General features: G+C 40.3%; 1 protein-coding gene across 4 annotated transcripts; it reads left to right on the top strand.

Moving 5' to 3' along the window:
* Positions 1-42984: 42984 nt before the first annotated feature.
* Positions 42985-133478, top strand: LOC132824029 (terminal uridylyltransferase 7-like). 4 transcript variants are annotated; one of them, XM_060838291.1, is made up of 30 exons: positions 42985-43133; positions 45690-45804; positions 53414-53936; positions 63407-63561; positions 65341-65457; positions 69069-69246; positions 71001-71089; positions 73735-73786; positions 74563-74632; positions 77706-77832; positions 78825-78944; positions 80166-80285; positions 80377-80557; positions 86769-88024; positions 88235-88385; positions 93462-93548; positions 95484-95587; positions 98310-98367; positions 99441-99544; positions 99828-99917; positions 100176-100289; positions 100659-100736; positions 100904-101081; positions 102519-102566; positions 102653-102744; positions 115481-115596; positions 128285-128643; positions 128870-128931; positions 129131-129173; positions 132313-133478. In XM_060838291.1, the coding sequence occupies exons 3-30, from the start codon at positions 53438-53440 to the stop codon at positions 132384-132386; spliced, it is 4722 nt and encodes a 1573-aa protein (XP_060694274.1). In that variant the 5' UTR covers positions 42985-43133; positions 45690-45804; positions 53414-53437; the 3' UTR covers positions 132387-133478. The 4 variants fall into 4 exon arrangements, with proteins under 4 accessions (XP_060694274.1, XP_060694265.1, XP_060694292.1 ...); XM_060838282.1 differs by lacking the exon at positions 45690-45804; XM_060838309.1 differs by lacking the exons at positions 42985-43133; positions 45690-45804 and adding an exon at positions 43169-43216.
* The last annotated feature ends 10701 nt before the right edge of the window (positions 133479-144179 follow it).

The raw sequence follows: 144179 nt of genomic DNA, 5'->3' as shown, positions 1-144179 counted from the left end.
AAAGGTTTGCTGGTACGATCAAGGCATGAAATTTACAGGTTGCCTCTGGTTTGTTGTCCAGCTAGGAACCACAGGTGAGTTGAGAAGGTGGGAGGATAATTAAGCACACACAATTGCAAGGATAGTCCACAGGTTTCATGGATTGTTGTGAGGTTTCTGTTGAGGTGAAAGGGATAAGAGAGTCTAGGATGAAACTCAACGCCTCAGGGGAGCAGTAGCTTTCACAAGCATTACGTTATTGTCAATAACATCAGTCTTCAGGACATCAGCATGCAGTTACAAGCCTCTGCCTGCAGATGACTTCACAGTAGCGATTTGTGCCTTTTAGTATTCAGATGGTATTTTATTTTCGCGGTATTCTGACATTCTGCATTTGCTTCATGTGGATTGAAGAGCTGCAATCACTTTGGAGATCATGTGTGCCATCAGTAAAATGCCCTGAGTAAATGCCTACATTAACAAACTCAATAGATGTCCTGCCACACTAGGGACAGAAACTATGTCCAGAAAAAGTGCAAGAGGAGGAATGCATTAGTTTTCCTGCTCAAAATAATTTTATTGATTTTTTTTTCCTTGCTCATTGATAATAAGACACCCCCCTCAAACCCAGTTATAATTTGATAAATATGCACTATATTCCACCAAGGCAAAGATATTTTTCCAAAGGTGTGTCTCCTGAAGCATCAGTCATAAGAACATAAGAGCTAGGAGCAAGAGTAGGCCATCTGGCCCGTCGAGCCTGCTCTAGCATTCAATAAGATGATGGTTGATGTTTTCATGGATTCATCTCCACTTACCCATCCGCTCGCCGTAACACTTAATTCCTTTACTGTTCAAAAATCCATCTATTTTTGCCTGAAAAACATTCAACACGGTACTCTTAATAGCTTCACTGGGCAGCGAATCCACAGATTCATAACCCTATGGGTGAAGAAGGTCCTCCTCAACTCAGTCCTAAATCTGCTCCCCTTATTTTGAAGTTAGTTCTAGTTTCACCTGTCAGTAGAAACAGCATCTGTGCTTCTATCTTATCAATTCTGTTCATACTTTTGTAGGTTTCTATTCATTGCTCCCTTCTCCCCTCATTCCTTGAAATTCCAATGAATATGGTCTTAGTCTGCTTAATTTCTCCTCATCTAGATCCAGGCATCTAAATTACTAGGCAAATAATATTAACCATTATGCTTTGTGGGTGGCACGGTGGCACAGTGGTTAGCACTGCTGCCTCACAGCGCCTGAGACCCGGGTTCAATTCCCGACTCAGGCGACTGACTGTGTGGAGTTTGCACGTTCTCCCCGTGTCTGCGTGGGTTTCCTCCGGGTGCTCCGGTTTCCTCCCACAGTCCAAAGATGTGCGGGTCAGGTGAATTGGCCATGCTAAATTGCCCGTAGTGTTAGGTAAGGGGTAATGTAGGGGTATGGGTGGGTTTCGCTTCGGCGGGTCGGTGTGGACTTGTTGGGCCGAAGGGCCTGTTTCCACACTGTAAGTCTAATCTAATCTAAATTGCCCGTAGTGTTAGGTAAGGGGTAAATGTAGGGGTCTGGGTGGGTTGCGCTTCGGCGGGTCGGTGTGGACTTGTTGGGCCGAAGGGCCTGTTTCCACACTGTAAGTCTAATCTAATCTAATCTATCAATCTCCCTTAGTAATTTATTCTGGTTATTTTAAGAACTAATTTGGGAGAGGTAATTTACTTTTTTCAGAGTGAATATCCAGTCTGGGAGCTGAACCCACACAATTGGCAATAATAAGGACCAAATTCTAGTCATCCAATCAACACAGTCAATAATGGGATAGAATATAAATATCACATTCTGGGATAGAAGCTCACAAACCAAAATGTGCTCATGATTCAAAGATAAGTAATGTATAAGCAGAATAGATGGAAGTGCAGAATTATAAAGAGAGCTAAATGGACAAAACTGATGTTTTTTCTCTTTCATGAGATGTAGGTGTCACTGGCTAGACCAGCATTCATCACCCTTTGTTAATTGCCCCTGAGAAGTTAGCTACCTTCTTGAAATGCTGCAGTTATTGTCAGACAGAGACATCCATGGTACAGTCTGGATGGGATGTCCAGGAATTTGATTCAGTGAAAGTAGATCAATATATGGAAACCCAAATTAGGGGCAAGATTAACATGGCTGCTTGGATTGTGGCCTCAACTACACAGTCCTGCCAATCCCTGCTAATTTTTGGCTCCTTTGTTAGTCAAGAATCTATACATCTCTGCCATAAAAATAGTCAATACCATCTCCACCACCCTCAGGAGAAAACAATTCCTCAGATTCACACCCTCTGAAAGAAGAAAATTCTCTATGCACATCTCAAGTGGCAGAGCCCTTTTTAAATCCTTAATATTTAACTGTGTCCTGTAGTTCTTTTCCCCTCAGCAAGGAGAAACGTCGTATCAGTATCCACCCTATTAAACATCTTCAAGATTTTATATGTTGCAACATGATCACCTCTTATCCTTCTAAACTTCAATGGTCAATGGCCCATCCAACCTTTCCTTTTTAAGATAACACCCACCTCCTATCCATAGTCATGATTTGGAGATGCCGGCGTTAGATTGGGATGTACAAAGTTAAAAATCACACAACACCAGGTTATAGTGCAACAGGTTTAATTGGAAGCACACTAGCTAATTCATATTCTTCATTAAAATAGTAGACCAAAACTGTACACACTACCAGAGGTGCGATCTCACCAATGTCCTGTACAACTATTTTACAAAATGGCCCATTAATGCCTCTGTTTCCTGTGTACCAACCAACCTGTTACGATCTGTTACCCCTTACACCATGAGCTCTTATTTAGTAGTAACTTTTGACGTGGTACCTTATTAAATGCATTTTGGAAATCTAAGTACATAGGTCCATATTTATCCACATGGTTGGCTGCTTCCTCTCAATGAACAAAACTCAATTATTCAGATATAACTTCCCTTTCACAAAATCATGCTAATTCTGTTTGATTGCATCAAGAATTTCTCAGTGTTATAATCACTTGAATTATACATTCCAGCATTTTCTCTATGGTAGATATTAAATGAAATGGTCAATATTCTGCTGCTTTCTGTTTGCCTCCTCATTTGTATAAAAGAGTCACATTCACTAGTTCTTAATCTGATGGGAACTTTCCAAAATCTAGAGAATTTTGAATAAGTAAACCCAATGCATCTACAACCTCAGCTACCAGTTCTTTTAAGACACTGGTTGAAGTTGATCAGGATCTAGTGACTTCTCAGTTTGTAGTTGTATAAGTTCCTCAGTGCACTCTCCCTTGCAATTGTTCTAAGTTCCTTCTGCTCTTTTATTCCTGATGCCCAATTTTGCTACGTTATTTGTCTCCTCTACAGTGAAGAGAGACACAAAGTATCTGTTTCATTCATTATATTCTATAATTAATGCCCCAGACTCATCGTCTAGAGGACTAACATTTCATTTACTTACTCTTTGTCTTTTTAAATACATATGGATATTTTTATTATCCATTTTCATATTTCTAGATAGGTTTGTCTTGGACTGCAATTCTCCTTCAATCTGATTCTATGTAAGTATTTGTTATTCTTTCTATACCATCCAATAATATAGGATCATGTATGGAATGATCAGGATGGTGTGTGGCTTGGAAGGCAACCTGCATGCAATGGTATACCCTGGCATCTGCTGCCCTTGTCCTACTAGGTGTTAAAGGTTGCTGTGGTACTATTTTGTGTCCATTTTAACTTGTCATACAAAACAATTTGGTATGCTTTCCTTTATTGGTCAGAGTGTTGAGTACAGGAGTTGGGAGGTAATGTTGCTGCTGTACAGGACATTGGTTAGGCCACTGTTGGAATATTGCATGCAATTCTGGTTTCTTTCCTATCGGAAAGACGTTGTGAAACTTGAAAGGGTTCAGAAAAGATTTACAAGGATGTTGCCATGGTTGGAGGATTTGAGCTATAGGGAGAGGCTGAACAGGCTGGGGCTGTTTTTCCTGGAGCATTGGAGGCTGAGGGGTGACGTTACAGAGGTTTACAAAATTATGAGGGGCATGGATGGGATAAATAGACAAAGTCTTTTCACTGGGGTCAGGGAGTCCAGGACTAGAGGGCATAGGTTTAGGGTGAGAGGGGAAAGATATAAAAGAGACCTAAGGGGCAACTTTTTCACGCAGATGGTGGTACATGTATGGAATGAGCTGCCAGAGGATGTGATGGAGGCTGGTATAATTGCAACATTTAAGAGGCATTTGGATGGGTATATGAATAGGAAGGGTTTGGAGGGATATGGGCCAGATGCTGGCAAGTGGGACTAGATTGGGTTGGGATATCTGGTCGGCATGGACAGGTTGGACCGAAGGGTCTGTTTCCATGCTGTACATCTCTATGACTCTACAAGACGAACAGATGAAGGTCTAAGAAGAAGCAGCTTGAAGGTATGTGGTAGTTGTTTTTTGTTGTATCCTGACTTGTGTCAATTTGTTTCTAAGTCCAAGTACCCAGCCAGGCAGGTCACCATCGTGGGTTTGAAAGGAGCACTTGAAGGTGCTTTGTTGAGTTGTTGTGATGCCTCTTCCACATGTACATACTGCTGTCACTTTGTGCCAGTGGTGAAGTGAGGGAATATTGAAGATGTTTGATCGAGTGCCAATCAAACTGGCTGTTTGTCCTGGAATAGTGTTCAGTGTTATTGGAGTGGCATATATCCAGGTACATAGACAGCATTCCATTATACTCCTAACTTGTGCCTTTTAGATAGTGGACAGGCTTAGGAGAATCAGGTGATTATTCAGTGCAGAATTCTGATCTTTTGGCCTGCTTCAGTATTCACAGTATTTATATGGTCCAATTTCTGGCCAATAATAAACTTCAAGATTTTGTTACTGGGGAGAAATGATTATATTTGCTACAGTGTTAACCCCAATCTGCTCAGAATATATCCATGGCCTCCTAATCTTCCCCAACTATCAACTATTCTGGAGCAATATAGTCTACAGACATGGAAACAGCTTCAAAGAAAACACTGATGTAAGTCTGATCTATTTTCCATCACATTTTTTGATGTTTTATTACAGTTGTGCTGCCATCTAGCCATGGCTGAGTTATACTATTCTCCAATTTTAGAAAGGCAAAGGCTGTCAACTACAATCACTGGTATAAACTCTCTAATCTTGTCAAGATCTTTGACCTTTCCCTGTTGCTGCCTCAGACCAAACTAAATTGTTCAAAAACCTTCCATCTTATTTGACCCCAGTTTTGTGCATATCACCTAAACTCGCCATCACAAAGTCAACGTAAAAATCACTCTTATCTGCTTCTGCCTTATGCCATTGTTACTTCAAAAATTGAATGCTGTCCATTCCATTCTCTGTGTCCCATTAATATCGGCTCAAAAAGACTCTGTTACTTTTAATCTAAAATACAAAGTCCCCCTCACCCCTCACTCCTGAGCTCACTGATTTATATTGCCTTCTGCCTGCCCAACGTTTCAAATGTAAATTTGCATTCTTATGTTTAAATATTTTTATTGGTTGTCTCTCCCTGTTTTTGTAATCTATCCATCTGCACATCTCTCCTGAATTTCTCCTTTCATTTGATTCTGCCTTTGCAAATACACATTTTTAAATCCCATCATTAGATCCAATATTCTAGATGATCTAAATCACTTCACCTTCCTCTCCTCAAAGATCCTCCACAAAAATCTACCTCCTTGACCAAGCTCAATATTAAAGCTTTTTCATTGAACTGGAGTGGCATGGTGGCTCAGTGGTTAGCACTCTGCCTGACAGCACTAGATATCCAGGTTCAATTCCAGCCTTGGATTACTATCTGTGTGGGGTTTCTCCCCATGTCTGCATGGGTTTCCTCCCACAGTCCAAAGATATGTGGGTTAGGTGAATTGACCATGCTAAATTGCCTGGTGGGTTAATCAGAGGGAAATGGGTCTGGGTCAGTTACTCTTCAGAGGGTTGGTGTGGACTTGTTGGGCTGAAGAGCCTGTTTCCATACAGTAGGGAATCTAGTCTAGTGAAGTGTTTTGCGACATTTCTAAAGTTAAAAGGTTATGTATTTGCAATTTTTTTTTGTGTAAACATTACTTAATAATAAAAACATTGAAGAGCAGAGTATCTTATGCCATTGTTACTTCAAAGATTACTGTATCTTTGAGAAATTACTGCCACCTGGTGAGCAATATTTGAATTTGTAAGTACACAGCAAAATCCTTCAAACGCAGCAAAGCCAAAACAATAAGCAGAAACTTTCTCTTGTCTGGGACGAAATGTGGGAGACAGCATGTTAAATATTGACTAACACAGCACTCCTACTGCCAGAAGAACTCACCTAATCATGACTTAAACATTGCTTAAAAGGAGACAAGAAGTTGAAACTTATTAAAATTGCTCTTATCAGAACTAGAATGCAAGTAACAGACTTGAGAAAACAGTTCTAATTTTACCATAGAAAGAGTGCAAAGAGCAGTTAGGGTGCAGATTGTTTGGACACAGGGATGTATCAAGACCATCAATTTTAATTCTCAGGTCAGGCAGATGGATTCTGCTTGAGTCAGGGCATTAGAGAGAGGATCATGGGACAGAGGGGTATCGAAGTCAGAAGCTAGGATAGGAGTAGTTTTCAGCATAAAATAACTAATGCCTCATCCCACTACACTAACCTGACAGGTTGAGTCATATTTTGAAGTGTAATTACAATGCCAAAGCATACAAGGTTATGGACCAAGTGATGGAAAATGGGATTAGAACCAAGCCATGTTTAGATGCTCAGACAGAATTTTGTTTTGTAATTGAGGTTCCTCTGTATATTCTCCATTGTGAATGATAGCCTGTTGAAGGCAATTCTTCCTGACAAAATTCTGCCTAACAAAACACAGCCACCAAGTATCTGCCATGAGAATTGTTGAGAATTTAAAACAGCCCCAAATGTGGTGTCCACCTCTAGTTCAATTGTATTCCCGCAAAGACCCTTAATATAGCCTACTGATGTGGAGCTGTTTCACTTAAAGCATTCAAAACTCAACCCTTTCCATACCCCGAAAGCAGCCATGGGGAACGCCAGCAGCATTAGTCTTACTGGTGGACCATGGTGGGCTACAGTCACACCACCGTTGAAGTTGCTGTCTGCCCACATCATCCTGCTGGTAGAACGTAGAGGCCAGAAGTAGGAGGCACCAAAACGGGTAAAAGGATTGCCTGCAAATTGATGAATCATCCAGATTAAGAGGTCGGCTATAGTGCTGCAAATGCCATTGAGTACAGATGGTTGAGTTATAAGGCATAGGGACAACATAGTATGAGAGGGTTGCCTTAGTACACAAGAAACAGTCCTGTCTAGCCATCATTATGGTCGTATAGTTTGCCCATTGATACCAGTGATTGTCATGGGTGAATACCCATATGAGGACAGCGAGGTCTGCACTTCTAATACGTCTTTGCATCCCAGCCTATTGACACTGGCATTACCAGTCCAGGTCTGCCAAATTAGTGGTCTCCAAGTCTGAGTATGCAGGCCTGGCATCAGAGAGGGTGGTATCAGGGCATCCCCCAGGTCTTCTCCAACCCTGCTGCCAGGAGAACTATGCTCCACATCTCCATCACAATCATTTCTGGAATGATCAGTGTCCCCAAAAACTTCACCTGTACCTTGTTCGGAACCCTGCTGAGGGGTACTAGCCTCCTGTGTGGCCTGCCCATGTCTAAGTTCCTCAGCCTCAGCTCCACTTACCTCAGTGTTAGAGTTAGTTGTGCTGGTGGGAGAGCTTTAGTACAATGATTAAGGTGGTACCATATGTGTCGTCCTTCCACTTGGATGGTGGTAGGTGATGCCATAGTCACTATGAAAGGTGACTCTCCTTGGCTCATTCCAGCGTCTTCGAAAAACCCGCATGTACACCCAAATCCTGGGTTTAATAGGTCCTTCCTCATTGACAGGTGTTGATTCCCTTTGTGTTTCCTGCAGGTGAATAGTCTCACATATTATAGTTAGCTGCTACATATATTCCTTAAGTTCTAAACTTAACCGCTCCAAGCTAGGCCCTTTGTATGGGCCTCTCAACCTGGGCACTGGCACAGGTCTACCTGTGAGCATCTCATGCGGTGTTAGATTGGTCATGCGATTAGTCTGCGTGAGATAACTCATTAGCGCCAGCAGCAGTGCATCAACACAATTAAGGTCGGTGCATGCACAGATCTTGTTTAATTTTGCTTTCAATGTCCCATTAATCCTTTCCACCATAACCTGTGACTGGGGATGATACACTCACCCAAACCTCTGTTTGATTCTCAAAGACTGCAGCACCGACTTAACTACTTTCTGGATGAAAGCAAACCCATTGTCTAATTTCCGACGGTTTACAAAACCTTAGGATAACTTCATTCATCAGAAATTTCACTACTATCCCAGCTCCTGGTTTCAACCTTATTTCCAATGGGCCAGATGATTTCACTCTTCCCAGATCTGTATCATGCTGTGACCACAAAATGGCTAGTAATGCATCCAATTGCTCATTACCATATTGATCACCTTCCTCCACTGTCACTGGCATGCTCCAGTGGGGTCTTACCTTGACTTCCTTCGGATTCCCTGTCAAGTTTCAGCATGCTAGGATTTTAATATAGCTTCCATCCCTGGATCCCGAAACCCCTGTCCTGAGCATATGCCATTCTCTGACTGTTTCTACATGCCTGGCCATAGGGCCTAAGTCTTTAGATTGATATCACTTATTTACCAGTAAGGTTACACGTGTTGTGGTGCCTGATACACTATACCACTTTTCCAGGAAAACATTTCTCTCTATTTGCAGGATCACTCCCTGCTCCCCTAATACTATTGCTTCACTTCTCAAATGTTGTGGAGTAGTGATTTCCTGCTGCCACTGACTCTTTAACACCTCATCCTAAGACTCATCAAATATCACCGTACAGTGCAGTTTAGACTTAGGTGGTCTTGCTTTAGTCAACATTGTCAACACTTCTGCTTTCCACATCCCCCAAATGTCTTGAATATCACTTGCTATAATCCCCTATCCAAAAAACATGAACATCTTTAACTTCTTGCAGCACTAATTGTGTATTGGTCTTTTCCATGACCAAGCCCTGCTGTGTGCACTCCAATCTTACCTCTAACTGTGGTAAAGCATCCCTACCTAACAAGTTAATTGGCTAATATTGGAAGAACTATCTCCCTACCTTCCATTTCTAATCTTACAGGAGCTGTAAATCGAGTTAACTGTGATTTCCCGAGAACCCTACAATTTTAACAAATTTACTTGACATGGGAAGGTGAGAGGCATACCGCGGTTGTACACAAGTGTATGTAGCTTCAGTATATATCATCATTGGTGTCTGCCGCCCTTCTCTATTAACTTGTATTACTGGTTCTTGATCAGCCTCCCATGCTACTACAGGGTAGTGCCCCTTCCCACTTAGGTTCTCAGGGCATCCCTAACACATTCCATACGGGTTAACATGTCCTACAGGGCCTGTAGGTGTCTGGGAAGTGGCCACTGGGGATTCCCGCCATCTTGACCCGCTGTAGGGCAGAGAAGGCCCGGTCCAATTAGGGCAATTCCTCCTGAAGTGGCCTGGTTGATAGCATCCCCAGCACATCATTTCTGGCCCCCCTTGAGCCTGATTATTTATCATATACCTTAGCCCCCATTCCTACGTCCCAGTCCTTGGGGACTCCAGTTTTGTTTCGGCTGTTGTTTAAATCTGCCCTGCCCTGGATACGGCACCTGCGGGAAAGCTTCTCTAAAAACTTCCATTGCTGGCATGGTACTTTCTGGCCCCTGTCTGGCTCCCTGATAGGACCCCCCCCCCCCCCCACCTTGTGCCGGCACTTGGTTCACACCAGCGTTGATTTATTGTGTTTGTTCTTACTGGCAACACCTTTTTAGCCTTCTCTTTTTCTTTCTTTTTAAGCTCTTTGAGTTGCATTCACGCCAGCTTCCTTTGCACTTCCTCCTGCTGTTCAGACACTTTCTCTTTGTCTTTTCGAAACCTTTCAACTGCATGAACTACATGATCTCTAAATTCCTGGTGGCTCATTGAGGTTGTCAGACCCACCACCTCCTCCAGTCTTGACCTGACTTGGAATTTCAGAACATTGTGGTCAGCAACTGATTAGTCTCTATGTCTTGCTCTGTTTCCAGCCTCCACTTCTTTAACTGTTTCTCCAAGTAAGCAGCCGGGTTTTCACTTTCTCCCAGTGGATCCCCTCTCAGAGCCTGGGAGTCCATTTTGGGTGGGTAACAGTCTCTTAGGGCCTGCCATACATTCTGTCTCGCTCGATCAAACCCGACCCCATCAATCATTGGATTGTCTGCCGTATTTTTCAAATGGGCTCGGACCATTATTTCCTTTAACTTCGGGAACCCTGCCAACCTCACCAGCAATGCCTTCAAGTTTCCTATAGCCAGCAATCGTCCTGTGGTTTCAGCTTCAAAAGCCCTGATCCACTTTCCTGCTCCCTTATGTAAACTGGGCAGCGCATTCTTCAGCCCTTCCAGATCCTGAGTTCCCCAAGGAATGTATTGTGGGTTTCTTCCCTCTTTTATAAGGAGCAGTAGCATCCTTCCTTGTTGGCCCGTTTTCCCTTTCAACACTACTTCGCAATAAATCCCCTTAGGCTCTGAGTCCGATGCTATTTCTAATTCCTCCTATTCTTTAGGTACTGGGGCCTTTTTCTTTCCTTGTCTCTCATCGTCCCTTTCTGCTTGCTCTCCATCACTTTCACTGCTTTTCTCTTCAGCCCTTCTTTCATATCACAATGAGTATTCCTCAATTGCTTTTTGTTCCCATAGCCCACGCAGCATACTAATCTCATGTTTCAGCTTTTCTTGCTCTTGTTGTATAGCTTCTATTTGCTTCTGCTTATCCCTTTTCTCTCTTTCTCTTCTTTCCCTCCGTTTATTTTTGTCTTCCGCACTTCCATCTCATTCTAACTGTCCGTCTATTTCTACTGTTCCCTTTATTACTGGACACTGCTTCAATGCCTTTTCATTTGAGAAGGGAGGAGTTCTATTCAACTCCTCCACATCTGGGTATGGGTGGGGGGTGTAGGGGGAAGCTGATTCCTACTTTTCTGTTTCCTGTAACTGCTCAGCTTGTTCTTTTGCAGCTTTCCTAGTCATCAGAGGTGCCTGACCCTCACCCTCTTTCCTGAAAAGTTTCAGTATTTCCATCTCCTGATCCCTTTTTTGGTTTCTATTTTTAGATTTATTGCACCTTTGTATATCAAAGGTACCTTCTTTTGACCATTTAGTCAATAAATCCTTAGTTCTTTTTTTCCCATTTCTCAGAAATTTTTAGAATATCATTTCTTGCCACTGGGAATCTCATACTCAGTATCTCAACTGCAGTCCCTTTATCCATCCTACAATATATTTCAGTCCAACTAATGTATTATCTTTGCTCTCATAAATCACTTCCTCCTACCATTCAAGTCCGTTGTGCTTTGTCAATACTATAAGCAATCCCTAACTTTATAACTTGCAATTGTCCCTTACCAATCTACCAATTCCAAAACGTCCTCAATTGCAGCTAGTTAATACAAACAACCTATTCTCATTCATTCAGCCTAAACCAATCGAACACTGAACCTTCAAAATGCACCAATCACGAATGGTTTCTTGAGAAATTTCACTCTCAAAAAAAACTATCTTAAGTTCTTAAAGTGCAAAATAAAATCAAAATACCCCTGGATCTCGAGTTCCAGGGAAACAAAACACAAACATTTAACCACCAATAAACAATTATGCATACAAATCAGATCACAATGATTAAACTATAATCTCTCTCTCTCTCTCTCTCTCACACACACACACACGCGCGAACTCGGCCGTAAATCAATCTCTCTTAGGCAGAGCCTTACTTAAACAGACCCTTTGTTCATTTCTAAAAATCCTATAATCCTACAGGCCTTATCTAAAACATTAAACAAGGTAAAAACAATGACTGCAGATGCTGAAAACCAGATTCTGGATTAGTGGTGCTGGAAGAGCACAGCAGTTCAGGCAGCATCAGAGGAGCAGTAAAATCAACGTTTCGGGCAAAAGCCCTTCATCAGGAATAAAGGCAGAGAGCCTGAAGGGTGGAGAGATAAGCTAGAGGAGGGTGGGGGTGGGGAGAAAGTAGCATAGAGTACAATAGGTGAGTGGGGGAGGGGATGAAGGTGATAGGTCAGAGAGGAGGGTGGAGTGGATAGGTGGAAAAGAAGATAGGCAGGTAGGACAAGTCATGGGGACAGTGCTGAGCTGGAAGCAAATGTGGCTGTGGTAGTGAGTTTGTTTCAGGACATAGTTGAAGAGCTTCAGGGCAGAGGAAATTACCTGGGAGTTGCAGTGGGAGAGGGACTCTAACAGTCTAATAACACTATAACACTATGACTATTCTCTACTATTTTACTTTTAATCATCCATTACCAATCTGCCAGCTTTCTCAACAGGTCTATCAGTGCTTCCAGTAAAACAATTTCCCCTTATTTATTCTGTCCTATCTATCTATAGGGTCTTATAAAACAATTTCCCCTTACTTATTCTGCCCTATCTTCCAAAGGGTCTTATATTTCTGAAAAATGTGTTGCTGGAAAAGTGCAGCAGGTCAGGCAGCATGCAGGGAGCAGGAGAATCAGCGTTTCGGGCATAAGCCCTTCTTCAGGCTTATGCCCGAAACGTCGATTCTCCTGCTCCTTGGATGCTGCCTGACCTGCTGCACTTTTCCAGCAACACATTTTTCAGCTCTGATCTCCAGCATCTGCAGTCCTCACTTTCTTATATTTCTGCCCTATCTATGTATAGGGTCTTAGGGTCTTATATTTTTGCCCTATCTATCTATAGAGTCTTATATACACCACATGGACTTTTTACTCAGACAATTGCTCCATTCTATTCTTACTCACCCCTTACCCCACTGCGCAGTTTTCTTAACCAATTCTCCATGTCTCCTTCAGCAGCAATTTATCCCCTACCTTTGGATCTTGGAACAGAGAGACCCTCCGGCAGGTTCCTGCACCTCCGAGTCCCCAAGGACCACTCCAAGCCAACAGATTATAGTCCAAATTCACAGCAAAAATGCTAACCTTTTTTTGTTGGGTACCCTTATTCTGTCAGTCTCGGGAGTGCCCCAGTGGACCAAGGAGCGCCCTGTTACTGCCGCCCTCTGTCCCAGTGGATCTCTACACGACCTTTCTTGCTGCCCCAAATTTGTTGTGGAGAAAATATAGAGAACCACCAGGAGACGCAGAGAGTTCTTCAAGAAGTAGGTCTTTTATTTGCAAACAAAAAACCGTGACACTGAGAAAACAGATTCTCAAATGCCCACGAACCTCAGGGTCTGTGGATTTTTATTTTTTTTTTATCATGTTTCTATTAGCTTATCAGCATGTCCAACTATATTAATCAAAGAACCTCACTCTAGCTACACAATAAACCAGTGATGTTAGTTCCCATTATCTCTTTAGTTGTACATTCTACTTAATGTTATTCTAATGTCACGGTTAGATATTTATTGCTAACTCTACTACAGTGATCTTCTATTCCAGGCTAACCTGTCATGATAGATATTTAGCTATTCCATCTATTACAATAGTCTCCTGTCTCAAGCTGACTACTAATTAGATATTTTAATGTCATGTCCCAAATATTTATTTTCCCAATCCTGTCATAATAACACTTCTTAACAGAGAAACTTGCTTTATTACTTGTGTTATCTCATCTTGCCTTAGTGACCTTTTAGCCTTAACCTTACTCTGCTAATTGGTGCAAGAGCATTCCACTATTCTTATCCCATCCTGCCTTCCACAGACCACAGATTGCCAGTGGTCTTCATGCTTTAACCCTTCCTATTGTTGGGATGGATATATCATAGGCCTAGGGAGGGTAGAGATGTAGTTACTTCTTGGGAAATCGGGGGGCGCTGCGGAGCTGTTGTTTGGACTGTTTACCGAAACTGTCTGTGCAGCTGGACTACCAAGGTCAGACCAATACAATGGCAGCCTTTACTTGGAGACCTTGTTTACGAGACAGACCATCTCGTGGATACCTGCCAAGGCCGAGGCCTGTTCACAGGAGGCCTTTGTCTGTGAGAGATCACGTGTGTGAGTGATTACGTAGCGTTAGCTTAACAAACAATATATCAAGCAGGGGTTTTTGGAAAGATTTCAGAACGCCTTCTCCAGCCAGACAGATGTCTTGCTGTAAACCGATTCTCTCTCGAATAAAGCAGTCTGTTTCTTAGAATCTGACCCGGTGTCTCATTCCTCCGAAACGAACACGGGGACGGTAGGACCGTCTTAACACTATGCTTTCATGTTCTTTATTTTCCATAAGGGGTACGGAAGTCTTAAGCTAGGGTAGGTGTAGTTTTCAGCATAAAATAACTAATGCCTCATTCCCCCTACAGACTGTATCTGTACTGCATGTTTTGAAATACTTCAAGTTGTATTGTATGTAAATAACTTGATTTATTCCAAATTACCTTCTCTGCTTTTGCGTACTATGTTTTATTATTAAACTAGATTTGCAGCATTCTAGCCTTGTGTTACATGGAAAAGACCACCTTGTATAAAAAAAATCATTAATCCAGATTTCAGTCTGAGATCTGATTCATTCACTATGATCTTTTGTTATAAATTCTGTGTCCTAAAGTCCTGCTCCATTAACTACCTGACAAAGGAGAAGCACCCCAACAGCTTGTACTTCCAAATAAACATGTTGGACTATAACTCAGTATTGTGAGATTTTGTTTTTAACTTTGTCCACCTCCACATCATGGCTATCCAGAGATAACAACAGTTAGATAATAGCTGTAGTTTAAGTTACAATTCTTGCTTTCATACTATAAACTATATTGTTAACAAAGAAAAATGCATTTTCTGTTCAGTAATCTATCCTCTACCACTGATACTTAGACAGGGCCCTTAGACATTGTATTAACAAAGGAGGACAGGGATTGGGTGCATCATCATATCTGAAAATGATATTGTAATTTTATTTTGATGAGTTTCCATTGATCTTTTGTTTTTTTTGTCATGGTCCCCCACCGGAGACTGGCTAAACTATTATTATTTATTTTATAAAAAAGATAATAGACAAAGGAGAATTGGTCACAGCAAATTATCTCAACTACCCCTAGCCCAGTGCCACACAGGAAAGAGTGTGGCAAATATGACAAGGTTTATGCATTAACCAACATCATTAAAAAAACAAATTACTTAATTTATTTCATTAACATTTTTGAATCCTTGCTGTGCGCAGCGTAGTTAGCAGCTGGAGTTTCCTACAATTACAATAATGACCACACTTCAATAATGCTTCATTAATTGTAAAGTACTTGGGAATGTCTTGTGGTCACTAGGTTCTTCCTTATTTCTTCCTTACAGAAGAGAAACAGCAGTTTATCAGAAATGCCTATTTTGTCACATTGCTTGCAGCTGATGTGGTAGACCATCATATATAAGTCCAGAAAATTATAGGGCCATTCACCATTTCCAGGTGAAACAAAACATTGTATCATGACTTTTCTGAGAGCATAGTTAAGGACTGTGATTGAAACTATTTCAAATTCTGTACTAACTACATAGATAGTATTAAATCTGCCTGCTGTTTATGTTTGTATCATATACGGTGATTAAGAAATATAAATATAATCTTAAGAACATATAAAGCCAAATAGCCCTGCAAACTCACTCATTCTTATATGGTGTCTGCCAAGACCAGTTCAAAATAAAGCATGAGCTGCAGTATGTAGCACAAGTGTTCCCACAAATCCATGTTTGCAATCTTGTATTTCAAGTGTCCTTCCTGGCCACAACACTGAAACATGTGATCAGGACCATGGTAAACTATCTCTCCTCATATCTAACAATCAATCTATAGCCTTGGCATGGTTAAGGACATTGTTCTCCAACATCTGTACCCCATTGTCCAGCTGGTTGTCACTGACATGACCTGATGCCATACTTAACTATCCAGCATAACCAGAGCAACCATCTGAAATGGGTTCCCCCCATTACCTATAAACCCCAGGAGTATATAGCTGTACCCGCCCCCCACTTATTTTGCATCAACATAGTTCCACATGCACTCTGATTCAATTCAACTTGATCTCACTACAACATCTCTTTTTTTTTGTAAAAATATTTATTAGCAATTTTTTAAAACTTTACAAGCATATAAAATTATTGAAAAATACAATTTCAATAACAAATATCAGTATAATAAAAAGAAAATAAAACACAAATTATAATACAACTGCTGTCTACTAACTACTAACCTACCCTATAGTACAAAACAAACCCTAACACTTATAAAGCAATACCAATAAATAAGTAAATAACTAATAGATTAAAAAAAACTAATAAAAAACACAGAATACAGAACAGTTATGCTCGGTGCAAACCTCCCAAACAAAGGAATAGGAGCATTGTATCTCTACCTGTATAAACTCAAGAGATCCCTCCAGGGCCCACGGTTTGACAAACCTAACCATCCTGGTGAAACAAACACACTAGTTAAGATAACTGACAAATCTATATCCAAATAACTCAAGTAGGGCTGCCATGTCTTATAAAAATGGTCTGTTGTGTGGTGCACCATGTTTGTAAAAAGGTCGAAGGGAATGTGCTCTATAATTAATTTCTGCCACCCCAGCAAGCCCAGGGGGTTCTCAGACACCCAATTCATCAGAATATTCTTCCATGCACAGTATGCAAGAATATTAGTTTCTTCCCATGCCCGTCTAAAGATGATAAATTTGGTACACCTAAGGGGAGAGATTTCGGGTCTACTTTGACTTCAGTCTTCAATACCCTCCCTATCCCTCCCACCACAGCGCTCCAATAAATACGGAGCCCGTGGCAAGTCCAGAAGCAATGGGTAAGAGTACCTACACTAACTTTACATTTGGGGTACACTGAAGATGCCCCTTTTTTAAACTTCGCCAGATGGTCTGGTGCCAGATGAGCCCTGTGCAGAACTTTTAACTGTGCAGTGCATATCCTATTACAGATTGAGATCTTTCGAGCATTCTCCCATATGTTCTCCCATGTTTCAGAAGAGATCCCCACTCCTAGCTCTTGCTCCCAGACCTCACATAACCGATTAATATCCTGCCAGGCCCTGCCACCCAGTAGGCGATAAAGGGCACAAACTGAAAGGGTGCTTGTGGAACGTAGCAACAACCTCTCTGATTCGGGCTGATAGGGCTTAGTGAGAAGCATAGTCTTCTTCTGGATGAAATCCCTAACCTGAAAAAAATGGAAAAGATCTCTGCTGGGTAACCCTTATTTGCGTCTCAATTGCTCAAAAGACATCATAACCTCTCCCTCAAACAAGTCTCCCAAACTAGAAACGGTTCTCGCTGCCCACAGTTTGAACCCTGAGTCCATCAACCCAGGTCGGAACCCTGGCATGCCAAATATAGGTGTAAGTGGCGAAGTCTTGGATAAGCAATCCTCACTCTGACGCATGGCCCTCCATGCCTTGACTGTACTAATGACAATGGGGTTCGGGCAGTGGTCCATAACTGTCCTCATCTTATCCATGAACAACAGGTTAATAAGAGGGCACTTTGCCTGGGAGGCCCCAATATCCAGCCATATTGAGTTTGGATCGTTACCCCACTCACAGACAAAGGACAGCAGGGAACTCAATTGATACCTCCTGATGTCTGGGAAATCAACTCCTCCCCCTCCTTGTGGCGACTGCAGTTTAGTAAGTTTGATGAGGGGCCACCCAAGATGCCAGACAAAGGAACCAAACCATCCCATAACCTTCTGCAGCGTTGACCTGGGAAACAGTATAGGGAACATACATATGGGATAAAGCAAACAAGGAAGAACATTCATCTTAATGAGAGACATTCAGCCCAGCCATGAAATTGGAAGCACCTCCTACATTGTATCGATTGGGGTAAGGAGGTCATCGGATTTGATAAAAACAGAAGGACATCATCCGCATACTGTGTAATCTCGTGTGCCCTCGATCCCATTCCGGAGCAGTTATGTGGATATTCTGACGAATGGTCTCTGCCAGCAACTCTATCGCCAATGTAAACAACAACAGTGAGAGGGGGCAGCCTTGCCAACTTCTCCTACCAATCCTAAAATTCCCAGACTTCACCCCGTTGGTGATGACCGCGGTCAGAGGGTGGTGATATAAAACCTCCACCCACCTAGCAAAGACTCCACCCAACCCAAACTGTTCTAAGACATAAAAAAGATATGGCCATTCCATCCGGTCAAGTGCTTTCTCTGCATCTAAGGAAATCACCAACCCCCGAATCAATCGTTGCTGACAAACTTGGACCATATTCAGCAACCTTCTAATATTATTAGAGGACCTACGGCCCCTTATAAAGCCTGTCTGGTCCTCTTTAACAATAATGGGCAACACCTTTTCCAGTCTCAGCGCCAGGATCTTGGACAGAATCTTTAAAACTGAATTTAGTAGAGAGATGGGCCTGTATGAGGCACAATCCTCAGGAACATTCCCCTTCTTAAGAATGAAGGTAATATTAGCTTCTCTCAAAGATGGTGGTAGGCATTCATACTTATAGGAGTGATTGTACATCTCCAACATCGGCCCTGACAGAATCCCTATAAACTCCTTATAAAACTCTCCAGGGAGACCATCGTTTCCCACTCTGAAGTTGCCTAGCTGCCTCCTGTATTTCCTGAACTGTCAAGGGGGCATTAAGGAGAGAGGCCTGTTCCAAGGTTAGCCTTGGGAGGTCCAGGTTCTTAAAAAAAAGCCCTCCATTTTCGCCCTCCTGTCCTCACAACCTTCAGACCAATACAATTAAGAGTAAAAGCTCCAAAAAGCCTCATTAAACTTTTTAATTTCATATGTAAGGACCCCTGTGCTGTCTCTGATTGCAATAATGGATTGGGAGCACGCTTTTTCCTAGTCAGGTACGCTAAATATTTCCTTGGCCTATCCCCATATTTGAACAGCCTTTGTCTAGCAAAAGCAAGTTCTTTCAGTATTGAATTCAAGGCAGCCCAGAGGGCCGTGATCTGCTGTAGCTTAGTCACCGAAGGCCGTGCAAATTGTGCCGCCTCAGCGGCTTTCAACCACGTCTGAAGTAGATGCTGCTGTTCCTCCTTCTGTCATTTCCGGCCAGCCGAGTAGGAAATAGCTAATCCCCTAGCAAAGGCCTTAGCAGTGTTCCATAGCATTGATGGACTACTAATCGTGCCTGAGTTGATAGTCAAGAATTCCTAAAACTCCTTCAAAAAGTATTCCACAAATTTGGAATCCTTAAGGAGAAAAGGATCCAAACACCAGTGCCACAAACCTAGCACCTCACTCTTGGCCTTAACCTCCAAATATACTGCCGCGTAATCATAGATAGCTATATTCCCAATTTTGCAACCCATAATTGAATCCGGAAGGGCCGAAGGAGCCAGAAAGAGGTCAATCCTCGTGTGACATTTATGTGGGTTTGAAAAAAAGGTGAAGTCCCTGCCTGTAGGGTGAAGACATCTCCAAATATCCACCAGCTCCAACTCATCGCATAAGTCAACCACCTGCTTGAGCTGTGAAGAAATAGTTGGAGGTCAACAAGGCATCCTGTCAACTGTCAGATCCAAAAGACAATTAACATCCCCCCCTACCTATAATAATGTGCCGTGTTGCAAAACCACTCAGATAAAGAGAAAGCACTAATCAAAAATTTGAGTGGATGCGCCAGAGGACAGTAGACATTTAAAATGCCATATTCCTCCCCATGTATCAGGGCTTTAAGTATCACAAACCATCCCTGCTTATCTTTCACCTGCACTAATAATGTGAACGGAAGATTTTTCTGGATAAATACCGCTACTCCCCTACTTTTAGTTGTAAAGGATACCTGGTCATAACTCCTCTGTTGTAATTTCAGGTGTTCCCTATCATCAAGATGGGTTTCCTACAACAAAGCGATATCAACCCTTTCCCTCTTAAGGCTAGAAAGCACTTTTTTCCTTTTAACAGGCGAATGACTTCCCTTGATGTTCCAGGTGCACCACTTAATAAGACACTTAGCCATAACCCCTTTCAAATAATCAGGGGAGACAACAAACAACATCCACAAATTTGCCATCAGCAAATCCAATTATTTAAAAAAAGGAACATCTTATTCCAAGTTCTTTTTCCCCCTTTCCATAAAAGAAATTATTAGGGAGAAAGAAAGGAATAAAAAAAGGAAGGAAAAACATGGGGGAAGAAGGGAAAGAGAACAAATATTAACTATATTCTTCAGGCCAGTCCATCTATTTTAAAGTGTCTATGAAGTTTTTAGCTTTATCCACTGAGTCACATGTATAAACTGAGTCCTCATGGTTGAAACAGAGCACTGCAGGGTATCTCATGGAGTACTGGATACCCAGGTTCCTCAGCTTCTATTTAACTTCAACAAAGGACTTCTGCTTTTGAATTAAAGCTGCTAAGAAATCCTGGAAAAACATGATATTTGACCCCTTGTACATTAGTGCCTGTGGATCATTTCCCAGTAATCTAGAAGCTTCTATCACTTTTTGCTTATCTTTAAAAGAGTGGAAGTGCACTAGGACTGAGTGGGGGAGTTGCACTGGCCCTGACCTGTGCACTTTAACCTGATAAGCCCTTTCAATCTGCAGCCTGCTGGACTCAATGTGAAGGTTCAAAAACTTCAGCAGCCAGCTTTCAAAGAAGCTGAGTGGCTGCTCACCTTCCTCACCTTCAGGGAGCCCAACAATGTGGAGATTTATCCTCTGACCTCAATTATCACGGTCATCAAAATGGCCTTGCAAGGTCCGCACCTCTTGCTCCAGCACCTGGATCTGACTGCATAAGGACTCCATCACAGCTTCCGAGGCCTTAGTTCAATCCTCCACATCCTCGAGTCTCTCCGCGAAGCCCTGGATCTCCTGCTCATGCTTCTGCAGCATGGACACGATAGATCATACTTGGGCATGAATCTCCCCATGGATCTCCTTAATCGCAGCCCCAACCTTCAAGGTAAGTCTCTCCATCGCCACAGCCAATTCCTGTGAGTCTGTCAGGTCCCTGGCAGGGGGTGGGGGGGGGGGGGGGGAGTTTAGGAGAGACTGCTGCTGCTGCTGCAGTCTCTGGTATGCTGGTGCTGCAGGGGAGTGTACAATAAGTATTTGCATTAACAGTCAACCTCATGATGTCCCAAAATGCTCTGCAGCTGTGTTGCAATGTAATGGAGCATTCCCTTACTACCACAACAGAATATTGTCTTCGGTTTTTTGCTCATAGAATCATAGAGTTTTGCTGCAAGTAAAGAACAAAACAAAGAGCAATACAGCACAGAAACAGCCCCTTCGGCCCACAAACATTGCGCTGACAAATGATGCTTTTCCAACCTAAAAAGCTTTTGCTTCCACGCAGTCCGCAACTCTCTATTCCCTACATATTCATACATCTGTCAAGATGCTTCTTAAACATTGCTATTGTATTCGCCTCCACCACCACCTCCTCTGGCAGAGTTCAATGGTTAGCACTGTTGCCTCACAGCACCAGAGACCGGTTTCAATTCCAGCCTTGGGTGACTGTCTGTCTGGAGTTTTCACAATCGCCCTGTATCTGTGTGAGGGGGGGGTTTCTTCTGGGTGCTTCGGTTCCCTCCCACAATCCAAAGTTGTGCAGGTTAGGTGAATTGGTCCTAAATTGCCCACAGTGTTCAGGGTAGATGTGTAGGATTGATGCATTAGTCATGATAATCGGGTAGGGGAATGGGTCTGGGTGGGTTACTCTTCGGAGGTTCGGTATGGACTTGTTGGGCCGAAGTACATGTTTCCACACTATAGGGATTCTATCGTTCTTTGATAAAACATACTTCTGAAACATCCCTTTAACTTTCTCCCTTAAACCTATGTCCCCTTGCAATTGACTTTTCTATTCTGGAAAAAAACTCAGACTATTCAATCAATCCACAGATTAGATTAGATTAGATTACTTACAGTGTGGAAACAGGCCCTTCAGCCCAACAAGTCCACACTGACTCGCCGAAGCGCAACCCACCCATACCCCTACATTTACCCCTTACCTAACACTACAGGCAATTTAGCTTGGCCAATTCACCTGACCCGCACATCTTTCTGACTGTGGGAGGAAACCGGAGAACCCGGAGGAAACCCACGCAGACACGGGGAGAACGTGCAGACTCCACACAGTCAGTCGCCTGAGTCGGGAATTGAACCCAGGTCTCAGGCGCTGTGAGGCAGCAGTGCTAACCACTGTGCCACCGTGCTGCCCACCGCTCGCACAGTTTTGTACATGTCTATCAGGTCACCCAGCATCCTTCGACACTCAAGTGAAATCAAACTAAGCTTATCCAATCTTTTCTCATAGCCAAGACCTTCCAAATCCAAGGTAGTCAAGTAGGAAGCTGGAAGAACACAGCAAGCCAAGCAACATCAGTAGATGGAGGAGTCAATGTTTTGGGTGGAACGTTTCTTCAGGAAGTGGAGGTGGGTTTGAGGGGAGCTGCAGATAAAGGCAGGGGAGGTGGGGAGAGGGGGCAGGGTGGTGAGGTAGGGATAGGTGAACATAGGTATAGGGTATGACGTGGTTGGTTGATTGGGAGGAATGAATCCGGTTGGTAGCAGGAAGAAAAGGTCAATCAGAGGAATGGAAGAGAGGGGAAGGGGCTGGGAAGGTTGTTGAGGGATGGGAAGGGAGGTTATTTGAAATTGGAGAACTCAATCTTGAGTTCTCTGGGCTGTAGGCTGCCCAGGCGGAAGATGAGGTGTTGATCCTCCAACTTGCTGTTTGATTTGCTGTGGCAATGGAGGAGGCCAAGGATGGTCTCATTGGAAAGGGAATGGAAAGGGGAATTAAAATGATTGGTGACTGGGAGGTCAGGTCGGTCGCTGTGGGCCCAGCTGAGATGCTCGGCAAAACGTGCCCTGAGTTTACATTTGGTGTACCCAATGTAGAGATGATCACATTAGGAGCACCGGATCCAGTAAACAATCTGGTAAACCATTTCTGTGCCCTTTCCCAAGCCTCCACATCCTTCTGGTAGTGGAGTGACCAGAAGTGGGAGCTCCCCCACTTTTTGTGTCATCTAGAATCTTACCAATTAGAATACCTACATTCTCCTTCAAATCATTTTATACATATTTCAAACAACAAGGGTCCCAGCATTGATCCCTGTGGAACACCACTGATCACAGATATTCAGTCAGAAAAGTACACTTCCACCGCAACTCTGTCTTCAATGACTAAGCTAGTTCTGTATCTATCTTACCAGTTATATATCCATATCACTTTGTGTATCAGCTTGCCAAGAGGACCTTGTCAAAGATCTTGCTATAGTCCATATCAACATTTACTGCCCCGTCCACATTAATCATCTTTGTCACTTCCTCAAAAAACTCTATCAAATTTGTGAGACATGATCTTTCTGCAAAACATCATGCTGCCTGTTGTTAGTAAGTCCATATTTATCCAAATGTGAGAAAATCCAATCCCTAAGAATCTTCTCCAATAATTTCTGGATTACTGATGTAAAAGGGATCACTGGCCTGTAATTTCCTAGAGTATCCTTGTTGCCCTTCTTAAAAAAAACAATGTTGGTTATTGTAGAATCCTGTAGGACCTCTCCCATGACTAAAAAGGATACAAAGATTTGATACAAGGCCTCAACAATTTCCTCACCTGCCACCCTCAGCATGTTTAGATTGATTCCTTCAGGTCACAGAGTTGTACAGCACGGAGACAAACCATTTGATCTAAATCGTCCATGCTGCCCAAATATCGTAAACTGATCTAGTCCCATTTGCCAGTATTTGGCCCACATCCCTCTAAACCCTTCGTATTCATGTACCCATCCAGATGCCTTTAGAACGCTACAATCATATCTGCCTCCATCACCTTTTCTGGCAGCTCATTCAATACACGCACTATTCTCTGCACGATAAAGTTGTCCCTCAGATCTCTTTTAAACCTTTCCCTGCTGATCTTAAACCTATGCCCTCTAGCTTTGGACTCCCCTACCCTTGGAGAAAGACCTTGGCTATTCATCCTTTCCATGCCTGTCATGATTTCATAAACTTCTATAAGGTCGCCCCTCAACCTCTGACACCCCCCCAGAGATAAAAGCCTCAGCCTATTCAGCCTCTCCCTATGGCTCAAGCCCTCCAATCCTGCCAACATTTTTGTAAATCTTTTCTGAACACTTTCAATGTCAAAAGATCGTTCCAATATCATGGGGACCAGAATTGAGTGAGTATTCTAAAAGTGGCTTCACCAATGCCCTGTTCAGCTGCAACATGGCGTCCCAACTGCTATACTCAATGCACTGACCAATGAAAGCAAGTGTACAAAATGCCTTCTTCACCACCCTGTCTACCTGTGAATCTGCTTTCAAGGAGAAATGAACCTGCACTCCAAGGTCTGTTTGCTCAGCAACAGTCCCCAGGATCTTATCATTAAGTGAATAAATCCTGCTCTGGTTTACCTTTCCAAAACACATCACCTCATTTTTATCTAAACTAAATTCCATCTGCCACTCCTTGGCCCATTGGCCCACCTGATCAGGGTACTCAGAGCTAACCTTCTTGGCTGTCTACTACACCTCCAATTTTGGTGTCATCTGCAAATTGACTAACCATACCTTTTATATATACATCCAAATCTTGATTAAAAATGATGAAAACAGTCGACCCAGCACTGATCTTTGCGGCACACATTTGGTCACAGGCCTCCAATCCAATAAACAACCCTCTACCACCACCTTCTGACTTCAAGCCAATTTTGTACCCAACTGGTCAGCTCCCTCGGAACCCATGTGATCTAACTTGCTAACCAGTTTACTACACAGAATCTTGATGAATACCTTGCTGAAATCCATATTGTTATGGACCAGGCCAGACCCTCTCAAAACACTTTAAGAAAGTAGCCAAGACCTAACTTTTTCTTAGTTTAAAGGCAGATGTAAAATCGATATTCCAGGAGTGATGCAGATGGTCAAACCACACGCACAAAGCCATGTTGACTACCCTTAATCAGTCCTTGCCTTTCCAAATTCATGTAAATCTTGTCTCTCAGAACAGCTTACCCACCACAGATATTAGACTCACCCAGTCTATAGTTCTCTGGCTTTTCCTTACCAACTTTCTTAATTTATTTACACGCTATAGTTGAAACAAAAGAAAATAGAATTTAGAATGACTTAACTATTTGGAAACCCAACCAACTTGAAATAGTAATGTAACAAAGGAGCTAATCCAATACCTACAATATCCCAAAAGCAAATGGTAAATTCAAACTCAGATTTTTACAGGCAGAAGATGCTGGAGATCAAAGTTGAGAGTGTGTTGCTGGAAAAGCACAGCAGGTCAGGCAGCATCCGAGGAGCAGGAAAATCAACATTTCGAGCCGGAGCCCTTCATTAGGAATGAGGCTGGGAGCCACGGGGGTAGAGTGATAAATGGGAGGGGGGGTGGAACTGGGGAGAAAGTAGCTGAGAGCGCAATAGGTGGATGGAGGCAGGAATAAAGGCGATAGATTAGAGAGGAGGGTGGAGCGGATAGGTGGGAAGGAAGATTGACAGATAGGACAGGTCATGAGGACAGTGCTGAGCTGGAAGGTTGGAATTGGGGTAAGGTGGCAGGAGGAGAAACGAGGAAACTGGTGAAGTCCACATTGATGCCATGGGGTTGAAGGGTCCTGAAGCAGAAAATAAGGTGTTTTTCCTCCAGGCGTCGGGTGGTGAGGGAATGACGATGGAGGAGGCCCAGGGCTTGCATGTCCTCGGCAGAGTGGGAGAAGGAGTTGAAATGTTCAGTCACAGGGCGGTGGGGTTGGTTAGTGTGGGTGACCTGGAGATGTTTTCTAAAACACTCTGCAAGAAGGTGCCCAATCTCCCCATTGTAGAGGAGACCGCACTGTGTGCAACAGATACAATAAATGACATGTGTGGAAGTGCAGGTGAAACTCTGATGGATGTAGAAGGCTCCTTTGGAGCCTTGGACGGAGGTGAGGGGGGAGGTTTGGGCGCAGGTTTGCAATTCCTGCTGCGGCAGGGAAAGGTGCCAGGAGGGCAGGGTGGTTTGTTAGGGGGTGTGGACCTGACCAGTGGTGGAGGGAACAGTCTTTGGGGAAAGCAGATAGAGGTGGGGAGGGAAATACATCCCTGGTGGTGGGGTCTATTTGTAGGCGTCAGAAATATTGGTGGATGATGCGATTTAAGGGTTCGGCAAGAAACACTTATTGAAGCAAGGAGCCTTCCTTTCATTGTAGTTGCTTCTCTGGGTCACCAGCAGTTTCTGACTGCCTGCTAAAACAAACTAAACTGTTAAAAAAACCTGAACTGGGAGAACTGGCCACTCTCCTTTCATTGCACAACTGTTTTTAAGAAAACCTAACGGTTGATTCTGTTGACTTAGGCAGTTTCTGTTAACCATTTTGGCACCACTGCCTTTACAATCCCTCTTGAGAAAAGCCAAAGACAAAATAACCTTGTTAAAGAGACAGCATAGTCACAATATAGACAATGTTTATCATTCTGCTTTTATCAATCTTCTTTGTCACTTCAAAGAACTCAGTCAAGTTAGAGAGACATAATTTCCCATGCACAAAGCCATGTTGACTATCCTTAATCAGTCCTTGCCTTTCCAAATTCATGTAAATTCTGTCTGTCAGAACAACTTACCCACCACAGACGTTAGACTCACCTGGTCCATAGTTCTTTGGCTTTTCCTTGCCAACTTTCTTTAAACATTAGCCTACCTCCAGTGTTCCACAAACATACCCATGGCTGTGGATAATACAAATATCTCAGCAAGGGGCCCAGCAATCTCTTTCCTAGCTTCCCAGAGTTCTCTGGTGCACCTGATCAGGTCCCAAGGATTGATCTACCCTTAGGCATTTTAAGACCTCCAGTACTCCCTCCTCTGTAATAATGACACTTCTCAAGATATCAATATTTATTTCTCTAAGTATCCTAGCTTCCATATTCTTCTTCACAGTAACTACTGATGCAAAATATTCATTTAGTATCTCACCTATCTCCTGTGGTTCCACACATAGCCTCGTTGAACTTATAAGGGGTGCCATTCTCTCCCTTGTTACTCTTTTGCCCTTCATTATTTGTAGAATCTCTTTGGATTCTCCTCAATTCTATTTGTCAAAGGTATCTCATGTCCCTCTTTTGCTCTTCTGACTTCCCTCTTAAGTATAATCCTACTGTCCTTATACTCCTCTCGGGATTCACTCGATCCCTACTGTCCAGAGCTGACATATGCCCTGTTCTCTTTCTTTACCAGAGCCTCAATATTTCTCATGAGCCAACATTCCCTACACCTGCCAGCCTTGTCCTTCACAGAAACAGGAACATACTGCTTCTGAACTCATGTTATCTTGTTTTTGAAGGCCTTCACTTTCCAACTATCTGCTTACCTACGAACAGCCTCCGCCAATCAACTTTTGAAAGTTTCTGCCTCATGCTGTCAAAATTGGTCTTATTCCAATTCAGAACTTTAACTTTTAGATCATCTATCTTTGTCCATAACTATTGTAAAACTAATAGAATTACAATCACTAGCCCCAAAGTGTTCCCCCGCTGAAACCTCAGGCACCTGCCTTGCCTTATTTCTCAAGAGAAGGTCAGGATTTTCTCCTTCTTGAGCAAGTCCATCCACATACTAAATAAGAAATTTATACATACATCACAAATTCTTCCCCATCTGAGCCCTTAATACTAGGGCAGTACAAGTCTGTGTTTTGAAAATTAAAATCCTCTACCATTACAACCCTATTATTCTTACAAATATCTAAGATCTCCTTACATACTGGCTTGTTAATTTTCCATTGACTAATGGTGGTCCATAGTCCAATTCCAATAATGTGATCATGCCTTTCTTATTTCTCAGTTTTACCCATACAACTTCATTTGACTTTCTCTCAGTAATAACCTTCCTGAGCATAACCATAATGTTATAAGATCCTGGGCACTTGTCTACCTTAATGCTCCCAACAATTCCTTCTTTTTATATTGACATGCCCTAGAATATTAACATACCCCACCTAAGACTCACCATCCATTGTGTCCTTCTCCATTATGAATGCCAATGCAAAGTATTTATTCAGGACTTCATTCACTTTCTCTGGCCTCCATGTATAAATTCCCTCCTTTGTTCTTGAGTGGACCTATCCTTTCCCAAGTTTCCCCCTTGCTGCTTGTATATGTATGAAATACCTTGGAATTTTCCTTAATCCTATTTATTATGACCCTTTTTAGCCCTCCTAATTTCCTTTTTGAGTTCTTTCCTGTTCTTTTTATATTCTTTGACAGCTTTGTCTTTTGTTTTAGTATCCTAAGCCTTACATATGCCTCCTTTTTCTTTCTGCCTAAGCTCTCACTTTCTCTTCCCATTTAGGGTCCTGATTCTTGCCATCCTTTATCTTTCATTTTCAGATGAAAGAGCAGGCCCCTGAATTCTAATTAACTGGCCTTTAAAAGATATGTGACAGTTGTGGATTTACCCTCAAACAGCTGCTCCCAGTCTACATTCCCCAGTACCTATCTCATATTGTGGTAGTTAGCCTTCCTGCAATTTAGTACTTTCATCCGAGGACCACTGTTACGCTTGTCCATAAGTAACTTAAAAATTTACAGAATTATGGTCACTAATTATGAAATGATCCCCCACTGAAAGTTCAGTAACCTGGCTAGCCTAATTCCCAAATAGCAGGTCTAGCATGGCTTTTTTCTTAGTTGGACTATTTACATACTGTTTCAAAATACCCACCTTGGTCACTTCTAACAAACTCCCCATCCAAGTCTTTGGCACTAAACTAGTCCCAGTCAATATAGTCAAAATTACAATTACCCACCAAAACAACTCTGTTATTTTGACATTTTTCCATAACCTGTCCACAGATCTGTTCCTCTATCACCTGCTGGTTGTTGTGAGGCCTGTAGTACAATCCCATTGAAGTGATTGTACCTTTCCTATTCCTACCTTCTACCCATGTGATCTCACTGGATGAACCCTCTAAAGTGTCCCCCCTCAGTACAGTGTGATATTCCCCTCATCAGCTAACGCAACTCTCCATCTTCTTTTACATCCCTCTCTATCATGCCTGAAAAATCTAAATCCCAGTACATTAAGATGTCAGTCCTGTCCCCCTCTCAACCAAGTTTCTGTGATAGCTATAATATCAACATTATATATGGGATCTATGGACATACACACCAAGGTCCCTCTGGTCTGTTATACTTCCTAGGATCCAGAGGAACCATCATTCTCATCAAAACTGGAAACTGGTTTGTGAGGGAGATGCACTCTGAGGCTTTTGTGACTGCCTGCCCGAATGTTCCTCATTTGAGATCCTGTATTAAGATAGAAAAAGGGTGAATGCTGATATATTTGTTTCAACTTTTATTAATTTAGCTTTAAAATAATGTTTCACTTATATTAGTGAAAGAAAAAAAGTATACATCTGGTGAGCATTTATGTAATACCCATGGATGAAATTACTGCTTTATTATTGATATTTCATTTGAAACCAGCAGACATTGTCATCAGACTGGTATACATCTTAATGTGAAAACATTGCTACTGTACTGGTAATACTCTACTGAACGTGGTAATCAGAGTTGAAATGTGATAAATGGCATGCGGACGGCTAAAAAGGCATGCCACTGAGGTAATGATCTGCTAGCACAGGAATGTATAGCATCATGCTACTGATTCAATGTTTTTGGTCTGGATGTCACCTGCTATGGACAAAGCTATGTAAATAACAGTGCTGTCCAAGGAAAAATGTTTACTAATTCTCTATAATTATTGCTAATGGAGCTGTCAGAATAACTGAATGATACTTATCCTGTGGTTTTGGCAAACATTGCAAACATGATTCTGGGCCCTGACTGTAAAGAACAAATGTGTACGAAAGTAATATTGGTTAATTGTTGCTTTTTCACAGTTAGAAATAAAAGGAAATGATGAGAAGAAATAGTAGGAATGGTAGCAGGAAGGTACTCTTCATTCAGTAAGGTAAAGATAGAGTAACAGGAATATTATAGCCATTTTGAGATGTAGTCACAATGATCTGTCTGAATCCTTATCACCAATACCATCTATGCAAACTAACATGATAGAAACAATTTTAACAGCAATTCTAATTTTGTATTGTTTAACTATTTTTTAGGAAATGCTAAACTCAAGTCAAACTTAACTTTAAATTTAAGCTGCAATCTTTAATGATTTAATTCATTTAATCTGTGCACAAAAATTCCCTTCTCTTTCCTTTCAGATCATGCATAAAATGCAGTTGGAAAGATAAAAAGGCAATCTGTCCCAGAGTTCTAAGTAAGTTACCCTTCTATTGCATACAAGAAGTTAAGCTGGAAGAATGCAGGAATGACAATTCCTTTGAAATTTACTTCGATGGATGGGAGTTGAGGAATAGGTGAGAGGAACACTAAATTTCCAATCAGCTGGACAGTTTCACTTTGGTCAGCATTTGCTAACAGCATTCAACACGATTCTCATTTTCACATTGCTGTACAAAAAGAGAGAAAATGCTGGAAAATCTCAGCAGGTCTGGCAGCATCTATAAGGAGAGAAAAGAGCGGACGTTTCGAGTCTAACTGACTTTGACAGAGGGTCAGTTAGACTTGAAACATCAGCTCTTTCCTCTCCTTACAGATGCTGCCAGACCTGCTGAGATTTTCCAGCATTTTCTCTTTTGGTTTCAGATTCCAGCATCCACAGTAATTTGCTTTTGTACAAAAAGAGATTTTGGGCTGAATTTTACCAGATATCAACTAAATGTCAATTTTGTGAGTTTCAGGGAAAGTTTCTCTTTTTGAGCCCACGTTTGATTTCTTACTATTTCCAAAACTTGCCTCATACCGCTCCCCTATGGAGCACCATTCATTATATATTCCCTCTTGCCACGGGGGAAAGTACTCAGCACTGCTGGGATCTCCTGGGTTTCCCAGTGTGGGTGCCACATTTAGCAAGTATTCGTGCACCAGCTCAAGTGCTGACAGTCAGGAGCTGCCTTGCAGAGCTTGTATGGATTGCCCTGGATGAAGCTGAGTCTTAAACAGCTGTTTCCGTAAGTTAGAACAGTGTAACCAAGGGTTCAAGAGCCATGTCAACAAGAAAGCCTTAGACCAGTTTGTGAATTTCTCTGAACAAAAGTTATGAACACCAGGAAAAGCCTCATCATGGTCACAAGCCTACGTGGATTTATGAATGCACTAGAGTTGAAATGCACGAACCCATAAATCTTACCTTCAATCAGGTAAAATGCAGTGTAAAATTTAACTGATTTATTGAAGTAAGTGAAAAGTAAACCACTATGATCACTTTAAGATGCAAATATTTATTTTTAATCTTCATATAGATCAGAATAAAGAACTCCCATAACACCAAATAGGAACAGGAATAGGCCATTTGGCCCCTTGAGACTTCTCCACCATTGACTAGGATTATGGCTGATCCAACATTTCTCATAACTACTTTCCTGCCCTTTCCCCCTAACTCTTGATTCCCCTACGGATTAAGAACCGATCTACTTCAGACTTCAATATATGCGAGAACTCTATCCTGCAGCTCGCTGTGGCAAGGAATTCCAAAGACTCTCAACTCTCAGGGAAAAACATTTTCCTCACCTCAGACTTAAATTGGTGAACCTTTATTCTGAGACTAATGCTGTCTGGTCCTAAGCACTTGCATGACAGGAAACATTCTGTCAGCATTTACCCTGTTAAGCCCCTTAAGGATCCTATATGTTTCAATGAGATCACCTCTCATTCTTTTAACTTCAGTGAGTAGAGTCCCAACCTGTTCAGCCTTTGCTCATAAGACAATCCCTCAATATCAAGAATCATCCTAGTGAAACTTCTCTAAACATTCTTCAATGAAATTATGTCTTTCTTGAAAATAAGGTTCCACAACTGCTCACAGTATTCCAGATGTGGTCTCACCAGCACCTTATATAGTTACAGTAGGACTTCCCTACCCTATACCCAATCCCCTTAAAATATGAGCCTACATTCCATTAGCCTTCCTGATTACCTGCTGTACCTGCCTGCTGGCTGACTGTGTTTTGTGTACAAACATCCCCAAGTTCCTTTATGTGGTAGCTTTCTGCAGTTTTTCTCCTTTTAAATAATATTTTGTTCTTTTGTTCTTCCTTCTAATTTGAACAACTTCACATTTTGCCACATTATACTTCATTTTCCAACATTTTGCCCACTTAACTCATGAGAGTAGCTACTAATTTTGTTGACTTTATAGATTACATGTTGTGAAATGTACACCAATTGTTTCATTTGTAAATGGTATTTGTACAAGCACTTGTGTCGGAGGTTTGAGGAGAATTCTATACCTTACACTGGCTAAAATTGCATTTGAAACAAACTGACCTTAAAATCATAGGTGGGGGAATGCTGTACCCTGGTAGCATGTCAACTTTGCATTTGTTCTACTGTTTCAGAATGAAAGGATGAATCTAAAACTCCCTGTAAATATATTTAACTTTTAAACTAATAAACTCACAAAGCCTCAGTGAGTTTGATAAGTGAGTGGCTTAACCAGTGAGATCCTATGCTCAAACACCTTTCTGCAATATTAGCTAGCCTCAGCTGGAATATTACACGTGCTGCAATTGTCTGCAGTGTCTTGCATTAGGAAAGGAAAATTGGCCAAAATTAATTCAATCCAACACTGAACAGTGATATCAACTGAACTAAAAAAAAAGCAGCGGAAGCTGGAAATCAGAAACAAAAGCAGAAATTGCTGGAAACACCCAATGAGTCTGGCAGCATCTGTGGGGATGAAGCACATTTAACATTTTGGGTCCAGTGACCATTCTTCAAAACCTTTGAGAGATGCTGCCAGACCGGCTGAGTTTTCCCAACAATTTCTGTTTTCATTGTTGTTATTAATGATGTGCACAGGATGTAGTCTGGTGGTGTATTGGTTATTTTCTGAACATGTGCTTCAATGGCCTGTACTTCCAGTTCAGGGAACCTGGAAAGAAAAAGCTGCTCCTTGTAAAATAATAACAAAGCTGCTGGATGTATTTGGTTCACTGATGGCTTTTTATTTTTAATATGGGTCTGACCTACTCATAGCTCTAGATCCCAAAACTGAGTTGTTGACTCTCCAACTGCCTTCTGAAGTGGTCGAACAAGCCATGGAATTATATCTAACTACTATTAATAATCAATAGAAGGCCATCTCCACTTTCTAAGGTACTTTAAAATAGACAGAAAAATAGGTTTTTGACACTGAAAAAATATTATAAGAAATGAGATTGGGCTCAGCTGTATTTACCCATGCATGAATAACCTATTCATGTTCATTATTAGTGATCAGTCGTAAATAAGAGCCATTTAGGGAAGATACCAGTGAGCACCTGATGCCAAAATGATGATTCCTCTTCCTTTGGGAATGGGAACCGGAATGTTCTTTTTAGATCACTAGGTTGATTATTTATATTAGTTGTATTGAGTCCTTTCCACTCACTCTGATAAAGATCAAAATCTTTTATAAAATAGTTTAAACTTGAATATCCCCATTTTTAAGAGGAAAAATAGCAACAAGCTTCGAATATGGTCAAATGTGTTATCAATGTACTGAATGATTCAGGTAATGTACCTTTCTAAGCTGCATAATCAGTCATTTTCACAGTTACTTTCACTGCCCTTTATTCAAAAGTAAGCTTGAACTGCTAAAGTACAATGATAGGTAAAGAAGTGCCAAAAAGGCTGGCAGCTCTCCAGGCAGAGAAGTCACCAGACCCAGATGGGATGCATCCTAGATTCCTGAGAGAGTGCAGGGGACAAATTGCAGAACCATTGACAGAAATTTTTCAGGCATCTCCAAAGATGGGATTAGTCCCAGGGCACCAGAAGATTGCAAGTGTGATACTGTTGCTTAAGAAAGGCTCAAAGAATTATCCAGAAAATTACAGATCTGTCAGCGTGATATCAACAGTGGGAAACTAAGGGAGACCATAATATGGGATACGATAAATATACACTTAAAAGAAAATATGTTGAGAGTAGACGGTCAACATTGGCTTTTTCAAGGCCAGGTCAGGTCGACAAATTTATAGAGTCATAGAATCATCGAGATGTGCAACACAGAAACAGATTCCTCAGTCCAACTCATTCATGTCATTCAGACACCCCAAACCAATCCAGTCCCATCTGCCAGCACATGGGCCACATTCCTCCAAACCCATCCCATTCATATACCCATCCAGATACCTTTTAAATGTTGTAATTGTACCAGTCTCCACAACTTCCTCTGGCAGCTCATTCCATACATGCACCACCTTCTCTGTGAAAAAGTTGCCCCTTAGATAACAAGAAGGTTACATTTAAAAACCATACACTTAGCTTCTCCTGTGCTGTGAGTTCTCTCACACAGGTTCCTCCAAGGTCAGCTGCAAATTTTGCAGTTCGTTAATGTTTCTTAGGTGCAATCCAAAGTTCTTTGATGAGGTGACACAGGCAGTGGATGAAGGTAATGTTGTGAATGTTGAATGTTTGGACTTTCTGAAAGCATTTGATAAGGTGCTACATGGCAAGTTGGTTAGAAAATTTGGGATTGGTGCTTCCTTGGCAGCGTGGATTAGAAGTTGGCTAAAAGGTAGGAAACAGAGGGTAAATGTAGATGGGCGTTTCTCAGATTGGAAACGAATTGAATGTTGTGTTCCCTGAGATTGATTTTGGGACCCTTGCTTTTTCTGATTAATATAAATGATTTGAAGATAGATGTTGAGGGCAGATGGTACCAAGCAAGGGAGAATTGTGAGGATGATACTGAGTGACTTGAGCGAGATTTTTAAGTTGGCCAAATGAGCATACACCTAGCAAATGAATTTCAATGTAGAGACATGCATTTCGGTAGTAGAAAAATTGAGAGATAGGACAGGCTCAATGGTACAACTCTGAGGGAGTACAGGAGCAGAAGAACATTCGAATTCAAGCCCATAATTCTTTGAAGGTGGCCAGGTAAGTTGAAGCCATTGTTAAGAAAGCTAATAGGATCCTTGAGTGTATAACCAGGCATAAAATATGAAAGCAATAACGTGATGCTACACCTCAACAAATCATTGATCAGACCACATTGTTATTATATTCAGATCTGAGCAGTTTATTTAAGGAAGGATGTTGAAGCCCTGGAGAGAGTGCAAAGGAGATTTGCAAAGATGATACCAGGAAAATTAAGAGGTGACCTTCATTGAGATGTTCACATTTATAAGCAATTATGATAGGGTAAAAAAGAATATTCTGTTTCCACTAGTTGGTATGTCAGTAAACTAGGGGTCACAATTTCAATATTGTCAGCAAGAGAGCTAGGATTGTTATGAGGAGAAACTTCCTTACTCAGAGACTTGTTAGGATTTGGAATGTGCCATCTGGGAGAATGGTGTAGACAGAGTCAATAGGAGCTTTCAAAGAGAGGCTGGATATGTATGTGGAAGTGATGAATTTGGAGAGCTCTGAAAATACGGCTGGGGGTTGAATATAGCTGGGTAGGTCTTTTCGGAGCAAGGTCATATATGATGGGTCAAATGGCCACCTCCTTCTATAATGTAAAAATTTTATGATTTTTTAAAAATTCTATATCAGACAGGACAAATAGCATTCTGCTTTACTGACAAGGACCTCGAGGTCTTGGTGGACAGGGAGTTGCAGATGAGAGCCATCTTCTTCCCTTAGGACTGGCAGAGGAAATCATATCATCAGACCCTGCTAGCCTAGTCCAAGGTTGCTATTCAGGTCAACGTGAAATGCGAGAGAAAGTGCCACCACTATCTTTCTGTTACCTCACACTCACTCTTAATGGACTCCAAAAGTTTACCAAAAACTGAGATCAGGTTAACGAGTCTATAATTTCACATCTTCCACCTCCCTCCCTTCTTAAATCAAGAGTGTTACAATAGCTATTTCTCATCCTCTGGATCTTCCCTGACTCTAGTGATTCCTAAAGATCACCACCAATGCCTCCACAATCTCCTCAGCTATCTCTTTCAAATGGAACCTGAATCTGTACATGAAGCACTGACATCTGCAAGACTACAGATCTTGTGCTGGAAAGCGATATTGAAAGGGAGGCTAGTTTATTCAGCTGGCACAGACATTATTTGCTAAATGGCCTCATCTTTCTATTGTGCCTTTCAATGTTGCACAAATTAGAAGTGGCAGGGCAGGCTGAGAAAGTAGTTAAAAAGGCACAGGGGATACTGTGCTTTTTAAATAGAGTCACAGAATACAAAGGCAAGGACATTATGATGAACTTGTTTAAAACACCAGTGAGGCCTCAGCTGGAACATTGTGTTCAATTCCGGGCATTTGATTTAGAAAGAATGTGAAGGCTTTAGAGAGGGTGCAGAAAAAAAATTATAAGAACAACCCCAGGGTTGAGGGACTTCAGTTGTATAGGTAAATTGGAGAAGCCAGGGCTGTTCTCTTTAGAGAAGTCTGAATCGGATACAGAAGCTCAAAATCATGAAATGTTTGGTCAAGGTAAGTGAAGAGATTGACAAGATGGAGAAATTGTACCAATTCTCAGAAAAGATTGAAAGCTAGAGGACACAAGTTTAAAGAGATTTGCAAAAGAACAAAAAGTGACATGAGGAAAAGCTTATATTACGAAGCAAGACTTAGAACCTGGAGTGTACCACCAGGTGGATACAGATTCAAATGTGGCTTAGAACATGGAATAGAATGCATTCCTGAAGAGAATCTAATAACTGCCGTTACTAAGATGGCACTGACTATCTCTGCAGTGATTGCATTGAGGTCAGCCAAGTGGACTTCACAGAATGAGTTCCCTGATTGGGACTGTTTACCTGGCCTAAACAAGGGGTCCTGGCTAAACAGAAGTGTCAGGGGTTCTGCCCACTTTGAGACCTGGCTCTGAAGAAGCTGGACCAGTATAAAGTACTATTCATGTTTAAATAAAGGGTAACTTGGGAACGGATATTGGCCTTTGTGGAACTACTTCAGTGGTGACAAGAGAAAATTCTGCAAGACCCACCCAATGCCATTTGCCTTACTTGCAAAAGTAAAGGCAGAAATCAGGAGGTTGGAAAGTGAAAGAATCATCAAACCAGTACAGTTTGAGGAATCGGCAGCACTGGCCCTACCGATTGTGAAGCCAGATGGGTCGGTTCATCTTTGTGGGGTTTTAACTAAATGGTAAACTGTTGCTCACAGCTGGACTAATACCCAATCCTTCACACAGAGAACTTATACGCAAAACTGGCAGGGGAGCTGTCCCTCACAAAGATAGACATGAGCCATGCGTACCTGTAGCTGCACTTAGTAGAGGATTCTAGAAGTATGCTATAAGAGTTTGTATCAATATATGAGATTGCCATTTGGGGCATCATCAGCCTGTGGACATTTTCTGTGGACAATGGAGAACATTTTACAAGATCTAACCCGGCTTGCACTTATCTAGATTTCATAATGTCACTGGGCGGCACGGTGGCTCAGTGGCTAGCACTGCTGCCTCACAGCGCCAGGGACCCTGGTTCGATTCCGAGCTCGGACCACTGACTGTGTGGAGTCTGCATATTCTCCCCATGTGCAATGGTTTCTTCCCACAGTTCAAAGATGTGCGGGTTAGGTGAATTGGCCATGCTAAATTGCTCATAGTGTTAGGTGCATTAGTAAATGAAGGGGAATGGGTCTGGGTGGGTTGCTCTTCGGAGGGGTGGTGTGGACTTGTTGGGCTGAATGGCCTGTTTCCACATTGCATGGGAATCTAATCTAATCTAATTGAAGCAAGAGAGGGCCATTAGCCTGTCGGGCCCTCTCTGCCATTCATTAAGAAAGTGGCTGATCTATCCATCATCTCAGTTCCACCTACCTGCAATATCCCCATAACCCTTAATTCCCCAACCACTGTGTCTTGAACATATTTAATGAAGTTGCTTCTTCTGCTTCCTTGGGCAGAAAATTCCATAGAGTCACTACTCCCTGGGAAAAGCAGTTCCTCCTCATCTCTGTCCTAAATCTATTCCCTCTAATTTTGAGGCCACATTGAATTGAATTGAATTGAATTTATTGGCACGTGTACCGAGGCACAGTGAAAAGCTTTGTCTTGCGAGCAATACAGGCAGATCACAGAGTTAAGTAGCATAGATAAGTAAATAATAGGTAATAGGTAATGTCCCTAGTCCTAGTCTCACCCATCAATGAAAACAACTGGCCTGCCTCTATCTTATCTATCTATTTCGTAATTTTATAGTTTCTATAAGATCCCCTCTCATTCTTCTAATTTCTAGAGAGCACAGTCCCAGGCGGCTCAACTTCTCTGCATAGGGTAACGCCCTCATCTCCAGAATCAACCTGGTAAAACTCCTCTGCACCGCCTCCAAAACCAGTATACCCTTTCTCAAGTAAGGAGACCAGACCTGCACTCAATACTCCAAGTGTAGCCTCACCAACACCTTGCACAATTGCAGCAGAACCTCCCTGCTCTTAAATTCAAACTCTCTAGCATTAAAAACCAATATTCCATTTGTTTTCCTGATTACCTATTGCACCTGTAAATCACCTTTTAGCAATTCATGTACAGACACTCCAAAGTCCCTCTGCACAACAGCGTGTTGCAATCTTTTACCATTTAAATGATAATCTGACCCACTATTTTTACTTCAAAAGTGGATAACTTCACATTTACCAACATTGTACTCTATCTGCTAGACCTTTGCCCACTCACTTAACCTATCTAAATCTCTCTGCAGACCCTCCACATTCTCTGCACAGTTTGCCTTTTCAATCAATTTATTGTGCTCAGCAAACTTGGATAAGTAACATTTTGTCTCCTCTTCCAAATCATTTGTATAGATCATAAACAGTTGCAGGCCCAACACCGACCCCTGCAGGACCTCACTCACCACTGATCACTAAACAAAGTAAACACCATTTATCCCAACTTTCTGCTTTCTATCGGTTAACCAATCCTCTACCATGCTAGTATATTCTCCACAACTGCATGCATTCTTACCTTTTTCAGCACCTTATTGAACGCCTTCTGGAAATCCAAGTTTACAGCATCCATCCGTTCCCCTCCATTCACCACACTTATTACATCCTCAAAGAAGTCTGGTAGGTTTGTCAAACATGACCTTTCCTTTCTGAATACATGCTGCTTCTGATGGAGCCCTTTTCATCTAAATGTCTCACTAATTCTTCTTTAATGATAGCCTCCAGACTACAGAGCTAACTGGCTTATGTTTACTTGTTTTTTGCCTACACTGTTTTTCAAACAGCAGCGTAACATTCGCCGTCTTCCAGTCTGCCAGGACCTGACCAGAATCTATTGAATCCAGTAAATTATCATACACATTTACCATGGTGACGTCCTAATAACTGGGAAGACCAATAAAGAGCACTTAGAGAACTTGGACATAATCCTTAGATGTTTCTCCAAGTCAGGTGGGAAGAAGAAGGGAAAATCTGTGTTCCAGGCACACCAAGGTGACCTACTTGGGTGCAGAGTTGACAAAACTTAGTTTCATCCATTGGATGATAAAGTGAAGGTGATCAAAGGTGTCCTGGCTCCCAGAACTTAGGTCTTCCTTGAATTGGTGAATTATTATGGAAAGTTCAGATGTAACCTGGCCTCCATCCTGGCACCTTTACATCCGGAATTGGAGCCTTTAGGGAAATGAAGAAGCAACAATCATTGTCGAAGGTGTTGGTACATAATGATCTCAAGTGAGATCTGGTGCTGACATGCATTGCCTTTCCACATGGTATCAGAGTAATATGGTATCACAGATGTCCCAATGGAGACGAATACCCAATAATGTTTTCCTCCCAGACATTGGTTGATGCAGAGGCCAAATATACCCTGATAGAGAAGGTAGGTTTAGTGGTCATCTTTGGTGTGAGAAAGTTCCACCAATATCGTTATGGATGTAAATTTGTAATAGTCACAGACCACAAGCACCTACTAGGACTACTCAAAGAGGACAAGGCCATGCTGCCTTTAGCTTCATGTCAAATTCAGCAATGGACTCTCATTCTAATTGTATATAAGTTGGAATACCATTCAGCAGGTCTCGTGGCAAATACAGCAGCTGCCTGCTAGCAGACAGACCACTGGTGGTGCCACTACTGGAAGAGTCTGTCCTAGTTGTGAACTTTCTAGACACTCTTCCGGTCATCGCTGACAATATCAGACTGTGGGTGCAAAAACATCTGGTCCTGGCAAAGCTAAAACAGCTTGTGGTGATGGTGGAAACAAAGGGTCCATCACAACGAGAATGGACCAGATCCTCAGAGAGGAAGGCGCTTCATTATGGGGAGCAAGAGTGATTGTCCCAAGCACAGGTCACCATCAGATACTGGCGGAACTCCACCTGGATCATCCAGTGATGTCCAAAATGAAGATGTTGGTGAGAAATTATGTTTGGTGGCCAGGATTGGATACAGACATAGCCGCATTGGTGGGGCACCACCCAGAGTCAATAAGAACAAACATTACTGCCAGCAGCTCCCCTACATTCATGGGAATGGCCAGGCAAACCCTGGATTTGATTATATATCATCCACGGCAGCCCTTTCATGGGCTCAATGTTTGTATTCATTGTGGATGTCCAGTGAAATTGATCGAACATGCACAGAGTTCAATTGTCACACACAAGGATATTGATAGAAAAACGAGCACCTTTTGCAACACACAGGCTACCAAAAGTGTTGGTTATAGACAACAGGCCATCATTTACCAGCAGGAAATTTGAGTATTTCCGAAAGTTGAATGGTATTCAGCATATAAGGACAGCCCCATACTATCCATTGTCTAATGGTCTGGCAGAAAGAGCAGCACAGACTTTGAAGACAGGCTTAAAGAAATCACCTACATCTTCACTCAATATCAAACTGTCCTGAATCCTACTTGATTATTGAACTACCTGTCATGTAACTACAAAGATAGCTCCAACAGAGTTGCTAATTGGGAGAAGACTCCACACCAAGTTAAATCTGATCTTCCTGGTCCTGGATGATTTGGTGAACACCAAACTGCACACAAAACCTCTCTGAGAGAGAGAGAGAGAGAGAGAGAGAGAGAGAGAGACACACACACAATTTACTTCAGAATGAAGTTTGATGGAAAAACTACGGAAACGGCCCTGTATGGGTAAGAGGACAGGTCCCATGACAAACAAAGTTTGCATAGGTATGGCAGTCCTGAACATGCACATGGATCACATGAAAGCAGCAAACTCAAAAACGGTGCAGGAACAAAATGTACAGGCCCCTCCGAAAGTCTGTCGGAACCCGTGGCTTCACCCTCTCTGTCTAGCATCGAAGAAACTTCAGAATCTTAGATAGACATGGCTGATGTTGCAGCTTCAACGCTTTTACTGTCTGAAGAAGAGAATGAATTTCTTCTGAGTGCTCCAGGCACAAGAGGTGGGTTACCATCCGGTAAATGCTCATATTCGAGGCTGATTCAGAAGAACCAGACCCAGTGCAAAAATGCTCCAGGAGACGCCATAAAAAGAACAGGCCTACATTCCCGGACTTTGAGGGGGAGGGATGTAGAGATTGTAACTAGGTCAGCCACATTGACCTTCCAGAATATGAGTTCCCTGATTGTGGCTGTTAACCTGGTCCAATCAGGGAGCCCTGGCTGCCAAATTTAAACAGAAGTGTCAGAGGTTCTGCACACTTATGAGACCTGGCTCTGAGGAAACCAGACCAGTGTCAAGTACTAAACATTTGTAAAGAAAGGAGATTTTGATGATGGGATACCGGCATCTGTGGAATTATTTCTATGATATTAGAAAGGTAATGGTGATATTGAATATCTTGAAAAAGTAATAACATCAACAGCAGAGCAATAGCAATAGTATTAGTGGAAATGGATTAGGCCAGGAATTGCAAGTATTTTGTGAGATTATGATGGACACCAAATATAGTGAGGAAGACCTGAACTGCACTTTGGATCCAAGTGTTGAAAAGAGAATTGGGGACTTGAGATAGGAAGGAAACAGCATTGAGGAAAGAAGCAGCAATGAATTACTGAATGCAGTCAAAGTTAAAAATTACACACCACCAGGTTACAGTCAAGAGTGTGGTGCTGGAAAAGCACAGCAAGTCAGGCAGCATCCAGGGAGAAGGAGGATCGACATTTCAGGCAAGAGGCCTTCATCAGGTTATAGTCCAACTGGTTTATTTGCAAGTATTGGTTTTCAGAGCGCTGCTCCTTCATCAGGTAACTAGATTACTTACAGTGTGGAAACTGGCCCTTCGACCCTCCAAAGAGCAACCCACCCAAACCCATTCCCCTACATTTACACAGACAGTTGCCTGAGGCAGGAATTGGCAACTGTCTGTGTAAACTAGTGGGGCATGATCATAAAACACATAATTTATAGCAAGAGATAACTGTGTCTTATGATACTAAAATGATATATTGAAGAAACATAGATTGCTGTTAAGTCGATGCAAACAGATCTTTTCTGTGGGCAACAATTGCATTCCCTTCCAGAAATTATAATCCCTTTTCAAATACTTTTCACTTTGGAGAATGCTTCTTAAAAACGAAAGAAAGGAAGGCTTTCTTGGAATTGGGAAATCAATCTCATCCAAATATCAAGCAAACTTGGAAGCCAGAGTCCAGATTAAAGTGGTGCTGGAAAAGCACTGCAGTTCAGGCAACATCCGAGGAGCAGTAAAATCGATGTTTCGGGCAAAAGCCCTTCATCAGGAATAAAGGCAGAGAGCCTGAAGGCCCCTTCAATGCAATGTTGAAATCCTGGACTGGAGATACAAACTTCTGATTCAACAGAGGTGTACTCAGTAATCCAAGCTGACTTTGAAATCCAAAAATAACCCCAGTGAGCTATGAGTGCAACACCTTCTCACAAAAATTAACTCATCATCGCCGAGGAAAAGGGGGCACATGAGAAGGCCGCGTGAGTTATTTTGTGCGGATGGTGTTTATTTGTTCCGCTCAGTCCACCTTGCAGTTTGGTGGGTGGCCTGCAGGGACTGTTTTTTCCGGAGGTTGTGATAGAAGGAAAAAGGCTGCTCTTCTCCGGAGACGGTGCGGTGCTTTCTCTGAGCGGAATGCGCAGCGACGGGAAGGAAAGCGGTGTAGGAGCAGCTCGGAGACGGAGCGGAGCCGCTGGTCAGTGTTTTTCTCCTGACGTCTACCTCCAGCCTCGGGGCGTTGTGCAGAGAGAAGTGGAAGCGGCTGTTTTAAACTGCTCGGTAACGATTTCGTGAGGGACTAGGCCCCGGGCCTTGGTGCTGGGACTGGGCATTGCTCCTCCTCCCATACCTAATCTACACATTTATAATATCACTGATGCTCTACCTCTTGGGTACAGCTTAATGATTCCTTTTTCTGCCCTGCTCAAAAAACAATCTATAGTTGAAACGGTTGCGATTTAAGGAGAGGAAGCAGAAGCTTGTGCGAAAGCTTCATAGAGTTTTCGATAAACCCCAGCAGAGGGTTGATCTTTGGGCGGGGGAGAGTGAGTGTTGTAGTTAGTGAGATAGCAGGAGTCAGGTTATTTCCGGGTATTGCCTCTGTCAGTGCCAAAGTGAAGTAAAAATTGATTGAGTAGAACCATTGCCACTCATTTTCACATCTTGTTTATTTCAGAGCCAGTTTGTTTCCTGCTGACAATCTAGAACTGCTCTGATCAGAAGTTCAAATAACTAGTCATCAAGGATTTGAGATTAGATGGCAGGGTTACTGTGTTTGCTGCTGTGGGGTTCTGTGGGCATTATTGAATGGCTGCTCTTTGTGGATGAGGCCCAGTTGAGGATCAACAGATTATTCCAATTCTGCCTCAAACTAGTGTACACATAAAGGTGATATTCCACAGATGTTATTGTCCAGTGATCAGGAAACTGAACCTTATTAAATTCTCCTACATCTATCTAAAGGGTGCCAGTAAAAGAATTTCTGCAAGTTTTTTTAAAAAGTTGAGTCAGACAGTGTGAGGAAGATCATCATTTACTGCCTGTCCCTAAATGCCCTTGAGAAGGTGGTGCAAAATAAATACTTCCAGGATCTGGTCATTTCTGGCTCAGTTGGTATTCTGACCCTTCCCTAATCACCAGAGTACAATTAAGAGACAACCATATGGCTATGGGAACGGGGTCCCTTGTACAACAGATGAGGTAAAAATGGCAGACTCACTTACATAAAAGATGATATTAAATGAACCAGAAAGGTTTGACAAATTGATCGTGGTTATATCAATGTCATTAGGCTAGCATCAAATTCCTGATTTTTACCAAAATTAAATTTTGGTGTCTGGCATGGTGGGATTCAAACCTCATCTCCCTCAAACAGTGATCTGAGTTTATGGATTAGCAGTCCAGTAATATTGCCACTGTTGCTATTGCCTTCCTCTTTTTGTGCCATTGCGGTCCATTTGGCCAAAGTATAGCTAAACTATTGGGAAGTTTCAAGATTTTTAAGCATAAATAAAAGTCTGAGTAGGCCACACATTCCCCCCCCCAGCTTACTCCAATAATCAATGGCTGAACTGATTTTAGAGTCAACACTACTTTTCTGTTTTCCTCGCTGCTCATTCAAAATTCTAGAGTCCCTTGTAATTCAAAACTTAATCTAACTCAGCTTTCAATACATAACTGAGTTTCAAATGGAAGAAAATTTCAATGATTAGCAATTTCTGAGAAGAAATTTATCTTAAATGAGATAGCCTTTTTCTGAATTTATAACCAATACTTCTAGATACTCCATGAGGGGAAATGTCCTCTCAGCATCTACCATGTCAAGACCCTTCAGAATCATTTATATTTCATTAAGACAATCTCCCATTCTTTTAAGTTCCAATGAATATATGCCCAATTTCATCAAACTTGAAACAACCCCTCATCCCTGGAATCAACTTTAGTGAACCTTCTATGAACTGCTTCCAATATAAGTGTGCCCCTTCTTAAATCATAGAATTCTTCCACGTGGAAGCAGGCTATTCGACCCACTGAGCCCACACTAACCGTCTGAAGAGTATTCCTCCCAGACCCACCCCACTACGGTATCCTTCCAACTCTGCATTACACATGATTAATCCACCTATCCTGCACATTCATGGATAGGCAATTTAGCATGGCCAGTCCACCTAATCTGCATTTCTTTGGACTGCGCGAGGAAACCGGAGCACCCGGCAGAAATTCACACAGACTTGGGCGAATCTGCAAACTCCATTCAGTTGACTGAGGATAGAATCGAATCTGGGTCACTGTGAGGCAGCAGTGTTGACCACTAAGCCACATGCTGCCCTGCTGAATAGGATATTTAGGCTAGGATAAATTGTACTTAGAAAGGCAATGATTAGTCAACGATAGCATGAATTTGATAAGGGAGGATCATGTTTGACTAATTTGATTTACTCTTTTGAGGAGGTAACATGGGGATTGATAAGGGTTCTGAAATTGATGTGCTCTACATGGATTTTGGCAAGACCTTTTGAGAATGTTTCAGATGTTAGACCAGTTTTATATAAAAAGAAGCCCATGGGATCCAGGAGAATGTGGCAAGCTGGTTACAAAATTAGCTTTGTCATAGGAAAACAAAGGGGAATTGACAGATGTTTTTGCAGTTGGAAAGCTGTTTCCAGTGGGGTTTTACAGGGCTCAGTACTAAGTCCCTTACTTTTTGTTGTGATGGATATTAACAATTTGTATGTTTTTAATTTATTCACAGAATGTGGGTATCACTGGTTCGGTCAGCATTTATTGCCCAACCCTAATTGCCCAGATAGCAGTTAAGAGCCAGCCATATTCCTGTGGGTCTGGGAGTCACATGTAGGCTAGAACAGGTAAGGATAGCAGATTTCCTACTCTAAAGGACATTACTAAACTGTATGTAAATATCAGGGACGTGTTCAATAAGTTTTCAGACAACATAAAATTTGGCCACGTGGTTGATGGAGAGCAGGATAGCTGGAGGTTGCAGGAAAAAAAATCAGTGAAGTGGTCAGGTTGGCAGAAAGGTGGTAAATGGGAATTCAGCCCGATTAGATGTAATTATTTTTTAATTTAACAGGAAATGAGCACCATGGTGTCAGCCACTGAATATTACACGAAGGTTTCAAGGAAGATAATACAAATGTAGAAGCCATTACCTTCATAGGAGTAATCAGTTTTATTCTGAGCAGCCTGAGATTGCATTGCAATTTTATAGGTGAGAGCAGAAGATGTATCAATAACTAAAGATAGCAACAGATTGTGACCATTAATCTCTTTTATTGAAACAGCTAGAGACAGAATGGGGAAATTCATTCAGTTTCCAAAGTTGTGTGCCTTTTTGCTTTCTACTTCTGATTGCGCATGCCTTAGTGCTGGGTGATGAATTTCAATTCAGGCTTAGCTCTGGTGGAACCTGTGGCCTAGTACCTTACCAGGGCACATTGTCAATTCAAAAGAAGCTGCTATTTGGAAAAACAAATGGCAGAGCTACAAGGTGGTGACGTTGCTCAGTTCAGAAACCGATCAATCAATACATCTTCACCTCCTGAACAGCAATCTGATGGAACAGACCCCCTAGATTGCATTTTATTTGCATACTGCATTTCATTGTAACTCCAGTGGAGGACTACAGCAAACAGCAGGAATGCTCAACTAATTTTAATGACTTTGACTGATTTGATGTGCTGTTTAACTTCTGCCCAATCTAACCTGTGAGAGAGCAGAATTTTTTTTGAACCTGCCTTGCTAGGCTTTCTGAATCCAGGCTTTGGCTGGTTTGGAATCCACCTAGGCCAGAAAACCATTAGGTATAGGAGCAGAATTAGGCCCTTGGGCCCATTGAGTGAACTTTGCAAGTCAATCATGGCTGATATGTTACTCAACTGAAAATGTGTTGCTGGTTAAAGCGCAGCAGGTCAGGCAGCATCCAAGGAACAGGAAATTCGATGTTTCGGGCAAAAGCCCTTCATCAGGAATCAGTTACTCAGTTACTGATATGTTACTCAGCCACATTCTCCTGTCTTCTCCCCATAACCCTTGATACTCTAACTAATCAAGAACCTGTTTATCCCTGTCTTAAATACACTCCAATGTCTTGGCCTCTATAGCCTTTTGCAACTATGAATTCCACATTTGCCAACCTCAGGCTGAAGAAATCCCTCCTTATCGCAGTTCTAAAGGATCATCCTTTCACTGTGCCCTTGGGTCCTAGTCTGTCATACTATTGGAATTGCTGCACATCCGCTGTATCCAGGATTCTCAGTATTCTGTAAATTTCAATGAGATTCTCCCGCATCCTGCTAAAATCCATTGAGTACAGACCTAGATTTCTTAACCACCTCATATGATAAGCCCTTCAATCTCAGGATCATTCCTGTGAACTTCCTGTGGACCCCCTCCAAGGCCAGCATATCCTTCCTTTGATACCGGGTCCAAAACTGTTCACAATATTTTAAATGTGGTCTGACCAGAGCCTTATACAGCCTCAGTAGTACTTTCCTGCTCTTGTATTCTAGTGTTCTCTAACTGAATGCTAATTGCCAACTGAACCTGCATGTTAACAACGTGAAACTTGTAGTCTTAGCTTTGAGTTGAAATGTTAGATTACACAGTGGATGATGTTTGCTTACAGGAGAAATAAATTCATCTTGAGCTCTTTTGCACACTTCCTAGCAAACTGACGATTCATAGGCAGACAGAGTGAGTGGAAATACTGACCCAAGCAGATCTTAGAGAGAATGTGAGAAGATAAGACAGGCGCAATAGTTTGGCCTGAGCAGTTGTCACAATCTTTTTCCTGAATTTATAAAAGGAGAACTGTAGAAACTTGTACAATGAAAACTAAAAGTAAAATATAAAATTCCCAAATGAGTATCAAAATCTAAAATTTTGGGCATTTTTCGCACAGAGCTGCCAGAGAAACTATTGGAGGCAGGTGCAATAACATCATTTTAAAAGGCATCGAGATGGGTATGTGAATAGGAAGTGTTTTGAGTGATGTGGGCCAAATGGTGGCAAATGGGACAAGGTTAGATTGGGATATCAGATCGTTGTGGACAGGTTGGACTGAAGGGTCTGTTTCCATGCTATCTGACTATATGACTCTAGATTTGGTGGTCAAACAAGGCAAAGAAATACATAACTAATGAGAGAATGCTGGAAGGTACAGAGAAAGTGAGGAATGAATGTCCATTAATCCCTGAAAGTGGCAGGATTGGTGGTGAAGGCGTCATGTCTATAGAATCTAAGAGCTGGGAGCTGAAACTGTAGAGATCATAAGTGGGTCACAAATTGAGTTGTGTGGAGGTAGTTCATAAGGTATGTTAATAATGGATGTAATTTAGGAGAGGCAGTAACATAGTCACTGGGCTAGTAACCACAATTGCAGGCTAATTCTCTGGGGGAGAAACCAAAGAACTGTATATGCTGGAAATCTGAAACAGAAACAGCTGGAGAAACTCTACAGGTTCTGCAGCACCTGTGGAGCCAAAGCAGTGACCAGTGACTGAAGGAGGGTCTGGACTCAAAACATTAACTCTACTTTCTATCCCCCAGATGCTGCTGAGTTTCTCCAGCAATTTCTGTTTAGTTTAATCCTGTGGAGCCATTAGTTCAAGTTCCACCATGGCACAAAGTGAGATTTGAATTCAATGAAAACTTGGAATTTAGACTGACTTAAGAGTCCATGTAACCATTGTTGATTATCATTAAAATAAAAAAAACTCCATCTGCTTCACTAAATCACTTTGGAGAAGGAAATCTATCCTTACCTGGTCTGGCCTATGTGTGACTCCAGAACCACAAGAATGAGTCGACCCTTAACTGCTGACTGAAATAGCCCAAGCAAGGCACTCTGGTCAAGGGGCAATTAGGTTTGGTAATAAATGCTGCTCGAGCCAGCAATACCCATGTACCATGAACAATTTTTTTAAAAAATTACATCGGAGAGGGTACAGAGGAGGTTTATGAGACTATTGAAAGCATTGGAAAAATATATCTGAGAAGGAGGATTTGTAGTTGGGGTTGTTCCTCTAGGGAATAGAGTGACTGAGGGTAAATGCGATTGAAATGTACAAAATTGTGAGGTACCTGCTTGGGAAGAATTGGTTTTCTTTTAGCAGAGAGGTCTGTAGCTAGATGTCTCGATATATATCCCAAGTGCTGTAACTGGCAGACTTACAAATAAATGCTGGAAAGCGGAATTCAGTTGAGATACTTGTTTTTCAGCTGGCAATGGCACAATAAGTCAAGTAGCATCTTTATGTACCTTTTACTCTGTCATACAACTTTCTATGATTCAGGAAATCAGGAAATTTTCTATGATTCTAAATTTAAAAAAGACCAAAACTGCAAGTACTGCTCTAGTTATGACACCCCAATGTACTGTACAATGGTAACAAGGATTTTCTTAAATCGGGGTATTAACATTTGTACTTTTCTGAACAGGTGAGACCTTTCCAGTATTTAGAGTTTTGGAAGATTACAGCCAATGCAACCAGTAGCCGGACCTTATTTTAAAGCCTGAGAAAGTTGATCTTCCAGTCCAGGAAATTTGTCAGCCTTTAGTTCCATTTAGTTTGCTGTATTTTGTCTTTAGTAATAATTATTATATTCAGTTCTTCTCTTTTATTGCATGATTTTCTGTTTTCTACATGAACAGATACAACTTGTTCAAAGTTAAAAAGAGAGAATCACATTGAATCCTGACAGTGCTAAAAATTACACCAGAAGCCATTTTAAGATGGTCAGTTGGGTTTGCAGTGCCATTTGCACATGTGAGAAGTTACATGTTGTAACTCACAGGAGCCTGTCCTCCATAGGACCTTTTCAACTGAGGAAAGAGTTGTGGAGACTGCCAGTCTCTGCTGCATTTCCCATGGCAACATCCTGACCAATTGGAGTTTACCTGCCAATAGAGTTTTTCAGCTAAGATTCAATTCCTCCTGCATCCCCCTGCTTGCTATAGTATAACCAAACAACATGTATAATGCTGTATAAATTGAAGTTCCATTTCAAAGTTTGAATTCTCGTGTGTTGGGCCTGATTGGTGCAAGACAAAAAGCTTTGAATTTGTGCCTTTTTTTTTTGCCATGACAAATTAATTCCTTTAAAGGTCAAATGTTGACTTTCCTATTCTCTTCCTTGTTGTTATATACCCATAGAAGCTCTTACTGCATGTTTTTTACATTTTTTTCCTTGTGCTCACTCCTGTTGTAATTTATCCTCTTTTTGCTTATTCTTTGCTGATTTATAACATTTTTCCAATTTTCAGGCCTGTCAGTAATTTTTGCAGCATTGTACACCTTTTCCTTTAATTTGTTGCCATCTTTAACTTCCTTAGTTATCTCAGTGGAATATGTTTTTGAGTGTTATGAAATATCTCCTTAAATGTCTTCCATTGCTTCCCTAATGTCTTAGCTTTTAACCAATTTTCTAGTCTACTTTAAATAACACTATCTTCATTCCTTTTCAATTGCGTTATTTTAATTTTAGAGATTAGTTTCTGACCAAACTAACTATGCAATGTTGTTATCAATTTTCCCTGCAGGATCCTTTAATGTGGGCTGGATAATTGCTGTCCCAGTGACTTGTTGAAGGCTGAAAGATTATGCTAAATCCAGCCGGCAACTTACCTATCTCTCCTTGACTTCCACAATTGTGGCATTGGCTCATCCGTGTGAGCCAATTGGAGCCTTTGGTCGTGCAATTATTGTCCATAATCACCAGCATTTAACCAGCAGCAGTAGGGACTCCCATCAAGTAGTTGCCCTGTGCAACCTGCTGGTGGATCTGTATGCACTTAACTCAACTTCTGGGACCGTTGGAGTGAGTCTCGCATCCAGGTTTAACCCCCTTCTAAGGATTACCCCACCTCTTCACTGACACCTCCAAACCCCACGCCCATATCCTTGCTAAAATTAGAAATTTCCTATCTGGCACAGGTCATCTCAATGTCCAAATGAAATGCCTAATGGGAATAGCCACAGCTCCTATTGAGGCTACTAGTACAATGAAAGCTGCACAATGAGACAGGACTCCCTGTCCTGGCTCCAATGTTTGGGTAGCCATTCCTTCCTGGGCAGGTTGCTCGGTGAAACTTTAGCTGATAATCTGCAATACAGTACGGGAACAGATCCTTTGGTTCAACTCATCCGGGCAGACCGGACATTCATGTCTCACCTAGTTGCATTTACCAGCATTTGGCCCATTTCCCACTCAACCCTTCCGATTTGTATACCCATCTAGTTGCCTTTTAGGTGTAATTGTACCAGCCTCCACCACTTCTTCTGGCAGCTCATTCTATACACACAAAATTCTGTGTGTGAAAACGTTACCCCTCGGATCCTTTTCAAATGTTTCCCCTCTCACCTTTAAACCTAGTTTTGGACTCACTCAATCTAGAAAAAAGACATTGGTTATTTATCCTATCCATGTCCTCATGATTTTATAAACCTCAGTCTCCTGAGTCCATTACGCACGTATATTTTCGCCCTATGAGATAAATTGTAATGAGGGTAATTAATTAACCAAATTTAAAATAGCTTGTTCCCTAGTTGGTTCCACAATATATATTTTTAAGAAACTTCAGAATACATTTTACAAATTCATTCCACGTGTTAGGCTAAAGGGCCTCTTTCTGGGCTCTTAAAAACTTTCAAATTCTATGACTCATTCTCAAGACTACTCATTCTGTGAATAAGATTTGAATAATCTAAATGAAAACTAAAATTGCCCATGATTTTTGTAGTGTCTTTTCTTAAGGACTACTTTGTCCTACAGTGTTGGTATTGTTATGAAGGCTGTTCCCAATGGTAATTCTTTTCTCTAGCTATTTCTTAATTCCACCCAAACTGATTTTACATGTAGATTTTTTGACATAGCAACAATGAAGACACGATGGTTTTTTCCAGGGTAATATGTGGCTTGGGAGTGAAACTTGTAAGTGATCATTTTCCCATACTCACCCTCCTTGGTAAGTAGCTGCAGTGCATGTTGTGAGTGTTTCTCACTGAGGCTATGTGGTCATTTGTTTAAGGTTCTGACGTATTAAAGAAATATTTAGCTATTTGTAATACTTTTGTGTTCTAGCTTTGTATCTTAAATTGATAGCTTATTTTATGAAATGGTAATGCCCACAACCTTCCATTAACAAGTAATGTTCTTACTAAGTTATGATTTGGAGGTGCCAGTGTTGGACTGCGGAGGTGGGTGGGGAAAGGAACAGGGACAAAGTTACTTTGAGCGGCAGTCTAATGTTGCTTAGGAAGATTATTGGGCATGATTTTTGCTATTTTTCCTTTGACATATAATTCTGAAGAGTTCATTCTGGGTAATGCTAATATGTAAACTTCTATCGCAATAATAATCTAAACTAAGATATTGAGATGAAATAATCAAGCACAGGAGTAAAGTTCAATTGTTTCAGAGCCTATTCTTCCTCTTAATTCCACACAGTTCTGAAGAAGTCATGTTTGACTTGAAGCATTAACTAATTTCTTTATTCACAGATACTGTCAAATCTGAGTATTTCCAGCACTTTCTGCTTTTATTTTATCCCATTCTCTGTCTAAGTTTAGTTATAATTTGTTTTATTAATTTCAATTAATGTTTGATCAAATTAATGTCATTTACTCAAATCTAATTGGATAATTCCTCAGTTTTGGCAAGTAAAAGTTTTATTTTATACATTATACAGTAACAAAGGGAATGAGAACCAGGATGACACATTGAAGAGAAGAAACAAGATGCAAAAAAATTGAATGAGACAGATATCTTGAGAGTAAAGAATAGTACAGAAATGAGATCATATGGAAAGAGATTGGGCCAGTTATCTCTCTCTTCTTTGGAGCAGAAAAAGTTCAATCAGAGCTTGGGCAAAGCTTTAGGTAAAGTAGTAAAAGAGATTTAATAGGAATAGTCAAAAGAGAATTTCAAAAGTACCTGTTGTGGAAAATAATTAAAGGATTATGAAGGCTGGTGAGGGTCTAGAACTCCTTTTCCAAGCAGCTTTTGGGGGTAGACTAATTGAAAATTTCAGATTTGAGACTGATGGATTTTGGTCAGTCAGGGCTCCAATGATTATAAAACCAAGGTGATTAGATAGAGTTAATGTACAAAACTGCCATGATATAATTAAATAGTAGAACAGGCTTGAGTGGCAGAATTTATTTTATACGTGGTCTCGGATTTTGTTGAAAGTTGGGGAAAAGCTCACACAAAATTTCTACATTTGTCATTATCTAATAAAAACACGAGTGTGCATTGGATGAATAAAAATCAGGATTGGCTGTGATACTCTGCTGACAGTCTGGCTGTACAGGCTGATGTAAAGAATGGCTATTTGGTCAAGCTAGTAAAGGAATGACACCTGCTCATGAACTTTATAGCACCAGGTGTCAGGTGTGGGAAAGGTTTAAATGTAATCCTTTCTGTAAAATAAATCTTTGTTCCAAATTGCAGGCTCTTATATTTCAATGAACTGAAATGGAGGAAAGATTAAGATTCCCCAGAAGGAGCAAAGAAATGGTCATCAACAAGGAGGAAACTAACTCTTGGAGAAGCATTCCACACCACGAAAATCATTTTGCACCTGGAAGCTACTCAAAAAATTTTAGTAAAAGAACAGAAATGCCAAAGCAAAGGGAAATGCAAGACATTTATGGTACTAGTCCAAGGAAAGGGGCTCAACTGTTCATGAATAGTCCAAATGCACCCATAAGAGCAGGAACTCGGTCTAATGATGCACGCAGAGAAAAAGATAGAAAATGGTTAACTGGTGAAGGTTCTGCAGTTCAGAATACCGAAAAGAAGTGGAGGGACAGTGCTCTTGAGTTGAAGTACAAATCTCCAGCAAGAGGCATTGAACACAATAAAGTAGAACAAAACTACAAGGCTCAAAGTGGCAGTGATAAAGTCAAAAATGTTAGAAAACAGCTACATAATGAATTTGTAAATGATGAAATGCCTGGAAAGCAAACAGAAGGTACGTTTCTTTTTAGAATAATCTATATTAATTATCCTGTCCTTTTCAGTTAGTACTCTGATACTCCTCCCTTGCACTTCAAATTTAGTAACGCTGGTTTGCAGGTTTTGAAAAACATACTACAATGTTTTTCTGTTTGTAGTCCATAGAAAATCACTGTTGGAAGAGTTGTCAAAAATTTAGAAATTGTAGAAGTGCCACCTGCTTGAAACTATCAAGTGTTAGCAATCACTTGCATAAATTAAATTGTGAGCAAAGTGATTTTTGAACAAAAGTCAACTACGTTTTGGTGATGTGATGAAATTTATACATTTTTAATAAGCATTACATCAAAGTAATCTGATAAGCAAGAGCAATATAGTAATTTCATATGTTGGAAAATAATCTTTTCACACAATTACTTCCATGAACAATTCTGAAACCAAAATTCCGAAATATGTTGGAGTTAGCAATATGCAATATTTGCAAGTGAATAGAAATATGAATTTAAAGTTTATAATTGGCTGCAATGTTCCATGTATCTAATGTGACCCACAAATGCAAAAGTTTACATAGCCAGCTTTAATTCTCACTTAAAGTGCTATACTTCTTACTGGATTTCCTTAATACTAACCGAAAGCTCTCACTTAATTTGTTTAGTACTGTACACTGTGTATTTAAAGATGACTTGAACATAAGTATGATAAAATGTACTTTCATTTTTGTTTTGAAATTACCTTTTATATGTTCCTATCTTGAAATGTCATTCCATTTCCTTTCAAGGTTAAAAATCAAAGTTTTAGTACTGTGACACCAGGGATTATCCTTTTGGTTATTTCCTGGTGACCAGAATACAACCTATAGACAGCTTTTGCATGACTGTGTTAGACTTCTACCTGATTGAAACAAAAGCAAAATACTGTGGATGGTGGAAATCGGATATAAAAATATCCAGTGAATGCTCAACTTGGTCAACTTGCATCTGTGAAGAGAGAGACTGTGTTAATATTTTAACTTTTAATGAGAATGATGTATGTTGTGAGCATAGGGTAGACTAGAATACTTCATGAGCACTTTATATCAATGTTTACTAAGAAAACTTCTGCAGACAATGTATCGTTAGAAGCATAGGTTGTAGATGGATAGGATGGAATGAAAACTGATGGGCAGTATGTATTTAAAAGTCTAGCTGTACTGGGGGATCCAAGATGACAGCGACACAGTAGGATTGCATTTGCTGGGCTCCACAACATCGGCAGGACAGAGCTAGAACATGTCCCATCCATGCTACTGAGAGTTAAAATGCAGTAAAGAAGCTGTAGAACTTTAAAATTTTACTTACCTTCATTTTTACTGCGGGAGAATGTCGAAGAAAGGAGGAAATTTGCCCGAGGCTGAGCCACGGCCCAACCCACTGAGGTGGTGGGCATGCTTACTCACCAGGCCTTAGTTGAGGAACTTGTCAAGTCTCACAAGTCCTGGGGAGGCAGATTGAAGAGAAAATTGAGAAGCTGGCCCCAGTCTCTACTTGTGAGCGGCACGGTGGCACAGTGGTTAGCACTGCTGCCTCACAGCGCCAGAGACCCGGGTTCATTTCCCGACTCAGGTGACTGACTGTGTGGAGTTTGCACATTCTCCCCGTGTCTGCGTGGGTTTCCTCTGGGTGCTCCAGTTTCCTCCCACAGTCCAAAGATGTGCGGGTCAGGTGGATTGGCCATGCTAAACTGCCCGTAGTGTTAGGTAAAGGGGTAAATGTAGGGGAATGGGTGGGTTGCGCTTCGGGGGGTCGGTGTGGACTTGTAGAGCCGAAGGGCCTGTTTCCACACTAAGTAATCTTATCTAATCTAAATCTAATCTAAAATCTATGCTGCAAGACCTGGGGAAAAGGACTGATGAGCTCGAACACCGGGCCACGGTTAGAGGCAGAGGCTGATCCATCCAAGTGTAGGATTGAAGGCCTGGAAACACAGGTTCATAGTTTGCTGGATCTGGTGGATGATCTTGAGAATAGGGCAGAAGAAAGAACACTCGTGGTGTTGGCATACCGGAAGGGATGGAATGTAAACAGCCTATAGAATTCTTTGAAAAGTGATTCCCGGAATTCCTAAGTTTGGAGGCTGAAAAGGGTACGCTAAATGTTGAGAGAACCCATCGGGTTGTGCATGAAGGCCAGGAATGGAGCAGCGCCCTCGCCCTGTCGTGGTATGGTTCCATCATTATAAAGACAAACAGAGAAGCTTCCAGAGCCTAAGGGAAGGATCCAGGGGCATTGGTGTGCGAGGGCCCCAGAGTCATGTTTTATCAAGACTTTTCAGCGGCAGTGATCGGAAAAGGAAGTTCCACGATGGCATCAATAACAGATTGAGAGAGCTTGGGACCAGTAATAGCTAAGATATCGAGCGGTGCTTCAGATAATTATAATGGAGCTGTACATTTACTTGACTCAGCAGAAAAAGCGAGGTCCTTGGTGGACTCGCTGACTTATGCCAGATGATAGATTAGGTCCAGATGACAGAGCTGTTTGGGTTCCTCCTTCTATGGAGGACTTGTCAGAGTCTCCTTTTGTTGGGAATAAGTTGCGTTAAATTATGCTCTGGATGGATAGAGTATTTACCTTTAATTTCTAAGTTAAGTTATACCAAGGGATGAGTGATGTATTTACTTTTAACTTACTTGTGTATATTACTAATCTTGCTTTTTTTTCTTGCCTGTGTTTGTGGCGTGACCCTAGCTGGTAGGAACTAAGAGGGTGGTTGGGATGGTGAGGAGGGCTTTGGGGTGTGTAGGTGCCCCCTTTGAATGGGGGCAAATTCCTCTAATTAGTGCCTTTGGCACTTTTTTGTTTTTCCATTTTTGGTGTACAGAGTTTTTGCAAGGTTTGTAGGCTTGTTGGTTGCAGATGCTTAGTTTATGTAGTTATTGTGTTTTGTGGACTTTCTTGTACTGAAGCTCAGTGATTTTGTAGTTCTCTCTCTCTCTCTCTCTCTCTCTCTCTCTCTCTCTCTGTGGAGTCTAAATGGTGCTATAGAATGTTATGGCTAAGGATGTGTTCAAGTGGTGTACCTGGAGTATTAAGGGGAGTCACTGCCTGGTCAAGGGGAAGAAGGTACTTTTCAGTCTTAAAAGGGAGAGGGTGGCTGTTGCCATATTGCAGGAAACATACTTAAATGATGCAGAGCATTTGAAATTGCAACAGAATTGGTATGATTGGGTTTATTTCTCATCTTTCAATATAAGGAGTAGGGGGTGGCCATTCTTGTTTGGAAGAATCTCCCATTTAAGTTGTCAAAGTGTATTTAAAAGCACGCACAGGAAATTTGTAATCCTTAAAGCTTTGTTACATGGGGAAGAATACGGGATCTTAAATGTTTACTATCTCCCAGCCCACCCCCTCAAATTCCTGATAGATGCACTTTCTAGACTGGTTAACGTCGCATCTCAGCATATAATCATGGGGGGGGGATTTTAATTGTCTAATAGATCCTATGATGGTCAGATTGCCCATAGCCCCCCTAGTATCATCTTCATGATATAAGCAATTAAGGAAGGTGTGTGTTGAACTAGGATTGGTAGATGTTTGGAGGCACTTTCACCCTGCTGGCAAGGACTTTACTTTTTTTTCCAAGTCCTCTCAAATGCCAGGCTGGGATTAATGTCTTTTTGACTCCTGCAGTATATTTGGGCTCAGTGGTGTCATGTACAATTGGCAATATCACTATTTCTGATCATGATCCAGTGTATTTAATGGTCAAGGTAAGGATACTATGGTAGGTTTGAGGCATTGGTGATTAGATCCCTTTATCCTTAAGGATAGCAAGTTTACTGAATTCTTTTCTATTGAATTCTTCAGGGCTTTTTTTAAACATTAATTTAGGCTCGATTAATACATCGATTCTTTGGGGAAACTGCTAAAGTTTATGCTCAGGGGTTAGTTATTTCCTATTCTGCCAGTAAGAAATGGCAGAGGGATGAGCAGCAATGCTTGCTCGAGACACATCTGAAGGCAGCTGAAAAGGCATACTTTGGGCCTTCATTGGGTAAACCACAGAGGATCACAGCGCTTCGGTCTACACTAAACTCCATGCTCACATGTGCAGCTAAGAGAGAGCTTACATTTACAAACCAAAGGCTGTTTAAGCATGGAGAAAAGCCAGGCAAGCATTTAACGTATCTTGCCAGGATGAGGAGTGCTCCCCAAGCCATTACATTGATCAGGGAGGATACTGGAAACTTAACCCAGCATTTTGGAAATTTTACTGCAAACTATACCAGTCTGAAAGTTGTGAGGATAGGTGGTTTAGGCTGGAGTCTTTTTTTAAGAATTTGGACCTCCTGGGAGTGACCCCTGTGCAAGAATCTCTCCTTAATGCCCTGTTGTCAGTGCAAGAGGTGGAGGAGGCTGTGAGGTAGCTTCAGAACGGAAAGGCACTTGGTCCTGACTAACTTCCCAGTGAGTTTTATAAGGCATTTGTAAGTATACTGTCAGGACTGATGCCTAGTATGTTTAACGATTCACATAATCATAGCCTCCTCCCGCCATCATTGAGAGAGGTAAACATCTCTCTTTATTCTTAAAGGGAAGGCCCCAGAGGACTGTGCTTCCTGTCGACTCATTTCACTCCTGAATGTAGATGATTAAAATTCTATGTAAGACTCTGGCATTAAGTTTAGAAACTTTGCTGCCCTCCATCGTTAAGGAGGATTAGACTTTATAAAAGGTCACAGGTCATTGAATAATGTCAGGAGGTTACTTAATATGATCCAAGTACGTCAACAAATGATCAGTGCAGGGATGAGTGATCTTTTCAGATGCGGAACAGACATTTGACTGGATTGAGTGGCCCTATCGTTTTTATACTTTAAATACTGGGTGAGGTCTTCATCAGATGAGTAAAGGTTTTGTGTAGTGACCCTCTTACCATGGTCCTCATCATTGGCGTGCGGTTAAGCAATTTTGATATTCTTAGGGGCAATCGACAGGGCTGTCCCTTATCACCATTGCTTTTTACATTGGTGATTAAACCATTGATGGAAGCAATATGTAGGGATCCCAGTATATCTCCAGAATGGGGACAAAGTCCCATAAGATTGCATTGTATGCAGGTAACGTTCTTGTCTTTTTATCAAACTTAACAGTTTCAATGTCACACCTGATACACTGCATCAATTTGTTTGGTGACTTTTCTGGTTACAAGATCAACTTTATGAAATCAGAGGCCATGCTCATGGGTGGTCTCCCGAAAATGTCTGGTCCGGAGGACGAATCTCAATTTCCCTTTAGATGGTCTATAAGGGTTTTCTCTACTTAGATACATTCATTTCTCCTGTCTTTGATGAGCTATTTAAAACCAATTTTATCCATTTATTTGACAGAATGAAACAAGACCTTCGAAGATGGGAGGTGCTTCTGATCTCCTGGTTAGGTTGGATATCCCTCATTAAAATGAATATTCTCCCCTCGCTGCTGTATCCTATGTGAATACTTACTCTGCTTTTTACTAAGCAAATATTTAGAAGACTGAATGGCTGACTCAGTTCCTTTTATTTGATAATGCAAGCAACCCTTTATTAAATTGACTAAACTGCAGCTACCACACACTGGGAAGAGCGGACCTCCCAAATTTCAAAAACTATCAAGTAAGCCCACTGCTATCTAACATGAATGACTGGGCCTGGGGGACCCTCACTCTCTATGGTTAGACAGCAAAGCATCTTGGGCATATGCTCCCTTACCAGTTTGTTGTTCTTGAACAAAATGAGTACAGTTAAGAAATATTGTCATAGTCCAATAGTTATTAATATTGGCATGGCATGCAATGCGTCAGAGTGAGGGCTATACAGCTAATTTTTACACCCACAGTTGGTATGACGGGCTTTCACCCAGAGATGATGGACTTGGGGTTTAAACCATAGGCACCTAAGGGTCTGTCTTGCCTGGGTGACTTATTCAAAGGGGATATACTGATGTCTTTTGACCAGCTAGCTCAAAAATACAAGTTGCCCAGTAGGGACCTCTTCTGCTGTTTTCAAATTAGGAATTTCATACAAAGAGAGACCCCAATTCCAACTGATTCTTATAGATCTGACACAGAGAAGAGGTTGCTAGGTACTGAGAACACACTTCCTGTCAGTAATGTCCATCACCTACTGGGAGAGGGCCCCTCGAATGAGTCCAAACAGCTCTGTAAGGTATGGGAGAGAGAGCTGGACATTGAGATCTCTTCTGAAATATGGCAGGATATCTGGGAAATGCAAGAAGGCTCTTGATTTGCAGTAGAATCCACACTTTGCAATTGAAGATTGTTCACAGGGTCCACTTGGCTCCAGACCATCTTTCAAAATTTAAAGCAGGAATATCTCCAATGTGTCCTAAATGCAAGATGAGTACAGGTACGCTCACTCATTGTCTGTGGTCCTGCCACAGGCTGCAGGTATACCGGAACGCTGTGGTAGGTGAAATAGGGAGGGCCTTGGGGATGGAGGTGGAGGTGGAGGTGGAGATGGACCCAGTATCTCCTGGCTTTATTGATCCACTTCCATTAGACGTGCACAAAAAAAAGGCTTTTCAGTGTCCTCACTTTGTGCTAGAAAGAATATTCTGTTAGGGTGGATGTCAGAAAATCCCTCGGGGGTGGTGGGCTGATGTAAGCTAGTCATGGAGCACATCCCTTTGGACTTTCTTACAAGTGTGGTGCTCCATAAAACTGAGAATTTCTATAAGGCGTGGCGGTCCTTTTTGGACTACCATGGTACAGATTTGTCTGCCATACTAGTAAGGACTTTTGTATAGCCATAATGATTCTGTTTAATGAATCTGGTATTCAGAGAGGAGGAACTACGAACACATGAATATGTATTCATTTATACACTTGTTGGTCAAGGGCTATTATTTTGCTTCATTGGTATTATTATTATTATTACTCGTGTTTTTAGTTATTAGTTATTATTTATTCATGTAATTAGTGGGCTTATTTTTTGTATTGGTTTGAATTGTATGTTTTGTATTTGTTGTAATATCCAAAAAATTTTCTTCTCTTTTCAATAAAAATATATTTTTAAAAAGTGTAGCTGTACTGAGAGTGGGGGATAAACCATCATGCCTGATAGCCAAGGGAATTTGGTAATGGCAATAACAGAAGGGCTTGCCATAACCTTTTGAAATTTTCCAAGATAACAGAAACATGCCTGAGGACTCGATGGGTTTGTAACAGGTAGATCATGCTTGTCTAATTTAGTTGAAGGACATGTTGTCCTTAGAGGGAGGTTCAGAGGAGGTTTACAAGATTGATCCTGGGGATGAAGGACTGGTCAGAGGTTGAGGAGTCTGCGTTTGTACTTAATGGAATTTAAAGGATATGTTGGGGGGGAAATGATTGAAATTTACAGAATATTAAGAAGCCAAAGTAGAGTGGGCGTGCAGAAGATATTTCTACTAATAGGGGAGACGAGGACTTGAGGACAGTCTCCGAGTGAACGGATAACTGTTTAGAACTGAGATGAGATGAAATTTCTTCAGCTAGAGAGTGGTGAATCTGTACGATTATTGCATTTAATGTATTAAAGACAGACAGATTGTTTTTTGATTCTTGAGAGTGAATTCCTGGAAAGTGACTGGCCTGGATGGAGTCCCTAGCTGTGTACTCAGATCCTGTGTGTACCAGGTGGTGGGAGTATTCACTGACATCATTAACTTCTTACTAAGATCAGAAGTCCTCCCCTGCTTCAAGAAGATAACCATCACCGTGGTCCCAAAGAAAACTCATGCTGCGTGCCACAATGACTACCACTCAGTGACTCTGACTTCTAAAATTATGAAGTGCTTTGTGAGATTAGTCATGGCTCATGGCAACTCCAACCTCCGAGATTGCCTTGATCCCTTGCAATTTGCCTACTATTATAATAGGCCCATTGCAGATGGCACCTCTGTAGCCCCACATTCCTCCTTGGAACGTCTGGATAACAAGGATACCAACATCAGGCTTCTAATAATTGACTACAGTTCGGCCTTCAACACCATAACCCCAACCAAGCTAATCTCCAAACTCTGAGACTGAGGTCTCTGCTCCGCTCTCTGCAACTGGATCCTCGACTTCCTGACCTATAAGCTGCAATCAGTGAGAATAGGCAACAACACCTCCTCCACGACAGTTCTCAGTACCGGTTCCCTGCAAGGCTGCATACTCAGTCCTTTACTTATACTCCTTTTATACACTCATGACTGTGTGGCCAAATTTTGTCCTAACTCCATCTACGTGTTTGCTGATGTAGGCCATATCTCAACCAAAGGAAAGAGTATGTGTGTGTTTGGTGGCATGGTGTAAAACAACAATCTCTCTCAAATTCAGCAAAATATAGGAGCTGTTCATTGATTTCAGGAAAAAGGGTGGATGGCATGTCCCTGTCTACATTCATGGTGCTGAGGTGGCAATGGTCAAAAGTATCAAGGTCTTAGGAATGATGATCAACAATCTGTCCTGGTGCACCCACATTGATGTAACAGTCAAAGAACAACAATGCCTCTACTTCCTCAGGCGGCTAAGGAAATTCAACTTGCCCATTAAGACTCTCATCAATTTTTATAGATGCATCGTAGGAAGCGTTCTGTTCAGATGTATCACGGCTTGGTATGGCAACTGCTCTGCCCAGCATCATGAGAAATGACAGAGACTTGTGAACACAACCCAGTCCATCATGCAAGCCAATGTTTTATCCATTGATTCCATCTATATATTTTGCTGCCTCAGGAAGGCAGCCAACTCTTCCAACCTCTTTTGGACAGAAGACACAAAAGCTTAAACACAGGTACCAATAGATTTAAGAACAGCTTCTTCCCTGCTGTTACTAGACTTCTGAATGGATCTCTCAAATTTTAAGTTTAATGTTGGTCTCACTGTTTGTGCCCCTTCTCAGCAGCTGTAAAATTCTATTCTTCACCCAGTTCTATTACCTTAATGCAGTTTGTATGGTATGATCTGCCTGTATTGTACACAAAACAAAACTCTTCACTGTGCCTAGATATTTATGCCAATAAATCAAATTTAAAAATTAGTAAGGGGATCAAAGGTTTTGGGAGAAGGCAAGATAATGGGGTTGAGAAACATATCAGCCATGATCAAATGTTGATGGGCCAAGTAGCCTAAATCTACTTTACTTATTTCTATCCAATGGTCTGTGAATTTTTGAAGTAGTAGTACAAAAGGCTGATGAACAGAATACATTAGATGTTGCCTGTGTAAATTTTAAGAAAATATTTGACAAAACACTGCATAAAATGCTGGTTATGCACACTCCCAAAAAATTGGACTTGAAACATTATTTCTGTTTCTATCTCAGTAGACCTCTGTCAGGCCTGCTGAGTTTCTGCAGCATTTTGTGTTTATTTTAGATTTCCAGCAAACACAGTATTTTGCTTTTATTTGTTGAATTATGAAATCCTCTTTGCAACAATGTTATCTCTCTACAGTTTTATTTTGAGATTAATTTTTTTGAAGGCCTAAAGAAGCCCAAGAAAACAAAAAGGAATGAAAAAATGCAAGACTTCAGTGCACCCATTATTGATGAATCCAAATTAACGAAAGAAGAACGGCTTGGATTATATCAGGCCGAAGAAAGACTACAGCGAGAATTTATCGTCAGACTCAAGAAAGTAATGTAGTTCTTTATGTCGACTGTTTATGTTATATCGATAGGAGAAATTGTATTTTTAGCATGCTTAAAGCATTTGGATTCTGTATGGGTGGGGAATTTCATCCAGATTTTTTGATAGTGACATGAATTATGATTTGGGTGTTTCATCAAAGGATTTTGTGATGTTTCAAGGATTTCAGAAATCCATAGCGTTTCCTCTATTCCTAAATTAGACCCACACATATTTTTATCTGTTCAGAACAAAAGGACCAATGTTACCCTGTATTAAAATCCAACAAGGCATCCTCTTGCCTGCAATGCTTAAATAATAGGCACCATCAAATCAACACTCCAAAATAGCTTTATCAGCCATTCAATATCCTATTCATAAGCAAACCAGTCATTCTTTTACATTCCCTAGTGCCTATTTTGCACACTCCTTTACCTGGTCTCTTAATCCGACCCAGACTTGCAACATGGCTCATGGAAGTCTTTCATTAGGGGAGACTGCACCGCTCTTGCAGGAAAACCTACTGCTGGTTAGACTCTAGAAGGCCCAGCTTTGAGTGAAAGCCATCTGGCCTGGATCGGCTGACGAGCAGCAAGAGAAGTGGTCAGTGTGGAAGAAGAAATACTGTTCTCCTGAGGTCATCGGGTTTGTGCTCCAGGGGGCCACGGTCACATGGTGGTGGATCAGCAGTCCTTGCACAGTAAATTTTACATTATTTGGCATTTGACCAACTGGAATGTGACATTCCATCAGATGTCACTGTGGCCATGCAAAGTACCAATGTTGTCCATCAGAAGTGGCTCTAAAAGAAATGGCGAAGATTTGAAGTATTTTTCTCTCAGCATTTACATTGAAAGAGTCAAAAGGTGAAGAGGCTCAAGTGCTTGCAAGTTGTATGTTGCATGTTTTCATTTAATTGCTACAATTACTAAGCGTGAACAAATGTTTTTGCCTTTGTCCTTCTTGCTGGTGGAGATTGCAGATTTGATGAGTGCTCTCAAATATGTCTTGCTGACTTGCAGCAGCCTTTAGGTACTGCACTCTGCAACCGTATATATACCGTGTGATAGTGGAGTAGAGAATTATTACCAGGATTAATCTGTAACTCAAGTTACTGGACAAAAAAAAATTGTTTTCCTAGAGTTGCTCTAAGGAGCTTGACATAGTTTGTGAGAGAAAGTGGAGATGGAAATTTCCATCCCTTTATTCAAATGTGTTTATTCAGTCCTCTTAACTGTAATGACAGTTTTTTAAATCCTTATGTAGACAGATCCTTAGAATAGACAGTGTTAAAGACACCAACTCTCAGTAATATTCTTTGAGGACCCCACAAATTGTTGGAGAGCACCAAACAGTATAATCCAACAGGATAACTTTTTCCCTGTTTCACTGACCCATAGAAACTATTTTGATTGTAATTGAAAATGCATAGATTAAAGCTTCTATTTGTAGTTGCTTGTAATGGTTTTTGGGACTTTTATTCCATTTTAAGAAATGCATTTTGAAAATTGTTCGAGAGCTTGCCAAATGATATTGAATTTCATAAATGTTTTTAATTCCATTAGGTGCAGACTGACAGTGTAAAAATAATGGATTATAGCCATACATTGTGAATGCAAAAGATTCAAAGAATTTATATCAGAGTTGGGTTGAAATATCTGCTATTATATTATATTATGAGCAATACTGATTATATTAGGTTGCAAGTCTATCATTGGTGTACGATTAACATCCTTTAATACTTCTGAAATTCACTATTTGTATTTTGTGCCACAATTTTATTTTCAGCGTGCCCAAAGCTGCCCTACTGCAAAGTATACCTGTAAGCTTTGTGATGTGCTGGTTGAATCTGTCTCATCTGCTTATAAGCACATTAAGGAGAAGCGACACAAAAAATATGTGAAGGTGAGTTGATAATGAAGTTCTGTGTATTTCACATCTATCTACTTTAGGATCAGTTGTTTCCAAATTGAATCTAGGAGAGAGTTGCAGAACTGTTTCCAGGAACTATGACTGTATAGTTTAAAGTTTGTAAGGGCAGGAAATAAAAGAGAGTTAAGGCTGATAATCTGATCAGTCATTGTCTTGCATTGCAAAGAAGACTGAGTCAAGTAGCCCACTCCTCCTTTGATACCCCAGGACATGCAGCCTGGTCATTGCCATTGTGGTGACTTCTACCACTTATTAACATGAAAAATTAGCACTGCTAGATGTAATGGAAAATTAACAGAATCTGAAAGAGAATACTTTGCTAAATTTAATACTTTACTAAACTTTGCAAACGCTTTGCTGAATTCTGCAGTGGAGACAGTTTGGCTTTGCTGAACTTTGCAAACATTCAACCTGACCTTGCGAGCAGTCGAATTCAGCAAAGAAGCTAAAGGAAACATGAAGACAGTAAGCAATTATATCCACAGTAAAGAAATGTGTAAACAAGGAGCTTGAATATTTCCCAGCTCCTGTCCTTGAGAATGTGATCAGATTAGTATAAAAAGAATATGTGAAATTTGTTCAGGGCTCTTACACGAGGCGTTTTTGTTATGTGTATTGGTCCCCTGCATGCAGAGGTTAAAAATAAAGCTTTTTCTTTGCTCTTGCTCGCAGTTGAGTCGAGTCGATTTAATTTCCATGACACAAGATGTTAACATTTAAGCAATGTGTTAGTCTTTAGATTATATTTGTCCCCTATTGAAATATAAATTCTAAATTGCACACAGTTGGCTTTTAGTTAAATATATGATAATATTTGGAATTCTTCTCTAATAATATATTCCATAATCCATCTTTATGCATAAGCAAAATTCAGTAGCGATAATCTCCAGGCTGTCTTTCAGTAGTAGAGTTATAGAGCCAAAAGGATGGAAACAAATCCTTTAATCTAACCAATCCATGCCTACCCTAATCCCAATCTAAATTATTCACATTTGCCTAAGTTTGGCCCATATCCCTCCAAACATTTATTATTTATGTACTTATCCAAATATCTTTTAAATTGTGGCAGTTGTAACTGTTCCCGCATCTGCCACTTCGTTCATTCCATACATGAACCACACTCTGATTTAAAAGAAAAATTGCTTCTCCTGTCTTTTTTAAAATTGTTCTTTAAATCTTTCTCCTTTTACCTTTAAAAATTCTGCCCCCGGACTTGAAATCCCTCCCACTAGGGAAAAGACTCTTGCCATTCACTTTATCTATAGCCTTCATGATTTTATAAATCTCCATAAGGTCACCCTCAACCTCCAGTGGAAACAGTCTCAACTTGTCTAGCCTCTCCATATAACTAGTTATGTGAAGACTATTGCAGTTGATTTAATAACTGACTAACAAAAGTATGATATTGTTGCTGTCAAAACTTATGTTTTTTTCCTACTCATGTTTGAAACTAGTTTCTGGGTGTAGGTACACATTGGCTGTGGTTAGGTTTAATCAAGTTAAGGGTAGAATTTAATGATTAATGTGTGTTTAATTTAGTATGGTTACAAAATATTTCTGCTTCACAATCCATGTGTTCTTTGTTTGTAAAACTAAATTATTAAAAATTACAATTAATTTAGAAATTCATGGGTGGATGTTGGGGTAGTGGTAATGTCACTGAAGTAGGAATGCTTGGAGACACAGGTTCTAATCCCACATGACAGCTAGTGAAGTTTACGTTTGATTAATAAACATCTGGAATGTAAAGTTGGACTTCGTAATCACAATATTATCATTGTTGTAAACAATATACCAGGTAGTTCTTCTATAACACGATGGTTGTGTTCTTGTGTGACCCTACGCTGTGTAATAAAAATGGCAATTAAAGAGTTGATGATGCAGCTATTATAGCCAACACATGTTTTAAAAGTTTGCACTTTAATGAATAGGGAATGCTGTTTTTAATCACGTTATAGCCAATTCACATTGACGAAGCGTGCATTATAGCAGAATGACCTGTAATCTTTTCACTAATGACCTTTGGGGGAAAAAGATCTGCTGTTCTTTGTTGCGCTGACCTACATGTAACTCCAGACCCCAGAAAAGTGCTTGAATCTTAATTCTATTCTGAAATGACCTGAGAAAAATACTCCGTTCAAGTGCCATTAGGGATGGACAAATAAATGTTGGCTTTGCCAGTAATGCCTGCACCCTGAAAGAATGAGAAAGAAATTACCTTGGTTGAGAGAACTGATATTTTGCACTCTTCCTTTGAAAGACTTTGTTGTTAATGTACACTCTGGGTGAAAGAAAGAAGAATGAAAATAGAGAATCTTTTCGGTATCAGTGGACATATGAGGCATTGATGACAGCTTATATTTCCTACTGTGAAGTTGTTGGAGAGCCTGTTCACAATTTCCATGGATTCCCCGCTGTGACAGCATTAAATTCTTTAACTTGGGCTCCTACTCCAATCTCAGAAGGACATCCTTTTGAGAGCTACAGATCATTCGTATAGCTGGCAGTGGGAATGCTGACTATTACAAGGGCTGCAAGTAGTTCCACCACACTGAGGAGCCCTGATAAGTCTGGGATTGGGGCTCTTTGCGAGAGGAGTGGGGAGCCAGGTTCCAAAAGTCCAGAGGGATGTTTGAGCAGTTATGACCTTGGTGGAGGTTGCCTCTGGTCCCACAGGACCGAAAGGGAGGTTCTCCTATTTCCCTCCCCCCAGCAGTGTTCAACAACACTGCACAGCGTACATCAGCTTCACACATGGCACAGATTTTACTTTTAAGTAATTTTCTTTAAAATAAGTATGCCATTATCCATTTAAGGGTTTCCGTAGGCAGAGGGGATGGACAGGCTGTCCAACAAGTCTTGTGTTACTGTATAATTTCAGGTACAAAACGAGCAAATAGGCATTGGGCAGGCCCCTCACTGATTTTAAAACTCTATCCCACCTTCAAGCCTACCAGCAGGGAGAGGCAAAGTCATGTGCACTGTGCTAATGCAAGCTTATGTTGAAGTCTAAAGTCTGGTATACTTATTATTTAATTAATTAATTTGTTTGTGCTTTGTCACTCCTTATCCAAAAACTTGAAGTGTTACTTCATTAACTTATGTCATTTAAATGTAAGAAAACACATTTCTTAGCTTTAAATAGGACTTTTTTTTCCAAGGGAATAAAGGGCAAAACTACAACAATATTTTCAGACAGGAGCAAAAATATTGATATGCACAATATACGCAATAAAGTTCCTGTCTGAACATCACAATGCTTCATCTTGATAAATCTGCCACAGTTGAAAATGTTTGTGTCCATTATAAAAAATTGCTATTATATTTATTTTTGAAACACTCATTTTACCTACTTAGACAATCGAATTGATGCTTTACAGGATTATACAATGGGTTTTTCTTTTACAGTTTACCTTCTCTACATTTAAATGGCATCCGTGATTTGTACAAAATTGGAAATAAAAAATCTGTGTGCAATATTAAATATTTAGGTGTTCTCTAAGTTATGAAATAAATACAAAAGTATAGAAAATTGTGTTGGGGCATTTAATATTTGGTTTAGTAACTTGAATCTGTACTATTAGGAAAAACAAGAAGAAGAAACTCTCACAAAAATCCCTCCTCCAAATGTGTCTCAAATAAGAGCAGTTGATGCTGCCATTAACAAGGTAGTCCAGGAGTATGGCATGACTGAAGAAGATGTGAACGAAAGGCATGAAATTACAAAAAGAATGGAAAAGCACCTGCAGATTTTATTACCAGGTACAATGTTACCCTATTCTGTAAGTGTGATTCCTTCCTCCAGCTTCAACTTATTCAACCTGAATTCCTATACAAATTCCACCCTTCATCTAATGATTACAGATGTAACCAAGACATCCAAAACATTCAACCTGCCAATCACACTAAATCCAATCATGCGCTCTCGATGTCCATGCAACTCCATGTGGACACTCTTGATCTTTCTATTAAGCAACACTGGCTCACCCTATCAAAGCTATCCTGGTCTACGGTTACACTTCATTCTTCACCTCACACAGTGCTTTGGAAAAGTTTTTCTAAATTTTGGGTGTAAAGAATCAAATGCACCAACACACGGGACATGTGTGTCTCCATATCTTTCCACTTATTCCCTCTGTGTATTTTGTTTGAATGTCGTCGACTATCTCTAAGTATTTATGATATCTAATGAATTTCCCCTCCCTTAGTTCTGAACATTCTGTCCTCAACAAAATCTTCAGCTTCATCCTTTTAAATCCCCACTTCAATTAATTTTGAGTTTGGTATGACATAAACATTTCTTCCTTGGTCTTCAATTCCATTCTTACCACTTTAACAATGAATTTTTCTCCCTTGAATGTATTTTTCATCCAGCTCCAATATTCTCCTGTCAGCAAACCCCTTGTCCTTAGCTTCTATCCATGTTCATTGTTCACCATTTTTGCCAGCTGCTGTGTGATACCACCAACAAACCCATCTTCTCCAGCCCTCTATCTTCCGTGTTCTCTTGGACACTTCAGGAAACCCTGGTCTATGCCTTGGTCACCCCTAAAATTTCTCCCTTCGCTAAGACACCATTCATACAAGCACAAGTGATATAACGCCTCTCATCTCCCCATCTCCCTTCCCATCATTGAAAGCTGCAAACACTCTTTGGAAGTAAACTAATGATGTACAAATTCCTTTTAATTTAGTAAATTGTTTTCTGTTTGCAGTGTATTCTGTTCTGCATCAGGGAGACCAAATGTAGACCCGGTGACCCTTCTGATTAGACTACTAAGATGAACTTGGGCTTGCTGTCACTTGTTTTAGTTCACCTGGTTCCCAGTCTGACCTTCCTGTCTTCAATCTTCCAATGAAGCTCCATGCAGTCTTGGGGAATGATGTCTCCTGTTTTGTCTCCGCTTTCTACAGCATACTGAACTCAGTACTGAGTTTAAGAACCTAGATCATAACCCCTCCTCTCATCTTATCCTGGACAGAATTCTTTTTGTTTGCTAGGTTGTTTCTTTTTTTTATCCCTTTGTGTTTCATTCAGATGGCTTATAGCCATTTCTGCCTCATCCGAAGACAAGTTTTTTTTGGTATGCTAATTACCACTACCGTTGCCTTTTGCTACATGACATCCTTTGTTAGTTAGTCTTTCCTGCCCTTGAGTTTAATGCAGATCTTCTCTTTTGTTATTCATGTCCTCTGGCTTTGAAAATGTGTAGATTAATAAAAGTATACAGATTTCTATAATTCTTTCATTCTGATGAAAGGTCATTAACCTGGAATGTTGGAACTGCTCTCCATTCATTCTGCCTGACCTGCATTTTCTGTATTGTTTTATGTTTTTACTTTAGCTATAACTTGCTATGTAATAAGATTTCTGTAAAGTTAGTTTACAATAATTTTTCAGGTATACTGGGTAAAAATTTAAATATTTTTGGCATGAAACTCAAGTAATTCACTGTATTATTGCAGTTAGCCATTGTTGAAATTTATGGCATTTATATTTTTTTGTTGTTATCCAGATTGCTCACTAAGACTGTATGGCTCCTCTTGTACCAGATTTGGCTTTAAAGATTCTGACCTTAACATAGATATACAGTTTCCAGCTCATGTAAGTTTCTAGGGACTGCGCAATGAATACAGTTTTTGTACAGATATCTGTAAGGTTTGGCATATACTAGTTTAGATAATAAACCTGATATTAAAATTGTTCAAATTTGAATTTTAATGTTGAACCTTTTGAATACTGAACTTCAAGATTAAACTCCATCTATCTTAGAAATATTTTGTGAATTCTGATGATAGACTTGTCTCATTAGCACTGTTTGGTATTACTTATCATTGTACAGTCACTTACAATCTAGATTCAGAGTCTGATATTGAGCATGGCTTACTTTCCCTACCATCTTGTGCAACATTGTACCCCCTTGCCATAACTTGCTAATATGTGAAACTACTTTCATCCATCTTGGAAAGAATCCTTCCAGCACTTCTCCCTCTTTTCCTCCTTTTCCCTTTTTATCCTTTCCTTCCTTCCTGTCTGTCTGTCTGTCTTGTAGGCACACATTTGCTCTCGCTCTCAGCTCTGTCTCCAATCCCACCCCCTCTGAACTGCTCAGGTTTACATGCACAGACATTCGGAGTGGTGGAAGCCTATTTGGCCCTTCCAAGCCTAGTCTGCTGTTCAGTCTGATCGTGACTGATCATCGTACTTTCTATTCCACTCTTTCTTTCATCCCTTTAGTCCTAAAACTATATCTAACTCCTTCTTGAAAATATTCAGTGTTTTGGCCTCAACAATACTCTATGGCAGAAAATTCCACAGGCTCACCATTATCTTTAGTGAAGAAATGTCTCATCATCTCAGCCCGAAGTGGCTCACCCGATGTCCTTAGACTATGTCCATTGTTCCAGAAGAAAGTGAAGACTGCACATGCTGGAGATCAGAGCTGAAAATGTGTTGCTGGAAAAGCGCAGCAGGTCAGGCAGCATCCAAGGAGCATTCTTCTGCTCCTTGGATGCTGCCTGACCTGCTGCACTTTTCCAGCAACACATTTTCAGCTATGTCCAGTGTTCCTTCAATTTTTTTTCCAGCACCACAGGCCTCTGAGGTCCCTGCCACAATCACCATGCCAACATAGATCACCTTGCTGAAAGCAATCGTTGTACATGGAACCTTTGTGCACCTGTGTGCAGCCACAGCTGTGCAACTTAGAGGAACCATTGACTGTGACCCCTAGTTCTGGTCTTCCCAGTTATCGGGAACATCCTTTTTGTGTTGACTATAAATAATTGTTTTAGAATTTCATAGATTTCTGAGAAATCTCTTTCTTCCTTCTAAACTCCAGTAAACATTGTCCTAACTGATCAAGTCTCTTTTCAGTCATACCATCTCAGGAATCAGTTTGGTAAACCTTCATTACACTGCCTCCAAAGCCAGAACATACTTCCTCCAGATAAGGAGACCGAAACTGCACATAATACTCTAGTTGTGGTCTTAACAAAGCTGTGTATAATTGCAGCAAGACATCCCAACTCCCATGTTCAAACCCTCTCGTTTTGAAGGCCAACATACCATTTGTGTTCTTCTTTGCCTGTTGCACCAAATGTTCACTCCAAGGACACCAGTTCTTATTGCACCCTCCCCTTTCCCAAACTATCACCATTCACATAATATTATGCTTTCCTACTGCCAAAGTGGATAACTTATTATTTATCCACATCCATATAATTTTACCTTGCATTTGCCCACTCGTTCAACTTGTCCAAATCACATAGAAGCATCTCTGCATGTACATTCTGAATGGCTGAAAACCTTGCGTTACTGCACTAGTCATTGGCTGTGCCTTGGAAAAGACCCATTTACTGCTTTAGTTTCTGTCTGACAATCAGTTCGTTATCCATGTCTGTACATTATCACCAATACTATGCACTTTAATTTTACACTCCAGTCTCTTGTGTAGGACCTTATCGAACGCCTTCTGAAAGTCCAAGCAAAAGACATGCACTGGCTCCCCGTTATCAACTTTTCTAGTTAACCCCTTGAGAAAAACTAATAGATTTGTCAAGCACAATTTCCCTTGCATAAATTCATGCTGATTCCCTCTGGCCATTGTTTTCCAAGTGCTCAGCTATTAAATCTGTGATAGTGAACTTCGGTATTTTCTCTGTTACTAATGTCTGGCTAACTAATCTATAAATCTGTTTCTCTCCTTAATGGGATTACATTAGCTTCCTCTGATCTATAGAAACTGTTCCAGAGTCTATAGAACCTTGAAGTATAGCCACCAATGCATCCACTATTTCTAGCGACATTTCCTTAGGTACTCTGAGATGTAGATTATCAGACCCTGGGGATTTATTGACTTTTAATCCCAACAATTTTCCTAACACTATTTCCCTACTATTATTGATTTCCTCAGGTCCTCCCTCTCACTAGATTCCTCAAAGTTCTTGGAATGTTATTTGCATCCTCCTTTGTGAAGATAGAACCAAAATATGTATTTAACAAGTTTACCATCTCTTTGTTCCCCATTATAACTTCCTCCGTTTCTGACTGTTTCTGTTTTGTTTCTAATAAAGTCAAATTATAGTTTAATTTCTAATGATTAGTATCCTGTAAGTACCCTAATAATCTTAAATGATATTTTAAAATGTTAATGATGAAAGTGAGGAGAGGAATGTACTTCATGCAAAAGGAATACGTAAATAATTGATTTTATAGATGAGTATATCTGTCCTTTTTTTGTTTCTCAGATGAATCAACCTGATGTACTATTGCTGGTTCAGGAAAGCCTTAAGAATAGCAGTAAGTTTTTGGAAAGATAAGAGAAAATGTCTTTCAACTATTATATGCATAAGTAATTTGCTGTTTTTAGAAAATACTATGTTGTAGAGTCATACATGAAACCATTTGAATGATTATGTAAGATCAATTCTATGGGAATTTATGTAATTTGTTGAATTGTATGTCTATCTTTTGTCTGCAACTAAAATGACATGAGAATTATTGAAATGTATCTTGCCCACTTAAATTTAACACATTAATGGCACACTTTACAAATCATTATATGAAATATGTAGAGCTGTACAATGTTTTCGATATAATACCATTAGCAAATTAAAACTTAGTTCCATCTTGTAATACTTTTGTCCTTTTCCAATAGGTAAAAACTAGAAGAGCCTAGTTCCTATCCCAGGACTTAATTTACAAAAACTAAAATTAATCATTAGAGCTCCAGTAAATCAGAATAGGGGTTCTTCGTCAAAATTTTCTAGAAAACTTTTGCCCACTGAAAGTGAGTCACCATGTTTATACAGTGACAAATATTGTGTGCCTTTTCATTGTTTATCAAGTAATACTTAAAGTTCTACCTCAAGAAAATTTGTGACTGGGCCTGAATACGTGGTCTTTGGATCTTCATTTTGTATGTCAACACAATCCCTAGTAAATGTGTTGATCAGATTAGATTAGCACAAGCTTGGTTCAGAAATATCAAACCTCCCTGTGATGAGCAGAAAGAACAGTTTAACAGTCAAAAGAATTGTTAAATAGATTTTTTTGCTCTTCCCAAATTTATTCAGTTTCTTTCATTGATGTTGAGGCGGAGTTCCATGCCAGAGTGCCTGTCGTACTATGCAGAGACAAGCAAAGGTTTGTCAGGACTTACTTTTCTTAATATGAATGTAGTTTACTATAGTGTTAAGTATAACGTGAACTGAGCCACTTACAAAATACTAACCATTGTAAACTAATTAATCTAGTTTAATATGTATATTAACACATTAAAATAAGTTGTACTAAACTTAAATTCTTCCTATTTCTATTGTAATGTATACTAAGTTTTTTTTTTAAGTCTCCTTTTCATTTCCCTGGCATTGCCACTCTTTGATTAGAAACTGAGTGTGATTTACTGTTGAATCCCATTTGAGGTGAAGGAAGACACTATTTTCTTCAGTTCACAGCAAGAGCTGTGATTGAATAATATCTGGTTGGAAATTGACTGAAGCCAGGAATTTTATGCTTTCCCCTTAACTAGGAAAATCTTTCTAGTTCTTAATTTACAAATAATATAGATTTATAAAATTTGGAAGAAGGCCTTTCCTTTTTCTTCTTGCTACATTCTCATGTCCAATGCTTCCAGTCTATGATCTTTTTAAAAGTCTTTTCCACTGGTGATTCTTAGATTTGATCTTAGATATGGTCTTCAGCGTTTAAAATATATTTTTACATACGTACAAATTTAAAAGGGATGGGTGTTTTGGGCTGAATAGCTTTCCCTTCTTTTTATAACATACTTGATTTTCCAAAAGAAACTTATCCATTGAATAGACATATTAGAAACATGGAGTACTTTTCAGGTTTTTTATTCGCAAAAACTAAATTACGTAAGCCTTTCATCTTAAAATTTAGATTGCTGCATGGATAGGTTGTTTTGAAATCTGTAAGAATGCAAAAACATGTCCATGTTTCATTTGTTGTGCTAAGGATGCAAATAGAAAGCTGATTCATCTTGGTAAAATGCAGTTTTAGAAGAAATTATTTTGGGAATTTTATAATATATATTCATCTCGAATGTCACCTAACTGGCCGCACTAATAAGGACCTTGTATCGCTTTGGAATGGGCATATGCCTTTGTGCGCTGAGAAGTGAGTTTAGTGATACCCAGAAGTCAAACAGAGAATTCTTGTTGTAAGTCAGTGCTCTGAACCATCAAGTTAACGTTGGTAGGCAGAAAGCATGTCACTTTCTTTAACCAAGACACTAATTATAATCCAATAAATGGAAATTGTTATGAAAAGAATAAATGAGAACAAATAGTATCGTTGTAGTTATCAAATTTATTGTTCTTAATATCAAAGCAACAATGATGGTTTGACTGCCTTAACCTATGGCATAAAATCTGTCTTAAAAATTCACTCAATTTCTTATTCAGGATCAACAATTATCCCTGACTACTTTAAACTTACTAAGTATTCAGGTTACAGTTCTAGGCCATAGAATTATCCATCATAGCATTGTAAAACAACCATGACCTTTGCCCATGTTTACACTCTGTAGACAGCTGAGTTATTGCAATAACTCAATAGTCTACACCCAACCCCCACCCCAGGACATTTAATTTACTGACTTGCTGCATGATTCTTAGATATATACTGATTGCTTTGAAGAATTAATTTCTTCAAGATCCCTATCAACATCTAATAAAAGCTCCAAAATCATGCAAACTCTGGTCATCGTGAAATATGAATGATTCTGCCACTGTTCCTTGGTGTGAAAATTAATTAAACTATAAAAGCATTCTGTGCAAGAAAGGTGAACAGAAACTCTCCTTTACCCTATAGGTGTTGTCCAAGAAGAAAGAATTCAGTACTTAATCTATAGTATACAATGATGCTTTATTTTTGTCATTGTGAAAGTTGAACATCCGTTAGCCAAGCTTTATATGTGCAGGATGTAATTTCAAAATTTGTAGTTGACACAAGATTTTGAAATATAATAGAGTCATCCAGCATGGCAACAGACCCTTCAGTCCAACTTCTCCATGACAACCAGTTTTCAAACAAAACTAGTCCCATTTGCCTGCGTTTGGCTCATATCCATGTAAACCTTTCCTATTCATGTACCTGTCCAAATGTCTGTTAAATGTTGTATCTGTACCTGCCTCTTCCACCTCCTCTCATAGATCATTCCTTATACACACCACCCTCCGTACAGGAGACGTTGTCCCTCTGGTCCCTTTTTAAATTTTTCCTCCCTCATCTTAAACCTGTGCTGTCTAGTTTTGAACTGCCTGATTCTAGAGAAAAGACCTCTGCTAATCACCTTACCTATGCCTCTCATGATTATATAAACCTCTATAAGGTCACCCTTCAACCTCTACACTCCAGGGGGAAAAACATCTCAGCCTAACCAGCCTGTCCTTATAACTCAAACTCTCCAATCCCGGTAACATTCTTTAGGGAGGATAATGATGGACTTCAAGAGGACATGGAATGTATAAACATCTGATGAACTTTAATATAAAGAAGTGTGAAATGGTACATGTTGTTAGGAGGAACAAGACAAGGTCATATAAAATAAAGGGAACAAGTCTAATGTTGCGCTAACAGAAATACCTTGGAGGATAGAAAGGGTTGACAAAGTTGTTAAAAAGACTTAATAATCCTGCGCCTTTTAAATAGAGTACAAACTATAGGAAGTTACAGCACTTCCATAAAACTCTGATTCAGCTTCAGCTAGAGTGCTTACTGTGTCCAATTCTAGGTAATATACTTTAGGAATGATGTGAAATCATTAGAGAAGAGGTTGAATAGATTTGAGAATGTTTCCGAGTCTGAGGAACTTCATTGTGATTGGAGAAGGTGGGGCTATTTTCCTGAAACAAAAGGTTGGAAGGACATTTGATGGAAGTTAGATAAAAGTCACCTGTTCCCATTTGCCAAAGGGTCGAGAACCAGAGGAGACACAATTATGACGAAAAGAACCAGAATCTGTATCCTGAGTGGTTCGGATCTGGAATGTACTCTGGTGGAATCTGTTACAGTGAATATTTTTACAAGGGAATTGGCTAAGGGCACGAAGAGAGAACGCGTAATGTTACAAAGGTGCAGGACGAGCTGAGTTGCTGTTGTAGAGAGTTAGCGTTGACATAATGGGTTGAATAGCCTTCTTCTCAATTGTAATCGTTTAATGATAGTTTGCTGTTTTCTTTATTCCCTTCAGTGGCCTTTTATGTAAAGTGAGTGCAGGCAATGAAAATGCATGGCTCACAACATATCACTTAGCTGCCTTGGGAAAGTTGGAACCTTGTCTTACTAGACTGGTTATTGCCTTTAGATCATGGGCTAAGGTAAGAAACTCATTATTTTGAAAGCATGAGTGGTTTGGTCGCTACAGTAAATATATTTTATTTAATATTCTTATGGTAAACTTTTCATTTTCCAAGTTGAATTAAATACTTAGTTTATGTTGACCTTCCTTTTGATTTTTAGTAATTTGAATGCTCTGCTTCAGAATGAGAATTTTCAGAGATCAGGCAATTCTAACTTTTCTTCCCCTTCACAAATGGGAGATGATTGCATTATTTCCTTTAAATCCCTGACGTAGTTACAAAAAATGTGATTAAGTTGACAAAATTGTTGTTCATTGCTGAGAATAAGTAACCTTCCTGTAAAGCTGTTAAGATGTCTTATTATTGGAGGACAACAAAACCAAGGAGGAAAAAAAGTAGTCAATGAGGATGAAGATGCAGTCAATTATAAGGGGACTTCAGCAATTGAATAGCATAGCAAACAGGTTTATGAAGAGAATTCCAAAATACAAGTTTGTAGAACGAGTAAATTGAAATGTAAAGGCACACTGTTGTCAGGGGCAGGTTATACTTTTGCAGCTAAAGAAAGGTGATTCTTGTTCACCAAATTTCATGAAAGGATATGTACTAACATGAAGGATGATGTTGGCAGTGTAATGTCCAAGAGATTGATTAACAATTAATTGTAGGAAATGTACAAACCCACTGTGCATGCGCACACACCCTCCTCCTCCTCCTCCTCCTCCTCCTCCTCCTCCTCCTCCTCCTCTCCTCCCCCCCCCCCCCCCCCCCCCCGCCCCAAACCTCCAACGCAGCCTATCTAGGTTGATTGTAGGCTGATTGGATTGAATTTGTGTAGACCGATTCATTTCTAGCAGTAGCTCGAGATGGTCTCACTCCACTGACAAAAAGCAGCTTTGTAGAACTAATTAGAATTAATCTTGGAAAGAATCATCTCAGGCTCAAACATAGACGGTACCATAATTATAACTGAATTTTGTTTGAAACAAAGAAACTTTTGTTGTTTTCAGCTTTGTCACATTGATAGTCCAGATGAAGGAGGATTGCCACCCTATGCATTTGCTTTAATGGTAGTCTACTTTCTGCAACAAAGGAAGGAATGCGTTCTGCCTGTGTATCTGGGATTATGGGTAAGAGTTTTATTAAAAACAGTTCGTCCAATTTTCAGGTTGAGCAGCATCAGAGGAGAAGGGGAGTCGACATGTCAGGTTGGAACCTTTCAGCAGGACCTGCTGTGCTTTTTCCAGCTCGACACACAATCCATTCTCCAAACATACTGTCAGACTTGCTGAGTTTCTTAGCAAATTATGATTCTCTATCATTAACTGGTACATTCTCCATGGCAATGCACCCATCGTTCAGAGTCCACTTGCTAACTAATCAGCACTTGCCTGTCATAGAGTATCAATGTTGTTTTTCCTTTGGTATTTCTCACAAATTATCCTAATGAGTGAAATATAAAAAACTTTGGCAAAACATGTTTTTTCTTATCAACATTGAGAACGGGTAAAAAATGAGGTCTGCAGATGCTGGAGATCACAGCTGAAAATGTGTTGCTGGTTAAAGCACAGCAGGTTAGGCAGCATCCCATTCCTGATGAAGGGCTTATGCCCGAAACGTCGAATTTCCTATTCCTTGGATGCTGCCTAACCTGCTGTGCTTTAACCAGCAACACATTTTCAGCAATATTGAGAACGTTTTGTATAAATGCAAGCACATTTGAGATTGGTAAAGGTTTCCATACATTAATATTGTAACAAGCTTTGTGTTCTCTTCATCTACTAAAAAGATCAAAATGTATAGATTATAGCATAGACATGCTTTGACGTGTAGGCCCTTAAGGTCTTTACAGTTAACTATAATTAACATTAGCAAACTGCTTAAAATATTTCAGTTGCATTTATCTAAAATCAGCAGATATTGATTTATTTCTTTAAAATAGTTACATGGATATTAGCGTCAGCATCGTCAAGTTAGTCAGTTTTGTCATCATCATCATTTCTGTGCTGCATGACTCTGTCAGTTATTTTTGTGGTTTCTTTACTAATATTTTCACATTTTTCCACATTATAACATTCTCTAATTCTTTCATTTATATTTTATCTTTTGATCCTATGTTTAGTCAACAAGGAGGAAGAGAATCATTTGAATAGACACAGACAAATGTGCCCTGGATAATTGTGCCTCTGCCCAATAAAGCACAACCTATGTAAAAAGACTTGAAATGCTGATCCAACAGCATGTTAACATTTGGCCATTCCATATTATTGTATGTGTATTATTTTTGAAATATATAAATAAAATAATAATGCTATCTTAACTGCTTTTCTAAAACATTTTATTTTTTACAGATTGATGGTTTTACGGTGGATAACCTAGGCAACTTCAGTCTTAAAGGTGTAGAAAATAACAAGGTTATCTGGGAATTCAAATCTGTGAGTGGGGATTGTGGCAAATCAATTGAAGGAAAGGTATGTTTTCCTGTCTTGTGGCTGGATTTCATTTTTTTCCTTTAAACAGCCATAGTAATTGAATAGCTTTTCAATCACATTCCTTCGGTAGGTTCCACTTGTATTTGGACTAAGTCAAAAAAATTCTGTACCATTGGGGCAGCTGTGGGTTGAACTACTTCGGTTTTATGCACTGGAATTTTCACTGGCGGATTACGTTATTTGTATACGGATCAAAGAACCACTTTCCCGGGAAGCTAAAGACTGGCCCAAAAGGAGAATTGCTGTGGAAGGTATAATAACAAAATCTACGAGTGTAATAATCCATTCTCGTCACAAGTCTCAATGCTGTTAACTTTTATCTGCCCACATCTATCCCCTCTGTAGTTAGGGTGGGTGTGAATTTGGTATTCTTTGGATGCCAATATCATGTTAATTTGAAGTTGTCTCTGCTTACATTAGATTAACATTTACAGGTCAGTGCATTGTTTATGTACAAAAGTGAATAAATTAGATGATATTTTTATCTTTGTTCTTTGGATCACGAAGCCCATCCAATGAAGGAATTATGGCACTTTTGCAGTGTTGTCACCTCTCTCATTTGTGTTCCTGTCTTTCTTGGAATTCCATACAGAATGCCTCCAATCAGGTTTCTGCCCCTGCCAAAGTGTCAAAACTTCCGTATAGAAGCAAAAACGTCATGCTGGAGTTGACTGGAGTCTTGATGATACCTCACCTCGAGCATTGTATACAGTTTTGGTCTCTTTACCCAAGAAAGAATATATTTAACATGGAGAAGGTGCGATGAAGGTTCACCAGACTGATCCCTGGGATGTGGAATTATCTTATAAAAAGAGATTGAGGAGATTGAGCTGACGTTTTATAGAGTTTAAACCGACGAAAAGAGATTTCATTGAAGCGTACAATATTTTTATGGGGCTTGACAGTGTAGACACACGAAAACATGTTTCCCTTGTCTGGACGGTCAGGAGCTAGAGGAAACAGTCTCAGAATAAGAAACAAGCTTTTCGGATTGAGATGAGGAATATTTTCACCAAAGAGGTGGTTAATCTTTAGAATTCTTTGAACTTTCACAGCCCTCTGACTTAGTCACCAAGTACATTCAAAACAGATTTCTAGATATTGAACATTTCAAGGGATGTGGGATAGGTGAAACTGATGAAGGGCTTTTGCCCAAAACGTTGATTTTCCTGCTCCTCAGATGCTGCATGACCCTCTCTGCTTTTCCAGCACTACTCTAATTTTGACTCTAATGTCCAGCATCTGCAGTACCCACTTTCGCCTAGGTGAAAAAGACCATGACCCATTATCTTGTTGAATGGTAGAGAAAGTTTTCGGGGCCAATTTGTTTACTCTTCCAAGTTCCTGTGTCCCTACTTTGTTATCAGTGTTACAAATTACATTGTCATTGTGACAAAGGTAATCTATTCCTCCTTGTGCTCTTCAATCTCTCTACATTCCGTGACATAGTTGACCACACCATCTTCTTCAAGTCATTGTCCTCTTCCTGGTGGGTCAGATTCCATTACCATTCTAGATACAGGAGTAGGCTATTCAGCGCATCACATTTTAATATGATCATAGCTAATTGAAAGCTATGTTCCAATAACTTCATTGATAATCCATCAATCTCTAGATTTGTACTCAAAGAGTGAGTTCACCTGCCCTCTGGGGTCAAAAAGCTCAAGGATTCACAGTCCTCTGAGCTAAATCAAATTCTCCTCTGTCCTCAATCCCCCTTATTTTTAAATTGTGTTCACTGGTTCTAGATTCTCCAACCAGGGGAAACATCATAAGAAAGTATGAAATAGGAATAAGCAATTCAGCCTCTCGAGCTTGCTTCCCCATTGAACGTGATCATGGCTGATCTTCTCTCAACCTCAATGTTGTCTTACTGTAAGTATTTTGTAGATTTCAATGAGATCATTTCTTATTCTTCAAAACTGCAGAGAATACAGACCCAATTTGCTTAATGTCTCATCATATGACAGTGTCTCCATTTTGAGAACAAGTCTGGTGAGCCTTCGTTGTATTCCCACTGTGGAAATAATGTCTTTACCGGATAAGGAGATCAAAAGTTCAGGTAGTACTCCAGCTACTTTCTGACCGAGCTTCCCATCATTTCAGAAATATTGTGTATCTGTTTCTCCTATTAAGGTGGATGACCTCCTATTTTAACACATTTTGTTCCATCTGCCATCTTCTTGCCCACTCACTAAGCCTGTTAAAATACTCCTGAAACCTCTATACATTTTTCTCACAGCTCCTGCTTAGCTTTGTATCGTCTGCAAATTTAGAAATGTTTATCCAATTCATTAATATATATTGTGAACAGCTGGGCCCCAAGTGCTAAACCATGTGATTACCTACTAGTTGCAGCCCATCAATGTGAGAATGATCTATTTATTCTTTGTTTTCTGTCTGTTAACCAATCCTTAATCCTTGCCAGTACATTACCTCCAATCCCATATGCTTTAATTTTTCAAATTCACCTATTGTGGGAGATCTTACCAAAAGCCTTCTGAAAATCCAAATATGCTACATCTATTCACACTCCTTTCTCAAATTTTTTAGTAATATCCTCAGAAAACCTCCAAGTTCATCAAATACAATTTTCCATTCACAAATCCATACAGGCCAGGCTTAACATCATCAAATTGATAAGAGGACTCAGGAATTCCAGTTACAATTCTTTATTTCATATGTATGTACAGAGAGAAAGCCACAATATCTTGAAGTGTGAAAAACACACTGATGGTTTACAGAACCTTCTAGTTTATGTAGATTAGAGCAGGTTTATAACAATTCCCACACTTCGGCACCCATATGTCTCACATTACCTTTGTTTTCCCAATAGTCTTTGATAAGCATCGTCTGTTCTTTATCCAAGGCCTCTGAAAGTATAGCTTCTGTGCAACTAGCCTTGACAGTCTAAATGTTTTGTTTGTTATTCCTTTATATACATCTGCGGTTCCCACATGCCTTACTAGTTTTGGTTATTACTAAGTGTAAGGCTTTATCCCTTAACTAACTGATACTGGATCAACCTCTTCAATGCCCAATCAGATCATTTTCATTCAGTGTCCATTTATCACATCCTTTACAGTCGATTCTAGCATTTTTCCTGTGACTGATGCAAAGCCAACAGGTCTGTAATTCATTATTTTCTCTCTTGCTCACTTCTTAAATAGCTGGTGACATTTTCAAGCCTCCAATCTGCAAAGATTATTCTAAAATTGATGGGGATTTTTATAAGTTGTTCACCAATGCATCAACCATCTCTCTAACCACCTTTAATGATCTGGAATGTAGACTATCAGATGCTGAGAAATTTTCAACTTTCAGCCTCATTCCTTTTCCCAGTACAACCTTTTTACTAAATACTAATTTCCTTCAGCTCCTCATTCTTACAAATCATTTGGGTCTGTAATTCTAGAAGATTTCTTGTTTCTTCCTCAGTAAAAATAAACACACAGTAATTATCACGGTTTCTGCTATTTCTCTGTTCTCACTATATGCTCTCCTGACTCTGCCTTTAATGGAGCAACACTCGTCTCAGCCAAACTTTTCCTTTTAACATACCTATAGAAAATGTTATGGTTCATTTTTCTGTTTATTAGCTAGATTGTTTTCATATTATATTCTATTTTCTTAATCAGTTTCTTAGTCTCCATTGGCAATCTAAAGGCTTCTCAATCCTTAGATGTATTACTATTTCTGGCCTCTTCATATGTCCTTTTTATAAATCATATACAATCCTCAATTTCCTCTGTTTACCACAATTGAACTGGCCTTTTGAATTTTTTTTACGTTGAAGAAATCATAGTTGTTGTTAACTATGCAATAAATTTGAACACTGGCCAACAATGTATCTTTCCAATTAACCCCAACCAATTTGTGCCTCCTTCCTTCATAATTTCTGCTATTCGAAATTAACAGTCTTGCTTCGGAATGAATTAACTCACTTTCAAACAGAAAGTAAAATCCTGTCACATTGTGGTCACTACAATGTCTTTAACAAAATTGTTAATTAACCCTTTTGCATTATGTGATATCAGGTCTAAAATAATTTGGGCCGCTCTAGTTAGCTTCTTAACACCCCACTCTAGAAAAATATCCGTAAGATATTCGAGAAACTCCTGTTTTATACCATCCCTCACACCATCACTACCATTTAGTGGCCTATTAATAACTAAAACCAATCTGTTCACCCAAACAGATTCCGCACTAATCCATGGTCCTTACTTATCCCATCTTGTATCATCAAGACAACTCCATTTCCTCCTCCTTTTTTGTCGTTCTTAAATGTTGAATAGCCTTGAATATTCAGTTCACAGTGCTGGTCACTATGCAGTCATTATTTGTTGTTTTACACTTAATTATATAATCATTTACTTCTATTTGTGCATGAGATTTTTTTCTTTCTCCTGTTTCTACCCAGCAGCTTTTCAACTTGGTTCCCAACTTTATTTCCTTCCCGTTTGTGTAACTCCTCAGGTTCCCATGATCCTGTCAAGTTAGGTTAAACCAAGTTCAACAGCGGTAGCAAATCACCCTGCAATGATATCAGTCCCACAGGTCCAACTATCTCTGCAGAAGGCCCTGAGCCTCACCCTGTCTTTATTCAGTGCCCGATTTGAGCTATCTCCCTAGGTGATGCTACCTGCCTTTCACAAAATCCTCACCTTGCCTGCTGCTCTCAAGCCAGGTTGTGACTTGCAATGTCTTCTCTTTGTCAGTATCATTGGTCCTATCTACAAGGATCTATCCTTGGTGCTCTCAAAGTTCTCATTTCCATTCTGCCCCTTGATGATAACATCTAAAAACACCACATGTATTGTCCCACGTATGCTGACAACACCCACGATCTCCTTCTTCGCCACCATTCTTGATTCATCCATTGTTGCTAAATTATCAAGCTGTTTGTCTGCTAGCCAGTGCTGAATAAGCAGAAATTTCCTCCAATTAAATATTGGCATGATTAAAACCATTGTTTTTGGTTCCCAACCCAAGGATTATTCCCTGTCTGTTAACTTTGTTTCACTATGGCAACAATCTGAATTTAAAATTAGACTTTCAGACCTTTGCATCATTAGTAATATTCATAAAAGTCATTTTCTTAGGCACCCTTACATTTGTTACCAGATCTATTTATTTCTGCTGTCTTGGGCAATAGCAGACAGTTAGTAACTCTGACATCCCACTGAACACCAAGCTGAGCTTCTGATCCCATATCCACTTCTTAGAAGGTCAGCATGACTTTGCATGTACAACAGCATTTATGTCACTGTCTTAACCTGTCAATGTTAGAAATGTTTGTTCACCTCAATCTCACATATTAGAATATTCTCTTTGCCAGTCTGCCACCACATTACATAAACTCAGATAATCTAAACCTCTGTTTCCTATATTCTTTCATGTCCCAGATTCTTAATATCATTGGTGTCCTTTATTGGATCTTCAAATAACTCATTTGAAATTCTGTTCCTTGTGTTTAAATACTTTCTCCAACTTTGACCTCATACATTTCCTTTGGTTTTCCTCAATATCAGTGGCCATACTTCCGGTGACCTAGGTCTCACCATTGCACATTTGTCCTTACACCTGTCCATTACCTACATTTGTTAAGCTATTCCTACACATTTACCTTTTTAATAAAGCTTCTGGTGATCTTTCATTATAGCTCCATTTTTGTCTTGGCACCTGCATTTTTCTATAAAGACAAGTTGTGGTGCTGCTATGGTAGATGTGGCAATGTTATATTGCGGCAGGTTAGGTTGCATCAAACTTCAAGAATGTTGAAGTTGCTGTACCTATGTGGGCTTGTGATCAGTATGTTGTTGCACTGCTTTTTATGAAGCCTCTGTCCTGCCATTGCAGTGTTGTCATTTGTATAGCTGGTCCATAGGAGTTGGTGAAGATTCTCAAATTTGATCAGAGTTGATATTGGTGGTTCCATTGAACGATGTGTAGATATGTGGGCTCTCTCTTAATTTTCCAGTTTGCAGTGTAGTGACACAAGACTTCAAATGGAGAATTTTGTCTCCTATTCACCCAACAAAAAGTCTATTCACAACATTGGTTGACATTGCTTATAACACAAAATTGTCGAAATATTTAGTCTATCGAGACCATACCTAGTATAGGATTAGATATTCTATAATGAAGATTTAGAGGATCACACTTTCCATTGAAAGATCTATAATAATTTCATTACTTGAATGGAGCCAACTGCTCTATTTGTTTCATCATCATTTTTGTATATACAGTATTAATATGCAAAAAATATTTTACTTGCTTTGCTTCCAATTATTTCTGGTACCACAAAAAGTAATGCTTATTGGTGTTACAAATGTTCTTGCTCTGAATTACTAAAACATCCATGGAGCTGACCCATAGACCAATTGTAAAATTCAATGAATAAGATGTTGTTTGCTGTACAATTAAGTGACTGACTGTCATTATCATGTCATTTTTCTTCAGATCCATACTCTGTAAAGAGAAATGTTACACGAACACTTAATAGCCAAATGGTATATGATTACATCATTCATTGTTTAAGAGCAACTTACAAGTATTTTGCATTGCCCAAGTATAAGCCAGCAAAGTTGAAGAAAAAAGACAATGAAAATGAGAAAAATTATTCTAAAGGGGCATTGAATGTTGTGGCAAATCAACAAGAATTGCTTGAAATTTCTGCCTCAAAGTCTCAGCCATCAGCTTTCTCAGCATCGGTTTCTGATGAAGAATGCCCACAGTTGCATGATAATGCTATGTATAAAGTTGGTGAAAATCTACCTTCTAAAGAATCCTGTGGCAACTTACAAACTGTACAAGAGTGTGAGACTGAGAGCTTCACAGAGGAAGAACTGATATCTGATTTACAGAAGATTGGAATTACTGGCTATGAGTTGTATGAGGACGATCTAAATCAGCCGGATGGTGAATATAAACACAGTCAGCTTCTAGAAAGTTACAATGATGAGGAACTGTTTGATACGTTTGGAGAGCCAAAAGATGATGCAGCCAGGACTGGTACAATATTAAAGGAAGGAAAATTCGAACAATCTACGGAGGCTGAAAATGAGACTTCTAGTGAAGATGAAATTCCTGTGAAGCATAAAAATTGTTATAGAGAGAACGTCTATTCTGAAAGTCTTTCAGATTCTGAGAGTTTTCTGAATCCTCGGAATACGGAAATTGATGATTTTTGTGTGGAGCACACCAGTCCGTTGAAGACAAAATTAAATAATGAAGTTAGAGAAAGCTCTGACAGTGCAGATGAATTTCATAATTTCTCCAAAGAGGCAATGCAACAACACCTCAAAGGGACTCTGAGCAGAAACGAAGAGGGGGAAGATGAGGAGGAGGACGAGGATGATGAATCAGATCTGAATATCACTCAACGGATTCACCTGGACAGTCTTACAGCTGATGAAGAAATTGATAATATATACACTGAGTCTAGTGAGGAAGATAAAGATAATCAGTCTGATGAAGATGGGGTAATTGGTGAATTGCTCAACACCAATGGATGTAAGCCAATTAAATGCAGAGATCATGTAACTTCTCTGCTAGTTAGACAGACTGCTGAACGTGAAACAACTGTGCAGAGTAATCAAGAAATTCGGAATGAAATAAATAAGGAATTTGGAACAACTTTACCTGTATATGAATCACAGAGCAGTGATGACAATATGTTTTATGTATTCAGTAGAGCTGTTTTTACAAAGGGAAAGGTAATACCATTTTTGTTCTGAAAATAATGCCGTTACATGAATATTTTTGAATTTTGATCAGATAATTGAAGCTTAGGAAAATACTTACATAAACTTTCACAATTTGATTAAAGTTATTGCAGTCAGCAACAGCATATTTGATTGCCTTAATAATGTACAGTGCTTAATGACTTTTTATTTAAACAAACAGTCATCACTTCTCTTATATAGGCTTCCATAGTAGTATGCAGCTTGTGTAAGCGAGAAGGACACTTAAAATCTGATTGTCCAGAGGATTTCAAAAAAGTTGATCTTGATCCATTACCACAAATGACTCCAAGGTTTCTGAATGTCCTGGATCAGGTTACTGCCCAGTGTTTCTGTAAGTAAATATACCTAATTTTAATGTCTTAAGTCATGTGTTTCACGTCATATTCCTCTTTTTATAGAGTTGAAAACTGTTTAAACTAGAGCACAATTAATCATGAAACAAAAACTGGAATTGCTGGAGAAACTCAGCAGGTCTGGCAGCATTTATGGAGAGAGAAAAAGAGTTAACGTTTTTAGGTTCAGTGACCTTTCATCAGAGTTCTGTATGCTTTTTTTTCTATGATCTAGGAGGCACGAATGGTTCGATCTTGTCATAGGACCTTTATTTTTTAATGGAATGTGTCTATGTTGACAGTTGTTAAACATGATCTTAAATATCTGCAACTGCTTATTTGCTGTCATACCTTTTAATCTGTTTTCCCCAGTACATTTCAGAAGCTTATAACTGCTTTTATTTAAATTTAAGACCCATGTTTTAGATACAAGTTTCTCACCCTTAAACAGAATGTGAATTTCATTACTATATAATGCTTAAGAGAATTTTTTGCCATGAGCTCATAATTAACCCTGTCTCATTACCCAATATTATTTCTAAAGTAGCCCGATCCCTGATTGGTTCCACATTGTACTGTTCTAACAAACTGTTCCAGGTTACTCATTCTCAAAGCTATCTTTGCCAATTTGATTATTGCAATATCTTTCTCACAAACCTGTGTTTTTTTAAAGTCTATTTTCCCTACATTTTAGGCAGACCCATAGACTTATTTACGCTTGCTATTTTATCTCAGTTCAATGTCAAATAGACTGCTACATGGCTGTTTCAATCTGCAGGGAGAAGGAGGCCACAAACTCCTTGCACATTTGAGGTTTGTGTTCCTTAAATTTGAGGGAGTGAAAGTGAAAGCTATACAAGGAAGAAAAGATGGAGATCTTTTTGAAAATGGACATGTAATAAAGTGGAACTGGGAAGTGTTTGTGGGCGGTTCTCATAGGATCGTGGGAATCACTGGAGGTTTGTGGAATCTTGATGTGCATGTCCACTGGCCTTTAAGGCAGTGGGACAGGTAGACAAAGTATTAGAGAAAGCATATGGGTTACTTACCTTTTATTAGTTCAGCATAGAGTTTAAGATCTGTGAGGTGATGGTGGAATCGTATAAAATGTTGGGTAGGCTACACAGAGTATTGTGCGTGGTTCTTGAATCCATATTATAGGAGGGATGTGATTGCACTGGAGATGGGACATAGGAGATTTACCAGGATGTTAACTGGTCTGGAGAGTTTCAGTTCTGAAGAGAATTTGGAGAAACTGAGATTGATTGTCCTGGAGCAGGGGAGGCTGAGGGGCATATGATTGATATGCATACAGCTATGAGGGGCATAAACAGAGTCGATGGGAAGAAGCTATTCCTTTTTGTGAAAAGATCAGTGACAAAGGGGCACAGATTTGCTGTAAGGGTAAGGAGATATGAAGGTAGTGTGAAGAAAAGAGTTTCACCCAGAGGTTGATGGAAATCTGGAGCCAATGTGCCTGTAAGGCTATTAGAGGCAGAAACGTCATAATATTTAAAGAGCATCTAGATGTGCACTTGTGATGCCAAAGTATACAAGACTATTGGCCAAGTGCTGGAAAATGAGATCAGATTGTTGGGTGGTTGTTTTTTTTGTGCTGTAGACTTCTGACTATGGTGTGGAATGCAAGAGATACAGGTGTGTGGCATGGACAATCATGCCTGCGATCAAGGGAGTAGACAGAATGTAGTAGTTGGTAAGATCCACGTGGTGACTGTTCTTACGGGTATGCAAACTTATATGGGGATAGCAACATTTTAGACAAGATACAAAGCATTGACTTCAATGGAGAGTGGCTTATCTGATTTAAAGGATGTCATTCAGTACAAAGCTGAAGGATTGACACATGTCTCGATGGAGCTGGGGGTGTGGGAAGCAGGGTGGCGGGATGGAAATCATAAGCATTTTTAAAAAGAGGAAATTGATTTGTTAAGTGATGCATTTGGAGAAACCATAGGAGTAGGGGAAGATTGAGTTCTGAATTTATGATTAAAGGGAACATCACCAATACAGTATTTTCGTTCATGTGGGTGATGAATGACTTGTCAAGGTAGGACGGCATAAATAAGGGATCAGTTAGCAGAGTGTCAGTCAGGTGTTATGTCAGTGCAGTCATTGTGGTCATGTTTGTGAGAGAGAATAAGCTGGTGGTAAATGCAACAAAGAGTGTTATCACAATGAGCAAATATCAGTCCAGTAGGTCTAAGAAGAAGGCAGCGGTGGCTGAGGTAAATGGGACAGTCTTTTTGAAGTTAGCCAACAGTGTGTACAATGAACAGGAAAGGTAATGGGATAGATGTAAAGATTTCCAGAGGGATCAATAGGAAAGAAATAGTGAAAAATTAATAAGCAAAGGGCTGGAGTGAAAGCCAGAATACTTATATAAATGGATATAGGGATTTTCAGTTACATTAGCATTGGTTTAGGACAGACAGGTGCCAGATCATACTGAGGAAAGAGGAGAAAATGTGGAAGAGTTCAAACTTTAGGAAGTGGTTTACACACTGAATATATAATTTGCCATATTAACACGTTTTGGTAGATTTGAAACAAAACAGAAAATTCTGGAAATATGCATGAGATCTGTCAGCTTCTGAAGAGGAGAGATTAACATTTTAAATGTGGACACTAGACAATCTGCCTGACTTAAAATCTTCTTTTGCTAAGTAGTATTTTAGCAATGCTTTGCTATTGTTTAGCGGATGAATCAAGTTGTGGTCACCTCAGGCCAATGTCCTTATACCTTAGAGGCAACGTGCTTTTGGCTGCACTTAGCCAAACGTTTAAGATTAAATATTATGTGTCCATTTTTGTTGTTTGCAGTTATGTGACATTATCACAATTTAATTAGAGGACAAATGAAAATTGTCTATTACCTGTCTTCATTATGATTGTATTTGTAATTAATTTGTTCTCTATCTAGTCCATGCAACTATGTATCACTTTGAATGCCCTAATATATCTTGAGTGCCTAACTTAATGAAAATATAGCATTTAACCATAATATGGTCAAGTTATACATTTAAGCAGCAGAATAGTGTTCTTACATACTAGTCGTCTTAACTTATAATTAATCGCAGGAGCTCAGAGTAACAAGGCTTCTGATACAATAACACAGTACATAGAAGCACTCAACTGAAAAAGTCAGTCACATCATTTGGAACCTTGATGTTATAATTGACATAAATATGACCACGTAACCGCATTTGCTCCACCACAAAGCATATTCGTTTGAGATTCAACAGTTGTCTTAGCTTTACTTTTGCTGAAATCCTCTTTGATCAGATTGATCTGATAGTGGCTGGTAAAATCATGAATGGCTGTGTAGTGTAAGTAGGGAAAAAACTGTTTCTATTTGCGAAAGGGAAAAGAATGAGAGGGCAAAAATCTGAAGCAATGTGCAAATGACTCCAAGGTGATGTGAGAAAAGTCTTTTTCACACAGTAGTTAGGGTATGAAATGCACTGGAGAAATGCAGCAGAGCCAGATTCAAAGCTTTCAAGAGGGCATTGGATGTTAATTTGGTAGAAATGGAATGGATCGATATGTTAAAAATGCAGGAGATTGGTACTAAATAATGGAACCAGTGCAGACACAATGGGCCAAATGGCCCCCTTCTGTGCTAAACAATACTGTGTAATGTACAAAAGCACAATACTACTCATGCTGAAAATCTAAAATATAAACAGAAATGCTAGAAATGGCTCAGCTAATCTGGCAGTCTAAGAGAATATAGAAACAGAATTAATAATGTGAATTTTATTGCAGGCTATAGGACTCTGACTAGGACCCAGATTCAGAGCCCACATTTGCCATTACCAGTTTGACATTTTATTTACAGAAAGCCCCTGTTTAAGGACAAGGTTGAGCTTCTGATGTTACAGCCCTTTTAGAGGACCTATAATTCTGAAACCTCAGCAGTGACTCTGGGAGAGCCAGGTCAGAGACCTTGGGATTAACAAAGGGTATTCCCTTTATCGATAATGGATGGAGGCCTGTTCGTCGTTACAGGGATTGACTTCTTTGCTTGCAGCACTGCCTTTTCCAGTGGACCTTGAGCTGCTGCAGGGTCCTTGAAGCTGATATGGGCCTTTCTACTGTCTGCTTCTGCAGTGGGCAGACAGTTCCCATGCATGCCCACCTACTGCTTTCTGCTGGGAAAATTGCTTGGCAGCAGGACAGTGTTGAGCCATTCCATCAACAGATTGTTATTTTACTTGTCCCTCTGCTTCTACTGCTCGAGGAAGCTGATACTATTTAGCCTTAATAGTTCTTGTCAATGTCTTTTTGAAATACCTGGCAAAAGTTCGGGATGTAAGAGGTTTTAAGCAAGTACGGAAATAAGGAAAAGAGGTTTGGGAAGGAAAGGACAAGGGAGAAGGCCTATAATAGGGTGCAAGGCAGAAGAGATTAAATTACAAAAGTATGATGGTACAACATTGCAGGATCATGGAATTTTGAAGAAGGAGGCCATTTGGCCACAGTGATTCCTGGCCTATCTCTGAACATTTCACTTAATGGCATTATCCTGCCTTTGCCCATCACTTCTAATGAGAGTGGTGTGGACAAGGGTGCCATGGAGAAAATGGAGCGGGCTTTAGAGGACCCAATCAGCCTACTGTTGCTCTTTTCTTTTATGAAACAATCTGTTTCGAATGCTGAAAGTAGACAAGAAGAAAAGTTGTGTTTGATGGTGAATAGGGTGAAAATGGCAAAGGAATAATTAATTGAATACAATGGCTGTTGAGGACAGAACATGATTCTAGGAAGAAGGGTAAGATGTGAGAACACAAATGCAGGCATATGCTGTCAAGCATCTTGTCATCCAGAGTGGAGAGGAATCCTCGAATTAATAAAAAGGGAAGATATATCAGAAGCTCTGGTATGAAACGTGGTATCATCAGAACAGATGCAACAGTGATGGGTAAATTGGAAAAATAGAATAGAACCAACACAGGAGAGAGGGTCAGAGGAAGTGGTAGGTTTGAATTTTCAAAGTTTTCTGTCAGAATATCAAATCAATTATGGAAACTAAACATCTTCCCTTTCCAATTCAGATGACTTTGCCCCAGACCTTCTAGAAATTCAAGCACGTGAACATATATTGATAAAACTGGAAGCGTTTATCAAGAAAGAACTTGATGGTAAAAATATTATTTTACACCTTTAGTTATTAATTTACTAAACATATGCATAATTGACAAAAATCAAATTGCAAGATCTAATCAGCTTTTCTACATATCTGAAAAATGTTTATCGAAAACAGCTTGCATTTTCTGCTTTTGATGTAATGAAACTTCGTAAGATACTGCACAAGCATTACAAAACCAGTATGACACCTACCCACATAAGGAGATAATAGGTTAAATAACTGAGAGCTTGGCCCTAGAGATGTATCTTAAAAAGTGAGAAGCAGAGTCCAAAAATGCAGCTGAGGAATTCCAAAGTGGCTCAGTGGTTAGCAGTGCTGCCTCACTGTGCCAGGGACCCAGGTTTGATTCTAGCCTTGGCCCTCTGTCTGTCTGGAGTTTACACATTCTCTGTGTCTTCATGGGTTTCCTCCAGGTGTTTCATTTCCTCCCATAATTCAAAGACAGACAGGTTAGGTGGATTGGTCATACTAAATTGTCCATAGAATTTAGAGATGTGAAGTTCACATAGATTGGCCGTGGTAGGTGCAGGGTCACTGGGATTGGATAGAGCTGGATCTGGATGGGATGCTCTTTGGAAGGTCATTGTGGACGTGATGGGCCAAATGGCCTGCTTCCACATTGTAGGGATTGTATGATTCAAAATTTGGGGCCCACTCTGAAGGGACTGATATCAGTGGTAGAGCAATTACAATTTAGACAGCATTATAAGATCGAGAACAAGTTGTTATGACTGACATATTGGAAGGAATTATTGCATTATAAACCAAACTTATTTTATGAAACATGTCAATTGTTTGTAGAGATGGAGATTGATTATTTTTCTTCCTGTACCTGTTTAGATATATCACATAAATTGAAATAAATTGTGAACACAGTTCCATAAGCTGTCTTTGTGCCTTCAGAGATTGAGACCTGATTAGTAGGCATCATTCAGGGAGAGGTACATATTTGATAAATATAGTAACCTAGCCGCAGATGTACGACCTACGGCCTGTCCTGGTGTCATGAAATCCACAGGAATGGGAGGCTGGCTATGGAAGCAGCAGGTCCTGAACATGCCTGTGTGTGTGTGTGTGTGTGTGTGTGTGTGTCTCATTCACTCACTCACTCACTCACACTCTCTCTCTCTCTCTCACACACACTCACTCTCACTCTCTCTCTCTCTCTCTCACTCTCTCTCACTCTCTCTCACACACACACACACACACACACACACACACACACACACACACATTCTCACTCATTCTCATGCCACCCCCCCCCCCACCAGCCCATACAAAGAAACAAGAGGGAAAGTCAGAAGCCTCCTCCTTTCATCAACTCCTGCCTTACAAACGTGTTTCTCTTTAACCTGAGCCTTTTGTAATCCAGGTATCTTACATTTCTTGGCACTTGCACTTGTAGAATGAGGAATTGCCTGGGGAAAGGACCGGGAAAACTGGCTCATACTAACTTCCCAAAAATCGAAGTCTGTATTTTTGAATAACACCTTGAAATTCCCAATTGAGAGTTTTGAATGTATGCTTTTAGTTGAAATGTTCTGTTCCACTTTGATATTGTTACTGAAGTATCAAACAGAAGTATCTATTTTTAATAAAAGTTGTTTTTGACATATTTTCTTACGAAATCTTAGCCAAATAGAGTCATAAATGTTGAAAAGTAGAGGAACTTTATTAATGCCTACACTTCGTATGTTTCTATGAAGAGAGATTTGCTTAATTTCTCTTATTCATAATAATCATGCAATACAGACTCAAATCTTCTTTTAATAATACAAACTATTTTGAGCTATTTTATTAAAATCATTATAAAAACTGCATTAGAAAGTTCACATTCCATATGTGGTACTTTGAATGGAGTTCAAGAACATGTTTTTCAATTGAAGAAAATTATTTGTAAATTTCAGTGCAGTGTGTTATTTTTCAGCTAAAGCAAAGCTCTGCTTGTTTGGGTCCTCCAAGAATGGGTTTGGTTTTAGACAAAGTGATCTTGATATCTGTATGACATTTGAAGATCAAGAAACAGCAGAGGTATGTTTATGAACTGATGTTTAGGACTTACCATTGAAACTTATCCAAATGCCTATCAAAGTTTGCTTTTTACTAGATACCATGTACTGAGTGCACAATATCTTCGTGAAAAGTTCTATCAATGTTGTGTTTTACTCCACTCACCTTCAAATTTGAAAATTGTCCTATCATCTTTTGTTTTGTTCCTTCATGAGCCTGGGCATCCCAGAAGTACCAGCACTTATTGCCATCCCTAATTACCCTTTAACTGAGTGGCTCACTTGGCCATTTCAGCAGGCAATTAAAAGTTAGCCTTATTGCTCTGGTTTTGGAGCTATTTGGATGACAGATTTCCTTCCCTAAAAGACATTAGTGAACCATGTAGGTCTTTACAACAATGGATGTAATTTTCACAGTCACCTTTACTGAGAGTAGCTTTCAATTCATCCAGACATCCAGGCCTCTGGGTTACTAGTGCCATGACATTACCACTACACCTTCTCCTCCCCCAATCTAATCTGATTTGGAAAACTTCAACATGTCATTTTGACGGTTCAGTTTTTTCAAACTATTCCACAAAATTAATTTGTGATACTTAGGGAGTAATCATATTCAACTATGTATCCTGAAGGAAAGAAATATTGCTCCTGACTGCTGTTTACTGACCGTGAAACCTTCAGCGTTTACCATCATTAGGTCAGTGAGACTGACAGCAACTTGGACGTTTGGATATTCCCAGAACAATGGAAAAACCTGAAAATTGTAGGTGAAACAGGAACTTGGGCATTCAGGGCAAACTGAGTGATTACAGACTCCTTAGAATAGGAGTTCCTCGAGACTCCTTGCCTCCCATGCAGTCATGAACTGTTTCATTATGACATTGTTCGTATTGCTGTTAAATTGGCAACACATACAGGTTGCACTTGTTTAACGAGTTGTATCTGGGACTTTTACAGCATATAAACTTAATAACTACTGCCAAACTGCCTTAAAGGTCTGAAAAAATGAAACCTAAGTTTATGAATTGCCAAATTTCTCCACAAAATGCTTTTTCAATGTAAAGTAGTCATATATTTGTTTTATTATTTGAATATTTAGATTAAAGTGGAGGATTTTAAATGCGTTAGGTTAGCTATTTGTGAGTTCTTCGAAATTGCTGAGGAACTGATAAGTCTCAGATTTGCAGCAGCGATGATATGGTTAACTTGCTACCATGTTTAAGCTGCTGCGTAATATCGGATGTTCCTATTCCAGAAATATTCCTTGGACAGTTTTCTTTATAGGCAGCAGCAATCACTCTTTCTTTGCCTCTGACTACAAAGCCCAGGACGTTCTTCCTAAGATTAAATACCAAAACCCCTCTCATCATGATTTTAATGGGCTATGACTAATGCATTTTGTAGTAACGTTCATCTCTGCCACTGCAATATTTTTCTTCTCTTCCCTTTTTGTTAGTCAGAATTAAAAAAAAGTTATTTGCACGAAGTACAAGTGTACATTAAAAACATGTTGCCTTTTTTGTTCCTTTTCTACTTAATTTACACTTACCTATAATCACATGCAACTGCTAGCTATCTTACGTAAATCCACTGACCAGAATCTGAGCTGCACTTACTCTATTTGGTTTGCCTCTAATTTTTGGTTGAATTCAGTTTCTTTTAAAAAGTACTACTTTTGAACATAGTGATTTACATGTGACTTCAGCTGCAAACAGCAGATAGTCATAGGGTCATAGGGATGTACAGCATGGAAACAGATTTTTCGGTCCAACCCGTCCATGCTGACCAGATATCCCAGCCCAATCTAGTCCCACCTGCCAGCACACGACCCATATCCCTCCAAACGCTTTTGGTCATACACCCATCCAGATACCTTTTAAATGTTGTGATTGTACTAGCCTCTACCACGTCCTCTGGCAGCTCATTCCACACATGTACCACCCTCTACATGAAAAAGTTGCCCCTTGGGTCTCTTTTATATCTTTCCCCTCTCACTGTAAACCAATGTCCTCTAGTTCTGGACTCCCCACACCAGGAAAGAGACTTTGTCTATTTATCCTATTCATGCCCCTCATGATTTTGTAAATCTCTATAAGCTCACCCGTCAGCCTTCAACGCTCCAGGGAAAACAGCTCTAGCCTATTCAACCTCTCCCTATAGCTCAAATCCTCCAACCCTGGCAACATCCTTTCTAGTTTCACAACATTCTTCCGATAGGAAGGAGACCAGAATTGCACGCATTACTCCAAAAGTGGCCTTACCAATGTCCTATACAGCCACAACATCATCTCCTAACTCCTGTACTCAATACTCTGACCAATAAAGGAAATCATACCAAACACCTTCTTCACTATCCTATCTACCTGCAATTCCACTTTCAGGGAGCTATGAACTTCCACTCCACGGTCTCTTTGTTCAGTAACACTCCCGAGGACCCTACCATTAAGCGTATAAGTCCTGCTAAGATTTGCTTTCCCAAAATGCAACACCTTACATTTATGTAAAATTAAACTCCATCTGCCACTTCTCAGCCCATTGGCCCATCTGATCAAAATCCCGTCGTAATCTGAGGTAACCTTCTTCGCTGTCCACTACACCTCCAATTTTGGTGTCATCTGTAATCTTACTAACTTTACCTCTTAATGCTCACATCCAAATCATTAAATAAATGATGGAAAGTAGTGGACCTCGCACCGATCCTTGATACAGATGAAAGTATACATTTTTCTTCTCTTCTGTTGCAGGGTTTAAATTGCATCAAGATTATAGAGGATTTGGCAAGAGTGCTCAGAAAACATCCAGGTATTTCACAGCCTCATTAATATCAGATAAAACAGTCTTTAGAAAGAAAAGACGTTGTTTACCCATGTAAAAGAGATTAGTGTTGAAAAATGAAACATTTCGGACAAAGCACTCAAATAAAAGCAAAATGCTGCAGATGTTGGAAATCTGCGACAGATAAAGTCTGCAGATCTAGCAGTGTCTGTGGAAAGAAACAGAGTTAATGTTTTTAATCCAGTATCTCAACAAAAAACCCCTACCCCTCACCACCACCGTCCCTATGCAGGAATTTACAGACGTGTTTACACACACACACACACACAAACACACACACACACACACACACACACACACACACACACACCCCTCCACGCATGCACACATACATCTCCATGCGCACATGCACACACCCTTCCCTCCACGTTCACCCCACCGCACGCACCACCCTACACTCACACCACCCTCCACACGCGACACACCACCCTTTACAACATGCGCACACCTCCCTACACACGCCCTCTACACACTTGCACGCACATAGCACCCTCCACACACACACACACACTCCACTTTCCCCCGTCACATGTGTGCACACACACACACCACCCTCCATGCATGCACACCACCCTCTACACACATGTGCACACATCACCCTATGCACACGCACGCACACTGAGCACCCTCCGCGCACATAACCCTCCACACACACACACACACACACACACACACCACCCTCCACACACTTGCACACACACATCACTCTGCGCATGCACACACACACAACGCAACCCTCCACACGTGTACACAGTCCACCCTCCCCACACTCACCCCCCTCCACACAACCCTGCTACCCCATGCACATCGCCCCTGTAAGAATATGCATCCACAGGTTTCCTTAGTGTGTCAAACTCAATAAAAGTCCTGTCCCGTATTATTAATGTGTACTTTTCACATGCTGATTGGCCTGTTGTATTCCAAACTTGCAGGTTTTTAGAAATTGATGTTACTTTTGTTTTATTCATATTGACCATAATTGGTAACAATGATGGTTGCTAATTTGAAATTGTAATCATCGATTTAAACTCTAATCCTAGGCTTAAAGAGCATTCTGCCTATTACAACAGCGAAAGTTCCAATTGTTAAATTTTTCCATGTAAGAAGTGGCCTTGAGGGAGATATTAGTTTGTATAACACTCTGGTAAGGAAGACAACGTGTTAATTAAATGCAACATTAACAGACACTTTTCAGTAGACTTGTTTTAAATATACTGTTTTAAATATTTTGTTCTGGGACCAATCGTTTTATTCCATCAGATCTTTATTATCTGTCGTAGACAGTGTAAAAAGACTGTGTATTTCTGATTTTAAATCCTTTCACGATTGTATTTTTAAAAATATTACAAACAACATTGCACAATTACTTTAGTGCTTTTTTCATAAATATACAGCTTTGATTTGTTGAATCAATGATCTTTCTGCAGGCGTTGCATAACACTGGACTTCTGGCCTCTTATGCAGCAATTGATCCCAGAGTGAAATGTTTAGGATATACTATGAAGGTTTTTGCTAAGGTAACTATGCTTTTATTCTTGTATGTCGGAATTGATTAATGTTTGTGTCTCTGTTTTTAGAGATGGAACTTTGAGATAGTTAATTGTATAACCTTATTCTGTGAATCTATTTTAACTTGATACTGTTTTAAAAATGAGTTTGAACTTTGGAACAATTGTCTTAGTATATTTTCTGAGAGTTTGTCATGCCAAACTATACTTTGTCATGTCTTGATGCTAAACATATCAGATAATAAAAATTTGTTTCATTTTGAATAGGTTTGTGATATTGGAGATGCATCTAGAGGCAGTCTTTCATCATATGCATATACCTTAATGGCACTTTACTTCCTACAACAAAGGAAACCACCGGTAATTCCTGTCCTTCAAGAGGTATGCAAGAATATACAAAGGTCTTCCTCAGATTACATGGTTGTTTAAGTTTATCTACTAATTCAAAGTTTTGTCCTCAAAGATTCCTTGCTCTTTCAGAGTAAACAGTCACTAATATTTCAGTTTTCTGGACATTTTTTTAAATGTCAGAATAGCATTGAATTGCATAGTAGATTGAAATAAGACATGTTTTATACACAGTTGAAAATACAGGTAATAAATACAGTTTGCATTTTCAAAATTAAGTAAATGATCCATCAGTTTTAGTGTCCATAAAAGGCTAAAGACTCAGTTCATGTGCAAGTCTGTGTGTACAAGAAATGAGTTTGTTTTGTAGAATTACATTACTTAACTGTCACTAATTTTCAGATATACAGTGAAACGAAAAAGCCAGAAAAATTAATTGATGGTTGGAATGTCTATTACTTTGATAAATTGGATGAACTGGTAAGTTATCTTAAATAATCATGGTTCTTTTTAAACTAATTTTTAGTTTCCTCACCTCAGTCAATTTTCATTCTGGAATAACCTCTTAGTTTTTGCTAAGCTCATCCTCAAATAAACTTTTATTTTGTCAAATACTGATGCAGTCTTTTCAAAATTAATTATTATAGAAAGACAAGTGGCCAGACTATGGAAAAAATAAAGAATCTGTAGGAGAGTTGTGGCTGGGGCTTCTCAGGTTCTACACAGAGGAGTTTGATTTTAAAGAACATGTTATCAGCATCAGGCGAAAGGCTCTTCTCACAACCTTTAAGAAGCAATGGACTTCTAAATATATTGTTATAGAAGGTAAATCTTGCAAAGATGATTCATTGTCACTGACATGATACAATCTGATTTTAACTGATATTTAACAAGGTGTGCGCTGTGGTGTCTGACAGGATTGAGGGGACATAGTAAATGCCCTTACCCTCATGAATACAGAATGAAGTTGTGTGCATGCATTGGGAATTTTAATTACCCAGTTGTTCAATAATTTGCTTAAGCAAAATGTGAAGGGGAAGAGTCCAAGTGATTGCAGTTATTATTAATACCTTCTCTCATGCAGCATTGAAGAGCGAATACTAAAACAAAACCTTTGGGTTTAAGATGAAGGTAAATTACTTCACTTATAAAGTTGTGAAACTTTGGAATTCTATCCCCAGTGGATTGTGTGCGCTCCATTGTTGAGATCACTTAGAGCTGGGGTAGATGGATTTCGAGGAATCTACGAATATGTAAAGTGGATGGAAAAGTGACATTGAAATCCAGTATGAGCCATAGTGATGCTTGTGTTTCTCTGTTCTTGCATTCAGTAACTTGTCTTGATTTCAGTGATCTGGAAGTGGTGTTGGATGTCCAGACAATAGTGACAGTGATATTACCAGATTAAAGTCAATTAGCTGTGTTACTATTCAGTATAGGGTGGCACACTTAAGGTGATGGCACAGGGGAGAGACTTAGCTCATGAAGCTCTACATGGTCCCTTTTCACATTTATTACTGTTCCCTCAGAGGTGACTACCTTTGACTGTGTGCAACTTTTTTTAAATATAAGAAACTTATGACTATCTCTTGATTACTGTGTGCATTTTTCTTCTCAAATGGTAGTGGATGTTGAGACCCAGAAGAGGGCTCCGGATTTACATCAGACTTGGGGAAACTGGAGCTTATTACATTACCTAAATTTAGGCTTCTGGGAGTTATGATTCCAATGTTTCAGGCTATACTCCAGTAGCTTAGGTTACTTGAACTAAATTCTCAGTGGAGGTCTGACACTAATAAAAAGAAGTTAGAATGTGCAGTGAATATTAACTTACTAAAGGCCTTTAAGAGGGAGCTGAATTTGTTCCTTTAGGTAGAAGACAACTTGAATTATAGTAGCTAAATGGACCAGCAGTGATTAGTATTTTAAGTATGGCAGCATCCTGGAACTTTGAGGGTTGGAGAGGAAATTTTCTTTAAATTATTTCCAGAATTTGGCATTTGATTTTTCTCTCTCTCCACCTCTCCCAGAAGACTGTTTGACTGTACAGTTGATTAAAGTTTGTGCTGTCTTCTGTACAGATGAACAGTCTGCATGACCTTGATTGCATAGCAATGCCTCATTTTGATCAAGTATATTTTCTTCTTTGAACATTTTTTTGATATTGCCAAATGTGTGTTGGATTTCTAAATTTTGGTTGCGTTGATTATGAACAGAACTAAGTGTTCTAAAGATATAATCAAAAGATTTTGTTTGTAATAGATCCATTTGACCTCAATCACAATCTTGGAGCTGGATTATCTCGAAAGAGTAAGTTGCATTTTGTCTCCTCTTGAAAAGTTTTCCATATTACAAATATTGTCCAATAAATAGATGGTTGCTCTTTGTTATTCCAGTGACAAATTTTATCATGAAAGCTTTCATCAATGGAAGAAAAGTTTTCGGAACGCCAATTAAATTCATCCCAAAACAATATCCTACAGTTATGGTATGTTGTGCATTTTGTCCTGAAATTCATATATATAACTTGATATTCTTAACACCAATCTTGCTTCTTATAGTATTTTACTTGCCTGGTTTGGCAAGGAAAATAACTTTCTATATATGCAAATTGATTAGGTGGCTTTACTTTTATTTTGGAAAATGGGAGAAAATCTTACTTGGAATAATTTTGTCCTGTAAGTAAAGCTGTAAACTCTTTCTTTCAAGTCATACCTAGTCTCGTAAGAAATGTAAGAATTTTTAAGTCTTTAGATCCTTTTTATTCCATTTCAATGATCATCCTGCTCATAGAGTCATAGAGATATACAGCATGGAAACAGACCCTTCGGTCCAACTTGTCCATGCTGACCAGATATCCTAAATTAATCTAGTCTTATTTTCCAAGCACATGGCCCATATACCTCTAAACCCTTCCTATTCATATACCCAACCAGATGCCTTTTAAATGTTGCAATTGTACCAACCTCCATCACTTCCTCTGGCAGCTCATTCCATGCATGCACTACCCTTTGCGTGAAAAAGTTGCCCCTTGGGTCCCTTTTAAATCTTTCCCCTCTCACCCTAAACCTATTCACTCTAGTTTTGGACTTACCCACTCCAGGGAAAAGACCTTGTCTATTTATCCTATCCATGCCCCTCATGATTTATAAATCTCTATAAGGTCACCTCTGAACCTCCAACGCTCCAGGGATTTCATACCAAATTGATATTAATATATTTTTTAATTCAGTAGACATCCTTGGTAACCTATTGCACAAATCTTTAAGCATTCAAAAAAAAACATTCTGCCTCATACGACCTCCTTAAAGACTTTCCCTCCAGACCAGGCAACATCCTGGTAAATTTCCTCTGCACTTCTTCCAATGCTTCCACGTCCTTCCTGTAATGGGGCAACCAGAACTGTACACAATATTCCAAGTGCTGCTGCACTAGCATTTTGTACAGTTGCAGCATGACATCACGGCTCCAGAACTCAATCCCTCTACCGATAAAATCTAACACACCACATGTCTTCTTAAAAGCACTATCTCCCTGGGTGGCAACTTTCACAGATCTTTCACAGATCCCTCTGCACATCCACACTACCAAGAATCTTTCCATTGACCCAGTATTCTGCCTTCCTGGTATTCTTTCCAAAGTGAATCATCTCACATTTATCTGGGCTGATTTTAACTCATTTCACGATTGTTTTTTTAAAAATATTACAGCCATTTGCCACCTCTCAGCCCAATTTTGCAGTTTATCCAAGTCCCTCTGCAACCTGCAACATTTTTCCGCACTGTCCACTATCCACCGACTTTAGTGTCACCTGCAAACTTACTAACCTATCCACTTATGCCTGCATTCAAGTCATTTATAAAAAAGACAAACAGCAACGATCCCAAAACAGATCCTTGGGGCACACCACTAGTAACCGGACTCCATCAACTTGCTGCCTTCTTACAGAAAGCCAGTTTATAATCCAATCTGTTAAATCATCCTCAATCCCATGCCTCTGCATTTTCTCCAATAGCCTACCATGTGGAACCTTATCAAAGACTTTGCTAACATCCATGTACACCACGTCAACTGCCCTACCCTCATCCACATGATTGGTCACCTTCTCAAAAAACTCAATGAGGTTTATGGGACATGACCTACCCTTGACAAAACCATGTTGACTATCTGAAATCAAACTATTGCTTGCTAGATGATTATAAATCTTATTTCTTATAATTCTTTCCAAAACTTTTCCTACAATAGACGTAAGGCTCACTGGTTTATAATTACCTGGGTCATCTCTACTCCCCTTCTTGAACAGGGGCACAACATTTGCAATTCTCCAGTCTTCTAGACAATGATGACTGAAAGATCAAGGCCAAAGGCACCAACATCTCCTCCCTAGCTTCCCAGAGAATCCTCAGATAAATCCCATCTGGCACAGGGGACTTGTCTACTTTCACTCCTTCTAGAATTGATAACACCTTACTAACCTCAATCCTTTTTAATATAATACCCCATATCTCATTCTTCTCCTCTACAATCTCCTGCTTTTCCTGAGTGAAAACAGATGAGAAATATTCATTTAGCACCTCTCTAATCTCCACAGGGTCCACACTCAAATTTCCACTTCTGTTGTTGACTGGCCCTAATCCTACCATAGTCATCCTTTTCTTCCTCACATACTTATAGAAAGCTTTAGGATGCTCCTTTATTCTACCTGCTAAAGACTGCTCGTGTCCTCTCCTTGCTCTTCTTAAACTCTCTCTCTTTAAATCCTTCCTAGCTAACCTGTAACTCTCCATCGCCTCATCTGAACCATCTCACCTCTGAAGGAAGGGATGATACTATCAGCTTTTACGAAGGGGCATGGCAAATTGAGGGGTGATAGATTTAAGACAGATGTCAGAAGCAGGTTCTTTACTCAGAGTGGTAAGGGTGTGGATTGCCCTGCCTGCCAATGTAGTTAACTCAGCCACATTAGGGAGATTTAAACAATCCTTGGATAACCGCATGGATGATGAGATTATGTAGGGAAATGGGCTTAGATTAGTTCACAGGTCGGCATAACATCAAGGGCTGAAGGGCCTGTTTTGTGCTCTATTGTTCTGTGTTTCAGTGTGGTGGTAGGTTTGTTGGTTACATAGGGGCCAGAGTAGTCTGGTCTTCATCTCTGAGACGTCTTTACTGTGTGGTAAAATATGTACTTTTAAAATGTACATTTATTACCTGGAAATTATCATGATGAATTTGATGTTCCACAAATATAAAATACATTTTTCAGGACTTAAGGTGTTCATCATTAAAATTTTAAAGTTAGTACCCCATTAAAAAGCTAACCATCCAACAAGGTTTCTGTAAAGGGCTTTTACAACAAAACGTTAGCATTAAGGTAGAATTTCTTTTGTTTGATTCCAGTCCACAGGGGCTTCAACGTCTTATGAAAATGTGTACTATCGCTGACAGCGATTTCTACATTTAATTGCATTATTGTGGACTGCAAATGATTGTCATATTTCAGAGGAGTATTGATGATGAATGTTGACATATTCACTGTTCTTAGTGAAAACCTGAACCTTGGTAGCAGAAGAGACGTTAAAAACTCTTCGACGTTAAAACCATTTTGAGCCTTAGTCCATGCAAGGCAAATAGACAATAGGTCAAAATAGGATTATGGCTAATTTCGTTTCTGTTAATAATGTGCAGAATGATTAAACCAGAACAACACAGGAGGAGCAAAATAATATGATGCAATAATTAAAGCAAAAGGAGAAAACAAAATAGGAGAATGATTTAAAAATAATTCAGAAGAAGAAAACACTTTAAAAGAATAAGATTGTCAAAAACTGAGATTGAGTAGCATATACTTAAATGCACATGCAAAATAAACAGAAGTACCATTCACAACAGGGAAGAATATTCATAAAATAACTGCACAGATGCCGGTATCCAGTCACCCGAGCCACCCAGCTTGGAGTCAGTCCTTAACGGAGGAGATTCTAATATCCTGGTTATATATTTTTCCCTTTAAGAAACATGGGCTTGTCTCCTGATTATATTGGTCAGCCAAGGCGTTCCTGATTTGACCCAGGTTAACAATCCCAATCAAGAACTTCACAGTTTACAAGGTCCACTTGGTTCCAATCACAACAGCTCAACAGTTTAAACAGAAACTTGGTTTGGACCTGACAGAAATTAGGTCAGGATTTTCACATGTTCACACGAAGTGTAGAGTTGGGTATGTTAGAGGTTGAAAAGCTGTCCTCCTTCCCCACAACACAATCCCACTAGATCTCACAGCAGTCAGTTTGTTAAGGGCTGACAGTGACATCCTTGCTCACCAAAGCCTACTGGCAAATCAAGAGTCCATAGATCCTCAAAGCTGTCAGTCAAGGTCTATCCTCCAGGGGATCCAGTGGCAGGGTGGAAACTCTGGAGAGTGGGGGTCAGAGGGAAGGACAGACTTTTGACTCCGTCCATGTCCCCAACTGACCCAAATTGGGCAAATAGAGCACCTCTCAAAAAAAAGGCAGCAGGCAAATCACCCTGATTACCCAGTCAGGAATCCAGCCACAAAAACAAAGTGCTGGAGAAACTCGGCAGGTACGGCAACGCCTGAGAGAGAAAAACATAGCTAATGTTTCAAATCCAGAAAAACACACCCCATGTCAACTGATTCTGATGAAAGTTCACTAGACTTGAAATGTTAACTCTGTTTGTCTCTCCACAGCTATTGCCAGACCTGCTGAATTTCTTCAATACTTTCTTATTTGTGTTTCAAGTCCATAGTTCTTTGTTTTATTTTAATCAGGAAACCAGTCACTTTACCAACCTTCCCAGCAGGCAAATAATCAGGCAGCTGGTGAATTCAGGGCCTAGTGGCTGTTAATTGACCAAGCGGGGCCTTAATTGCTGCCAAGTCCAGAATGTTCCCTGCTGAACCTCCTTGCTCAGCATTTAATTGGTGAGGAAGCTTCTTGGTGCACAGTGGCAGTATCTAGACCTGTGGACTAGGACATCCACATTCAGGTCCCACCTGTCCTGGTTTTGTATCTGAACATATCTGAACAGGTTGATTGAAATAACTTTAATTGGTGAAGTTGCGCGCGCGCGCGCGCATTACAGTGCAGATATATGGAGGTTAGTGAGATTCTTTGTTTTTGAGTTTATCTTTGTGAATATAATTGGAACACACCCTTTAGGCATGACTGATGAATGTTTGGAAAAGCTGCTAAAAGATTGTGTCAGTTTAAGTTGTTACGTGGTCTGCTGTACACTGGCGAGATGAAATGCAGGCTGGATAGCAGCTTTTCAGAACACCTATGTTCTGTCCATAAAAATGACTCTGAGCTACCTGTTGCTGGCCACTTCAACACACCACTGGCTAACATTGCTGTCTCATAATGTAGAGAAGCCAGTATTGGACCAGTGTGGACAAAGTTAAAAATCACAGCACCAGATTATAGTCCAGCAGATTTATTTAGAAGGATTCTGGGTAATCCAAGAGGGAGGACAGGAAAAATTTCTGGCTGTTAACAGGCTGTTCCTTTTTTGAGGTACTTTAGGTGTTGGAGGTGATTTCCTCAAATTCCAGCAGCAGCGATTACTATTTTATATGCTGTTGCATTGTTTTGGAACTTTGAAGAAATAAATGTCAAAACAACAGCACTTTGAAAAGGGAGAGGAACAGACAAAGGTAGTACATGGTCTGTGCAGGAGAGAGAGAGAAAGAAATCCACACTGCTAACTGACACCACAGTGAATCTGTGCAGTTACTGCCTTTGCTGTTGAATTCATGTATCCCTGGACATCGGAGTGCATCTGAGAAAATTAACAAACAATGAAATTTGCAACTGATCTTGGAGGAACCTGTTTGGGAGAGGTCACAACACAGAAACAGATAAATGCATACTTTTAAGTGTGGCTTTGTTGTAAGTCTATAGTAGTGAGTAGAGTGGGTTCTTTCTTGATTATATGTTTTATTGAGATATGTCTCTTGATTAAACTTAAAAAATATAAGTCATAAGTATTAAGTTAGCCTGGAGCAGTGTTTTGTAGAGGAATGAGACAGTACTATTTTCTGGGTCTGCAGATTAGAAGAAGGAAAAATGGCCCTTATTAGAGTGATATGTTCTTCTTGTCGGATGTGGAAGTTTAGATTAGATTAGATTACTTAGTGTGGAAACAGGCCCTTCGGCCCAACAAGTCCACACTGACCCGCCGAAGCGCACCCACCCAAACCCCTACCCCTGCATTTACCCTTGCACCTAACCCTACGGGCAATTTAGCATGGCCAATTCACCTAACCTGCACATTTTTGGACTGTAGGAGGAAACCGGAGCAAACCCACGCAGACACTGGGAGAATGTGCAAGCTCCACATAGTCAGTCACCTGAGGCGGGAATTGAACCCGGGTCTCTGGTGCTGTGAGGCAGCAGTGCTAACCACTGTGCCACCGTGCCACCCACAGAGAGTTTGTGTTACTGAGGATTATACCTGCATTAAATGCCGTTGGTTGCGAATCCTATCAGATCGAATGGATCAGTTAGAGGCAGTGAGGAATTTACAAGACCAAGGGGGTGTGATGGATGGGTTAACTCCAGGAAAGGTAAGAGAGATCGGCAGGTAGTGCAGGAGTCTTCTATGGCTATCCCCATTTCAAACAAGTATGTTGTTTTGAAAAATGTAGTGGGTGATGGATTCTCAGGGGAATGCAGCATGAACAGCCAAGTTTCTGGTATTGAGACTGGCTCTAATGCAATGAGGGGTACGTTGGGTTCCAAGAGATCAATTGTGTTCGGGGACGCTCTAGTCCGAGGCACAGACAGACATTTCTGTGGCCAGCAGCAAAAAATCAGAATGATGTCTTGCCTCCCTGGTGCCAGGATCAAGGATGTCTCAGAAAGGGTGCAGAATATTCTCAAGGGGGGAGAGGGCCCAGCAGGTGGTAATCGTACACATTGGAACCAATGACATAGGAAGGGAAGATGATGAGATTCTGAAGGGAGAATATAGAGAGTATAGGCAGGAATCTAAAAAGTAGGTCCTCCAGAGTAGTAATATCTGAATTACACCTAGTGCTATGAGCTAGTGAGAGTAGGAATAGAAGGATAGAGCAAATAAATGCGTGGCCGAGGAGTGGTGTATGGGAAGATTCATATTTTTGGATCATTGGAATCTCTTCTGGAGTAGACGTGACCTGTATAAGAAGGACGGATTGCACCTGAATTGGAAAGGGACTAATATACTGGCAGGGAGATTTGCTAGAGCTGCTTGGTAGGATTTAAACTAGTAAGGTGAGGGGAGTGGGACCCAGGGATATAGTGAGGAAAGAGATCAATCTGAGACTGGTACAATTGAGATCAAAGGTGAGTCAAGCAGGGTCAAAGCAGAGAACAAGGTAGGACTGATAAATTAAAGTGCATTTATTTCAATGCAAGAGGCCGAATAGGGAAGGCAGATGAGGTCAGGGCTTGGTTAGGGCATGGGACTGGGATATCATAGCAATTACAGAAATGTGGCTCAGGGATGGATAGAACTGACAGCTTAATGTTTCAGAATACAACTGCTACAAGGACAGAAAGGGAGGCAAGAGAGATGGGGGAGTGGCATTTTTGATCAGGGATAGCATTACAGCTGTACTTAGGGAGAATATTCCTGGAAATACATCCAGAGAAGTTATTTGGGTGGAACTGAGAAATAAGAAAGGGATGATCACCTTATTAGATTTGTATTATAGACCCCAAATAGTCAGCAAAAATCTCCTTCCAAATTTTGTTTCTCAATTTCCCGCTATCTGTAAGAATAATTGGGTGGTTATGGTAGGGGATTTTAACTTTCCAAAAATAGACTGGGACTGCCATAGTGTTAAAGGTTTAGATGGAGAGGAATTTGTGAAGTGTGTACAAGAAAATTTTCTGATTTAGTAAGTGGATGTACCTACTAGAGAAGATACAAAACCTGACCTACTCTTGGGAAATAAGGCAGGGCAGGTGACTGAGGTGTCAGTGGGGGAGCACTTTAGGGCCAGCGACCATAATTCTATCAGTTTTAAAATAGTGATGAAAAAGGATAGACCAGATCTAAAAGTTGAAGTTCTAAATTGGAGGAATGTTAATTTCGATAGTGTTAGGCAAGAACTTTCAAAAGCTGATTGGGTGCAGATGTTCACAGGTAAAGGGACGGCTGGAAAATGGGAAGCCTTCAGAAATGAGATAACGAGAGTCCAGAGACAGTATATCCCTGTTAGGGTGAAAGGAAAGGCTAGGGAATGTTGGATGACTGAAGAAATTGAGGGTTTATTTAAGAAAAAGGAAGCATACGTCTGGTATAGACGGGAGAGATCGAGTGAATCCTTAGAAGAGTATAAAGGCAATAAGAATATACACGAGGGAAATCAGAAGGGTAAAAAGAGGAGATGAGATAGCTTTGGCAAATAGAGTTAAGGAGAATCCAAAGCGTTTTTACAAATACATTAAGGACAAAACGGCAACTAGGGAGAGTATAGGGCCCCTCAAAGATCAGCAAGTCAACCTTTGTGTGGAGCTGCAGAAGATGGAGGAGACACTAAACGAGTATTTTGCATCAGTGTTTACTGTGGAGAAGGACGTGGAAGATATAGAATGTAGGGAAATAGGTGGTGATATCTTGAAAAATGTCCATATTACAGAGTAGGAAGTGCTGGATGTCTTGAAACGCATAGAAGTGAATAAATCCCCAGGACCTGATCAGGTGTACCCTAGAACTCTGTGAAGCTCGGGAAAAGATTGCTGTGTTTCTTGCTGAGAATTTGTATCATCAATAGCACAAGTAAGGTGCCAGAAGACTATAGAATGGCTAACGTATTGCCACTCTTTAAGAAAGTTGGTAAGCCAGGGAACTATAGAGTGGGGAGCCTGCCGTCGATGGTGGGCAAGTTGTTGGAGGGAATCCTGAGGGACACGATGTACACGCATTTGGAAAGGCAAGGACTGATAGGGATAGTCACCATGGCTTTGTGTGTAGGAAATCATGTCTCACTAATTTGCTTGAGTTTATTTGAAGAAGTAACAAAGAGGATTGATGAGGGCAGAGTGGCGGACATGATCTATATGGAGTTCAGTAAGGCGTTCGACGAAGTTCCCCATGGGAGACTGATTCGCAGGCCTAGATCTCATGGAATACAGGAGAACTAGCCTGAGAGCAGAACTGGCTCAAAGGTAGAAGACGGAGGGTGGTGGAGGGTTGTTTTTCAGATTGGAGGCCTATGTCCAGTGTAGTGCCACGAGAATTAGTGCTGGGTCCTCTGCTTTTCGTCACTTACATAAATGATTTGGATGTGAGCATAAGAGGCATAGTTAATAAATTTGCAGATGACACCAAAATTGGAGGTGTAGTTGACAGTGAAGAAAGTTACTTCACATTACAATGGGATCTTGATCAGATGGGTCAATGGACTGAGGAGTGGCTGATGGAGTTTAATTTAGATAAATGCGAGGTGCATTTTGGAAAGCAAATCTTGGCAGGATTTATACATTTCAGTGAGTCCCTCTCTCACTGCACACTCCAGGTCACCCCTCTACAAGGATTTATACACTGAATGGTAAGGTACTAAGGAGTGTTGCTGAACAAAGAGATCTTGGAGTGCAGGTTCATAGCTCCTTGAAAGTAGAGTTGCAGGTAGATAGGATAGTGAAGAAGGCGTATGGTATGCTTTCCTTTATTTGTCAGAATATTGAGTACAGGAGTTGGGAGGTCATGTTGCGGCTGTACAGGACATTGGTTAGACCACTGTTGGAATATTGTGTGCAGTTCCGGTCTCCTTCCTACCAGAAAGGGTTCAGAAAAGATTTACAAGGATGTTGCCAGGGTTGGAGGATTTGAGCTATAGGGAGAGGTTGAATAGGCTAGGGCTGTTTTAGATCATGAGGGGCATGGATGGGGTAAATAGACAAGGTCTTTTCCCTGGGGTGGGGGAGTCCAGAACTAGAGGGCATAGGTGTCGGGTGAGAGAGGAAAGATATAACAGAGATCTGAGGGGCAACGTTTTCATGCAAAGGGCGATGCGTGTGTGGAATGAACTGCCAGAGGAAGTGTGAGGCCAGTACAATTACAGTATTTAAAAGGCATCTGGATGGATATATGAATAGGAAGGGTTTGGAGGGATATGGGCCAGATGCTGGCAGGTGGGGCTAGATTGGATTGGGATATCTGGTCGGCATGGACGTGTTGGACTGAAGGGTCTGTTTCTGTGCTGTACATCTCTATGACTGTATACGTACTAGCTTTCGGAGTGCTGCTCCTTCATCAGGTAGCTGTCTGGCGAAGGAGCAGTACTCTGAAAGCTAGTACTTCCAAATAAACCTGTTCGACTATAACTGGTGGTGTATGATTTTTATCTGTCTCAGGCTGGCTGTAGTGCTGCAGTGAAGCTCAATGCAAACTGGAAGAACAGCAACTCCTTTTCATCTTTGGGTCTGTGCAGCATTCAGTGTTCAGTATTAAAAGTTAAGTCCTTTTAGGGCCTGAGCATCTTCTCCCATGTACTTACCCTAAGCCCACACACCAGACTTTGTCCTCACATGGGCTGCTACTGCAAACAACACATTGTCAGCTACCAATGATTCCCATTAGCAGCTATTCATTCTCCCAGGCTGAGCTTTACACATTAAGTGTTCAGCTCAAGTGTTTTTCTCTGTCTCTGGGCTGTATCTCCACCTATCGTTCCTACACCTGCCCCCCCAGGCCCCATCCCATCTTCAGCATATTTACCATCCTTTTCCAAAGTAAAATTAATTCAATGGACCTTAGTCATTAATGCTGCTTTCTCTCCACAGATGGAACCAGACATGAGTTCTTGCAGCAATTTTTGCTTTTATTCCTGATTTCCAGCGTCCACAGTACCTTAGTATTTTGTTAAAGGTCTTGTGTAGCTTGCAGCATCTTGGAAATCGAAAGATAATAGTAGACCTACACTTAAAGTAAAATCTTTGATCCATTATCCATGAGAGCTGCGATTGGGAGTAGGTATTGGAAGATGACAAACAATTGGGTGATGTCTTTAGCTGGGAAACTAGAGCCAAAAGAATTACAGGGAGAAAGTGAGTACTGCAGATGCTAAAGATCAGAGTTGAGTGTGTGACACTGGAAAAGCACAGCAGGTCAGGCAACATCGGAGGAGCAGGTGAATTGACATTTCGGGCTTAAGCCCTTTTCTAATGAAGGGCTTATGCCTGAAACGTCAATTTGCCTGCTCCTTGGATGCTGCCTGACCTACTGTGCTTTTCCAGTGCCACACTTTCGACCCCAAAAATTACAGAAATCCTCCATTAAAAAGCAGCTAGTCCTGTTGCAATTTGAGGTCTGGCTTTGAGCATGGTTCCTGTTAGAAACTGGAGCAGGAAATGTTTGTAGACCAGAGTGGTTTCATCTTTTAAGTTACCTCTCAGGAGTTGCAGGGAAGTCTGTGCTGCAGCTGTCAAATCTGGACTCATGAGGTCACTAAATAAATTGGAGGGAATCTTAGCCAAAGGAAGTCCTGTGAAATCTTGTGCCTTACTAAATAACAAAGCACTGAAGAGAAATCAGAGTAAGGTTTTGTAATATACTTTTGAGTTGGTCCTAGAAAAAAGTGAATGAATCTTATTTTGTTTTAGGATAACCCTCTTACTAGAACTACAGCTAACGCAAATTAATTGTTTATCAGAATCCAAGTATCTCAACTGCAGTTGACCTTTAAAGGTTTAATGATAAAGATTTCTGCAGCTGGACTCATGAGTGCCATATAAGATCAATAGATCACTGAACGAGCTCCTGTTCAAGATGGAGAATACAGTACAAATGTTACCTGTCACTTGTAATGCTAGTTTAATGTTAGCTAGAGTTTGCTAGTTTCTTGATCACAAAGCTCTAAATGAGGCAAGAGCCTTCAAAATCATCAACAAACAGTCCCAGTCCTGATATTATGATTGGAAAAAAGGCTATTAGTGAAGTAGCTTGTTTTTGTGAATTCAACAGTGCTGTTGTGAAAGATTCCCCAGCAATATCCCAGGGCTGTGATGATTGACTTCTAGTAACCACAACTGATGACTGCAATGGAAGTTTTTCCTTTGACTCCATTGATCTTTGTTATGAAAGGATTCCAATGAGCCATACTGTATTGAGTGTTGTCTCAATGTCAAAGATAGCTACTTGTGTTCCAGCATTTGAGCTGTTATATCCATGTCAAGATTGAGGAGTTAAGTGAGACCTGCACCTGACTGGTTCTGCTAGAATGCAATGTGATAACCATTTTATGGGTTACTGGTGAATAAGTGTTGCTTCGTGGAAAAATTACAAACGACTATCAGTTTACTGATGATTGGAACGAGGTTGACATGGTAGTAATTATCCAGTTTTTATTTTTCTCCCTTTTTGTGGATGTCGTCATTGTACAATGGTCCTTTGGTTTGACCATCAATTTATCTTCTACGGGATTAAAGTAAGCTTAAAGTGTCTGCACATTGCTATATTACATCTTTTGTCATCTTTCTTGATTATAAGTGAAAAGTTAAATCCCCTGAATGCAGTGACGAGTAATTCCCTTATTATTGTCAGATGAGAGCAAAACAACATAGTATAATCATATAAGCAGATTTCCAAGTTTATAAAGATGCTATATAAAGCGATCTTCTATCTGCTTGAAGTCATGTGAAGATGTTAGGTTTCCACTTGAGTGAGAGTTTCTTTAAAACAAAACCAAATCTTGAGAATTGGAAAACATCCCCTGCGCATCTTCAGCCAGGCCTATCACTACTCACGGTTTAAAGGGAAATAATTAAATTGGGTTAATTGCTGCAAAGAGGGAAATAGTAGGATGAAGGAAGAAGCTTAACTCTTGCACTCATATGTTTGCTTAGAGTTGCCTTAAGTAAATATGGATGGAATAAAATGCATGGGTAAACAAAGAATCATCTATTGTATAAAATGATTTTATTGTATCCTCTTTGTGATTGCTAGAGTCTTCCTAGAATATGGGAGTAATGTTCTGCTTTACAAAAACTTAGGTCTTCTACAAAATTGTTGATGAAACATATTTTTAACACAAAAGGGCCTCTCTGCTACATGAATAATGACGGGCAGAAGGATTATTATTTGAAATTTAATCTATCGTGGAAAATCGTAGGCAAGACATTCTACAAATACATGTTACCAATAATGCTGCTTGTTGTGTAGATGCAATGATTGTTATTATTTTTAACGTATTGATTTTTTTAAAATTGAAGGAGTATTTCTTTGATCCAGAAATTCTGACTGAGGGGAAGTTAGCTCCAAATGACCGATGCTGCAGAATTTGTGGGAAAATTGGTCATTTTATGAAAGACTGCCCCTTACGGAGAAGGTGAGTTAAGTTCCTTCACTGTGGAGTCAATCTAAATATGTGTAGGTGAATCTTAATTTTTGAAGCCTGAATTCTATTTCAAAAATTCTGGCTCATTGTATGAATTGCAGAATTTCGCAGCACAAAAGGGATCTTTAAATATTTATTAATTTTTATTTTTTCATGCTTCTGCCACTAATAATATGTAATGAAGCATTCTATCTCTGAACAACCAACATAGATTTAAAACCAAAAATGGGTTCTCTTCCATTTTTGGTGATGATTTTAATTCTTGACCCATCAAACTGGAAAACATTTTTCCCTATTTCATTTACTTTTAAAGTGCATTCTGGAAGTGTGATTGACACTGACATGGTTAACATTTATTGCTAGTTCTGAGCTAGTTCCTTGAACAGGTTGTGGTTAACTGTAAGTGAGTAGTTTGCTGGTCTCTTCTGAGGGTAATTCAGAGGCAATCACATTCCTGAAGAATTCATGCTAGACAGTGTAAAGATCACATGTTTCCTTGCCCAAAACCTGTCCACTATCTACTATAGACAAGTATGATGGAATATTCTCTGCTAATCTGGATAGATGTTGCTCCAATAACCCTCGAAGTTTGACACCCATTCAGGACAAAGCAGTCCTCTTGATTAGATACTCCATCTACCACCTTCAACATTCACTTCAATCAACAGACAAACACACAGTGCAGGAGAGTGTGCTATCCACTAGATGTACTGCAGCAACTCACCAAGGTTCCTCTAACATTTTCCAAACCCACAATCTATATCACCTAGAAGGACAAAGGCAGAAGATGCATAAGTACAACCATTACCTATAAGTTCCTCTCCAAGCCACAGACCATCCTGATTTGGAGCTAGACCGCTGATCTTTCACTATTGCTCGAACACAGTCATTGAGATACGTAGCACGGAAACAGACTCTTCGGTTTAACTTGTCCATGCCGACCAGACATCCTAACACAATCTAGTCCCATTTGCCTGGCCCATATCCCTCTTAAACCCTTCCTATTCATATACTCATCCAGATGCCTTTTTAAATGCTGTAATTGTACCAGCCTGTCATTTCCTCCGGCAACTCATTCCATCACCCTCTATGTGAAAAGTTGCCCCTTCGGTTACTTTTGTATCTTTCCCCTTTCTCCCTGAACCTATGCCCTCTGGTTCTGGACTCCCCTATACCAGACTCCCCTGTTTATCCTATCTGTGCCCCTCATGATTTTATAAACCTCTATAAGGTCACTCCGTCAGTATCCAATGCTCCAGGGAAAACAGCCCCAGCCTATACAGCCTCTCCCTATAGCTCAAATCCTCCAACCCTGGCAACATCCTTGTAAATCTTTTCTGAACTCTTTCAAGTTTCACAACGTCCTTCCAATAGAAAAGAGTCCAGAATTGCACACACTACTCCAAAAGTGGCCTAACCAATGTCCTGTACAGCCACAACATGACCTCCCAACTCTTATATTTAATACTCTGACCAATAAAGAAAAGCTTCCCAAATGCCTTCTTTACTATCCTATCGACCTGCGACTCCACTTTCAAGGAGGTATGAACCTTGCACTCCAAGGTCTCTTTGTTCAGCAACACTCCCTAGGACCTTACCATTCAGTGTATGTAAGTCCTGCCAAGATTTGCTTTCCCAAAAATGCACCTCGCATTTATCTGAATTAAACTCCATCTGCCACTCCTCAGTCCATTGACCCATTTGATCAAGATCCCATTGTAATCTGAGGTAGCTTTCTTTCTGTCATCTGCAAATTTACTAACTGTACCCCCTATATTCACATCCAAATCATTTATATAAATGACAAAAAGCAGTGGACACAGCACTGATCCTTGTGGCACCCCACTGGTACAGGCCTCCAGTCTGAAAAGCAACCCTCCACCACTATCTTCTGTCTTCTACCTTCGAGCCAGTTCTGTATCCAAATGGCTAGTTTTCCCAGTAATCCATGAGATCTAACCTTGCTAACCAGTCTCCCATGAGGATCCCTTGTTGAATGCCAAACTGAAGTCCATATAGATCAGGTCTGCTGTTCTGCGCTCATCACTCTTGTTTGTTACTTCTTTAAAGAACTCGATCAAGTTCATGAGACATGACCTCCATGCACAAAGCCATCTTGACAATTCTAATCAGTCCTTTCCTTTTCAAATACATGTAAATCATGTCCCTCAGGATTCCCTCTAACATGCCCACCACTGATGTCAGGCTCACCGGTCTAGTTCCCTGGCATTTCCTTACCACCTTTCTTAAATAGTACCACATTATTTACCCTCCAGTCTTCCGGCACGTCACCTGAGAATATCGATGATCTCAATGTCTCAGCGAGGGGCCCAGCAATCACTTCCCTAGCTTCCCAGAGAGTTCTAGGGTACACCTGATCAGGTCCTGGGGATTTATCCACCATTGTGCATTTTAAGGCATCCAGCATGTAACATGGATGTTTTCCAAGATGTCACCATCTATTTCCCCACATTCTGAATTGACCATGTCCTTCTCCACAGTAAACACTGATGCAAAATACTCGTTTAGTGTCTCCCCCATCTCTTGCGGCCTCACACAAAGGCCAACTTGCTGATCTTTGAGGGGCCCTATTCTCTCCCTAATTACCCTTTTGTCCTTGTAAAAACACTTTGGATTGTCCTTAACTCTATTTGCAAAGCTATCTTATGTCCCCTTTTTGCCGTCCTGATTTCCCTTTGAAGTATACTCCTACTGCATTTATACTCTTCTAAGAATTCACTCGATCTCTCTTGTCTATACCTGACATAGGCTTCCTCCTTTTTCTTACCCAAAGCCTCAATTTCTCTTGTCATTCAGCATTCCCTATATCTACCAGCCTTTCCTTTCACCCTAACAGGAATATACTGTCTCTGGACTCTCGTAATGTCGTTTTTGAAGGCTTCCCGTTTTCCAGTCGTCCCTTTACCTGCGAACATGTGCCTCCAATCAGCTTTTGAAAGATCCTACCTAATACCATCAAAATTAGCCTTCCTTCAATTTAGAACTTCAAGTTTTAGATCTGGACTATCCTTTTCCATCACTATTTTAAAGCTAATAGAATTATGGTCACTGGCCCCAAAGTGCTTCCCCACTGACACCTCAGTCACCCGTTCTGCTGTATTTTCCGAGAGTAGGTCAGGTTTTGTATCTTCGCTAGTAGGTACATCCACATACTGAATCAGAATTTTCTTGTACACACCTCACAAATTCCTCTCTATCTAAACCCTTTAAGCTGTGGCAGTCCCAGTCTTGGATTCCCTGCCATAACGACCTTATTATTATTGCAGATAACTCCTTACAAATTTGTTTCTCAATTTCCTGCTGACTATTAGGGCGTCTATAATACAATCCCAATAAGGTGATCATCCCTTTCTGATTTCTCAGTTGCACTCAAATAACTTCCCTGGAAGTCTTCCCAGGAATATCCTCCCTTAGTACAGCTGTAATGCTATCCCTTACCAAAAACACCACTCTCCTCTCTTGTGCTCCGTTTTGTCCTTCCTGTAACATTTGTATCCTGGAACATTAAGCTGCCAGTCCTGTTCATCCCTGAGCCATGTTTCTGTAATTGCTATGATATTCCAGTCCCATGTTCCGAACCATGTCCTGAGTTCATCTGCCTTCCCTCTTGCATTGAAATAAATGCAATTTAATTCATCAGTCCTACCTTGTTCTCTGCTTTGTTTCTTCCTGCCCTGACTGTTTGACTCACTCCCTTTCCCACCTATACCAGTCTTAAATTGATCTCTTTCCTCACTATTTCTCTCGCACCTTACTAGTTTAAATCCTCCGAAGCAGCTCTAGCAAATCTCCCTGCTAGTATATTAATTCACCTACCAGTTCAGGTGCAATCCATCCTTCTTGTACAGATACTATACCAAGAGAGATTCCAATGATCCAAAAACGTGAATCCTTCTCCCCTGCACCAGCTCCTGAGCCATGCAATCATCTGCTCTATCCTCCTATTCCTACCCTCACTAGCTGTTAGCACCAGGTGTAATTCAGATATTACCCCCCTCAAGGATCTCTCTTTTTAAATTCCTGCCTAATTTTCTACATTCTCCCTTCAGAATATCATCCTTTTCCCTTTCTCTGTCTTTGATTCCAATGTGTACAATTACCTCCTGGCCTCTCTCCTCTTTGAGAACATTTTGCACCCGCTCCGAAATATCCTTGACCCTGGCACCACAGAAACAGCACACCATTCTAATTTCTCGCTGCTGGCCACATCATCTGTCTGTGCCTCGGACTAGAGAGTCCCCAGTCATGATCAATCGCTTGGAATCTGACAAACTCCTCATTGCATTACAGCCTGTGTCGATACCAGAAAGTTGACTGTCCATTTGAGGGTCCATCGGCCCAATACTTTCCAGAACAGCATACTTGTTTGAAATGGGGATGGCCATAGGACACTCCTGCCTGCTACTCCTACCTTTCCTGGAGTTAATCCATCTACAAAGTCCTAGAAATTCCTACCCTACAGTCCTGTTGGTGTTCCTACATGCCAAGGACTTTACTGGTTCAGGAAGCAACCAAAGGATTAAAGTGGTTCAAAGAAGGCAGCTCAATACCTTTTCCTCCAGGGCTATTAAGTATAGGTAATAAATGCTAGCTTAGTTAATTACATCTGCATCCCATTAATAAGCAGAAAAGTAATGTTCTTCACATAAAACAGATGTATTTTTTTGAATGCAGTAGCTCTTACTGACTTTTTGTTTCCAGGTTTGTTTTTTTTTTAAATTACTTGAAATGATCAAGCAGCCGTAGTAACACCCAAATTTGTATTTTGTGTGTTATTAGATCAGGCCTCTGAGTTACTGTCAGAGAAACACAAGCATACACTCCATAATTTTGAATCCAACAAACCTCTAATAATCTTAACAGGGAGTCCTGGTGTCTTCAGTTCTTCCCCATAACTAAAACCTTTTATTTCTAGCATGCTATTGAATCTCTTCTATGTATTCCCATTGCCATGACATCTTTTCATAGTAGAATACAAAACTGGCCACAATATTGTTATTGTAGCTCAACTCATGCTTTATTGTTTGAGTTCCAAATTGAAGTATTAGTGAAGGATGCTGGTAAAGAAGAATCTAAGTGGATTAGAAGAGCAAAATACCACATGAGATGATAACAAAAGCAAACCAATCACTAGAGTTCACTTCCCACAGGGATAAGATTTTTAAAGAATGTTAGATTTATATTGAACTTCGCACACATTACACATGAAGTAGTATGGATAGTCCTGGTCTCCACATTATTTAAAGGTTACTCAGAAACTGGAGAGGGTGCAAAAAACATATACAAAGTGATACTAGAGATCAAAGATTATATCTATTGGGCAAGGATGAACAGGCTATTGAAAAAAGTAGAGTGAAGAGCAACTTCAGAGATTTTTAAAATTATAAAAGGTTTTGATAAAGAAGACATGAAGAGTGTTCCAGTTGCAGGATAAAAGTAAACCAGGAGCCAACAGTGTAAGACCGTCATTAACAAACCAAAAAGGGGAAGAGGTTCTGAAGGAACACCTTTACCCACAAAGAAGTGACAGTTTGGAATCATCTGCCACAGAGGATGGTTGAAGTAAATAGGGCAGAGATATTTCAGGGAAAGTTAGATAAGCATGTGAAGGAGAAAAGAACAGAGGATTATGTCTGTTTCATTGAGGAATAATGGGAGGGGTCTCATAGAGCATAATCACGAGCATGGAATGATTGAGCCAAATGTCCTGTTCTGTAAGTTAATAAAATAATCTGATGTTATAAAGTGCAATATGTTGTATTCAATAAAACTTCAAATACAGCTCTTAATTTTATGTATGGGAATCTCCATACCTGAACCCTTCTATTCTGTCATCCTACCATCTGCCATTTCTAGCGTTGAAATCTAGAAAGTAGACACAGGAAGTAATCGAACCCACACCACTATTCGATCTGACAGAACCAGTATCTCAACCCCACCAGATCCCTTAACACCTTTAGCTTTGAGAAATGGGTTCATTTATTTGTTAAATATGTTTCAGTAACTTCACCTCCACAGCCTTCTCTGGCAGAGAATTTCATATGTTCACAACCCAGAAATGAAGAAATTTCTCCTCATCTCAGTCTAAAATGGTTTGCCGATTTCCTGAGACCACATTGGTCAGGGGAAGTATGACACATTCAGTCCGTCCAGCCCTAACAGAATGTCATATGTTTCAATGGAATCCCCTCTCCTTCTAAACTCCAGTGAGTACATTCCCAGTCAATTCAAGCTCTCCCCCTATGACCTACCATCCCAGTAATCAGCCTGATGACCATTTGCTGCTCTTCCTCTATGGCAGATATACATTTTTTTAATGTATGGATTGCACACAATTGCACTCCATGTGTTCTTCCCAAGGTCTGCACAACTACAATAAGGGCTTATGCCCGAAACGTCGATTCTCCTGCTCCTTGGATGCTGCCTGACCTGCGCTTTTCCAGCAACACATTTTTCAGCTCTGATCTCCAGCATCTGCAGTCCTCACTTTCTCCTACAACTACAATAAGACTTGTCCTGTACTCAAATCTTCTTGAAATGCTGCCCCTGCATGCTTGCTTTCAATGGCCAGTATACTAGGGCACCCAGAGTTCTTTTGTGGGTCAATAGTAATGTCCAGCCCCTGGTCAGAAGATGAGGGTTCAAGTTCTACCTGAGCCTGAAATGTTTCACAGCATGTTTAAATGGTTTGATTCAAGATACCTGCAAAGACACTTACGTTGTTTGTTACCTATCATCACTATATAAATAATACTCTGCTGTTTTTCTTTACCTCTCTGACACAACGTCCTACCTCCCCTTTGACCACCACCCTACCATGGCCCATCTGACCAAAATCACTCGCACTGTCTATGCCCTCATTGCCTCCGTTGATCTCCCCTCCACTGCCTTCAATCTTATAGACCCCAGCCGCATACTGCCCGGTTCTAACTGGTACCCAAGATTCACAAGCCCAAATAAGTTGGCTGACCCATCGTCTTTGCATGCTCCTGCCCCACCGAACTCATCCCATCTTACTTCAACTCCATCCTCTCCCCCGTGGTTCAGGCACTTCCCACCCACATCCGCGATACTAACCCACGCCCTCTACCTCTTCAGTAACTTCCAGATCCTTGGTGCTTTATCTTCACGTTGGATGTGCAGTCCTTATACATGTTCATACCCCACAAAGATGGCCTTTAAGGCCCTCAGCTGCTGCTTCTCCATCAGACCCATCCAGTTCCCCTCCATCAATACGCTCCTCCATGTCGCCAAACTAGTCCTTACCCATAATAGCTTTTCCTTTAACTCCTCCCATTTCCTCCAAATCCAGGGGGTGACCAGGGGCACTCTGATGCGCCCCAGCCACACCTACCTCTTTGTTGGCTATGTCGAACAGTCTTTCTTCAGTACCTACACAGGCACTGTGCCTCAACTCTTCTGCCATTACATCGATGATTGCATTGGTGCTGCATCCTGCATGCAGGTTGAACTGGAGCAGTTTGTTGACTTTGCCCACAGTTTCCCCCCTACCCTCAAATTCACTTGGTCTATCCTGGACATCTCCCTCCCCTTTCTTGACCTCTCCATTTCCATCTCCGGCAACAGTCTCCAGACAGACATTTATTATAAACCCACAGACTCTCTTAACTACCTGGACTACACCTCCTCCCACCCAGTATCTTGCAAGGACTCCATTCAGTTCTCCCAATTCCTCTGTTTCTGCTGCATCTGCTCAGGTGAGGACACATTCAAATCCAAAGCAGCCCAGATGTCTACCTATTTTGAACAACATGCTTTTCCCTCCCTCTATCCTCCAGACAGCCCTCCGCCACACCACCTCCATTCCCTGATCCACTGCTCTAACCACTCCTCCTCCCCAAACATAATAAAGACAGGGTCCCCTATGTCCTCATCTACCATCCTTAAATACTTCTGCCAACTCCAACTAGACCCCACTACCAACAATACCTTGCCCTCCCCACCCATCTCTGCCTTCCGCAAAGACCATTCCCTTCACCAATCCTTGGTTCATGTCACTCTCCCTACTGACCCCCCAGAACCCCAGGTACCTTCACCTGCAGCTGGAAAAGATGCAAAATCTGCTGGCACGCACACCCCTCACCTCCAGGTCAGATAGAGGTTCACCTGCCGCCTTCCAACCTAATTTACTGCATCAAGTGCTCCCGATGTGGTCTTTTGCACTAAGGGAATGCTTCGCCGAGTATCTCAGCCGGGCCTGCAGGGGCTGACCAGACCTCCCAGTCACTGCCCATTTTAATTCCCCTTCCCAATCCCTTTCTGACATGACCACTCTTGACCTCCTCCATTGCCACAACGAATCAGAGCGCACATTGGAGGAACAATACCTCATGTCCCACCTGGGCAGCCTACAGCCTGGAAGACTCAACATTGAGTTCTCTAATTTCAAATAACCTCCCTTCCCAGCTCCCCCGCTTCCAATTCCTCTGATTGACCCTTCCTTCCAGCCACCAACTGGATTCATTCCTCCCATTGGCCAACCAAGTTGTACCCTCTACCTGTCTTCACCCATCCCCAACTCACCACCCTGCCCCCCCCCCCACCCCGTTTATCTGCAGTTCCCCTTACACCTACCCCCAGTCCTGAAAGAAGGGTACACCCAAAATGTTGACTTCTCCACCTCCTGATGCTGCTTAGCTTGCTGTGTTCTCCCAGCCTCCTGCCTGTCAACCTTGGATTCCAGAATCTGCAGTTGTTTTGTCTCTAACAAAATTCTTTCTTAACTACCAAAGTGGACAACTTCATACCTATCCATGTTAAACTGCATCTGCCATGTATGTTCTCACTCATTCAACTTATCTAAATTGCCTTGAAATGTCTTTACATCCTCACCACTTGTACTCCCATCTACTTTTGTGTCATCAGCAAATGTAGAAATATTGAACTCCATTCCCTCATCCAAATCTTTGATGTACATTGTGAATAGTTAAGGCCCATGCACTGATCCCTTTGGTAACCCACTTGTCAGTGCTTTCCACTGCAAAAATGAACAATTATTCATACTCTGTTTTCTGTTTGACAAGCTGATCTCAATTCATCCACCTCCTACCAAATGTTCTATTCCTGAAATGTTGATTTTCCTGCTCCTTGGATGCTGCTTGACCTGCTGTGCTTTTCCAGCACCACTCTGATCTAAACTCAGATCTGCATTCATGCCAGTACATTGCCCCTGTTTTCATGTGTTTTGATTTTGCATCATAACCTCTTATGTGGGTCTTTATCAGATCCAGCAGACATTGTCTATTATACTAATTATGTTCCCAAAAAGCTCAGGTAGGTTTGCTAAATATGATTTCCCTTTAATAAATCCCTGTTGAATTTGTGTAATATTGATTTTTTTTTTAAAAATCACATCCTTTAAAACAAACTCCAGCATTTTTCCATCCAGTAATTTTCAGCTCACTGGTCCATAATTCCCAGTTTTCTCCCTCCCTTTTTTTGAATAGTCGGTTAAAATTTATCACCCTCCAATGTGACAGGACTGTTGCACATTTTTGTCAATTTGGAAGATAACATCCAAAACAATCACTATGTCCATGGGTATCTCTTTTAATATTCTGGAATGAAGATTATCAAGTCCTACGGATTTATCAGCTTTCAGTTTAATTACTTTTTCCAGTTTTTTTTAAAAACGAATACTAATTTCCTTCAAATACTCCTTCTCAAAATACCTCTGCCTCCCTAGTGCTTCTGGTAAGTGATTTGTGCCGCTGCCTTTGAAGACAGAACAGAAGTAATTGTTTAATTGCACTGCCATTTCCTTGTTTGCCATTATCAACTCAAACTGTAAGAGGCCTGCATTTGTCTTTTTTTCTTTTTTACATACCTATAGAAGCTTTTATGGTCAGCTTTAATGTTCCTTGCAAGTTTGTTCCCAACCCCTACTTTTCCCCTCTTAACCAATCTCTTGGAGCTCCTTGACTGAATTCTATTTTGCTCTCACTATTAGGCTTGCTACTTTTTTTTTTGAGCAAGTTTGTATGACTGCTTTTTGGATCAGGGATTTTAGGTCTGTAATTTTTTTTGTCATTTAAAACTGGATTTAAACCTGGAGTACTCTGTAAAATAATGGTTACTATCAAAACCCTAGAAGCAGTAAGGTTGGCGGTGGGGGTTGCGGGGAAAGGATGTGTGGCGATATGGCTGATCCTAGTGTCAGAGGGAAGAGTTTTGTGTTAGTAAGTATTCTTCACCTTCAAATACAGCGATAGCAAAAGAAGCCTTTTGATCCATTGAACAAACAAAAATGGCTTGATATTTATATCAGATCCCAGTCAGTGGCAAATTTGAGAATAAAAGAACAATGAGCAGGATTAGGCAATCATAGACTATCGAGCCTGCTCTGACATTTAGTATGATCATAGCTGGTATCGTCTTTTCTGCTCTCCATAATGTCTCAATTCATTACTAATTAAAAACGTATCTGCTTACATTTATGCAGTATCCTGGCATCCTCGTCACTTTGGGTAGTGAATTCTACAGATTCGCGAATCATTTAATTTACACATTTGAAAGTTTCACCACTGAATTTAATTCCCAGTGCAGGCAAGACACTTAGACTCATTTAAGAATACAAAAAGTATTTTATCATTCAGTAGTGTGAACAATTTGACACAAGGTAACTGTCCATTATATACAATCAAATTAGCAGTTTGAAACTAGTGAAGAAGTTGTTATTGTCTCCTGTATAGATTTGACATAAACTTGTAATATTCTGGAAGAATTAGGTCATAAAGGCTAAAGATCTTTTTCATCCCGGCGAAGGTTATGGTCATAAAAATATTTGGTTTATTCCCTTAAAGTCTAATGAAGCTTAGCTTTTCAAAATTACACAGTAAAACCACAAAGTTGATGTTAAGAAGGAACATAGAAAACAAATAAAGGTAAACTATAACACTCTTAACAAATACATTTGGCAACCAGAAATGCATATCAAGAATTTGAGCAACTACTTCTCACAATTTTCTATCCATTTGTTTTGATAGGTTATGTCCCTCAACACATCAACACCACACAGTGCCCATTTCTTCTGACAGCTCATTCCAGACACGCAGCTCTCTCTGCGTGAAAAAATTGCACCCTCAGGTCTCTTTTAAATCTTTCCCCTCTCACCTTTAAACCTATGCCATCTAGTTTTGGACTTCTCTACCCAAGGAGAAAGACCTTGACTATTTGCCCTATGCATACCTGTCATGATTTTATAAACCTTGACAAATCACCTCTTAGCCTCTGATGCTCCAGGGAAAAAAGCCCCAGCCTTTTCAGCCTCTCACTATAGTTCTGAACTTCCCAGCAACATCCTTGTAAATCTTTTCTGAACCTTTTCAAGTTTAAAGAAGTCCTCCTTATAGCAGGGAGACCAGAATTGAACAGTGTTCTAAAAGTGGCCTCACCAATGTCCTGTACAGCAACAACATTACCTCCCAACTCCTATGCTCAATGCACTAACCAATAAAGACAAGCTTGTCAAACACCTTTTTCACCCTACCTGTGATCCACTTTACACCTCCACTCTCTGGGTCTGTTTGTTTGGCAATACTCACCAGGGCCCTACCATTAACTGTATGAGTCCTGTCCTGGTTTGCCTTACCAAAATGCAATACCTCAAATTTATCAAAACTAAACTCCATCTGCCACTCCATGCAGTGGCCACCTGATTGAGATCCCATTGTACTGTGAGATAACTTTCTTCATTGTCCATTACACCACCAATTTTGGTGTTCTTCTCTAACTTCTTAAGATAAGAGAAATCTGGATGAAGGATCAGAGCTCAAAATGAAAGACAGTGAAGAATAAAAAGCTGAGGAAGATTCTGGAGGAGTGTTCTATCTTTGCTTAAATCTGATTTTTGAATTTTCATTGCTTTATATTTTATTGAAAGGTTTCATTGTCATAAATCACAGAATCATCTAACAAAGAAGGGGATGATGTGCCAGTTGTGATTCTTTGAAATAATTATCCAATTCTTTCATACTGTTTTCCTCCAGCCCTGAATGTTTCCTACACAAGCAGTTATCCAACCCCATTTTGGAAATTACTTTTGAATTTGTTTCAGGTGCCCTTTCAGATCATAAAAAGAAAACTCATTTCCCGTACCCCTCGATCTTTTCCAATTGTCTTAAGTTTATGACCTGTTTGCTGATTCTCTGCCAATCAAAATAGTTTTTCCTTATTGCCACTATCCGCAGTTCTGTGTGATCTCCTTATTTAATCTTATCAAAACCCCTCAATTTTCAACACGTCTGTGAAATCTCCTGTTAATAACCATCCCTACTCATAAGTAACAATCCCAGGTTCTCTCTAGTATTTCTGTAAAACTGAAGTTCCTCATCCCTCATCATTCTGGTAAATCTTTTCTGTCGCCCCTTCAAGGGCTTGACTGCCTCTTGACTGCCAGAATTGGACACTAGCAAAGGAAACATCCTGTCACACACTCCATATACTAGATCATTCAAGAGGGCATTGACTAATTATTTGGATAGTAACATTGTGTGGGGATATCAGGAAATAATAGGCGATCTGCAGTAGGTACAATGGGCGAATGGGCGGCTTCTGCACTGTAATAATTCTGTAAATATATTCAGCAGTAACAAGTTGTTGTTTCCTAACAAAGCACTGTTGAAAAATTCATTAACAGCAAAACAAGACAACAAAATCTTGAGGATATTAGATCCAAATCAGGATTCATTGACAAATTTCAAAAACCCTTTGAAACCAATGCAAAAAGAAAACCTGAAAACAAAGAATCCCCAAACAAGGAAGTGACAAAGCTGCATGGAGAAGGTTTAAAGGATTTTCCAGTTAAAAAAGAAGAATTATACGCAGAGATTCGTGCACTGAGGAAATTAAAGGAAGATCGAGCAACAAATGAAGTTCTCAGGGACAGAGCTTCTAGGCCATATCCAGAACAAAGGAAGAAACAGGAGGACAGAGAGAAATGTTGCTTTGTCTGTGGGAAGGAAGGACATATCAAGAAGGAATGCCCTCGTCACAAAGGTACTGATTAAATACTGAAGTTTAGTTTTAGCTGTTACTTATTAGGGGCTTAATTCAAATTAGTTGTCATATTTTGTTGTTCTGCATTACAGCTCAAAAATTCAATAGAAATCAATGGAATACTTTTTTTAAAATCAATAGTAATCCACCTTCAAGGAATATTTAAGAAATATCTTTAATTTATAATGCTACTTCCCGGACTTTTGAATTTGCATATGTTTTGCAGGTTTAACGAGCACTGAAATTGCTGCATCCTCATCATCCAGTGTTGGAAATGAATACACCAAAGTAAGGCAGAGAATAAATGATCTGCATTGATAATTTAAAGTGTCAGATATCTGAATGTCAGTTTAATGTTTTTAAACTATCATCTATCTAGTGGAACAAAAAAAATGAGGGGTGGTTGGGGTAAGAAGGAGAAGTAAAGTTTGGTACTTGAGCGTAACTTACATGTTGACTAATTCAGACATTTTTATTTTTAACGCAGAAGGAGAAACGGAAACAAAAAGGATTCTTAAGTCCTCAACCAGGTTTGGAAATTTCAGTACTTTATTTCTCACTTTTTTTTCATGGATGTGGGCTTCACAGGCAAGAAAAATATTTGTTGTCTATTTCGAATAACTATGAAGATTGAGTGACTTGCTTAGCCATTTCATTTAAGAGATAACTATATTGCTTTGGGTCTGGACTCCAATGTAGACTAAGTGAGGATGGCAAATTTCGTCTTTTAAAGTGTGTTAGAGAGCAAGTGGATGTTGAAGTCACCAATATAGAGACTTGCTTTCAAAGTTAGATTAATTCATTTCAATAATTCATGATTTGAATTTGACTCCCACCAGATGCTCAGTTGAACCGGAGACCACAACTTTGTGGTTTGGTAATGGGAAAGGTCCTTTCACTCCTTACGGCGATGAAAGTTGCTGCATGTGAAAGTTTCAGAAAGGTGTAAACCAAAAACGAGACTGAATGACTGAGTTTCTAACTTTTGATTAAGTGTTAATTTCAGCTCAGGCTATATTTGTTTATTGCACACTGGTTTCATGAGCTTGGTTAAGTGACCATTGTGGCCATCTTAAATCAGTTTTTATACCTTTCTTAAACCATTTCAGTGCATGTGGATGGGGGTCTGTTGTCCTTTCTTTCTGAAGTCAGTTATCAATTCTTCAGTTTTATGAAAATGATGTTGAAAATGGATTATGCTTATCACTATCATGATAGCATGTGGATGCTTCATAAAATTGTCATTGCTATCTCCACTTCAAGACAGACCCCCTACTCCTGACAGATTCTGGAAAAGAGATCTCACTGTTTCTCTTTACTTAAAGACCTTTGGATGCAGGAAATGGATTAAATAAGTGGCCACAGAGATTGTAGATACATGAGTTGTAATGTTCTAAAATTCCCTTGATTCTTGATATGTGCTGACAGATTGGCAAAAATGTAAGTATAACTTCTGCCCAAGAAAGGAGGGACAAAAAGAAGAAAATTATAGGTCAATTAGTGTAACACCTGTAATTGAAAAAATGCTAGAGTCATTATCAAAGAGGAAGTATCATGGCATTTAGAATATGAATATACATTCAGATAGAGTCAACATGATTTGGTGAATAGGAAATTATGTTTGAAAAAATTTATCCAAGTGCCTTGGTCATGAAACAAACAGGGCAAATAAAATAAATTCATAACTTTTCTAAAAGGGATTCAAAAATGTCACATAAAAGGTTAACAAGCAAAATATTGGCTTATGGAATGGAAATGATAAATTTGTTTTTATAGAGATTGGTTATTGAACAGGATGCAAAGTGTGGGCATAAACCTGACAGGCATTGAATAATGGAGTGCCAGATTAGATTAAATTCCCTACAGTATGGAAACGGGCTCTTCAGCTCAACAAGTCCACACCAACCCTCCGAAGAGTAACCCACCCAGACCCATTCCCCACATTTACCCCTGACTAATGCACCTAACACTGTGGGCAATTTGGTATGGCCAAATCACCTGACCTGCACACCTTTGGATTCTGGGAGCACCCGGAGGAAACCCACGCAGACACTGGGAGAACAGGCAGACTCCACACACAGTTGCCTGAGGCTGGAATCGAACCCGGGTCCCTGGCACTGTGAGTCAGCAGTGCTAACCACTGAGCCGCCACAAACTTGCCTTCTCTGAGGACTGAACTCAGGACCTTCAGATTATGAGACTGATGCATTGCCTACTACGCTATGTTAAATACCATTAGCACATAAAAAAGTTTCATCCAACGATTTCAAAGATTATAACTTGGGTAATGCTTGTAAGCCAATAATGCGAATACACTGAAAATTCACAAGGGTCAATGCTGGGGCTTAGGGTGCTTGCCATCCATATACTGATAAATTGGATGAAGTGAAAGAATGTAATGAATCTAAGTTTACTGATGATACAAAGCTAGATGGAATGGTAAGCTGGGGAGTGGTGTTGAATGCTGCAAACAAAAACAGTTTAAATGAATGGGCAATAAGAATGCAGGTGGAGAATAATGTTTGGAAGTGTTGAGTTATTCATTGTGGTTGTAAGAATAGAAAAGCAGGATTTTTTTTTATAAGTTGTGGAATAGGTTTTGATGTACTCAAACACTTGGATGTGCTCAGATAAGGAACACAAAGTCAGCATGCTGACGCAGCAAGAAATTAGGAAAATTGCATTGTCTCTATTAGAAGGGGATTGAAGTATAAGATTCAAAAAGTTTGTCTCCATATTGAAGACATTACCACAAGAGTTCACTCATCCGGTTCCAGAGATGAGAAAGTTGTCATATGATGAGAAACTGAGTCATTTGGGTGAGAATGAGAGGTAATCTCATTGAGTCAGACAAGATTCTACAGGGGTTTGATGAGGCAGACGCAGGTTGTTTCCATTGGTTGGGAAATCTAAAGCTAAGAGCACAGTCTTGGATAAGAGACCATTCATTTAAAACTGAGATGGCAAATAATTACTTAATTGAAAGGTCTGTGAAATTCTCTATTCTATAGGATTGCTGTGCTCTAACATGGAATATATTTAAGACTGGAATAGATAATTTTGCTCTCGGAATCAAAAGATATGGGGAGTAGGCAGGAAGGTAGAGTTAAAGGCCAAACTCAAGTTAGATACCAAAACAGACTAACCATGAACAATAAATGTTTTGTAGAACTTGTACCTTCTAAAGATCACAAGAAATAAGGGGAGAAGTAGAAGGGGCCAAAATCCACAATAATGATACTATAAGGAGCAGTTGGCTCAAAAGGTGAAATATATTCTAATTCTGCTAATATTTCTTGTGATATTTAGAAGGTACAAGTTCAACAAAATATTTATTGTTCCTGGTAAGTGTGCTTTATTGCTGTAAGGTGGTTGTGCTTTGGTGCCGTACCTGGATAAAGGCTGGAACTCCACTCAGGTGGAGGCTGTTCTTCAACTGAGCAAAACCAGCAAAGGTTTTATTTAGGAATAGGAAGTTTCTGTTTCCAATTTGACTTCCCACTTCATCGATGCTAAGAGCTCTATGTGAAGGCAGAGCCCCACTCCCAGATTTCCCATGTTTCTCAGTAATCAGTTTGATGTAATATCATGAGTATATATTTTCATACTTTTATTTAATATTTGACATTTTGTGAATGTTTTTCTAAGAAAAAAACCCTCTGCTTACAGGCCTTAGTAGTAAATTCTCAACAAGTTCCTCAACTCAGGGAAGATCAGCACATAAAAGGACCCAACTGGAATGAATTTCAAAGGAGGCTGAAAATGTTTGCATTGTAGTTTTTATTGGACTGTGATCTTTCTGTGCAAATCCTCTGCAATTCTGTCACAGTTATGGCAATCCAGTAATTGTTTTAAGCTTGTTCTTGAGGGAATAGAGAGATTTTTGTGTTCCATAAAATGTTGCCATAATGAGATCCCTGTTCTTATTGAGTTTAAATGAGTAATGTTTTTAATTAGATCACATTTTTTGTTCAAAGTTATGTTTGTGTTGATATGTGTAAATTTCTAGCTTTATTCTTTTGACCAATCTGGCATCTTTTCTTTCCAGTAAACCAAATTACAGTTTAACTTTATGCAAATGAAACCGATAAAAAGGTGGCATCTTAATTGTTAAATTATTTTAAAGCAATTAACATAATGATAAAGTTCAGTCTGGCATGAATCTTATTCCATAGAATGTTGCATTTATGTTCATTCTTTAGAATTTTATTTTGTTTTGTTTAAAAGTGCCATATGTGTGTATTTATCAAAGTAAAAAGTTTGTACAAAAACTTGTTTGATAATAAGAAATATCACAACAGTGATTCAAATGTTATTTAATTACTATAGATGTGAATGATAGAAGAAATGTATCATTGTTTCTAAATAATAAAATCACTTGTGAAAACATTGGTAATTTCGCAAAGCTAAATGGATCGATTTTATTTAATTACATTCATATCTTGAATTTTCTATTCATTTACCTTGAACCATGAATTACACCCAAAAAGCAAATAACTTGAATTATTGTACCAGTGATATTTTTTAAATGTTGGTTTTGGAAAGAAAATGCATCTGAAAATTGTACAATAACATGTTTTATGTAATCCACTGAAGTCACATCAGGAGAAAGGAATCTTGAATATGCTTGATACTGTGTGTTGCTTTTGAATAAATGGATGTTTTTGAGGATTTGCTACTCAAGTTGCCCACTGTTTAAAACAATGATGCTTGTGTAAAAAAAATGTTGACGGCTACCTTGTGTTTGTATATATGTGGTAAATATGCATTCAAAATCTCGACTACTGTACGTAAAGTCTTGTGGCAACACAAATAAAATTCATAGAAAAACTTACTGAGGTTTCTAATTGTGAGAGAAAAATGAAGTCTAGCATTTGAATTCCACTCACCACTTTTTATTTACCGCAACCACTTAAGTACCTAAACTTTAATCATAAGCAATTTGTACCTATGTGAATATTGCATCGGAATAGAATAGAACACCTATACTGTGGAAGCAGGTCATTTGGCCCATCAAGTCCATACCAACCTTCCCAACCAGAACCCACCCCCACCCTATCCCTGTAAAGCCCATATTTCCAGTTGCTGATAAACCTAGCCTACATATCCCTGGATATTATGGACAATTTCGTATGGCCAAGCCACCCAAACCTGCAGTCTTTGGACTGTGGGAGGAAACCGGAGCACCTGGACTAAACTCTGCAAAGCTTTGCAATGTACTGATCCTTAGAATGAGATGTGTGTCTCCCTTGGCTCATATTGAGTGAGAGATTTTCAGAGCTATGCATGCTTTTCAGGGCAAGAAATGGCTGAGGCATTAAGTAACATTCCAAAAAGGATGATTGTGACAGTAGATTGAAAACTTTGCCTCTCTCCTCAAAAGAGACTGATAACTGGGAAAATATGGTCCATTCTAGTCATATTTCAAATTTGTTAAAGTCTGATGTCTGAAAGTTCTGAGGCACTTGGTCCTTCTGCCACAATTTCAGCAGCTGATCAATGAAGACCACATATATATAGCTGTTGCTTTTTTTGTTGTTGTTCATAAGATGTGTGCATCACTAACAAAATTAGCATTTCCTGCCAATCCCTAATTACTTTCAATAAAGTAGTGGAACTACTGTAGTCTATGCTTAGCTAGGAACACACAAACCAGGGGCAGAAATAGGCTATTCAATTCTTCCAGCCTGTTCCACAATTGCATAAATAATATTACAAATGTTACTCAATGCCTCATCTATGTCTTACCCTGAAAAATGCATAGCTCTGAGAATATACCTCACTCCATGTGAGGTATAAAGAAGATTGCAATCTTGTTCTTATGATTGTAATGCTTTGCAGACAAATGAGCATGGCACGAAAAGTTCGTGTTTGAATTCTATGTTCCTAATTATATCCAATAACATTTAATTTCCCTGACGAACAAGAATCTATCTTAAAAATATTCAATGTCCCCTACCTCCAGTGCCTTGTAAGGTGGAATGTTTCACAGTTCATAAGTGAAAAGGCGGCAATTGGGCGGGGTTTCAATAAGAGTTGAGCCAATCACCTACCTTATCCAATTCTAATAATATGTTAATTATTTTACTTTGGAATTGGAAAAATATGGTTTAGATTAGAAATTGGTTAATGATGGCAAATTAGAGATTATGAGAAACATTGCCATTATGGTTGATTTTAAAAGGTATATGATGAAGAAAGATTTTTTTAAAATAGAAGTTAAGGTGATGACTGGGGTTGAGTCAAGCAAATAGTGAATGTAATGAAATGATTGATGAACAGAGTGGGAAATCAGTCACTTAACATATTGATACTTTTCCTCAGCTTCAGACTTGAAAAAGAAGAATTGAGGGAGATCTCTGTGATTATAAAAGAATTTTAAAACACTTCTGAAACACTGAGAATGGTTGAAAGTTGGAATGCTCCAACAGAGACCATTGAGAAGAATTTATGGATTTGCTTCTATAAAGGGAAATACATACTTGCTTGAGAAAGAGGACCTTTTAAAAGGTACTAGGAAGGAGTAGGGGAGTAGAATTTGAGATGGCATAGATGGAGAAAAAATATTTACAGACATAATTGGCCAAATTGCTTTTCTGTAATTCTGAAAAAAACAAGACAGGTGTCTCGTACTCATTCCACAACTCAAAAGATTTAAAAAATTTTGACCTTAGACCATCTTGTACAAGTGAAACTATTAATATTTTTTCAAAATGAATTGATTCATAGAAGCAAAAATACAGGCAAAGTACAGTTAGCCACATTTATGAGAACCAGGAGCACTCAATCTTTCCTGCAGTTTCTTAGCATCAAATTGTATATATGATGAATAAAATTAACCTACTTTCAATAGAGGAATATATAAGCTTACATTAACATTGGAATACTGAGACTTGAGCACATAGATGAAAACAAACTCTCTATTTTGATTGTTTCATCTTTGAAATTCAGTCAATTTCTTTGTAGAAGCCCAGCAATACTTTGGTTTAAAAAAAGGGTAATGGTTGACAATAATTGCACTTACCGTTTCAACCTACGTATTGGTCTGACAAAAGTTTAATATGTTAACATACTGCCTACTCTGTCTTCCTTTCAATCCTTTCAAAGTGAAACTATTTATTTCACCTTATCTTCTGAAAACAGCTGACACATCTTCAGTCCATCTTTAGGTCTACACCCAAAACATGAATTCATCTATTTACATATCGTACTGAACAGTGTTCTGGATGACATTCTTTATTATTTTATCTGTACATATACTACTCATTAAGTATTTAGTATGACATTGAATAAAATTTACTCTATCTTTTCTCCATGTTTATTTTTAAAGGGAAATAAAGTTTTAGATTAAATTTGCTACATAATAATGAATTATACCAATATATAATGAAAGTAATAATCATTACAAATGTTTTAAAGCTACACTATTTTAGTTGAGATGCTGATGTCATTAATTTATTCACTTATAGCCTACCACGTCAAACCCAACAGACACAATCTACTTTATCCACTGCACCCGATGTGGTCCCCTCTCTATCGGGGACACAGGAATACCAACTTGCAGATCATTTCAGAGAACATCTCTGGGACACCTGCACCAACTAACTCCATCACCACATGTCTGAACACTTTAACTCCCCCTCCCACTCAACCAAGGACATGCAAGTCCTGCGCTGCCTCCATTGCCAAACCCTAATCACCTGATACCTGGAGGAAGAAGCTTCAACTTCCACCTTGGGACCCTGCAACCACACTGGATCAATGTGGATTTCACCAGTTTCCTCATTTCTCCTTTGCCCACGTTATCCCAGTCCCAAGCCTCCAACCTAGTACCGCCCCCTTGATCTGTCCATCTTCTTTCCCACCTATCCACTCTACCCTCTTTTCTGACCCATCACGTTCACCCTCACCTTCATCTACCTATCACATTCCCAGCTACCTTCCACCCGCCCCCCCCCAAGTCCTACCCCATTCCCATTTATCTCTGTGCTCCCCCAGCTCACCAGCTCTTTCCTGATTAAAGGCTTATGCCCGAAATTTCGATTCTTCTGCTCCTGCTCCTTAAATGCTGCCTGACTAGCTGTGTTTTTCCAGTGTCATACTCTAGACTCTGATCTCCAGCACGGGTCTCACTTTCTCCTAGCTTCAAATTCAGCTTAGTTGTGCTTGAAAATGGATGGAACAGCTTGAGATTGGTTTTGGTCCTCTCAGCACAAGTATGGTGCCAGCATATAGGCTCAACTTTACTTTTGAGGGCTGCAATTTTGGGTTGCCACGCTGAGTCACTTTGAACATGTCAGTGAAGGTCATGGTGTTGCATCACGCACCATTGTCAAATCGACATTTTATGATGACCTGATGTTCTCCTCTTGCAATCATCATTCTAACATGCCTTCAAGGCTTTAAATATTTCTGCAAACGTTTTTTAATCTTTGAAGAGATTTAAGGTGGAATACTCTTCAAAACAGTCTCTTAATCAGTAATGAGTGTAGCTGATCTAACGTGTTAAGAAGACCTGTAACAATTTTGTAATTAGAGTTATACAGTCATAGAAATGGGCACAGCATGGAAACGGACCCTTCAGTCCAAGTCGTTCATGCCAACCAGATATCCTATATTAATCTAATCCCATTTGCCAGCATTTGGCCTATATCCCTCTGAACCCTTCTGATTCATATACCGATCCAGATGCCTTTTAAATGTTGAAATTGTACCAGCCTTCACCACTTCTTCTGGCAGATATTCCATATATGCATCACCCTCTCCGTGCAAAATTTGCCCTTTAGGTCCCATTTTGGTCTTACCCCTCTCAACTTAAACCTATGCTGTCTAGTTCTTAAATCCTCCACACCACAAAAACAGCTTTTTCTGTTTATCCTATTCATGCCCCTTGTGACTTTTTAAACCTCTATAAGGTCACCCTCAGCATCCAACACTCCAAGGAAAACAGTCTTCCCAATAGCTCAAATCCTCCAACCCTGGCAACATCTCTGTAAATCATTTCCGAATGCCGCCCCGTGGCTGAACACTTTAACTCCCCCTCCTACTGCGCCAAGGACATGCAGGTCCTTGGCCTCCTCCATCGCCAGACCCTGACCACATGACGCCTGCAGGAAGAACGCCTCATCTTCCGCCTAGGAACCCTCCAACCACACAGGATGAATGTAGATTTCTCCAGCTTCCTCATTTTCCCCTCCCCCCACCTTATCTCCGTTCCAATCCCTGGATTCAGCACCGCCCTCTTGACCTGCAATTTTCTTCCCGACCTCTCCGCCCCCACTCCCTCTCCGGCCTATCACCCTCACCCTCACCTCCTTCCACCTATCGTATTCCCAGTGCCCCTCCCCCAAATTCCCTGCCCCCTACCCTTTATCTCAGCCCACTTGGCATACCAGCCTCCATCCTGAAGAAGGGCTTATGCCCGAAACATCGATTCTCCTGCTCCTCAGATGCTGCCTGGCCTGCTGTGTTTTTCCAGCACCACAGTTTTCAAATCATTTCTGAACCCTTACAAGTTTCACAACATCCTTCCCACATGAGGGAGACCGGAATTGAAAGAAGTGTTCCAAAAGTGGCTGAAGAATGTCTTATACAGCCACAACATGACATCCCAACTCCTACACTTAATGCACCGACCAAGAAAGGAAAGCATTCCAATGGCCACCTTCACCATCCTAACTAGCTGCGATTCCACTTTCGTGGAACAATGAACCTGCACTCCAAGGTTTCTTTTTCAGCAACACTCCCCAGGACCTTAACATTAAGTATATAAGTGCTGCCCTGATTTGTCTTTCCAAAATATAGCATGTCATATTTACCTAAATTAAACTCCATCTTCCACTCCTTGGCCCATTGGCCCATGTCATAGTCATAGTTGTGTTCTGAGGTAACCTTCTTCACTGTCCATTACACCTCCAATTTTGGCATCATCTGCAAACTTCCTAACTATACCTCCTATGTTCACATTCAAATCACTTATATAAATGACGAAATGCAGTAGACCCAGCACCGATCCCTTGTGACACACCATTGGTCACAGGCTTCCAGTCTGAAAAGCAACCCTTAATCACCATCCTCTGGCTTTGCACCTTCGAGCCAGTTCATTATCCAAATGGTTAGTTCATCTAACCTTACTAATCAGTCTAACATGAGGAACCTTGTCAAACACCCTACTAAAGTCCATATAGATCACGTCCACCACTCTGCCCTTATAAATTTCTTTGATACTTCTTTTAAAAACTCAATGAAGTTAGTGAGACATGATTTCCCATGCACAAAGCCATGTTAACTATTCCTAATCAGTCTTTGCCTTTCCACATACAGAGAAACCTTGGATTATGTGGCATTCGATTATCCAAATATATTATCCAGCAATATCGCAAGATCCTAATGCTTGGCTAAACTATGTTATCCTGATTTGATTATCTGGAATTCGATTAACTGAACTAAATACTCCCCGCCCGTGTCCTTCAGATAACTGAGGTTCTTCTGTACATGTAAATCCTGTCCCTCAGGACTTCTTCCAGCAACTTGCCCACCACCAATGTCAGGCTTACGGGTCTATAGTTCCCTGGCTTCTCCTTACCACCTTTCTTAAATAATTGTACCATGTTAGCCAACCTCTAGTCTTCCAGCACCTCACCTAGGACTATTGATGATACAAATATCGCAGCAGAGGACGCTGCAATCACTTTCCTAGCTTCCCACAGTGTTCTAGGGTACACCTGATCAGGTCCTGGGAATTTATTCACCTTTATGCATTTTAAGACATCCAGCACCACCTCCTCTTAATATAGACATTTTAAAGATGTCACTGTCTATTTCCCCACCTTCTATATCTTCGATGTCCTTCTTCACAATAAACACTGATGCAAGGTGTTCCGCAAGGATCTGTTTTGGGACCATTGCTGTTTGTCATTTCTATAAATGACCTGGAGGAGGGGCCAGAAGGTTGGGTGAGCAAGTTTGCGGATGATACGAAAGTCGGTGGAGTTGTTGACAGTGAGGAAGGATGTGGCGGGTTACAGCGGGATATAGATAAGCTGCAGAGCTGGGCAGAAAGGTGGCAAATGGAGTTCAATGTAGCTAAGTGTGAAGTGATTCACTTTGGTAAGAGTAACAAGAGGATGGGGTACTGGGCTAATGGTCAGATACTTGGTAGTGTGGATGAGCAGAGGGATCTTGGTGTCCATGTACACAGATCTCTGAAAGTTGCCACCCAGGTAAATGGTGCTGTGAAGAAGGCATATGGCGTACTGGCTTTTATTGGTAGAGGAAATGAGTTCCGGAGTCCTGAGGTCATGTTGCAGTTGTATAAGACTCTGGTGCGGCCGCAGTTTTGTGCGGCCGCAGTATTGTGTGCAGTTTTGGTCGCCATACTATAGGAAGGATGTGGAGGCACTGGAACGGGTGCAGAGGAGGTTTACCAGGATGTTGCCTGGTATGGTAGGAAGATCGTATGAGGAAAGGCTGAGGCACTTGGGGCTGTTTTCATTGGAGAAAAGAAGGTTTAGGGATGACTTGATAGAGATGTACAAGATGATTAGGGGTTTAGATAGGGTTTGACCATGAGAACCTTTTTCCACGTATGAAGTCAGCTATTACGAGGGGCATAGCTTTAAATTAAGGGGTGGGAGGTATAGGACAGATGTTAGGGATAGATTCTTTACTCAGCGAGTCGTGAGTTCATGGAATGCCCTGCCAGTAGCAGTGGTGGACTCTCCCTCTTTACGGACATTTAAACGGGCATTGAATAGGCATATGGAGGATAGTGGGCTAGTGTAGGTTAGGTGGGCTTGGATCGGCGCAACATTGAGAGCCAAAGGGCCTGTACTGCGCTGTATTTTTCTATGTTCTAAGATACTCATTAAATATTTCCCCTATCTCCTGCGGTTCCACACAGGCCGCCTTGCTGCTCTTTACGGGACCCTATTTTCTCCCTAGTTACCCTTTTACCCTTAATGTATTTATAAAATCCTTTTGGATTCTCCTTAAACATATTTGCCAAAGCTATCTTCCCTTTTGGCTTTCCTGCTTTCTCTCTTAAGTATACTCCTTCTGCCTTTATATTCTTCTAATGATTCGCTTGCTCTTTGCTGTCTATACCTGACATATCCTTCTTTCTTTTTCTTGACCAAAACCTCAATTTCTCTCATCATCCAGCATTCCCTACATCTACCAGCCTTGCCTTTTACCCGAACAGGAACATGCTGTCTCTGAACTCTCGCTATCACATTTCCTAAGCCGTCCATTTTACAGCCGTCCCTTTACCTGCGACCATCTGCCCCCATTAACTTTTGAATGTTCTTGCCTAATACCATCAAAATTGGCCTTCCTCAAACTTAGAACTTTAACTTTTATATCCGGTCTATCTTTCTACATTACTATTTTAAATCTAATAGAATTATGGTCACTGGTCCCAAAGTGCTCCCCCACTGACACCTCAGTCACCTGCCCTGCCTTATTTCCCAAGAGTAGGTCACGTTTTGCACCACATACTGAATCAGAAACTTTTCTTGTATACACTTAACAAATTCATTTCCATCTCAGCCCTTAACATCATGGCAGTCCCAGTCAATATTTGGAAAGTTAAAATCCCCTACCATAACCACCCTATTACTCTTACAGATAACGGAGATCTCCTTACAAACTTGTTTCTCAATTTCCCACTGACTAGTGGGGGATCGATAGTACAATCCCAATATGGTGATCATCCCTTTCTTATGTCTCAGTTCCACCCAAATAACTTTCCTGGATGTATTCCCAGGACTATCCTCCCTAAGTACAGCTATAATGTTATCCCTTATCAAAAACACCACTCCCTGCCCTCTCTTACCCCTCTTTCTATCCTTCCTATACCATTTGTATCCTGGAACATTAAGCTACCCGTTCTGTCCATCCTTGAGCCATGTCGTTGTAATTGCTATGATATCCCAGTCCTATGTTCCTAACCATGCCCTGAGTTCATCTGTCTTCCCTGTCAGGCCTGTTGCACTGAAATAAATGCAGTTTAATCTATCAGTTCTACCTCATTCTTTGCTTTGTTCCTGCCTGCCCTGCCCTAACTATTTGTCTTGTTCCTGTTCCCAACTGTACCAGTCTCAGACTGATTTCTCACTATCTCCTTGGGTCCCAGCCCCCTAAACTACCTTACTAGTTTAAATCCTCCGAAGCAGCTCTAACAAATCTCCCTGCCAATATGCTGCCAATGTCTGAGGGTAGGAGTTGTTGCCCATGTGTAGGAGACTGGCAGGAAACTTCTACACAGAATACGTTTGGAATTGATCTGCAATCTGTACCAATGTGCCTCCTAAATTGTGGTAGTCAAACAGAGCTACAAACTTGAAGATAGTTTAAATAAACTCACAGTACAGCGTTGCCTTGAAAACCTGAAACATGGTATCAGAAATGGAGATGAGACGAGATTCATGGGATGTGAGAGTTGTTTGTTGCTCATCTGTTATTGGCCTTGAACTGGTCTGGAGTCACATGGTCATTAGACCAGGTAAAAATGACAAATTCCTTTCCCTAAGTTGAACCAAATGATTTTTTACAATAATTACATGGCTACCATTAGACATACTTTTATGTTTTAAAGTTTAAATTCAAATTTCACCATAATGGGATTTGAACCTATGCCCATGGAACATTCTGAGTTACTAGCCTAGTGACATTAACACTATACACCAACACCGCCCCAAATGTTGTGGAGCTATTAAAAATATAACTAATGGCAGAGAGAGATGGGAATGTTCAAGTTATGAAAGCTGCTATGAGCAACTAAAAAGAACAAAATAACAGACCACCGCTGAAAGACTCTGTAAGATACAATAGTGACAACTTTTCTAAGGCAGCAGACCTAACCACTGAGCCACTCAGCAAATTGTCTCTTCAGTAACACTGAAGGAATGGTTATATATTTCCAATTTAAGCTGCTGAGTGGCTTCAAGGGGAACTTCCAAGTGGTGCTGTTCCTATTCCTTTGGCTCTCAGCCATATTGGGACATCTTGAGATAACAAAGTGTTCTACGTAATGCAGATCTTTCTCTTCTAAATTACATACATAAAAAAACATATTTCCTGAGTGAAATTAAGTTCTAGTGAGAAAAGCATAGAGAATAGATGAGAACCAGTAAAATAAATGTCAGCATTTATTCTGACCTTATTTGTCCAATGACAGGAAAATAGTATAATTTGCATTTTTAAATCAAAAAATGAGCTACCATTGAATGCATACAAAAATAAAAAGTACTAGATGTAGTGATAACCCCTGATAAATCCAGTAGAGAAACAAAGTTTACAAATCACTTCATTAATGCAAAATCAGTAATGTTTTTAAAAATGTGGGTGGTTGTGACCACTAAGGCAAATTTTAAAAAAATGGAACATGAGAAACAAGAAAGGCCAATGGCTCTGGAAATTAACAAGCACCAGGATGTCACTTGGCTGGTGGTGAGGACACTGCTGTGAGGTCCTTTATGCATGTCCGCATTCTCTGTGCCACCACATGCTGCCCTCAAAGTGGCTGTGGAGGGGACATGACTGTCACACACCTCCTTCTGGAATGTGCCTATGCAAAAAAGGTCTGGGGAGGGATGCAGTGGTGTTTCTCGAGGTTGGACCTGAGCAGCTCCGTGATATGGGATGCCATGCTCCACGGTCTGTTCTCCAGGACGCATACTGAAATGATCATCAACTGTGCCTGGAAGTCCATCAACTCAGTGAAAGATACTTTTTGGTCTGCTGGAAACCTGTTGGTCATCAGTTGAAGGAGTTGACCCTGACCAAGTGTTGCAGACTGGCACAGTCCAAGGTCCAGGATTATGTGTTGAGGGATGTGCTGAAGCTTGTGGCAACTGCCGCCAAAGCGCAATCGGGAAAGACTACCAGGTAAGGTCCTTCTGCCAAAGAATATTCAGTAGTTGGGCCCTGCTGACACCTCAGCTAAATGTCAAGAGATTGACTGCAAATATAAAGAATGGTGAGCATCAAACACTTAATTTGTTCTCTGTAAGTTAAGAGAGGATAGATATGAACAGCTCCATTAACTGTACAGGTACCAAAGATTCCTTTCTATGAATAAAGTATATGGGCGGCACGGTGGCACAGCAGTTAGCACTGCTGCCTCACAGCGCGTGAGACTCTGGTTCAATTCCTGACTCAGGCGACTGACTGTGTAGAGTTTTCACGTTCTCCCCGTGTCTGCGTGGGTTTCCTCCCACAGTCCAAAGATGTGCGGGTCAGGTGAATTGGCCATGCTAAATTGTCTGTAGTGTTAGGTAAGGGGTAAATGAAGGGGAATGGGTCTGGGTGAGTTGCTCTTCGGAGGGTCGGTGTGGACTTGTTGGGCCGAAGGACTTATGGGTGGCACAGTGGTTAGCACTGCTGCCTCACAGCGCCTGAGACCCGGGTTCAATTCCCGACTCAGGCGACTGACTGTGTGGAGTTTTCACGTTCTCCCCGTGTCTGCGTGGGTTTCCTCCGGGTGCTCCGGTTTCCTCCCACAGTCCAAAGGTGTGCAGGTCAGGTGAATTGGC

This window comes from Hemiscyllium ocellatum, chromosome 2 (assembly GCF_020745735.1).
Source record: "Hemiscyllium ocellatum isolate sHemOce1 chromosome 2, sHemOce1.pat.X.cur, whole genome shotgun sequence".
In the NCBI taxonomy this organism is placed as follows: domain Eukaryota; kingdom Metazoa; phylum Chordata; class Chondrichthyes; order Orectolobiformes; family Hemiscylliidae; genus Hemiscyllium; species Hemiscyllium ocellatum.
Note: the sequence above shows the minus strand (reverse complement) of the source record. Positions and strands in the feature narration are given on the sequence as shown.

What these genes read in the sequence shown, in the direction of transcription:
- LOC132824029 (XM_060838282.1), top strand. Translation starts at nt 53,438, where the DNA reads ATGGAGGAAAGATTAAGATTCCCCAGAAGGAGCAAAGAAATGGTCATC. An exon ending in AAGGAGAATTGCTGTGGAAG is followed by an intron (nt 80,558 to 86,768) that starts GTATAATAACAA and finishes ATTTTTCTTCAG; the next exon opens with ATCCATACTCTGTAAAGAGA. An exon ending in TATCAAGAAAGAACTTGATG is followed by an intron (nt 93,549 to 95,483) that starts GTAAAAATATTA and finishes GTTATTTTTCAG; the next exon opens with CTAAAGCAAAGCTCTGCTTG.